At 36.5% G+C, this 144,179-nt stretch overlaps 4 protein-coding genes and 1 long non-coding RNA gene across 7 annotated transcripts; 1 reads left to right on the forward strand and 4 right to left on the reverse strand.

Annotated features, from left to right (window-relative positions):
- Window positions 1-267: 267 nt before the first annotated feature.
- On the reverse strand, window positions 268-48,849 carry LOC125048983 (fibrous sheath CABYR-binding protein). Of its 3 annotated transcripts, none has more exons than XM_047647971.1 (12): window positions 48,663-48,849; window positions 45,084-45,296; window positions 32,638-32,805; window positions 27,268-27,434; window positions 25,509-25,649; window positions 22,618-22,795; window positions 9,839-9,994; window positions 8,290-8,433; window positions 6,234-6,299; window positions 5,053-5,202; window positions 1,929-2,106; window positions 268-630 (listed from the first exon to the last, which is right to left on the reverse strand). In XM_047647971.1, the coding sequence occupies exons 1-12, from the start codon at window positions 48,756-48,758 to the stop codon at window positions 536-538; spliced, it is 1,752 nt and encodes a 583-aa protein (XP_047503927.1). In that variant the 5' UTR covers window positions 48,759-48,849; the 3' UTR covers window positions 268-535. The 3 variants fall into 3 exon arrangements, with proteins under 3 accessions (XP_047503927.1, XP_047503926.1, XP_047503928.1); XM_047647970.1 differs by having other exon boundaries at window positions 27,268-27,428; window positions 32,632-32,805; window positions 48,663-48,846; XM_047647972.1 differs by having other exon boundaries at window positions 1,929-2,094; window positions 27,268-27,428; window positions 32,632-32,805; window positions 48,663-48,843.
- Window positions 48,850-51,248: 2,399 nt separating this feature from the next.
- Window positions 51,249-52,824, forward strand: LOC125048984 (probable prefoldin subunit 4). The gene is made up of 3 exons (XM_047647974.1): window positions 51,249-51,442; window positions 51,649-51,870; window positions 52,184-52,824. Exons 1-3 carry the CDS (start codon window positions 51,413-51,415, stop codon window positions 52,334-52,336), a joined length of 405 nt encoding a protein of 134 aa, XP_047503930.1. The 5' UTR covers window positions 51,249-51,412; the 3' UTR covers window positions 52,337-52,824.
- Window positions 52,825-55,337: 2,513 nt separating this feature from the next.
- LOC125048982 (sodium/hydrogen exchanger 8) lies at window positions 55,338-63,953 on the reverse strand. Its single transcript, XM_047647969.1, has 8 exons — window positions 63,847-63,953; window positions 62,320-63,535; window positions 61,353-61,509; window positions 60,307-60,461; window positions 59,310-59,461; window positions 57,915-58,043; window positions 56,705-56,797; window positions 55,338-55,489 (listed from the first exon to the last, which is right to left on the reverse strand). The coding sequence occupies exons 2-8, from the start codon at window positions 63,527-63,529 to the stop codon at window positions 55,340-55,342; spliced, it is 2,046 nt and encodes a 681-aa protein (XP_047503925.1). The 5' UTR covers window positions 63,530-63,535; window positions 63,847-63,953; the 3' UTR covers window positions 55,338-55,339.
- Window positions 63,954-66,791: 2,838 nt separating this feature from the next.
- On the reverse strand, window positions 66,792-69,604 carry LOC125048997 (acyl-protein thioesterase 1). Its single transcript, XM_047647991.1, has 5 exons — window positions 69,432-69,604; window positions 69,314-69,345; window positions 69,018-69,231; window positions 68,683-68,856; window positions 66,792-67,235 (listed from the first exon to the last, which is right to left on the reverse strand). The coding sequence occupies exons 1-5, from the start codon at window positions 69,480-69,482 to the stop codon at window positions 67,044-67,046; spliced, it is 663 nt and encodes a 220-aa protein (XP_047503947.1). The 5' UTR covers window positions 69,483-69,604; the 3' UTR covers window positions 66,792-67,043.
- Window positions 69,605-76,820: 7,216 nt separating this feature from the next.
- Window positions 76,821-77,321, reverse strand: LOC125049219. Its single transcript, XR_007116968.1, has 2 exons — window positions 77,229-77,321; window positions 76,821-77,010 (listed from the first exon to the last, which is right to left on the reverse strand). It is a non-coding gene; the product is annotated as an uncharacterized LOC125049219 (long non-coding RNA).
- Between the last annotated feature and the right edge of the window lie 66,858 nt (window positions 77,322-144,179).

Genomic DNA, 144,179 nt, shown 5'->3' on the forward strand with positions numbered 1-144,179 from the left:
TTAAATACATATTTATTTTAATATGGTTTCTTCTTTTGTGTTCCCATAGGTATTGCGCATTCTATTTAAAACTATCTTTCGGTTTCATGAGCTCTCTGAATCTTATATATATATTTAATACTTAATTGTTCAAACTTGAATAATAAAGAGAACGACTGGCGGGCTTTTCTAGGCAATCTAAGTAATAAACAATGGAAAAGTGCAAGAAATGCGTAATACTTTGTAGAATCAACATAACAATTATGTGGATTAGTAATTAAAACAACATTAAAACTAATTAGAATTTAATTTAAAATCACAAATGTAGGTAATTCAAACATTTTAAACATTGAATCGTATTAATTAAGGCCCATAATACTATAACAATGAAATACAACTATATCTATAAATATTGATTCTAATACTGAAAGAAAATGGTCGGCAGGAACCGATTACAAATTAAAAACCACCGGTATTTTTAACAATTTATTTACAGTTACCGAAACCATTTAACAAAATGTATTTATTGGACGGAATGTTAATTACCGGTTTTAATTTAAGCGCAGCTGCACGCGCAGCGTTTTACGCGTTTTTCGCGGGGCACCAAAGCGTCTACGCTGCGGACAGAGCGGACAGAGCGGGGCTGCATATCTGTAAAAATAAATGTATATTAGTAATTAAAATAATAGACTTGAAGCAGGAGTTTTTGGGATTATCACGTTTAACCAAATACCCTTCAGCTTTATAATATAACTAGTGGACCCCACTGACGTTGTCCTGCATGATATTTCAAGCTATTAGGATATTAAACAAAGTATGAAAGTACCGACTGCAGCGCCATCTGCCAAGCTGATTTGTGAATCTAAACCATTCCCAGATCCCCTTGAACACACACAAAAAATTTCATCAAAATCGGTCCAGTCGTTTGAGAGAAGTTCAGTGACATACACACTCACAGAAGAATTATATATATATATATATATATATATATATATATATATATATATATAGATTATTATATTGTTAATATTACCTTGTGACTTTGAATTTGGCTTTACTTATTAATGTTTAAGGAATAAATGTAGAAAAATATACCTATGCAATAAAAAGAAAGCCTTTTATAAAAATTAAGAATACAACGAAAAATGTTGGTATAAAGTGGTTTTGTTCGAATGTGTCGAGTTTGATAAAATTACATACTAACATGAAGCTTGCCGAACCTTGATTTTAAGTATCTTACAATCTTTAATATAGATCTTAGAATAGTTACTGTGGGTACATAAGACAATAAAAAAAGAGTATAGAAAATTGATCGCCCCTATACGGCACATCAAATAAATAACAATTAAACGCATTATTATAATACAACTTTTCCTGCTATTCATTCACGTTTACTCGAAATCAGACTGATATTAGAAAGTCCATTATTATTTATTAAAAATATATAGCATATTGAATAAATAATATTCCAAGAAATCTGATACTAAAGAATAGATACATTGTCTAATTATTAATTAGTCGATGGTCCTAATTGGATATGTTTCTATGCTATATTGTGTACAAAAATAGGTTTTCATACATATAGTGTATAACTGACTAAAGTCACGTTCTGATGTGTTTTATAAGAAATTTAACTTAGAAGAAGTATTTATTTCTGTTAAGGTGACGTATAAAATGTTTGCCCTGTTTTATAATATCGTTTTGTATACAAAGATTTATAAAAACCATTGCAAAAAGTGACAATAGGTCTCATTTAAATGTCTAATACTGAGTCAAGGACTGCTAAGGTAAGGAAATCCTAGGCTCAGTACTTTAACCATTGTATTATATAAATTACAAAAATAATAGTATAATATTTATTCCTACAAACAAATCAAATGTACAGTAAAAGTGACTCCATATCTATTGAGTAATAGAGAATTCATAGGATAAAAAGACATAGTACATACAATGCGGCCTGCCATCCATGTCCTGTGGCAGAAGCAACGTGCGTGGTGCGCGCGGGGGCTGCGCAGGCGCTTCCTGAGGTTGGTACTGGTCTTCTGACTGCTGCTCTTCATTATGAGACTCTTCAGCTTGAGCAGCGGCCGCCAGAGTGTTCATTATTGTCTTTACCTGAAAGACGCGCTATATAACTAAATATTCCAGAATACTAACTGCATTTTTGAAGAAATTAATCATCGTCAATGTCAAATTCATTACCTAAATACCTATGTTTATAATTAAATGTTTGAAGACAAGAAACTATTAACGAAAGACACTTCTACCTATACCTATTTTAAAGAATGTAGTGATGAGATTTTTTAGGCTGAATTTAGTCTCACGCTCACCGTCAGCGCTCATAGATCAGCGCGTTGTTCGTCAGCGCTGACGCTCAGCGTGGTTCGTTTTAGTATCGTACTGACCGCCTTACTCGACCTGTATCCACTTCGCGATTTGCCATGTCTGTACACGCTGACGACGTCCGTTCGACACTACAACGCTCACTGAAAGCAGAGGCGCTCTAGCGATCGTCAGCGCTGACAGCTACGCGGCGCCGACGCGCGACGCCTACGGCCGCGCAGCCATCGGCGCTGACCACCGTGCGCGCTGATATCTACGCGTCATTCAAAAACGCTTCCTAGAAGTTCATATATCTCGACCATCAGCGCCGACGGTGCGCGTGCGGTCGGCGTGACACTAAATTCAGCCTTAAGGCACAATGCTTCTATAATTGGACGGACTTTATCGCTTATAAGTGACATACTAACATAGAATATAACATAATAATTTAATTGCTTTTAATTATAATTTGAAATTCGCATACTAGTTTTAGCGTTTCTTTTAATTACTTTATAATGTACCTTTATGGCAAATAAAGGATTTTTTAAATTGGTAATTGATATCCAATAAAACTTAAATTATACAGCATATTATATTATATAGATAAGATATTAAAAATTCTTAATAATTGATATTAAACCTTAAGTCAGCGTGGGTGGAAAATGTCCTTTATTATATATATTCCTCATCCTCCTTGCCTAACATTAATAAATTATTAATTCCGTTCCCTAGCGACCTTACTTATAAGAATTGCTTTATCGTAAACAGATCCGATTTATATCGAATTTCTTGCAAAATAATTGTCTATGCTTTCTAGGGCAGCCCTTTATTTGTTCATCATACATCATATTAAGGCACTTAATAGGTAGATTAAAAAACTACATAATCCGCTATTTTTATACCATTAACTTATCATATGATTTTAAGTATGATTTAAATATCAAATTGTAACAGATACATAAACAATTAAATTAATTAATTGTCAGATACAAATAGTGGCGACTTTTAAGGTCTGGGCCTATAATTTCTGTATCAAAATAATTTGGTAATATGCAAATAGTTGATCAGCCTTGTGTGCCTGACACTTTTTGGGTGCCTGACACTTTTTGCGTGCCTGACACTTTTTGGGTGCCTGACACTTTTTGGGTTTACGGCATGCCGGCTTCCTCGCGATGTTTTTCTTCGCCGTATGAGCGAGTGTTAAATGCCACACAGAAAGTTCATTGGTTCACAGCCGGGTTTCAACCTATCACCCCAGGGATGACGGTTGCACGCTGACCACAAGGTCATCACCGCTCAGATAAAAAAGCGGCACGGCTCATCATTTTCTCGAGACAGTTCAGGGTTGTTGTAGATTGTGAAATGAGAAGCCTCAGCAACAAACAGCAGGCATTAACACGTTATTTTTTAAATTTAATGGAATCAGTAGTTTCAAATTTTAGGTTAAGTGTTAAGTATAAGAATAATAACTAGTCAAAGTTTCTTAATTTTGTCACTCAATCACTGACTGACTCATCATCAAAACTCTAAGGCACTTCTAGCGGACATAGAAATTCAAATTTATAGTTCAATTAGTGTTGAGTTTATAAATCAAGGAAAAACGAAACAATCTAATTTAACATAATATGTGTTCCTTGTGAGTTGTGAGATACGTTAAGTTTTCATGCGATAGCCAAGTCAATCAAGATTTTTTAAGATGTTGCTAGGTTATCTTATTATGCAATAACTTAAGACAGAAGGCCCCCTATTTAGGGAGTGAATAAATTAACCGACTTGGTATTTCATAGAAGAACTGAATTGCGAGACTTGATTTTTACAAGTTATACACACAAACACAACTACTGCTGTTATTGGTAAAACAATATTGACAATTTGAATATCTTTGATATGAAGCATTAGGGAACCTCTCAAAATAGTTTGCCGTGGGTTATTTGGTTAAGTAGACAAGACGACATGTCACATAAATTATTTATATTGGCTGGTGATTTCGTTTGCGTTGAAATATATCTTCATATACACGATAGGGTTGTTGAAACTGAATATTAAATGTCCTGTGTAAATAGGTAGTCCGCGGCTTAAGTAAACGAGCAGTGTATCTGTATTGCAGAGTTATGTTTATTTATTTACGTTTTAAGTTGCTAGGCGGCGTCACGTGGTCGTTCGAGGAACGAGAGTATTCAATCACCGTCTTCTTAGCTTAGAGCATTGACAATGTAAAAACACAATGGCTATATACTTTTGGCTGTTTAAATCGGATACCATATCATCTGCAGTACATGTTAATCGCTAGACCAATGAGGCAATAACGGGAATATATACTACAAATACACCTTAGACTTTATGTAAGATTAACAAAATATTGCCTTAAACGTCTATCAAATTTAATGAATTTATTACAATGACAAATAAATGTCTTGCGTCACAGAAGAAACTTCCTATGATAACCCAGTTCATACTACAATTTATTTATAAAAATGCTCCGTATTAAATAATTCCCTCATTATGTTGAAGTGCCTACTTTTTAAAAGCCAATCGCGAAGCCGCCGGAACGAAATTCTTATAAAAATAATTTTAAAAAAATATTCATTATTCCTTTACTTACAGATTTTATTTGTATGGTATACCATTATTAAATAATACGATTATATCGTTCAAGTAATAAGGCATTTGGTTACGATTCTGCGACTGTATTATAGATACTTTATTAGTGATTGATAAAGAAATTTGACGACTATTTATGTCCAGTCTCACCTCCTGCATATCATTGTCGATTTGTTGTTCCCTACGTTGATTATCAATAACGTCCTGCGCCGTGCGATGGATCAATCTCAGGTCGTCCTGTGTGAGGTCGTACGGTAGATTCATTTGTACCGGGCTGCCTTCCATTTGCATTTTCTGTACCTGGTTTTTATATGTAAGATATAAGATTTCTGTCAGGTTTAGTTTGTACAGTTTTTGTTAGTACCATTAACCTAACAAAGGGGATTTGTGCTTTTGAGATATCACGCAATGGTTATAGGAAATATTATAATTAATTGATGTAATAAGGAACATATTTTCCTAGCTGCCTTGCGATTCTGTAACTCACTTTTCGAACTCTCACAGCGGTTTTCACAGCGGCGGTCGCGCTCAAATCAGTCATGAAGAAGTCATTTTACGATTTGGCATTCTGATAATGAGGGAGCTTGAATGCCTGCTTGCATGCTCAGAATGCTAAAAGTGAGTTACAGAATCGCAATGCTGGTATCGAATTTATCCGAAAAATAGCTACTCACTTTTAAAAAAGGCTATATGTTGGAGCTCTACGTTCAAAATAAACAACCAATTATGATAAAGTTTTATAAATAAATTGGAGAAGAACATAGGTCCATCTTATATCCTAATTACTCAAGTTTAAGTTAGGTTAAGCCTCAGGCATCGAATATAAATCGTTTAAATGTGCCAATAACTTAGCTTAAAGTTGTTAGCACTCATTTTATGATCGATTTATTGCTACTATCGTACTCAATTTTCGGTTAAGTAGGTTCGGAAAGCTCCTGCCGAAACTTGCTTTGAAAGTCAATTATAGATATTTTGAGCAAAAATTTCCTTTGTACAAGTATTGTCAAATAATGAAACGTAAAAGATTTGATAAGGGCTTATATTGGTCGATATTTTTATGAATATTTCATCAAAAACAATCCAAACAATAAATTTCTTAGATTTTTGTGAAGCTGAGATAAATTGTGCTTGCTAAAAGTGCATAAAGTCCCGTAACTAACCCAAAATAGGGCAGATAGAACAGGAATATTTCTACAACTGCCTTGCGATTCTGCAACTCACTTTTCTAACTCGCACAGCGGTTTTTAAAGCGAACAGCGAAGAGTGAGTTACAGAATCGCAAGGCTATTCTAATGTTTACAAGGAAATCTCTTATTAAAGGGTTTTCTTACCTCAGGTTGTTCTAATTCTTGTGTAGGTGCAGTTTGTGGGACAAATTGATGAAGAACAGCGGGTTGCTGAAAAATTAGGTAAAATTTTTTAAACTACCTTACTATGAAAATTACATAAAGCATTTGTTCTAATTAAAATAGTTTATATTATGGTTAAACAGAGCTTGTTTATTATGAATTTGAGTACACACTAAGTACTGAAATATTAATCTTGTTATTACAGTAAAGAATTTTATCATTTCATATATTATACAAAATTCTATGAAGGAATATACTGTCTTGTTTTTGTTAATTTGATTTGTAATAACGTAGTCAGAAATATCTTGAACAATTTTGAAAATCGAAACGTGATTAATTACGTCGAAGTTCAGTGCTTAATAATGTTAAAAAGACCTACTAATCTACCTATCATTCCCTTAATTTGATAAAAAATATCGAAGTCGAGTTCTATAATGTTCCAGAATTTTTATGTACTATTTCAGTCAGATTGGATGGATTAAAGACAATACAAGACAAGGTAGAACACATCATTTAATAATCGTTTAACCTGGCGAGCGAAGTGGCAAGAAAACCTTAGCAATTTATAGGTTTATCAAAAATAGGTCAGAAGAGGATGTAAAATCGATAGGCGTGATGTTTGAAGCATTGCTTCACGTTACAGCTCCGCGTCTGCATTGGAATCATTCGAATATTATCGTACTTAACTTTAAAACATCAAGGTAATTTAATTACTTTATAATACTGTAAAATATGTACTACGTACTACTGAGGTGTAAGGCCATACTACTACAAAAGTGGAGAACACAGTTTTATAGGAAACTGGCTTAACTGATTGCTAGAAAATCCTATGTACTAACCCTGCGGTTGTTTTTGATAATATGGAAACATTACTTGAAAAATTGGAGCACTTTGCATTTCTACTTTTTACGGAAACGTAAATTACGCGGCTGGTACCCATCGTAAACAAATGGAAAGAAACATTTTAATTTACTGTATTTTGGAAGTTGATTTGATCCTTACTAATTGACTACTAATCTAATTATCTAATACATGTCGTGTTATTAAATGTGCGTACTATTACTCTCCCATTCTCAATGGATATACATATTAATGTAGCATTTTAATGATGAAAGAATTTTTAAATTTGTTTCTTTTTGAGTTTATTCCTTACACACATACTAATCTTTCCTCTTTATAATATTAGTAAAGATATAGACAGAAACGGCTTCATATGAAGTCCCTTAAGAAGTTATTCCAGTCTGATATTTTAAAATATAACATTTAAGTCCAACGCATTAACCAAAACGAAATATTTATATTTTCGTTGCCTCAATTAAGATACAAAATACGCTTTTAGAATGAAAGTACTAAAGTGGTGGTAATTACTGATGTGGAAGCAGATAATATAACGGGACTAAAGTTTGATTGTCGCTCCATTGTTCCGATATCTGATATGAATTAACGGTTTGTGGTTAGGTCATATATTTTTGCTGTGTAGTTCAAATTCCATTAAGATTTCTAACTGTGAACACGATATTTTTTGGAATACAGTTGATTGAAATTGCGAACGAAATACAAAAAAAATAAAGCGGTCATTTGCAAATAATATTGATTTATGTGATTGTTGATTGATGATGACGACTCATTGGTCTAGTGGTTAGTACTCCTGACTGCGAAGCCACGGGTCCCGGGTTCGATCCCCGGCTGAGACGAACATCGATGTGATGAGCATTTGGTGTTGTGCTTAGGTCTTGGGTGTTTAAATATGTATTTATATGTCTATCTATCTATAATATGTATGTATATCCGTTGCCTAGTACCCATAACACAAGCTTCACCAGCTTAACATGGGACTAGGTCAATTGGTGTGAATTGTCTTTAAAAAAAAATGTTACTTATAGTTTTAACTTAGTCATTAATTTTTTTGATAACTATGTTAACGAAATAAGTTTTTATTACCCCGCGTACTTATATAGTCATACGTTTCACAATCAAGACTGACTTACTTATTATTAAAAAAAATGGATTATATGTAATACTATGACGAGAAACTTACCTCGTCTTGATCTTGTTGCTGGGCCTGTGGGGGTGGGGCGAAGTGTCCCATGGACTCTGGTGGTGGGGCCATGTTCTGGGGGGCAGGGACTGCGATCACACGCATGCCGCGGGGCGCACCCATTTGTTCCTCTGGGTACATACGCTAAAACGATATTGCTATATGAATTTCCTAATACTAGTTACTTATTAATGAATTCAATTCTTTATTATTAATTTCTAAATATTTTTCTTAAAATCTTTATTTATTAACTAGCTGGCCTGGCGAACATCGTACCGCCTAACAGTCGATTCTTTATTTTTTTTAAATACTTATTCTGCTATTCGGGACACCGGTCTAGCTAAGATAAAAAATGAAAGTTGATAATACAACAAATACGTTATGTCAAAAAATAAAAATTTACCTTCCCGGAACCCCTCCACTAACACTTGAACTTTATGGTATGGTATTAAAGTTCAAATTGCCTTTAAATATTATTACGAATATTTTGTATGGGAATATAGAAAAGTGTTGTTTTTAGACTTTTTAACTCATTTTTTTTTAATTTTTCTCCCCGTAAGAACCATCCTCGTACTTCAAGGAATATTATAAAAAAAGAATCAGACAAATCGGTCAAGCCGTTTTCATGTTATGTCGTGACAACGGAAAACTGGTTTTATTTTTATATATATATAGCAGTTATTTAAATTCTTATTTTTCAACTTCAATAAGAGTCCAAGTTTTTGGCATTGTTTGAACACACCCGTACCTCGGTTCATCAAGTAAAACTGTCGGAGATATGGAATGCAAATTAGAAAGTGTTAGCGAATTCACTAGTTTTCAATAATAGTTTCCAAGTACTCGTAGTTCGCTAGTCCCAATGGACATTAGAAGCCGTGCGCGAATTCATTTGGATACGTTATATGGCGGCAGGAAGGTGAACAGCCTTGCGATTCTGTAACTCACTTTTCGAACTCACACAGCGGTTTTCGCAGCGGCAGTCGCGCTCAAATCAGTCGTGAAGCAGTCATTTTACGATTTTGCATACGGATAAACAATAAATTACAAGCTCCCTCCTTATCAGAATGCCAAATCGTAAAAGTAAGTTACAGAATCGCAAGGCGGTTCTTACAACCTAAAGGGAGGATACTCGATCAGTCTAACCACCGACTGGCCGGCCCTGGCTAAGGTCAAGAATTTGCATGTATCTTTAGGAAGAACTTTGTTAGCGCGTTTCAGGGTATAATGACGTAACGTTAAAAAAATCAAGCTCAAATGAGACGTGTAACATTTTATTTCCAAGCTTTGTTTTAGTAGTGACTATTATCGCAGTAAAGAAATCTTCGTCATATTTCACTCAATTATCAATAAAGTTGGTAAATTTACGTTAATCCGTGGGATTCGATTAAAGTAATCAGTCATTATTAGGGAACACAGGTATTTTTTACTTAAAAGGGTTCCCAAATCTTAGACATTGTAATGCATACTTATAATAGATAACAACATTTTTTTCTTTTTTTATTATTATTTTAATCGATTGTGTTATTGTAAAGAATCTTCCTTTAGTTACCTCTTGTTGTTCCTGATTCTGTGGCACTGGTGGTGGTGCGAAGGGGCCCATGTTTGCCGACGGCGGTGGAATATTGGGGATGGGGATCACTCGCTGAATATGGATGCGCATTTCACGGGGTGCGTTCATCTGCTCTTCTGAAGAGTCCCATGGCATCTGAAAAATTTACACTTATTAGTGGATGCTTATTGTTTTGTGACACGGTAATCAATATTCAATTCAATAGCCCTTATTGGAGCATGGGACACACACATTCCATATCATAGGGAGCGTTCAAGTATTACGTAACGCAATTTTTGGAGATTATTGACCCCCCCCCCCCCATGTAACTCGTCGTAACGTTTTTCAGTACCTAAGTACAGTACTGTACCCAAGTATAGGAAAACGTTTCGTGACCACCTAGTGACTCTTTAGTTACCATTATGTGGTGTAAGTCGAAAAAAATATTAACAATAACGCGTAATTTAATCCCCGCCCCGCACCGTAACGTTTTACAAAAGGACCCCCCCCCCCCTCCCAAAATACGTTACGTAATACTTGAACGCTCCCATACTGAATTGGAAGAAATAGTGAATCTATATCTCTAATCAACCTAAACCATGACCCATTAGTTATATCACTTGCGCTGTATAATATACAACAATTAGATAAAACGTCTTGTATCAATTTTAGAACAAAGAACTTTCGTCTATGTGAAAAACTACATAGATGCAAAGAACGAAAAAGGTATTCCTTCCCATCTTTAACCTTTTGTGTATCATTTTTGCTAAGCTTATGAACATTACAAAACATAAAAAACCATTGAGAACCAAACAAATAAAAAAAATATAAAAAAACCATGACCTATTTATGGTCTAGTATTAAAGTTTCACTATTCTTGCCCTTATTAGTGTTGAGGTGAGGGCCAGACAAAATTATGCCTTTAATTTTTGTAATAATTACCTTAACAAGTTAATAATTTGAAGGTAGTAGTTTCTTAATGGAATAGAAGTCGCAATTAATTGAATTAGCGTTTGGAGGAGAGGTAAATAAAAATTATTAGTCTAACTGAGAGTCTTCAATTGAAAAATGCGCTTCCTTATATAGTTGTTAACTAATTAAACGTGTCAGCTGACTTACACCGTTCTTTATCATAAAAATTAATACCATTACAATGAACGTCTGTACGGCCATATATATTCAGTATGTTTAATTATATGCAAATAGGTATTCATCCAGGAACCCGTCGCGATAACAGGAATGATTAGTGTCCACGAGACACTACGAGTTTTACTCTACAAGTTTATGCAAATCCGCATTTAAATACTAAGAGAAAAATAATTTTAAATAAAGAACAAAGGTAAAAATGAATAAAACATGCCCATTGCAAACTGGACATTACGGTAGGCGAATCATGATACGGAATCAATGACCCGCGAGTTAAAAACAAAGCTAACGCGCCAAGTGCTCGATATAGGTTTACTTTTTGTTTACGTTTCAATGACAGGGATACTATTAAAGACCACGCCTATTGTCAACGGCGTCCAATCTGTTCGAAATTTGAAGATCTCTTAATTTAGTATCCCATAATATTTTTAATCTGTTCCAATAGCTTATAGTTTCCAAATAGATGTCTAGGTTTAGGACACGTCTTATTTTAAAACTAAATAGTGCATACCAAAATCTACGTTGTAAACCCATCATTCTGTATTCGGGAGTGATTCAAAATTCGTTTAAAGGAAAAGTTGTAAGTACGGCACTATAACATTATTATTATTATCATGTCTAAACCGTTATCCTGTAGCCCAATAAGATATGAGTGACCAATCAAGTTTATTAATATTCAAGCAACAAGTGTTTGATTAATGCGGAACTGTTTAATAAAATCACGGAAGAGATGTCTCTGTATTGTCCATGTAACCTTACGTTGTTGGTTAGGCATCAGTTATCGCCAATAAATCTACAGCACAGCGCCGTGTAGTTTGGCAGTAGCAGCATGAATTAAAACCTCTAAATGAATTGTTTCCCATTACTATAATACTGTATTGTTCATCAAAGTTCAAGTACAGAAATATATTTAAATACAAAGCACATCAATTTGTATTTATTCAAGACGAGTAATAAGGTTGATATTTGAAATATGATCGTCATTTGTCAGCGTGTGATTAGAAAGCGAGACGCGCGCATAGGCCGCTTGTTAATGAAATTGAATATTTATATTTTCCCAAGAGATAGCTCTGATTAAACAATTATTTAACCATTCCAAGCAGCAGCTGGATTTAGTCAAGTTTTACAACGTAATTAATAACTTTATAATGTTTCCGTGTTTCCGAAATAGTTGCATCCGTTAGTATAACAAAGACCGCATTGATAAATCTACTTTTAAAATCCGGTGTAGATAAAACACCGTCGCTATATCGAAAGTATGAACAAGGCATATCCGTTCAATATCGCGTCTCATTTACATGTTATATTCATTTAATGTCGCCCAAGGTAATAAATTCAACGTTAATGGGCTATCTACTTTCGTAGATTTCTTTCACTTTATATACGCTTCAATATTTAATATCGAATATTCCGCTTTTCACTTTCTCGTAAATTTTTGTCCATCTACGCTTTTCTGACGCTATTTACGTAATCGTCGATATTTAATCTATATATTGTATAAAAATGAAACCGTTGTCACGACATAACATGAAAACGGCTTGACCGATTTGTCTGATTCTTTTTTTATAATATTCCTTGAAGAACGAGGATGGTTCTTACGGAGAGAAAAATTAGAAGAAATTGAGTGAAAAAGTCTAAAAACAACACTTTTCTATATTCCCATACAAAATATTCGAAATAATATTTAAAGGCAATTTGAACTTTAATACCATATCATAAAGTTCAAGTGTTAGTGGAGGGGTTCCGGGAAGGTAAATTTTTATTTATTGACATAAGTAATAAAAAAGTATTTGTTGTATTATCAACTTTCTTTTTTTTATCTTACTAGCTAGACCGGTGTCTAGGTGAATAGCAGAATAAGTATTTAAAAAAAACAAAGAATCGACTGTTAGGCGGTACGATGTTCGCCAGGCCAGCTAGTGCTTTATAAAAGATGTTTACTTCCTGTATGTTATCTATGTTCATTTTGAGGGTGACCTCGCATTTTCAGTTCCGTAATATGTGGATTGACTTCAGGCGGTGATAACAAAGGTGTACGCTAAGTGAATATTAATTTTGATCTTTATTTAGGAAGCACATAATCTTTCATATCAGATATTAGACGTATTTCTGAAACTACGTTAAATGCATTTATACATTAGAATCCTTGAATAAATCGTGTACAAACTTCTGAGCCATCAATGAGCAATTTAAAATGGTCATGCACAAAGTATATTAAAGTAATGCCTTCAACTGCATGATAAATTGTCGAATTTATATATATTTTTATACAAAGGTAATATTTTTAAAAATGCCTAAGTATGAATATATTTTGTAATAATAAAATAAACCCAGTTTAGTGTATAATTTATTCCAAAATTATACAGTTATGCTTATAATGAGCGTACACTTTCAATGCTTATATTATTGTAATTTTTAATTTGTATATTCAGCGACTCTTACTGATTTAAAAATTTTGATCAAAATATAACCTTGAAAAAGGGCATTGAAATGTTTATAATTCTAAACAAAACACGGGAGGTAAATTTTTTTTTTTTAACTGAGTCATCTATATACATTTTATTATATTATATTAAATTACTTATATATATTAAATTATATTATTTAAATCTTCGGTTTAAGAAAATACAATCTTTGCTAACCACATGTGTGATAATTACCTTGCAGCTAAATGCTGTAAAGAATAAGTGGAACAAGGTTCATAAACATACCAAGAACATCTTTAATATAATAATATCTTATAATACAAAATCGAGGCAGTGTCTGCGATGAAAGTGCGATGGCCTCAAATCACAACTCGCCTAATATTCGGCCGTCTGAACAATAACCGACCAAGTTCATGAGCGGCTAAATTGTAAGTACAAAAAATCTCTTCAAATTGGGAACGTATTATCGATCGCTGGTTATATAAAAAGTAAGGATGGCGCGCGCGGCTCAAACAATCAACACACACCGCAACATGTACGCGTATCTCGCGCTCCTTGTTGCGCTTTCCGCTCAGAGCATCGCTGCGCCTGCGCCGCCGCGAGACCGACTCGGATACGAGAGAGAAATAGACTCATCCAGTTATAAACAAACAGGAAAACTACGCGACTATATACTCAATGAAGAATACATAAATAATCATAAAAGCAAATCAAAACTAATAACGAAATATAGACCGGACGAGGCAGTTGCTGCCGACAACGTCATCTTAGAATCGAATGTGGTGAAGATTGTCAGGCCTAGAAAATTGGAGGCTGGCGAGTTGGTGAGACAGCGGCGTGGATACAATTTGGAAAATGTTAATGTTCCTGCAAGATATCCATACCTCCCAGTACCGCGGTATAATAGATTTCGCCGTTGGGGCTAGTGGCATGGTAAATGTCAAGGCTGCGATGAAGCTAAGTCAAAACAAAAGCTCTTATGACGCGGGAAGGTTTCTTGTGCAGTTCTACCGATGAGAATTCTTGAGTGTGTGAGTAGTGTAAGTGGCTGTGATTGAACACTGCAGATGTCCGTATAAATGTTCCTTTGTCAAACTTTTGACAATGCGATTGCATGAGGTAGCATAATGTGTAACTTTAAATTTATTTGGAAATTATATAGTATTTAGAACTTGGCGTTTTTATTTATATTAATCACGATGCTTGTTGTGTTGAAATCGAGTATCTATTCGAAATACTGTAGAATATTAATACTCATCTGTTTCGCCAATAATAACCCGACAAACACAATTTTAATTGACTCCTTTTCAACATGTCGCAAAAGTATAATAGATTCAATTATACAAATTTACAATTAAAATAACGCATTAATGTAGAAAATAATTTCAACAAACCCAATTGAGCAGTCAACTGCATCGATGTCACGAAGACAACAATCCGTGAAAAACTTGTTAAATTACACTCTAATTATACATATACAACATAAATTCCAGCGATAAATAGCAATTATACAACTTGTCACTTGCATCATTTGTGTTATGAGCCTTAGAATATATTTCATTCAAGGTAAACTGCAATATACAAATTATAATTTAGCTTTAATTTGTGTAAGATATAAAAAAAAAACTTTAGGTTTTTGTATCGTTTGCGTTGCCATTTTTCTAAAACGCCGTCAACTTTTTGCGTCTTAGGCATGCCGATTTCCTCGCGATGTTTTCCTACACTGTACAAGCGAGAGTTAAATATGCACAAAGATATAATCCATGGGTGCATAGCTGGGATCGAACCTACGACCTCAGGATTGAGCCACTATCGTAGTATTATTAATTTTATATATGAAATCTTCAACAAATAATATTCTTATTAAAACCAGTAGTGAGATTAGCGCGTTTAATTGAAACTTTTCAGGGTTATACGTATATAATCGTAGATAACGATATAGACACGAGGTGTGTAAGTCCGCCAAAATGTTGACTTTAACCCCTATATTAAAAGTGATTTATTTAATTAGAATCTGAATTTCTTATCTATAATTGAAATCATTATAGCGTAACTTCCTTCTTATCCTGATAAGTACCATTGTCAAGGTAATCAACCCGCGACAAAATTATATTTCGATTTCTATATCACCTAAAGCAAAAACCGACCAATTCAAAGTTTTTGTTGCTAGTTTTTCGGCTCGCAAAAACTAAGGACGTGATGCGCACTTTAGATGTTTCTATTGTTATTCGATACATCCCAAAAAGGCGACGGATATTTTTAAATGATTTTAATCTCAAAAATTGCCAAAACAATGTGAGCGCCACAAATAAAATTTGACGAGTAAATGACCTCCACGGAGTGCATTAACACTTCAAGTAAACAATACTAGTGGAATTCTCAACTATGATTAGCTCGGTTGTCAATGTTCACACCTGTCTCTATTATAAACTATGCAAATGCTTGCACCTACCTTACAATACCCATGAGAATTGTCTTTATTAACAAGTAAATAAAATCTCGTGACGACGTGTATTTTATATACCTAAACAATAATTTTTCATAAGAAACTCTGTGGGCTTTCCGAAACCTTTAAAACGTCTTGTCTAACATTTTATAATGGCGTCACTACTACAAAGGGGGTTTAAAAAGTCTCACAAATATAAACTATGCTTTTGAAGAAGAGTCCTTTGGAATGCTTTACAAGAGCAATTTGGATTGTCGGTGATCATGATCACCGACAATCCAAATTCTATAGTTAAATAATGTATGAAAGTTGTGAATTAGTTTGATACCATATATTTTTTATACTCCCATAAGCCAAATATGTTTATTACGAGTATATATAATATCGTAATTACGCCGTAGTAACGCCAAAACAACCACAAATGCATTTTGTCAAGCCAGCAAATATAATTTGTCACTTTTATGCAGGATAAAATGGAAATGTAATAAAATGAGAAGTATGACATCTACATAAATGAAATTATTCTGAATATAATGATCGCAATAATGCAAAATGCAGTTTGAATTCGATATTGAATATATTAAAAATTCAAGACGCGATCATAGCGCATACCTGAAGCGAGTATCGGAAAAAATAAGTTAAAATTAATTAGGATTCTCATGTAATGCTCCAGCGGATTGCAAAGTCGAGGGCAGTAAATAGGGCGTTTACCTACCGCCCTTCAACTTAAACGCAATTACAATCCTGAGAACATCCAACAAAGAAAAGTGCAAAATTTTAACAATTTATATTAAGTACGTATTCTAAGAATTGTTATTCAAAAACTTTGATTATTAAAACATAATATTTACGTTCATTTTGTGTCTTAACGAGTTATTTCGTTAAAGGAAAATATCTAAGAAGCCATCGAAGTACACATTAAAATAGTAATAAAAAGTGATATATATTATTTATTTGTCTGAATGAAAATATATGTGGGGGACCATCACGGATTAGATAAATAATGAGGGAAGGGTAACACATGTAGGCCAAGCAAGCCTGTCCTGAGTATAAAACGTGATAATAAAATTATACTAATTTTTGCATACGTGTACCTGAAACATCGTAATTACGATTCAAACATTATCTATGTACCCCCCAGCGGTGTCTGGTTTCATTCGCGTTAATTCAGTCTATACATACTTTTACTTATTATTATTGTTATTTTTTCTTTAGGCTTTACTTTATTTTAGTGTAGTAACGGGTTATTTTGAGTTTTTTTTTGTTAATTATTTTTGCAATTCTTTTACTCTACCCTCTGTAGGTGTTTCTGTTTCTTCATTCTCTGCCATTGTTCCAAATTAGGGTTGCCTGAAAGAAATCGCTTGTTTGCGATAAGGCCACCCGTTGCCTTTTTTTGTATTTTTGTTATGTGTATGTTTGTGAATAAGGTAATAAAGCATAAATAAATAAATAAATTATATCATATTAATTATGTTAGATTTCTTAGCAACTCTTTACCGGAAAACTGTAGTCTACTTTAAAGCCTCTTTTATTCGTAAATTTAGGTCTTAAAAGATGTGTCCATACTTCTCATATTGCCATTAAACTTCTTAGCCTCCCGTAAAAATAAATTGAATAAATATAAATATACAGTAGATTATCTTCGTGTCTCGGAAATATACTGTCAATATATCATGCTAAGTTTGTGACTTACCTGAGTAAATATTACACAGATAATATTTGCATTTTTCAGAGTAAATCATTCCGTGTTTAAAATAGGTTATATATACAAATTTACACGTTTAAGATATAACACAATGTTGCTAACAAAGTTCTATGGGGCTTAAATTTATTAATTCTTCATAGGCAAGAGAAATGGCATTCCCACGTACGTACGTCTCAATGTCAACAAAGCCTGAACTAACTTCAAAAGAGTGTACAGTTATGTGGCTATTGAAGATGAAATTGCAATTGCCCTACTGACATCTTCTTTGTATTGTGTACATCTTGTACCGTTACAAAGCCTCGATATACCAAGGCATACAAGCTACATCGCAAACAAACCTGTGTCAATATATTTTTTTACATTAAGAGATAATTTATTCTGTTTTTTTTCTCATCTGAAGTTAAATAGCAGTCACAATAGCCAGAAGACTTGAAAGTTCCTTAAGTCGAATTGGTTCAAAAATAACTCAGCGGGTAAAAACTGCAACTAAAACCTTCCATAAATATATAAAAAATATTATTACGAACATACATGTTTATGTGCTCTTAATCTGCACTATAAAGTATATCAGAAAATTCTGATATAGTAAGTAAAAGTGTATTTTAGGAATCTGTGACATTCTAGATACATGTTTGGTAGCAAATACAATTTTACGTTACTCCCATTAAAATAAAAGTCTAAATAATTCATATTATCTCAATACACAACGAAGCGATTTAAGTCACATTTTACCGCGCACCGCTACTATTTGAAACCAGGGCAGCTGGTTTGTAAGTATTCGACAAGTCTAGATTAAAAAGTGTTGAGACTTAACATTAAGTACGACTGTCATAATATATTGGATTTGATATATGTGAGTCACATTAAGTGATTAGTATTGACTCTGAACCTTTAAAAACTATATATGTATTTAAAACAATCATTGATGACGATTAGGTAAACGCGTTTAATTATTTTGTCCGGAGTGATCATGAGTCATAAATGTGTAGAACTTCCAAACAAAGACATAATATATTATTTATTTTATACAATATACAAAATTAGGAATACTAGAAGAACTTAATTTAATATTGGATTAAAATTAGTTACTTCGTTTTTTAACTAATTGGTTTAGTAATGTTATAAACTGTTGACGGAATGACAAAAAAAGGGATGAAAAACCGAAACAGCCTTGAACGTGAGCTCATTAGTCGATTTAAATTTGTCAATTATTACTGCAAAATTATGAATCGTAAGACCTATCAAGTATTATATTTATTGTATTTTGATACTATCAGTGGTATGATAAAATTATCCTGTTTCTATCTATCTGATCAAATGCTGTCTATTCATCAATAATTTTTACCCGGTCAAAAACATACAACGCCGTCTTGATTTATTCAAATTATTGTTTCATCTATACATCAATATTTAACAGTACATAATTTCTTTTGAGTTTTTACCACGTATTTTTTATCAAATTATCTAAACATATCATCGTGATCCGTTAATTTCAAAGCAAACATAGTACGGCTAAAATTGTTTAGTTACTAATTATGTATTGTAGAGTAAATAATATATAGTTGAAGTGTAAAATAATGCCCAGAGATCCAATTTAATCAATATTAATTACGTAAATCAATACCATTTGTATTACTGCATACCCAATATACATATATATACATAATTCATTGCATTCAACTTTGTATGTTCGATAATTACACTGGTTATAAGTCCCTAAATTGCATAATTTCGAGCTTTTTGGATGCGAAAACCGGTGTAAGGACATTGACCTTACGTCCCTGAAATACGTCTCTTTATACGCAGTTATGTTATAAATAAAACGAAGGTTATTTAGTTAACTTATTACAGCTATAATGATCGATATATGTAATTAGTAAGTGTGAGGTATCGCAATTCACACATTTTTGCGTCTCATAAATGTTTTTCCATATGAGTGACTTAAGTTGTCAGTCTTATGTGCCTGACATACGTGATTCTCCGGTGCTCATCCGGACAGGAGGCTCACGTGATCTTAAGTGATATCCATGTACACTGCCAGAATGCTCGTGCGTTGTACGAAGTGCGTTGCCAACCTTGGAAGAGTAGTACGTTCCTTCTTTAAGGACCCTAAGCAATTACTTTATCTCATTATTTTTACACGCTTTATATTAGCTTCACTTGTATGTATCTATGTATGTATGTAACCGACTCCTTCGGACTCGATTTTGACCCACTTTTAACGGACAGATTTAATTCAAACTTTGCGCACCTGTCAAAGATCGATGACAATGCAATAATCCGAAAAAAATGAAAAAAATTTAACTAAAAAATAAATAATAGTTTAAAAAAACTAAAAAACACGCTTTTAAAGCACATCAACGTGAAAAAATAATTCCTAATTTAGGCTGAAAATGGTAATGAACAAAAAATACTGGTACGAGTATTATTGTGAAAAAGCGTGGGGCGCTCTGTGCCATATTTTTTGTCTATCGAAAGCGTGTTTTTTTTACACTATTATTTATTTCCAAATATTTCAGCGTTTTAATGACTCACTTTTACAATACATTTCGTATTGTCGCGCTTGAATTGTATATCCGAGTGTGTAGTATTTAATGTTAAAGAAGCTTTCGAGCTCCAAAGGTCAACAACATAAAACCCTAGGTCCGTCATCATATAATTAATAATATAGCTAAGCCTCATACGTACAATAATCCAAGCAAAAGCACGTTGTAGGACATATTTACCGGTTTTATTTCATTCTTTCCACATAAATGAAAAATAAAACCTGACGTCGAGTAAGGTGATACTTTAATAAATGAAAATTTTATAGTGATGTTAGGACCCGATTATTATCTGTAAATAGATTCACACAATTTACATTTAAAAAACACATATTTCCTAAGAGAGAAATGAGTGTTACCAGAATTAGTAATACGAGGCATGCCTTTTAAGTTCTGTCGTTTCCATATTTCCCGGCAACTTTGAATTTGGACCTGTACTATATTCGAATGTCTTTACATTTTGAATCTCAAAACAGTTAAAAGTATTAGGATTAATGCTATTGTTTAGTCACAGCGTCGATTTGAATGTGTCAAGTTACGTACGAAAATGAATCTCTCTAAGGAAAATGTTCGTGCAATAATTTTCTACAACTTTAGAAGAGGCCTGACACGGCTTCAGTGTTTGAAGAGCTAATATCTGTGTTCAGTGATGAAGCCCCATGTCTGCGGACTGTCGAACGCTGGTATTTAGAATTCCAGCGTGGACATACTGGTGTTAGTGACCAATCTAGCGAAGGACGCCCAAAATCCGCCTTCACTGAAGAAAACATCATTGCTGTGAGACAACTAATTCTCGAAGATTGTCATGTGACGTATCGAGAGATAGAGGCTCTATTAGGCATCTCAGGGACAACCATTCAGAAGATCTTGCATGAAACGCTTGGTGTGAGAAAGCTAGTTTTCCGTTGGATACCACATCTGCTTTCCGACGATCACAAGGCGGCCCGCGTCAGATGGTGTAAGAAAACTCTGCAAAGGTTCAACCGAAGAGAGTCAAATCACGTCTACGACATCATCAGTGATGCCGAATCTTGGATCTATGCCTACGATCCTGATTCCATACAACAATCTACAATCTGGGTCTTTCAAGACGAGTCAAAGCCGACTAAACTCGTTCGTTCTCGAAGCACTTCAAAGAAGATGGTGGCCACTTTCGTTAGAAAAACCGGCCATGTTGCGTCTATTGCACTTGAAGATCGTAGAACAGTTAACGCAGAGTGGTATGCCACAGTTTGTTTACCACAAGTCATCGCCAAACTTCAAAAATCTAACTTAAAGCGGCGCATCACCCTGCACCACGACAACGCAAGCTCACATAGCGCTCGTGAAACAATTCAGTATTTGAAGCAGGAAAAAGTAGAAATTCTTGACCATCCTCCATACAGTCCTGACCTAAGCCCTAACGATTTATTTACATTTCAAAAAATTAAGAAAAGTCTTCGTGGTCAAAGGTTCCAGACCGGAAAAGAAGCAGTCGACGCTTTCAAGTCAGCCATTTTGAACACCTCCACTTTAGAGTGGAATTAATGTTATAATAACTGGTTTAAGCGAATGGAAAAGTGTATTAAGCTACGTGGTGAATACTTTGAAAAACAATAAAAAGTACTATAAGGTTCTAGTTGTGTTTTTTTCTGCAAACGACAAAACTTAAAAGGCATGCCTCGTACAGTGCACGTTGTCTCATACGGAGACTTCACGAAATTCTATTAATCTCACTTTGAGTTCGATTCAATTGTGAATTTCACACAGATTTCAAAGCGAATTGTCAACTAAATTTATAATGATTTTGCAAGAGTAATTTTCTATTATTCTCATTATGGAGCGATTAGTGTTAATAAACTGCTGGAAATGGTAGTTCTACAATTAACTTAATCCACAAACATCAACTTTTATACTTATAACGGACCGAGAAGTCCCGAACGAAATATAATTCCCAATTATGTTTTAATAATTTCTTACTACCGAAGTAACCGAAATATAATTCCCAATTATGTTTAAATAATTTCTTACTACCTCACTAATCGCTGGAATGAAATACACGACTACGAAATAATAATTGTTCTGGTTTCGGTTCGGTTATTGCTATCTGACTTTTTTAAAAGTGTTCAATGAATGCTGACTTCGTGCCCCATCTTGGAGTTACCTTAACCCAAAAAAAGTTTCATAAACTGATTTAAAAAAAATTAAATAAATTGTTTGGTTAATAAAACCATTATTTTATAAATTTAAATCCAATGACGCTACAATCCTATAAGCCGAGAGGGCTTCAGATTGCATATATTTCTTTCATAATTTTATTTTATAGACATGTGATAATCAGCCGCCTCTTGTCAAATATCACCGATTCTTATTTAGGATTTACCAGTTTCCTCACGATATTTTATTTCAGCGTATATTGCATAGAAATATACGCTATAAGTGCACAGCCTCAAGACTTGCACGCTTTAGGCACTTGGACAACGTTTCTTTTGTTAAGGAAGGAGGTTCTAGAAAAAGTACGATCTACTTACAGGTAGCGGGAATGGCGCAGGGCGATGCTGTAAGGGGGCGAATGGGCCTCTGGGTTCTGGAGCCTGGGCTGGCATGGGCTGTCTCTCTGGTTGTGGTCTGATTGGGAGACGGACTGGTCCTGACAGTGGGAAAGCGAACACTTGCGATTGCGGGTCAGGGAAAATTGGTGGCATGGGTCTGGAACAAACAAATTTATTAAGAATCTGATATGTTTATCTACCACATTAATCTTAAAACGTTAGAGGTATACAAGGCGACTCATTGACGGTAAATTTATATTTATTGAAGTGAAACTTCTTTATCGGGGTTGGAAAAAAATTTAGTGTAACATTTTTTCGTTACGCGTCACATTTTTCCGTTACGCGCCATCTTTTGAAGTGAAACTTCTTTATCGACGTATGGGAGAAATTTTGTAGCAGGTTGCTTTTTGAAGTCAAACTTCTTTATCGGCGTTGGAAAAAAATTTACACACATTTGTCACATTTTTCGGTTACGCGCCATCTTTTTCTTGTCCCTACCACGCGGTTGATCCGAAGAGATTCGAAGCCATTAGTAACAAAAATATATAATAACGATAACAATGATAGTAATACTAATAATTCTATTACAATTAATGAAGTTCTGTAATAATCTTAGTACTACATAGTAGTACAGTAATAAGTTAAAATGGAATAATTGTATTTGTATTCATGTCTATGATAATAAAAGCCTTTTGTTAAACTTTATCTAATTTAACTTTATTTAACCAATTTCTGTAAAGTTGCATATAGTAGATCATTTTTCGAAAAATAAGGTCATAAAGAAGTTTCACTTCTTACGTGTGTACACCTAGTACACGCACACATTTTTTTGATTGCAAGCTACAGTATACAGCGCAGTAGATCAATACTTGAGTCTAAATATCAACTGAAACCGAAGCAAGAATGCGTTTTGTACTTTCTTCTAGTTTTCCGTTTTTTTTTATTTCAAATACTGAAAGGTATAGTCAGCATAATGCTATTTTTATTTATATAAAATACGAAAATGAAACCTTCAGAATTATAATAGTCTAAATAACACACTACAATTTTATCATTCCTCTCTAAGCGCCAAATAAGTACAATAGAATCAAGGCATAAAATATTTACATGCGTTGAGAAATACTCCGAATAAACGACAAGAAACCCAAAGCCCCGGGGTAATCGCCTAGCAACAACTCCTACGTAAAATATATTTTTCATTCGATATTATATTAGACATAAAAGCTGTACATTCATTAGATAAGTTATATTTAGGTAATTTATTTGAGTCTCGGTTATTCATTAATCAGTAAACACTTTAAATTATACAAGATTCCTTTGAATGTTATCACCTTTATTCAATAGTTCAATAGTATTTGCCTATGTATAAAAAACTAAGAAATATGGAACGACCTGGGAGAGCAAAATTTAATTAAGGAATTATGACGCAATGTTGTAACGAATAGGTATACAATTTATTTATTTATTTTGTAATCCTACAGCTAACATAAATTATATATAATAACAAACAGTTACACTGCAAATATAGCCAGTGATGGAATACATAATACATTTTACTACAAAAAGGTTCAAAAATTTACAAAATCAGACAAACAAACAAACAAATTATTCAAAACATTCAACTAAATAATACGTCTAATTTTTCTGTGTTGTGTGATGGTGTAAAAGTGAGTAATTTACAAGTATATCAAGTATAGTATATATAAGTTTTTCGGTAAAAGGGTATTTTAGTAGTGACTAAAATACGTTTTTACCGAAAAACCCTTCTTAATTTTTAAACACACAATAAACCGATTCAGCGTGAATAAGCGTTAAAACAGAACTAAAAATTATAAACCTCGAAACCTATTGACACAAAATGGCCGATGCTTATGGTCAGCTATTTGTATTATTTGTTGATTTACATTCACTTTTACTATATTTAAAAGCTATGATATGTGACTATGCTACTATGTCTGAGACTAATTATATTTAGGTTAGAGATTGTAGCTAGTAAAATAAAAATTGTAGTTAAATGAGGAACTCGTTTTTCGGTAGAAATAAATCCTGTTTAGTTTATTTTATTTTTTTTTATTTTTTATTAACACTTCGTTGCATATACATAAATATAGTACAATTGATATAATTAAATAAAAAGGAGAGCCACTGGCGGCCTTATCGCTTTCGAGCGATCTCTTCCAAGCAACCACTTAGCTAAATAGGGTATCGGGAATATTATTAAATGAATTTTAAGTCAGTGGGGCCCGTGTATACACAAGACACTAAGGAAAACGTATTTTTTAGTTACAGTTACAAACACACAACTGTGGGTTACGCAGCGTAATTGTGTATAATCGTAATATATATAAATTACGTGTCACGTTGTTTGTCCGCTATGGACTCCTAAACTACCGAACCGATATCAATCAAATTTGCACACCGTGTGTAGTTTGATCCAACTTAAAAGATAGGATAGCTTACATCTCAATTTATACCCGCAATATTATTTTATTGCAAAATATTTGTTTATTATTTGATAGTCACAATTCTAACAGATGGCGCTGTGTTAAAAGTACCAACGTTTCACATAAGCTACAATTTAATGGCATAACCACCAAAAAAGCAAGGTGGTCCCCATGACTGGCGGTCTCCTGCCGTTTCTTTTGAATAGTTTACTACTATGTAATATAACAAAAATCTTAGCCACAGCAACGCTTGGCCGGTCTGCTAGTTTTATATAAGAAAAGACTTTCCTTCCTCACTATCTTTATTTCAATTGTGAATCCTCTGCTGATCAAGCATTATATATAGGATGAAAGCCCCGGCTAGAAATATTGTTTTATATTGAAAACGGAAAGCTGTGAAAGTGTAATAAAAATTAAATTTGTTACCTTTCATCACCGCCGTGGCAAATGATAGCGACACGTTCAGCTTGAGCAGATCGTGGGGCGAAGGCTCCGAGGATGTTGAAGGGGAAGCGCCTTTCCATTGGCTCCTCTTGACGCCTCTCAACTACGCAGTTCATGCGCCCTCTGTGAAGAGAACGTTATTAATTTATATACTATAAATAACAGTAATTGGTTGACGTACTCGTGAAGACTACGTGGATCATTGTTTTGTCTGAAGTCTGACAGTTTGAGTAATTTATCCGGCCTACCCAAATGTCTTGTCTTTGGTCTTGACAGGTCCACTCAATCTGTGTGGTTCCTTCCTCAAAAGACCATTTCAGACTGCAATCTACATGGTCTACACATAATCTTGTTATGTCTGGACTCGGTCGAGCCGTTTCAGAGGAGTATGGGTTCGAACATTGTGACACGAGAATTCTATATTTATTTATTATTTATTATTTATTGACACTTCGTTGCATATACATTAATATAGTACAATTGACATAATTAAATAAAAAGGAGAGCAACTGGCGGCCTTATTGCTTTCGAGCGATCTCTTCCAGGCAACCACTGGGAGAAAAAAAAAGTATTAAATTACATAAGAAAGGCAAGAAGTGCAAAAATACATGTATTACATTTAATTGTTTAGAAAAGGAAACTTATCCGGAACAAAAAACAAACTAAACTAATAAAGAATACATGAAAAAAATAATAATAATAAAAAGTGCACATGAATCATTTTTAATTCCCTAAATTAAGATCAGTCTCACGACAGTTGGTAGGTACCTATTATTAAAGTTAGGGATACGATATGGACAGGTAATGTTTGTGAAGAAGAAATTTAAATATATTAATTATAATTTAATATAGAGATATCCTATATTATCAGGGAGTAACAATGTATCAAAAATTTGCCTATCCATATTGCGAGCGCTGATATCATAATAAAATATTTACAACACCGATTACGCGATCACCTTCTAATATCTATTGTAAATTAATCACAATAACCATTGTTTTGGTCACATGCGATTGAGGTGATTAATAAAAATAAAAATCTTCGTAATATTAGAAGAATGTCATACCTTTGCATATAAAATGCATTATAAATATTTTCGTATTACTAAACCCGAATAGATTCAATTATAAATACGACACAAACTTTATTGAACAATAACTTACTTTAACTCGACATCGTTCTAAGAAACCTTGATTTTTACCTTTTATAATATTGCACAAGCCTTGGGTCGCGCCGTTTACTGCAAGCTAAGGCCACGCAACTATTACTAAAGATTTTTTGCATCTTATGTATATTTTTATTCAATTAAAATGAATAAGATACCTTCATTTAACCTATACTAAAGTAAGTAAAAATTCTAATAGCTTTAAGGCTATATTGCAAAGGCTATTTTTATTTTAGCTATTGTAATCGATTGTCATTTGTTTTCGTTTTACGAGGTACGTGTACGTATACGATTTTATATGAGATATATACTCGTAGTTCACGCTAAGTCTAGACTCTGAATCTTACCCTGAGTGTAGGTTTAAAGAAATATCTTTTCTTAAGCATAATTTTGATATGACTTGTTAATAGTACGAGTAATAAGAAGACGATAAGATCGTACTACTTCTTTAGAAGCCGGAAAAACATTTTAAGTCTCCCAGCGTGGTGGCCTTGCACTTTGTTATTACTTCATTATAAGTGAGTATTTGTTTACCCCCGTCCCAAACAAATCATTCACGTGTTTACGCAACTTACTTTTGGTTGTTGGCAAGGAAGGCTCCAGCAAGCTCGTCCAAATCGAACTGAATCGGTAACTTGAAGAGTGGCCTGATGAGGTCATCGTCATCGTCTTCACCTGAGCTATCTGACTCCGAGCTTTCATCACTTTCCGGCTTCGAGTTGTCATCGTCAATTTTCTGTAAAACACGATGTTTTCTATCATATTGAGTATTTTACAAAGAATATATAATTACGTTGGATATCTTTGTAGTCTAAAGTAACTGTATTAGTATTTGATACATTATAATAGTAATAGTCTAGTATAACATTATAATAGTAATAGTCTAGTCGACACAAATCGACGTGTGTGAGGAACAGAAGAATGACGTACGATAAAGAAAAATTTTATAAATATTTGGGGATAATGGCTGCTTTGCTTTATTATTTACATATTATATAGGCTTAATATCTAACCATTAAATTTACTCTTTATATCCATATTGAATTCCAAATTACATAGTCGATTAGTCTTTCACAAAATTTCTAACATACTGTTTAATTTTGTACATTTATTTCGTGAGTACCGTCTGACATGCATGTGCAGTTTGAGAAAACTAAAATTCGTTGTGAAAGGTCGTCATTAAACTGTTGCGTGACTCTAACGATCTACGAAATACAGTAATGCACCCACATAAAGTATTATATAGGTCTTTAATGTCAAAATAACACCGTTTCCTCGAGGTATATACGCCATAGACTCTCAGCTAACACAATGGCGTGTCATTTGGCAAACATTGTTACACTGAAGTGTGCAAACCATAATTTTACAAGTATTTTTGAGTTTAGTTAAAAAAAAAGGAAAAAAGCTAGTAAGGCTGAATTCTGTATATTGGGCCACTTTTATACATAGATACCAATGACACTATAACTTTTTAGGCCTGGGCCTCAGATTTCTGTATCTGTTCTGGGATCATTTCTATCTATCTATCTATCTACGGGGCTTTTACTCTCTCTAATAAATTACCACGCCTTATAGTTGTGATAGTTCATATCAGCTTGATACTCTTTTTTAACTATTCCTAGAGTTTATTAACCAGACATTTTGACTTTTCCTAAAAAAAATTGTCGGGCCGGAAAGATTTCTTCTCCAATTCAATAAAATAAAAATTTACTGACGTCACCATTAAGAGTATGTCTTCATAATGTTTATAGATTAACAAAAATAATGATCTAGGAAAATTATGTATGAACATTGGAAATATTTCGTTCTGTGCTGTTTACTTGGCACAATGCGTTCGGACATCCTGTAAGAGACAATGCGCTCGCGCACTATTGTTCTACTGCCCTCTACTTGTAAATATTGTAACTTGCATTGCTTTATGAATGTATTGTATTAGTTCATCGGCGAGTAATTAATAATTAACGTTTAAAGTAAGAGGAATATATAATGGTCCAGCCCTGCGATTCTGTAACTCACTTTTCGAACTCACACAGCGGATTTCGCATCAGCGGTCGCTCTGAAATCAGTCATGAAGCAGTCATTTTAAGATTTGGCATTCTAATAAACAATAAACTACAAGCTCAACCTTTTCAGAATGCCAAATCATAAAATGACTGCTTCACGACTGTTTTGAGAGCGACCGCTGATGCGAAATCCGCTGTGTGAGTTCGAAAAGTAAGTTACAGAATCGCAGGGCAGCTCTGTGAAACTGTCAATCAAAATAGGTTGTAGTAACACTTAAATACTGGCCCAAAATATAAAATAAAAACAATATTCAAACAATGCACAAATCGGTAACTTTCACAAACAATCCAATATCAAGGTGTCAACTTGCAACGATTGCAAAAGAGAAAGCTTTAGGAAGTTCACGTGTACGTTGACGTCATTGTAGGGCTGTCTCTCCCTAAATCGCTGAATTAATACCACAAATAACTTCTTCGTATAAAGTTACAAATTGACACGTGCTGTTTACACAGAATGAACCTACGACTCGTAGTGATGACGGATGGTATTTTAAAAAGTTAATAGCTAGAGAAAAACTATTGTTTTGTTAACAACGAAAACTTCTGTGTTATTAGAATTGGATTTAATAGGAGTCAGCAATTGACTTTTGACTTTTATACAAAAGAAACGAATGTTTCCATTATATTTGTGGTATAAATAAAATTTAAATTTAATCATAACAAATTATATTTTTAGTAAAAATGCAATTTTGCTATGCAAATTTTAGCAAATATCTCATAAATTATCTACTGACATATTTTAACGACATATAGGTACCTAAGTTTGCTCTCAGCTGCTGTTAAGCTTACTTTATGACAGATTTTTACCTTTGTAAACGCGGTAAATTCTTTACGTACTTAGTATTAATGTTAATGCATAAATATCTTAAAAGTACATTAGCTATAAAACTCAATTTGTACAACCCTCGAATCATATGCAGCGCCATACATCGCGTGCATTTATATCGAACAAATATCAATATAGTATTGCATTTACATAACACAGTCATGTAACAAGCAACTCGTTTCCGTAATCCCAATATAGAGGTAAAGGTGGATCTAATATAATAAGTACGTATATGGACATACAATTTTAAACTTTTAGAATAAAATTCATAAACATTATTACTTTTCGCTAAGCAAAACTTACAAGTAAATTGTTTATCCCTATTTGTAGTGATTTTAGTCGTGAAAAGGGCACATTATGTCAGATGTCAAAGCCAAATGTCAGAAAGTCATTTTGTAAACAGCTTTGGTCGGTGGTACACGGTCCGTCAACTTTAACATGGCGTTTTAGTGACGTTCTCGTAAATCATGTGTTACAACTTTTCATGATTTTGTAAAGCTTTCTGATACAGGCTTTTGAATGTTTTGTTTATGACTCAAAACTGAACAACGCTAAACCACAAAACTTTGTGATTAGAAATTTGTCAAATTAGTTGCTTTTTTAACAACTTGCCAGATATTATAATTTACTATAATAATTGATATAATATGCTATAACAATTAAGGTCATAATAACCCTTTTTTTTTCACGAATATAGTGTAGATACAATAATACAAAAATGGTTCGTTATGATTTTGTTTGCATGCCTGCAAAGTCTTGGATAATTTGATAATGAATTATATATTAAATTAAGTATTTAATTATTGTATAACTACATAATAACACCGCCCTCTTTATTTCTGTCTGTTATTTATTATAAATAGTTGGTGTAATATGGCACCATATACCCTTAATTCTTTAAGACTACCTTGAATTGAATAGAATAGTCCATATTATACAACAAACCGGTCCAATACAATAGAAAGACACGACACAAGATTTATGATTAAACAAAGAAATATCTTCGTTTTAAGCGCTCCTTAAGCGTTTGGCGATTAGTCAAGAGTTATTCCGTTTTAAGACATGGCTTTAATGGTACTTTCACACGGACACGTAACCTGTTACTTACAAAGTAACACTGACTTTTCATATTCAGGTTTCAAACATACTTCATTGGATTTCAAATTAGCAAAAGCGTAGAAAATAATTGAATTTTAATAGCTAAAAAGGTGGATAGAAGATAAAGAAACCTTAGCGAAAGTGAACGTAGAAAGAAAGCCATACAGAAATCTTGTAGAAGCTAGAGGAGGCCTTTACTCGTGAAGAGGTTCCGATCAATGGTACTGAAGTTAGGATATTGAGTAACAAGAAAAAAATGTAAGATATAACATCTCTAAACAGTATATGGTCAGCATTTGTACGAATTGGAAATAAACGGGCTTTGTTATTATTATTATCATCATTGACAATTCGTTGTCACTCAGGTCTCCTGTTACAGAGACCAGTCTCTCACATACACTTCCTAATGTTATAATCTTAGTTTAATCATAAAAACCTTGTATGTATATGTGAGAGAAGAAAATAAATATTATTATTATTATTATTGTTGTATTTTTTATAGAACAAGGGGCAAACGGGCCGGAGGCTCACCATATGTTAAGTGACACCACCGCTGCCCATGGACACTGAAACTGCCAGAAGGCTCACCAATGTGTTGCCAGACTTTTAAATATTAGTACGGACTTTTCCTGAAGGACCCTAAGCCGAATTGGTTCGAAAAAACTTCAGTGGTTAGTTGTACATATTATATTTGTACTAGCTGAACCGGCAAACGTCGTTTCGTTTTGCCATGTATATCATTTAAAATAAAAAATAGGGGTTGATCGTAGAGGGGTGAAAATTGAGGATTGTATGTATTTTTGGATGTTGTATCATAAAAAAATAGAAATTAAAAATTTTGTCTAAAAAATTAAAAATAAAATTTAGGGGTGGACTACCCCTAACATTTAGGGGGATGAAAAATAGATGTTGGCCGATTCTCATAGATACCGGATAAGTACAAAAAATTTCATAAAATCGGTCAAGCCGTTTCGGAGGAGTATGGCAACGAAAACTGTGACACGAGAATTTTATATATTAGATAAAATTTCAATTTATCTTTGATTTACCCGTATACTATCTACACATTTAAGAAAAACTTTGTTTGTTTCAAGTGTTCTTGCACAATCGGCGAGAGACGTTGTCCACGATTATGTAAATATTGTAGTATTTAAAAATAATGTAAAGAAGTTCTATGTAAACTTTATTAACCTAGATCCAATAATGGAAAGCAACTTAAACTTGCTTACAATAAACTTAAACGTATATTTTAGTAGCTACATCTTAGAACAATCGAGAAACAAAACAACTGTTTTGCTTTAAAACTGCGAAATCATTGTTTATTTTGATTTTGCGTAAAAATTTTAACTTTGCTTCTGACGTATAATATGACCTTCACGGTTGCCTGAATTCAAATTCAACCAACCAAAGCTATCATAATAATTACAGTACATTTAATAAATAAATCCCTGACTGTTTCTTATGTGTATAGAAAGCAATAATCATTTAATTTTCATCCGAGATATTAAACAAAAATAAATATTCTTTTATTCGTCAAATAAACCCAAAAAAGAAAACGCTAAGCTACCAAGAGACTAAAGCTATCTTTCCTATGACAAGGATATACTTAATTTGAAACGGAGCCTAAAAATATGCAGACCCTTACTATTGAATCTCGAAGTGAGAGGAAACTGAGGCGCCCAGATTTTTTTTTCTTGGCTTCAGATTTCTGTATCTATTTTGTGTTTTTTTTTCTTAATAGTATCAGTATAACTATTGAGTAATCCAGTAGGTGATGAGAATTCTGCGCCTGACACAATGTCGATTTTTAGTACAGCGAGTGTTTATTGTGTGATACAAAAGTCCATTTGTGCCGTAAAAACCCGATGGTTGAAATGCGCATGCTCAAAACATTAGGCTAATACTGCGCACTACTGCTTTAATTTACTTTGTCATCAGTATAAAAAAATTACCTGTAACTTGTCTTCATCAAATTTCGACTCCGCCTGGTTAAGAGGGTCCTCCTTCAGCAGACTGTCTGGAGATGGTACTGCTGTGTTATGCTGTGGTGGCGCAGTCGTTGATGATGGCGTTAGAGGAGGTGCCGCATGTAACGCGTGAGCGTTACCTATTGGCAATGGTTCATCCTGCAAACAATCATACGTATAATTAATTACTATTAAAACGTGAAACAGTGTGGTTTTTTCACAGACAATTTGTGATATTATTTCTACTAGGCATATATTAAAATGAAACCACCAGCCATGGCCACAAATCAAAATATCATAATCAACTTAATGTACTTATGAACAGTAAAAAATAATGCTTCTAAATTTAAATTTTTTGCCAGAACTTAAATCGTAGAATGGACGAGAAGAACTGGCAATAAACTCTCCGTCACTCTGAACCTTATCGGTTTTTACAAAATGTTGTAAGCACATACAACCATTACGTCATGCTCCTCACATGTAAAAACAGTTGGTTCTTGAAATTTAATAAAAAAGAACTATACCAGTAGCCTTGCTAAGTGGTATGCTATTTACTAAAAGAACCCTTAGTCGTGTAACAAAAGAACCGTTTCCGGTGGTTGACTTTCGTATTAAAATAAAAGATTTTCGTATTGGTCGGAATAGTCGGTAGTCAATCTACTTCTCGAATTAAAAATAATTATAACAGTAAAAATTTATATGTAATATTTATATCAGAAAAAAAACACAAAAACATCTGTATCTTCAGTACCAGATACGTACTAGCACCAAATAATAAACAAGTGATTTTCCTGGAACATAATTTTATATATGTATTCAGTAAATTAAGTGTTAATAGGTGTTATTTGCACGTCAATTGAGGAAAACCGATTTCTGAAGATATCAACTGAAGATTTTTAAAAATAGAAAAGTGTTATTTTATTTGCTATTGTTCTTGAAAAAGAAATAAATAACAATTAAATTGATCTTGAGAATATCTGTGTTCTTATTGCGTGTTTCTAAGAACTTTTTAATAATTCATAAAAATCTATCTTCTAATCGATTTATAACCACCCACGACCACGACACGACTTTGGAGTATATTTACATGAGGAGTTTTCCATTGAAAGTACTATATTATTTATATTACAATTTATTTTCGTAATGCCCATCAATAAAATATTTGGAAAATGTTTTGAGTACTAAATCTAAGATATAGGAGTCGAACTTAGCTAAGTACGACTTCCGTATATCAAAACCGTATTGGATAACTTATGAAATATTTATCAATCAGTTTCAATAATAGACCTATCGAACTAATGTATGACATTTCATAACTGATCATTTACCCGTAAGTTATGGAACGTTATATATAATAGAAGAGTTTAAACCAATACTAAATCTTATAGAAACCTTCAATGACACATCTATTACCAACATATCGCACCTTGATAACGACAACGTCACTATACGAAAATCAGGTAATCTTTACTGTGAGCGCGACCTTTCATTACTAGGCATGAACTTTAAAATGCAAAGACTCCTGTGAACGTAGGTCTCATAGAAACCGCTAGATGGCGTGGTGTCGTTATGTCGTTTAAGGGGGCGGAGCGTATGACGTGGCGTGATATCGGCACATTTTTAGTAGTGACGGGGACGTCAAAGAGATAAGTGCTTGGTCTGTGAAGGATAACGTCATTTTTTGTTTAGTGTCGTTTTGCAGTAAATCTAACCGGTAAGTTATATGTTTTAATTAAAGCTATATCGTCTTTATCGTGAAAGTGACATTATTACATTAAGTTCTAACAAATCTGTAACGATTCATTCAGAGTATTAATGTCACTTTTCGTTTAATGACACTATTACTTTAATATCTCGTATTTTTTCGTCAACTTACAACGACATTATGTTAAAAGTGTCATTGATAGTTAATTGAATTCACTATGTTTAATTTGCTTTGAAAAGTGATATTGACACAGTTTCTTTAGTGACTCTTCACTGTCATTCCTTGTAAGAAATCACTATTATTATTTAAACTGTTAGAGACATATTAGTGATAAAGCCGATGTCATTTAAATTCTCTTCAAAAATAATCGAATGTAAGATAAACATTACGACACTTCAGAAAATAAGCCTTTATTTTTTTTGTATTTTCATGGTTATTTCTCTCTAAGTTAATTGGTAAACGTTTTAGTTTGTTTTGTGACAGCATTTTGCAAGCTTGACAAAAACATATCTTATTATTTACAGTTACAATGCCACCTCCGAACCCGCGGTCTTTGAAGTTAAAAAATATAATCAAAGATTTGAATAAGTTCGATTCCGAAGATAACTCATTCGCTTCAGAAGATGATCATCAGCCAAATTTTCCACATAATTTACAAAGCTCTGAAAATCCATCGCAAAAAGAAAACTTACGTGTTGCTGAGAAAGATAATAATAGGAAAGTATACAAACCTGCATTAAAGTATTATTCGCCGAACGTTGCGTCTGAGACAAAAAAAAATCAGTCACATTTAACTGAGAGACCTAAAAATGTGCAGCAAACGCAGAGTTTTCGAAACAGAAAATCATCGTGTTTCTCTTGTTCTGGCGAAGATTTTTCTCCTGCTTCTGATGACGATAAAGAATACAAACCTTCTGCCGCCGATAGTTCATCGTCACATGATTCACTGCAAAGTACTACAAAGAAACCCGTTAAGCAAAGTTGCAAAGCTCAATACAAAACTACGCTAAAAAAAAATTCTTCACGTTCGTCTTCTGGATCGAGTTCTAGTACCTCTACTTCTGATTCCACCAGCACCAATTCTGATTCTGCCAGCTCCGACTCTGACTCCAGTAGTTCTTCTTCTGACACAGAATCCATCTCACGTGAAAAAACAGAGGGTCGTCCTCCACCAAAAAAACAAAAACAAATAGTTACACCTGAAAAAAAGCAAGAACCTACAATTAAATTACCTGAAATACAATCATTATCTACTTTACAGCTACTGAAAGACATTTACATGTCTTCGTCAGATGACCAAGATTGCAGTATACCTGAATTAGAACGCGATTATACAGACATCACTAATGAGCTCCTCAGCAATAACTCAGATAATCAATTCACTGTAGACAATGTTAAAAATTACAACCCTCCTATTAACTCCAACTCAACACACAATCATAACGGAAAAACCCCACTCTCTTTAAAAACTATAGCCACTCAAGTTATTCACAGGTTTGGATTATCGTTGCCACCATACGACAAAACCACTGAAAACCAAGACGAATCGTTGGTAGTAGAATCACAAGTGGTCAATAACATAAATAATCCATTGCCACTGAAAACACTTGCAATGAGAATAATAAATAATGGCGTAGACTCGTCAAGAGACGTTGGCATGCCTTGTGAGCTTCCAACTGAATGTCCAAGTACTTCTTCACCGTCAAAAAAGTCGCGTAAACGAAAGACAGGTGTAAACAAAGCAGCTTTAGCTAAGAAACTACGCAATAGGGGTGTAGAGTACAAATGTTTAAGATCAAATACCTTGAAACCTGCGAGGGAAATGGGACCTACGTGCAATGATCGTTGTCGATTAAAATGTTCAGAGAAATTAACAGAGCATCAGCGAAAAGTTGTTTTTGACAGGTATTGGAATTTAGGATCTGTGTCTCTACAAAGAGAATTTATTGCCAAACACATGACTGAAGTAAAACCCAAATATCAATATAAAAAAATAGACAGCAACCGGAAACCTAAACATGCATTTTATCTAACTATTGACAACATAAAACAAAAAGTTTGCAAGATTTACTTTAAAAGGACTTTGGGGATCAATGACAGACCGATACGTACTGTAATCGAAAAACTGAATTCTTCTGGGATAATTGAACCGGATCTGCGTGGTAAACATGAAAAACATAATCAAGTTAGAGAGGATCTTCTGTCTGGCGTCCGACGACACATCGATAGTATTCCTAGAATTGAGAGCCATTATTTGAGGAAACAAACCACACGAGAATACATTGATGGTGGTAAAAATATTACAGATTTGTACAATGACTACAAGAAAGATTGTAAAGACAAGGGTGAAGATTTCGTTAAAATACATATATATCGGAAGGTGTTTAATCAAGATTTTAACATAAGTTTTTTTATTCCTAAAAAAGATCAGTGTGGCGATTGTGTTGCGTATAAAAATGCAGAACCAGTTGAAAAAGAAAAGCTTCAAGAGAATTACAATAAACATTTGATAGAAAAAGAAAAGAGTAGGGAAGAAAAAACTAACGATAAAAAAGCAGTAGACGAGAATCATATAGTAGCATGTTACGATCTTCAAGCAATGTCTGAAGGTTTAGTGACGTTATTCCTAATTTGGAGCCATATCACAAAATAAATAAAATACGAATGATAGTGACACTAAACGAAATTTTCAAAAAATACCGTGTTCTAAAGGGGTTGAAATCAAATTAGTATGCCGATCTTAAAACTGACTTTGTTTCCTATGAATACTGCTGAAAACCGGACTTAAAAATCTTCATTTAAGCCAAAATTGCATTCTTCGAATATTTTGGAATTTTAATCGCTTATTACTCAAAAGTACCTTTTTTGTGTAGTGACGTTGTCGTTATCAAGGTGCGATATGCATGGTACAAAAATGTAATATCTTCAATCTCATTAACCATAGCACATAATTCTGAAATGAAAAACCATCTAAAGACTAAAGGCACAATAAGCTTAAGTTCTGATAAATACTATGAGCGTTACTTTATTTAAAATATATGCACATATAAAAAACCAAGGTTACACCGGTACATATACGTTATACATATTAAGGATTTGCATTGTACGTAGGTATTTTACATCTTGCTTATTTGTAAATCACGCCCGTATCACCTGTGCGTCAACATGACAAAATATATAGAAACATCCAACATGCAAATGCAATTATAGTGTTCTTGTTTCTCATTTATACTGAAATAAATATTATTGTAGTAAAATGTTTAATTAAACTTCTTTTTATTTTATTTTGCCATTGTAGAAGGTCTCATATTAATATAGATTATATTTAAAAAATGAATTGATCTTCGTTTGTCTCGCTAAAACTCGAGAATCGCTGGGCTGATTTAACTAATTATCATCTTAAAATATTTGAGGAAGTTCAGGGGAGGTTTAAACGTTGGGAAATAAATAATAAGTAAAGACAAATTATCCAATAAAAACTGTTCCTGGGAGATAGATTGTTGTCTTTTGTCACTTCATTCATTCATTGTAGTAATAGGCGTCCTGGAATGTAACCTCGCCGAATTATACGTTGTGGAAGACATACTAGGAACAACTTAAATATGTATACAGTCAAAACCGTTTATAACGACATCGTTTACAACGACCTATCGGTTATTACAACCAGATTGTATGGTCCCGTCCGTATCCCTAGTAAACTATTCAGTAAACAAACCGCTTATAACAACATCGGATACAGCGACATATCGCTTACAACGACGACATTTTATCGATATTCATCGGCTATAACGACCAACCGCTTCTTGTCCCAGCAAAACAAAACAATACAAACGATTTTAAATCTTATTTAAAGGCATTGAATGAATATTTAGGCATATTATTACCTACGCACTTTCTCCCAACGAACAGTTTCAGCCAACAACGATTTCGGAGGCTCTTAAAGCTGTAACAATTTTGCAAAAATTTGTTGCCTTTAAGAACAGTTTGATACTGGTGATAGGTACTCATACCTTGAGGAGTATGAAACGTAAAATACAAAAAATATTTGAGACTGGGCTAAAAAAAACAGACCAAAATGACTGATTACTTTTGTACCTAATTATTTCGTAATAAATATATTTGTTTCTTTTTTGACTCGTTTACATATTATAATATTAACATACCATATTATAACCCATATGATAATATAACTATGTATTGTACATACATATGAACTGTACTTGTGTATATTATATGACATTGCTTATAACGACTATCGGATATAACGTCGGCAACTATACGGTCCCTTCAATGTCGTTATAAACGGTTTTGACTGTAGATATACAGACTATTCATGAAATAGGAAATTTTCGAGCGATTTATTGATTAAGCCTTGATTGGTTTAAAATTTAGCATGAATTCGCCATTTCAGCTAATAAGAATCAGCCAGCCGAGAAATGCTCAAGACCGCAACCGATAGAAAACGTCGATTACGTCGGCAATTGTCGCATTGTACATACACTTTTACTGCTTTTACGAAACTAAACGTTACTATTTTTTGCTAACATTGCGTGATAATAAGGAAACAGAACAATAAAATTATCGATTGTCAACGAATTATATTTACAGATAGACAATACAGTATAACAATAAGGAAAGTTAACGTTTTACGATGGTGCTTTACGGGAAGTTCTTTTGTTTTGTTCGAAGACTTATGAGTATACTAAAGCGATTCCGAGGCTTAAGAATGTTGAAGATGCTACCCAAATATTGAACCAGTCCTCTTGAACCTTAAATAGCTTTTATGAAAGTTTAACCGCGTAATACTTAATTATAAACACATGTTAATAGGTTATTTGCTTATATTAAAACTAGCTGATCCGGCAAACGTCGTTTTGCCATGTTTATCACTTATAATATAATAAAAATAGGGGTTTATCGTAGAGGGGTGAAAATAAGTGGTTGTATGTATTTTTTAATGTTGTATCATAAAAAAATAAAGAATATTTTTTTTATCAAAAAAAAAAAATAGGGGTGGACTACTCTTAACATTTAGGGGGATTAAAAACAGATGTTGTCCGATTCTCAGACATACCCAATATGCACACAACATTTCATGAGAATCGGTCGAGCCGTTTTGAAGGAGTTTAACCACAAACACCGCGACACGAGAATTTTAAATATTAGATAAAACTTGCAAAAAGATTTGTGTTTGACTAACTACTATTTTATTCACATACGATCAAGGCTTATACGACTTTCTTGTTATTAGTCTAAAACTTCGCTTACAATTTCGATACGTCAGTAACAGAATGACAAATTACATTTTCTAAAATGTCACGTGAATGTTCGCGAGGTCAATAATTACATGGCATTGTTGTTAATGCAGTGTTACGTATGTGGGCGGCACGCGGGTGGTGGAACAGAATTACTGTGATGAACGCCCGTAGAAAATCGTTTGTTTCCGCCAACTAAAAGTACTCATTGTTCAAATGAATACCTAAAGTGACCTAAACTCACGAATAACATTCTAGAATAATACACAAACGAAAACGTCACAAAACTTCAATATAAACACGGTAATTCAACAGTTTTGGTTGTTATTTAGGATGAAGCATAGCAAAAAAACTGCAGTGAAATGTTAATTTCACGTACAATCATTTTATTCGTACAATGGAAAACAGTGAAATTGCAAGTTAATATTTACATAACTGGCGTAACGAAATATTTTAAAGAGGTTTTTTTTTCGATTTATATTGTTTATTAACATGTGATATTTCTAGATAAGCTTTGTAACTACTTATTAGAGGTTATTTTTTTAACCCGTAAAACCAAAAAAATTGCAGTGTGGGCTTAGTGGCTTTAGCGTGCGACTCTCATCCCTAAGGTCGTAGGTTAGTTCCCCGGCTGTGCACCAATGGACTTTATATGTGCGCAATTAACATTCGCTCGAACGGTCAAAGAAAACATCGTGAGGTAACCCACATGTCTTAGACCCAAAAAGTACGTGTGTCAGGCACAGGAGGCTGATCACCTGCTTGCCTATTAGATTGAAAAAATATCATAAAAAAGATTCAGAAATCTGAGGCCCGGACCTAAAGACAAGGCGAGACTCTTTAGTAAAAACAGTATAATCACTGATCAAAGTTCATCCAATATAAGCAAAATGGCAAATAACCATACTTGAATATAATACGGAATAAACTGTTTTATTATAGTATTCCTACTATGGCTGCTGTTTTAAACAAAATCTGTCACGGTGACGGTTCATAGCATTTGTTTTTCATTCCAAACTTAAACATTTCAGCTAAAATAACAATGATTAATATGACCGGACCTTTTTACATATGCAAAAATGAAAGCAAAGAGAAAGTAGGAATGATAAATAGCTATTCATCAGGACTTTGTGTTGGTGAACAGTGATTTTATCTGATCTCAACTTCAAAAATGGTATACAATAAACAAGTGATATGTTTTATATTTAATAAATAGAAAGAAAGTTGACTCTATATGAATAATAATCTAGATTTTATCTCGTTAAAACTCGAGAATCACTGGGCTGATTTAGCTAATTATCATCTTGAAATATTTGTGAAAGTTTAGGGAAGGTTTAAACGATGGGAAACATAAATAATATAAAGAATAAGAATTAATAATAATATAAAATAGTAAAGAAAAATACTAAAAAACGACAATTGAATTTCCGAATAAAAACTGTTCCTGGGAGATATTTGATATCTTTAACTTATATTATTGGAATATTTTAAAATGATATCGATCATCCGGTAATCGCACGTAGCCCAGAATCAAAGACTTGCATATATTATAACAACGTGTAAGAATACTGAAATATTCTATACATTTAATAATTATACGCATTAAGGATGACAAAAAAATGTTGATTGAAAAACGAAAGTATTAAAGAATATTAAACCCAAAAATTGCAGCTCTATTGTCGACCTTATGATATTAAAAATGTTGTTTTATTTTCTTGTTTAATTGACGCCGTACACAAAGCAGTAAATTATCATTACATTAGAAAGGCACATAATATCCATGTTCGTATTTTATGTTTAAGATGCATCCGCGACCTGGGGTCATTGACCGGTTGCAACTTTCGCTGCACTGACGTAATCAACTAGGTAATCCTCGGAGCGTATAATGTCAAAGGTGGCTAGTTCTTTAAACTTTTTGCGAGTTTATTTAATTTCATTAACATTAAAAACTTTCGAGCTTTCCCTTGAACTTTCAATAATTTAATTAGTTTTTAACAATGTAAGGATCCATTAAACATATACAAGTGTTTAGTGTGAAGTTCCGTAATTCCGAAATGACCACGAATAATAAATTCCAATAATTTATTATTTATAATTTTCAATAAATGTTTCGATCTTTTCAATCATCAAAATTTATTTCGTCAGCAAGTAGCTTATGAAATAAATATTGATATAGTGTTCCTATGCAAATGAATCCTAGGAGTATCCTAAAGTTTCCGGGTTAGATTTCCCGCGAAACAAATATTTCTGGTTTGACGGTACAAAGAACAAAAATGAAGATACAAACGTCAATATATTTCGTATGCTCCAGAGATTTTAAAAAAACCTTATTAAGTAACCAAAATCAGTAATCTATTATAATACCACCTTTTTTGGTTGCTTGGACACGTTAATCTCAAGAAATATTGGTTCGAATTGTGTTTCATAGTCCATATATATAAAGCAGTGACAAATATAATACATATTGTTTAAAATATAATAGCGATAACAAAACACAACCGGTTTTCATTCCCTTGTCACAGTCTAAGAATCAATATAATAAGTCATGTCTTGTATTGTAAATTAGTTAGTGACATCATCTTGACTGCATAAAGCTATTTTTAATCAATTCTTAATCAGTATATGTTAACATTTTAATAATTTCGAATTTAGTTATTTCTTTGTCTCCTGCGTGTAGTGTACTTGACGTTGACATAATCCGAAATAAAACAAATTGTTAACGCTCCTTTCGGTTTTTAATTCAGTTAAAAATGAAAAAATGAACGCATAATCTATAATATTATTATGTTGAAGAAATAGAATGTTTGTTTATTTAGTTCGTGCTAATCTAATTTAAATTGACTTTGTATTGCATTTATAGTATGGGCTAGTCAATTTACTTGAACCAATAAACTATAGTTATATTCCATCACATTACGACGTACAATATTTCAGAATCAATTATGTAGTAGGCTTACAAAAACCTTCACAACACAGTAGGGGATTGTTTATAAAATTGAACCATCCTTCTATTTCTCAACAGTTATCTTCGAGGTTCATTAGGATGGCTATGTTAGAGTTAGAAACGCAAGCGCAACTTTGCGTAACATGAAGATTCAAGGTGATCCGGTACGCGACGTGTCTCGTCGTGGTACCGCGGACTTTAAGATCCACATAAGATATCCTTGATAGTAATTAATGAATATCATACCAAATACGAATTATACCAAAATTAATGAATATTATACCAAAAGGGAATCATTATACCAAAATTAATGAACATTATACCGAAAAGGAATCATTATACCAAAATTAATGAACATTATACCAAAAATTAATCAGCTCGCTTGTGATTTATAATGTCGTGTAAGAGTTTTGATATATATCACTGCGCATATTTATAGAGCTAAAAAGCGTTGGATTGAAGCGATTGATATCAACTATTGCAAATTTAAATTTACAAAGCACATTAGTCACACGAAGTTTTCCATTCCATGTATTGAGTGCTCTTATTTTTCAAGGTTCCACAAATTTAGATTAAAAGTAAAAGTAACAGCTCAATAGAGTGACTTGTTAGTATTCTAAAGTAGCAGTAAACACAATAAATCAGAGAGAGAGTAATGAAAGGACGTTATTGACCGGCACCGAATCCGTCATCCACCAGTAAATTGCAGTGGAATTTAAAGTAAATAGTCGAACATTCTAGTCACGAACAACACCCGGGAGCAAACTGAGACGTCTGAAGAGAATTTACTACGACCTTACTTAGTGTAACTTCCATGCACTTATTTCATTGATGTACAAGATACACAACCAACCTTTTCTCGGTACTAACTAGCAATTTTAATACAACAGGCTTATAAGCAATAAGGTTATGATCACCAAAAATAAATAATAGTTATAAAAAACTAAAAAACACGCTTTTAAAGCACATCAAACTAAAGAGTGAAAAATAATTCCTAATTTAGGCTGAAAATGGTAATGAACAAAAAATACTGGTATTATTGTGAAAAAGCGTGGGTTGCTCGATAGACGAAAAATATGGCACAGAGCGCCCCAGGCGCTGCTGATGTGCTTTAAAAGCGTGTTTTTTAGTTTTTTTAAACTATTATTAATTTTTTATTTTCTAGTTAATTTTTTTTTTCATTTTGTTTTTCGGATTATTGCATTGTCATCGATCTTTGACAGGTGCGCAAAGTTTGAATTAAATCTGTCCGTTAAAAGTGGGTCAAAATCGAGTCCGAAGGAGTCGGTTACATACATACATACAGGTGAAGCTAATATGAAGCGTGTAAAAATCGTCGATGTTGGGGCGGTCTGGACATTCCTAACGAAGAAACTAATAACAAATGTGACGCCATACATCAACAAAGTGGCATTTAGTTGTGCCCACAACTATCCGCGCTTGCTACAACAATTATAACCTATTCATTCATATTTTTAAGCGTTAATTGTTAGTATGAAAGGCTTAAACCGTGTCACTGTGTCACCAATAGTTCGTAACTGTAAACAACCATTATCTAGAAACAAAACAAAACAATAGCGCTTGTGTGTATTGTTCGATTCACACATTCGTATGGACATCACGAAAAAGTACCGGCTCTCCGCACAGGAAAGAATATAAAAGACTTATGAATCATGAGAACCCAATACCTACTATAGCGTTGAAACTAATAATTACTATTATTTTCTCAGTAAATATGTTTTTAACATTTGTCGACAATTTATAAAAGATATTTTTTTCTTTATACTCCGGTAATCTAAATCATGCAATCGCAGTTAAAACAAACTCAGTGCACAGTATATTTATTCAAAGAATTATCAAAACGTTTTGTGCAATTTTGTAAAAACCGGATATTATAAATTGGATCATAACGGTATATTGGACTTTATTGAACTATAATAATATCTAGCTTCCAAAATAATTTATTGATAATGTAATATAATACCAGCTTCTTGTAAATAGGTATTCAATTATATCTTCACAAAGGCATCAAGTAAGCTCTGCCATTAATTAGTTGCAAATTCTTCAAAGTAACCTAAGAACACAAAGCTCGTATACCCGTTTCACTGAATTTATGAACTTTAACTAAGTACTAAGTAAACTCTATGAGTAAGCAATATTTATTTTATATACAGATTTTTCCAGTGAAAATGTAACAAATTAATCAATATTTTTGGAAAAGAGATATCATATAATTGTTTTATAAGCAAGAATTTGATTTAAAGAATTAAAAATTGTTTCATTTTGGAAAACGCAAGGGTCACGTATTTGGACTGTGTTCAGTTTGTATGAAAAAGAATGAAGACGTACACAAAAAATTGAAATCCAAACAAATGTTAAAGAAAAACAAAGTCCTATACAGCAAATCTGAGTGATTATATATCAAGTAACTTGTACCGTGACACACTTTAAGCGCTAATTTCTCACCTACATAGAAAATTCCCGATTAATCCACTGAATTGATACTATTATTAATTAATAGAAATTGACTTACCGCAAGTAATCCATCGTTTCCATATGACCTTCCTTCTAGAGCCAGCTCTTTATCAAGCATAGCATCCAATTGCTCGAGTTGGTGGCAAGAGGCGCGCGCAGAGATCCAACTTGATGCCAGAATAAATGATCCCAGTATGAAGGATGATGCCACCACCGTTAGTGCAGCTATTCTCGCGATTTGTACTGCTGTTGATACCCTTTGACGGTATGCCTGCGGATCACAATTATTCATGACTTACATATCAAAAGAAACAATTCTATTTAATCTTTTTTGTCTATAACGACATAAATAATATTATCCAAGGAAACGATTAAAACGCGATTACTTATTTATTAAAGACATTTAGTAAATTAATAATTAAACGAAAACTATGGTCTACTGTTATTATTTAAGTAATTCTCGAATTCACTGTCATATATTAATTCCTAAAAAGGAACTAGTTAATCATAAAAATACATCCAAGTGACATTAATAAGAATATTCAATAACATATTTTATTGAATTAATAAAATAAAATGTTTCAATTTTTTTAATCAGACCTGAGCTTGAGGCGCGTAAGCGCTTTATCAATTAATAATGAGCACCTGAGGAAGTAAACTTTACTTCGTGTTATATCTTGTTTTGTGGCCGTGTTTTGTTATTAACTTATCTATGCTTGCGTGTAATAACATAGAAGTTCAGTATCAAATGATTTTCACTATTTTTATTAATTTCCATTTTATTTAAATTCAAATTGAGAAACACTAATACCTAAAAGGTATGTTCATTGTTGGTTTAAAGATGACAAGCATGAGTTTCATCTTTCAACGATGAGATCAGTGAAAACAAACAAATTAAGTGAAAGTACTTCATAAGTGCATTGGAGTTTCTTTAAAGGGAAACCGTTTTGGTCCCCGCAACGTTTAACCAATATCGCCCACTATCTCCACAAACCCGTAGCTAACATCGATTTTCACAATAAATGGAAACCATTTGTGTCGCTTCCGGTTCGGTGAACGTTGAAATAATATTATTCAACTCTTATTAACGTATTACAGCACGATCGCTGAAGTAAGAATAAAAGTTACTGTATATTTAAAAATTGCTTACAATTATGTTTGAATGTATTTAAATTCACATACATCTTTGTAGAGTTCGTAGATATTTTAAGATGTCACAATACACGATAAATACACCCTGCAATACTTCCGCGTTAACTCAGCCGTGCAAACGCAAAACCAAGATTATTATTCATAACAAGTTTTATAACTAGGTACATGGAGAGGAGCGCTTTCTAACAATATTGTTTGATGAAATAAACATGACATGTCAGTGTAATATTGTTTGCATACCCTCACACTTCCTAAGCATTTCATAACCATATACTTCGAACGTAGGAGCTACCTCGTAATATTTCAGTTTATTGCACATGCAACGTAATATCGACTCTAGAGAATTCTGCTTTTTAAATAAGGAATGTATATGGAAGCACTCACTTTAAATAGAACATGATAAAGAACAATGAATTAAATTATTGCGCTTTATGACATTCTACAAAAGCCAATAATAAAGTTAGAGAAACCTCAGCTCCACTACACTTATTTCTGGTATAAAATTACGTAGCTAACTTTTTAGTTTATTGCGCGGATATTGCAATCTCAGAGATCGGTTCCACTTATGTAATTCTTTAATGGATTTGTTACATTTCTCAAAAATAAAAACATTTAGTCAGAAGCAAACATAAGAAAAATACTTGTATCTTACATTGTCATACTGTATGCAAACAATAGTTTTTATGTTACTAAAAGTAGACTCAGTGACGCAATCATCATTGTGTCCACTTCGACAAGCAGCCCATAACGATTTCACTTCGCTGTGTTTATGTCGCCGTTTTTTCTTGATTGGGTTTACCCACAAGCAATGTCATTATAATCTGTATTATTATATAATATTATCTATAGAAAAGAATTGCGTTTGTCTGTAATTATCTAAGAACAAAATAATTATGTACGAGTACCTACCCGTCGTTAGCGGCAATTAGATGAAAGATTATGTCGCGACGATTCTACTTTATATGAACACCAGCAAAACTTTTTGAGAAATTTTATAAATTAAAGCAACTACTAGACTTTCACATTTTATGTCGGATAACTTGGTAATTATGTACTAATTAAATAAACATTAGTAATTAAAAATTAAGCGACAATTTAAGTAATTGCATTGCACGTAATTGAAAACGAATAGGCCACTTATTGAGGACTTTGATAACATATGTAGTCTTGATTGACACATGAAAAACGTGTGGAAAACGTTAAAATTTTCAGTTTTCCTACCAAACGGACTCGCGTGATAAAAGATAATTACATAATCTTAAGTTAATGATGGGTCAGAACAATAGAACAATGAAATTCTCACATTTAAAGACATATCTCATAGTTATTCTCAGAAATAAACGAAGATACCTAAGCCTTACATTTACAGAGTTTTGTACTGTTTATAGCAAACGTCGTTATATATATCTTATATTACTTGAAAGAAACCTTTTTCTCGATCAATGATAGTTACGCAATAGTAAGGTTACGTTTTACGGAAATTAACAAACTTACAAAGATATACTTAGTACAAAAATCCTTAGGGATTATTAATGTACTCTCGATTTTTTTATTCCAAATTAAATTACATTCTTACAATATGGCACTATATTATTATTTGTCATTATATATTTCATATCAGCAATTAATACCAATCAGAGGTCTAAGAGTAGATTAAAGGATGGTATTCTACAGATACATTTAAACGGCATAGATTATCGTCATTTTACATAATAACAATAAAATGTACGCATCAGGAGTAATGTAAATAAATACAAAATAAAGGCGTAGACAATGAAAGCAAATATTTTCACAAAGAGGTAACAACACCTCGCGCGTTTTAAATAAATGTTTCATTTGTATTCATAACTGATATCTGAATAGCATAACAACTGAACCGGTCAACACAGCTTCGTCACGTAAATTTCAACATAATAAAACTCTTCTAGAATGTCTTTGAGATTGAGTATTTTAAGCATCACAAAATTTTGAATACCTATTAAGGTAAACAAGCACTCCGCGTACCAAACCTGATGATTGAGATAGATTCAAAGCTAGATCGGCATCAAGTAACTAATAAATCAGATAAATTATTTTAATAAAGATATTAGGAATCTTATATGTTATTATTATGGTACAAGGTGTTGCGGAGATATCGAAGTAAACGAGTGGCTACGCGCCAGCGACCTAACAACCGCTACAGGCTGAGAGAAAGGCACTTTCCCAACGTTCAGCTAAATTACTAACTGAATCTATAGATAATAATCTATAGCATAATGTTAATACTTTTTAGAAGTTTTTTTAATGTTACTCTTAATTTAACAATTTATAATATTTATCTTTAATTTTTTGGAATTCACCAACCTTGAACCATTTACGAAACAAAACACAACGAAGTAAATATTATGAATTGTAAACAAGGCAAAACTAGATTGTTCACTGTGAATGAACTCATTTGGAGACATGAAAGTGTGACCACTGAGCATCAAGTAACGGACGGTCTTACCGGCGGTGGCTCAGAGGCACTGTATACTTCTGATGGTGGGTACTCAGGCTTCATTGTTATGGTCGCCATGGAGTCTGGTTGATGCTCCTTCTCCATCACGAAAAATCTTCACTGTAAAGGTATAAACTTTTTGGTAAGCGCGCGCGTTGTTTGACGTTCAAAATAGTAATGCGAGTGAACGGCGACGTGTGGCGTAAGCGCAGCAATGGAGGGGCCGGTGCTCAAGCGCAGGCTTGCTCGACTTGCGACTTCGCAAGCGCTATGCTTGGCGCTTTGACAAATTAGTAATCACTATTGATTAGATTACGTTATAACCCTTGATGAGTTTTCAGAGTACGACAAAAACACGAATTCCTTAATAGTTGAATAGCTACCTACAATAGGACGTAGGTGGTCAAAAGCTGGTTAGTTTGAAGGTTACGATTCGCGATCGCTTTTTAAAGGGCAAGGAGCGGATGTCTTGTGTTAATATAATGCCACTCTTTGTCCAGTATGAATAGTCACGTCGATAACAATAGAGCTAACTATCTCTGTGTAATGTAATGACTATATAGGTGATCTAAAACACATTTATAGTTAAATATATCTTTAAATTTGACTCGCTTTGACCAACTTCTAGACTAGATAAGAAGACTACCTAATAATATAGAACTTGGACCAATTAAGCTATAGGGCCAATTCAATTTAGATGAATTTATGGTTCTAACTGCGGAAAAGCCGCAAGATAAGTTTTTCAAAATCGAAATGCCTAATATTACAATTAAATCAAAATACGTTTCATTAGAACTACCTATTTCACCTAGGCATATTAAAATATATAATACATATTTGTAATTCTTAAGGCCGATTTACATTATCTTAGTGTTTAGGAGAGTGCTTTAGGATAGTACTTTAGTTGAAACATGTAAACGCTACTTGCTTTAGTAAACGCTACGCTAAAGAACTTGCCTTTCAAGTTGTACTAAAGCACTCTCCTAAACACTAAGATAATGTAAATCGGCCTTTAGACTAGTTTTTAGGCCAGTCAAGTTTGGGTAAGGTAAACAAGAACATACACGTAGACACTCGTGTTGTGTTGGTTAATAATAAACATTTAAACTCAACATCGTTTTCATGATAAAATAAAAATTAAATGTATCAGACTCCACTCTGGTACTGACCAATATATTTAACCAGATTTTATTTTTGTTCGACAAGTTGTTTGTGATAATTCTCACATAAATTATGTTGAATCGAGAATGCCATGACATGACATGAACGCTTTGACTCGGTCAGTCTGGTCATGTTGTATCACAACAGTCAACATTGTAATTCTAAAATCCCCGCGGTCATAATCCTTGCTATCTTCAAAGGATAGTATGCTATTTAAATATCTATGAATTATGAAATGTACATTTGCATGGTCAATGTAAAAGTTACGAATATCGTACGTATACACTCCATTACGGTCGTGCGCATTTCATAGAAATAGTTTTATTACAAAACCCCAACATTCTATTTTTTTTATTTATTAAGAAGGTTTACAGTTTATAACTTAATTTTATACTAAATATAAATAATTTTGTTCGCCATAAAAACAATCTTCACATATATACACGTAAGTACTTTATTATTAGGTGAATTGTAAAAATAAAAAAAAAATAATCTAGGCTAAATGGTACTAAAACAATAACAAAATATATTAGGTGGGCATCACTCGGGACAGATTTTTTTAATTTGATTTAGTAGACTTTATAATACAAAACGTATTTCCCTGAAGTATTCAATACATTCGATTATACGGCGAAGGAAAGCATAGTGACCAAACAGGCATACCTTAGATCCAAAAAGTCGGCGGCGTGTTGGCACAGAAGGCTGATTTTTAAGTAAATTGCTCGTTAATTGCTTAAACCTTTATAAAAAGACAAGTATATTCATATTGTAATGTTTAAGCACAATACTATAGTAACTAACTACTAAAATACCACTAGTAAAATAATAAAGTAAACTGTCTTCAACAACAGATAGGTACATTATATTATGATGAGTGCTAAAACTCTAGGAGTGAGAATGAGTAATACTTCTGTTAATAATTTAATTTAAACGCATTTTAGTCTCTCTTTTTTATTTTTAGAGCCCTCTGGCATTGAAAGTGTCCATGGGCGGTGTTATCACTCAACATCAGATGAGCCTCAGAAAGTCTCAGAAAATTCGGTGCATGTAAAAAGAGGAGATATTCTTTTTTTGTACCTTTTCCGCTTTTCGATTGACCTATCTGTAACCTGACTTCCTACCTAGTCTATTGTTACCTAAATAAGAAGAAAATGTTTTATTAGTCAGAATCACACATTATGTCTCATTTTCCCTCGACGTGGCTACGTCTATAGGCGTCAGATTAAGATTAAGAGATACCCTAAGATTAAGTGCTAAGTACGACTCCCGTGGGTAATACTTCCGTATATCAAACCCATTACGCTTTTTATATACGAAAGTTATTGTTTTCTAAAGATCTTATGCAAACACTATACATAATATATTCTATGGTCAACTGTCAACATATAAGAGAATAACAGAGATCTGACAGTGACACTTGACCATGGAGCTACTGCATATACTTTTAGGGTATGCACTTGTGATTTGACAGCTAACCTAAAAGTACTTGTAAATAAAGTTAAAAATAAAACCATCAACTATAATTATATTTATTGGCCTTAGCTGGTAAAGTGAAATTATTACAAAAAGGTTGTATCCCTTAAAATAAGTTTTAAAAAATGGCCAGTGGAAAAGGAACCTATCAACCGGTGTGTGTTTTAATATTTATATTATATTTTCTAATTTATATACATAGTCATATTATATAAAGTGCATACAAATATTTTTTATACCACAAAGTAGTATACGCAGCACTCTAATATGAACTTGACTTGATACAAAGTTACAGCTCAGGTGTTGTGGAAACACATATGTTTTTATTTTTAAACAATATTTAGCTTATAATTGGTTATAGGATTCCGACGTGCACATTTCATTTGAAGATCAACAAAAAATTAACAAATTCGCTCGCCTTAATGCCAAAGCTGATGATATTAAAGATGAACTGAAAGTTAAGCAAAATGATATTAAAAATTTAGAGGAAGCTGTTGAGGAATTGGCTCTGACTGATGATTCAGAAAAAATTCCTTTCTTAGTTGGAGAAGTTTTTATTTGCCAAAGTCTGGAAGATACACTGGTTGGTAATTTTCTTTCTTCAATATAGCCATTAAGAAATGTTGTGTATGTGACATGGTACATTTGACTTTCTCATCTAAGCCCTTTTAGCTCTGCAAAGCCTTGGCCTACTTGTTGAAGTGGGTGATAAATCTTAAAATCCTAGCTTTGTATACTTTATGTAACTTTCAATAAGGGTCAAAATTGACTCCCATATCAAAACAAATTAAATTTGACATATGAGAGAAGTCAAATGTTAGAGTAAAAGTTCCTCAGATACATGTTAGGAAATGGTCATAAAATAAAAAAGTTAATTTTTATTAATTTAATTTCAGAAATCATTGGAGGATATGAAATGTAAAAAGCAAAATGAAATAGTTGATTTAGAGCTGAGATGCGAAGAGTTAAAATCTCAAATGAGTGAGCTCAAAGCACATTTATATGGGAAATTTGGAAGCCACATTAACTTAGAAAATGAAGAAGATTAATCTCAATATTATTCTGCCTAATATATTTTGCTACTAATATGTTGTCTTCTATTTCACCTAGACTAGCCTTGTGATTTTATTATATGATTGTTTTATAATATTTCAGTAATGGTTAAACAGAATCATGTATGGATGAACATATATAAAGTTAGTTTACACAATTGGAATATGCTTGAGTTAGTACTTTAATTGTTATTAATGACAAAACACTACCTCTTCCAGCCATTTCAGTCGCTCTTATATGGAAATACTTGTTATATATTAACATCACAATTCCTTCTATTTATAAACAATTTGTCTAGACTATAAATTACATAGTTGGTCAAACCAAATTGTAGTGCTTATACTCTTCAAGTTTGAGTTATGAATAAACTAAGATTGTAAAAACCACATTATTTCCTTTTAATTTTTAAAAAATAACTTGTTTTCTGATGGTTTATAAAAAGATAAATTATGTATTAGCTTAAATAAAACAATAATTGCACTAATAAGTTATTTATTTTTTAAATTTTCCTTGGTTGTAATAATGCATAGAAATATACAAATCACACAAAATATATTTTTGAAATATAGCTTAGATATAAATATGGCCTTTGGCCACATATTGGATAAAAATTTAGCACTGCTTCTCTTAGGAAATAAAGTTGCAGATAGCAGTAGACTTTATATTTTAGTAGATAATAAAATTAGGAATTATTTAAAACCTAAAATTAAGTACATAAATTAATATCACACAACCAATAAATTCCATATGTACTAACATTTTTGTGCATAACTACACTACTATATAACTAAAGTATGTACTTGAAAATAATACAACTTTGAACTATCACATTGATGACTATTCAGCAAATGATCACAATTATACTTATCATCACAACTAGGAATGATATTAAAATACATTTTACTATAGACATCTATATTATTAAAAACAAAGCATTGTAAAGGGTATTTCAACAAGAACTTTGTTTTTCAATTGTGGCAACACTGAGAACGTGATAGTTTTGACATTTAGTTTTTGGCGGTATTCGTAGCAGGTGCTTTGGCAATTATTACAATGAATTCAATTTCGCTCGAAAATCGCATTAAAATAATTCAAATCCACTATAAAAATGGTGGTTCTGTTAAAGTTACATTTCGTAAAATTCGTGATATTTTCGGCCAGCATAATCGTCCTTCTGAGACCGCTGTTAAGAATTTGGTCGCGAAATTTGAGTCGACAGGCTCGGTACAAAATGTGCCAACACCAACACGTGTTCGACCGGGTCGTTCAACAGAAAACATCGCCGCCGTGAGCCACAGTGTTGAAGAAGATCAAAATTTGTCAATTTCACGACGTTCTCAACAATTGGGGTTATCCAAAAGCACAACATGGCGAATTTTGCGAAAGGATTTGGCTTTGAAGCCTTACAAGATTCAACTGGTGCAGGAATTAAAGCTGATCGACCATTCAAATCGCCGCAGATTCGCTCAGTTCATTCAGGAACAACCTGCTGGTTTTTCTGAAAAAATCATTTTTTCAGACGAAGCCCATTTTCATTTGTCAGGGTACGTCAACAAGCAAAATTGTCGCATTTGGGCTTCTGAAAATCCTAAAGCAATTATTGAGAAGGCTTTGCATACTCAACGTGTTACTGTGTGGTGCACTATGTGGTCTGGAGGCGTGATTGGGCCGTTTTTTTTCGAAGATGAGGCTGGAAATGCGGTAACAGTCAATGGATCACGGTATCGCGAGATGTTAACCACTAAATTTTGGCCTATTATTGATGACATGGATATCACTGAAATGTGGTTTCAACAGGACGGTGCCACATGTCACACAGCCAATGAAACGATCAATTTATTGCAAACCAAATTTCCCGAGCGCATAATTTCGCGAAATTCAGCTGTTAAGTGGCCAGCCAGATCGTGTGATTTAACACCACTGGATTATTTTTTGTGGGGCTATGTTAAAGACAGAGTCTATACGGAGCCAATCGAATCGATTGCAGCCTTAAAACTCAAAATCCGTGATGTCATTAACGAAATAGACCCTCCATTTTGCCAAAAAGTGATTAAAAATTTTGATGAAAGAATCAACATCTGTCAGCGTGGTCGTGGTGGACATTTGCCAGATATCATTTTTCATTCATAATTGCCAAACTTTTCTCTTTGTAATACAATAAAAATTTTATTCATTTTCCTCTAAATTCTTTGTTTTATTTTGTTTTAGAAAACAAAGTTCTTGTTGAAAAACCCTTTATAAGCAAATTTTACCATAACTATATATGAATGTATGGCATCACTGGTAGCCGAGTGTTTCTCTGACGGTAGAACATATATCCATAATAACTATTTTAAAAAAATAATACTTTCAAGTCAATTTTTGTCAATTAATAATAGGGGCAAATAGCTCTTAATATATGCTTTAAAGACATATCATAAAATACTGATAACATAGTAATATATCTAGAACCGTTACATTTAAGCTCCAAAAGTCTTAGGCTACGTCCACACAGGCAGGAGGTTTGCTTAGCGCCTAGAGCCTCGAGGCTTGCCGTCTGGCTACTTGCTAGGTACACGGTGGCCGGACTACAGACATTTTGTTGCATTATTTCAACGGAATTGGATTTGTTACGTGGCAGAACCACTCATTGCCTGAAAACAGAATCGAACGCCATACCTAATATCATGGGATTCCACAGAGGTTCCCTTTTAAAAACTGTTGAAATTAACATTTCATCCATCACGAAAATGCTTCGCGCCTCGCGACAGAAAACCACCATGTTTGTTCACTTCGATACACGCTAAGCGACTAGCTAGGCGCCAAGCGCGCAATGCGGCCGGTCGCGAAGATTCTAGAACGTTCGTTTTACTAAGCTACTCGCTTAGTGATTCGCTAGGCGCTAAGCAAACCTCCTGCCTGTGCGGACGTAGCCTTAGAATTTTACATTGACTTATGGAATTTTTTTATCATTTAATATGCAGAAATTGAACTATTAAGCAATAAAATAAAATTTGCATCTAAATGACTCTTTGTAAGCTTGACTGTGAGTTATTTAAAGAATTCTGCTGTAGCTCTTCTTCATCTGTGTCATGGTCATTGGAAATCCTAATCGCCTGGTACCATTGGTTTGTCAGATCTGTCATTTGACTTTTGCAATCTTTCAATTCCTGTAACATATATATAAATAATTTTATTAAAATGTTTATTGCATAAAACACGGTAACAAATGTAAGGGGCCATCCATAAAGTACGTCACACGTTAATGGGGAGGGAGGGTATCACCGAAGTGTGACATCGTGTGACAAGGGGCATGGGGGGGTCAATACTTTTGTGACGTCACATGTTAAAATTTAAAATACTAAAACGCAAAGTTTGGATGTGAATTAAAAAAAATAAAATTTACGAACTTGATCTACAAGTGAGACACTCAAATTCACGAGAATTTTGAATGGTAAGGATTGAAAGACCAATTTAAAAATGTGTGACGTCACATCAGGAGGGGGGGTTATAAAAATGTGACAACCTGTGACAAGGACGGGGGATGGGTTCAAAAGTCCTAAAATTCGTGTGACGGACTTTATGGATGGCCCCTAAAGGCCATGCAGCCTTTAATTAAATGTAACTAGGCAACAACATCTAAGAAACAAAACACATGTATTCCAATGGGTCTGAAGTATGGAAATATAAGTAAAAGGATATTTTGAGACAATCACTAATAAAAAAGGTTTATCCAAAACAAGTCCTGCACAAATTGGGTTTTAAAAAGGGGGTAATAAAGTACAGTAGTAAAAATAATTCTAATTTCAATAATAATTCCAAATGAAATAATTTCAATTATAATAATATTAGTAAAACAACCATTTTTCATCAACAACAATTTTTTACCGGATTGAAGTTATGTATTTACAATTATTTTTCATAATTTTAAATTTAACCGACAGTCACCGTGACCACGCACGCTGGAAAGCACGCGAAACGTCGGAAAAATTAAAATTATGAAAAATAATTGTAAATACATAACTTCAATCCGGTAAAAAAAAAATATTATCAAATGTGTGAAAGTTATGTCAATAAAAGACAATCATAGGAATTTAAATCGTAAGAAGCAGCAATCGTTTACTTAAATATAAATAGTCGGCAAAATCGGACTTTAAAAGATATCTGAATAAATCTAATATTTTTTATCGTAAGTACTACGATGTACTTAATGTCTATTTATCAAGGTTTCAATATCATAATAAACAACTTTTTATCTAATCAAATTTGAACAGCATGATCTTAGAGTGATAAATTCACTTCAATTTTAGAATTTCACTAAAAATATTAAAGTTTAATTTAATTTAATTATATTTTTTTTTGTTTGGAAGGTTTGTGAAGTTTACCTGATGTGTAAATCGTCGAGTAAAAAATGGTGTTAGGTACTTCAAGTCGAGGCGCACGAAACCTTTCATTCTGGTCGCATGGGAATAATTCACCTGAAACATTGTTTCAATAAAAATTTATATGCAATTAATCTCAATCTAATTCGTATTAAAATATCGATGAAATTAGTAAATTAAAAACATGTGGGTAAGGCCACAGATTTGTATCTTATTCCTTGATATTTTATTCTTAGTAGCCAAGTGAGTTGTCAGCCATCTGCACCTGACATTATTGGAAGTAAGACATGCCGCTTTCTTCGTGATGTTTTTCTTCACCGTACGTGCAAGTGTGACTAGCACGGTTGAAAGCCGCGCGCTTAGACTCTAGACTATTCAATTTAAGTTAGACTTTTATAAATGGTGGAAATAATGGACTTTTTAAGAGCAGATCTAGTGTTGGCGTCATGGCGTTAATTTAAAACTATACATTTTTACACACCCTACCCCTGGATCTACCCAATTTCCCCCTTTTTTTATCATTTTCATGAAAAATCATTTAATTTTATACATTGTTCAAGCTTTCGTTAATATTTTCGATTCAAATATAATTTTTTGCTGTTATAAAATTGTTAAGACGTTTCATTAATTTTAATGTTACCGTAAATATTACACGAAAAACGTTTCTGCAAAAAATATAAGCTTGATTATTTTTCCGACCCAAATATCGGCCAATAGTATTGCACCATTCGACGTCACGTGGTACAACCTACATGGTATTATACTGATAATTTTTTGTGAAAATTTTCTCTGGTCGTTGCTTCAAGAAAAGTATTAAGTAGTTGTTTTATTCATTATGAAATTCTTATTTGTTAACTGTACATTTCGTCTCATGGTGCAATTCTATTGGCCGACATTTGGGTCGGAAAAATAATCCCCCGAATACCACACGAGCTTCAAAATTATCGGCAATTTCCCGATAGGTTCGTTGCAAACAAATATAGTCGTCATGACGACTATAAGTCATGCTCTTGTGGTATTATAACTGAAAATTATTCATACATTTTTAATTAGCATCCATTGCCATAGTTTGCATAATTTGTTATTATCATTACGTTTGAATTAGGAAACCGAAGTTCGAAGTGAGTGAACCTCAGACGTATTAGTATCTGTTATAGTATTCCACAGATTATAGAAGAAAAAAAAATGGTTCGTATTCAAAAAGGTTTCTTACCTCCAGCTCTTCTTCGGTGATTTCAGACAAATGTTCCGAGTCAATAGCCTGACCCCATTCTTTGGTTTTCGACAGACTTACTTCTTTGGGTTTACGTAATGAACGAGGCCGTTTGGTTTTCTTGTTAGCCTGAAAAAATACGATAACATATTTCTATGATTACATAATTTTAGATTATTATCGATAATTTCCTGCGTCTGTTTGCACATCGACATTTTAGTAAGATTCTTACTTAAGAGAATCTCAACTAGTATAAACACCATCTCGGTTTGAACCGTTTTGATTGCGAGATGTTTCATTCGAGTTTAGTGCTTACTACTACTAAAAAAATTACACAAATATCCTTTTAATTTTGGAGCTGCCGATATTGGTTTGTTGAGCACGGAAAACAAAATTATTTTAACCCAAAATCTTTTTTTTTCCGTTTAATTAATTCTTGTATTAATAATTAAAACACCCTCACTGCACAAACACTGCACTTAGAGTAGCAACTGGCATAAAACCTCGAAATACGATGATTGCTTCTGAAATTCTGTTTACACGGACACAATAAATTTTCCAATGCCATGCAATTGGAAGAGCAAGAGGTTTGAATGTTTAGACGAAGAAACTTTTTTATATTCTTTCGATTATCGTACCTTCGAGACGAGAAACTGTTTAAATCTAAGTGAGCCTTTAGTCTGTCCGTAAAGAAAACCTTCGTGGGATGAGGTAGTGGCCATACTAAATTAGTTTTTTATGTTAACACTGTTACCTACATCATTATAGTTCGATAGTAATCTTGATAAATAATATGCAAAAAAAGTATAACATTTTTGAAGTTATACTTCTTTTGGAGCGTTAGGGAAAAATGATGACAGTAAATTTTTATGATGCGATGCGCACACCGTCACAAAAAATCGACACCCTGAATATCTGTTCAAACGTCGGTAAAACAGTCTGGGCCGCTAGTTGGCGCTTGCTGTGTTTAATCGACAAGTTGCATCGTCTGCCATGGCGTAGTGTTTTTCAGGGTCGTGTTTATTTAAACCAAAATAATGATTTCTATACAAGAAAACCCGTTCCAATGTGATAAAAAACATAGTGGTTATTGTAAAATGTCATGATTAGTACATATTATCGTTTCGATTTTAAGTGACCATTAAAATGGACAAGAAAAATGCAATTCGAAGAGAGAAACGTCCCTCTAAAGTGCTCGAAGAAAATTATTACGCCAAAGAAGTATAACTTCTAACGCGTGTACATAAGTACACACACGTTTTTTTGTGTAATGTACGTCATTTATTGTTGGGTAACGAAATGACGCAAATCAGACTTATATTAATTCGCATAACCGCTCTGCCGGTTTTGTTTGTTAAATTTAGGTGAAATGTTATAAGATAATAATTTACTTACCCTCAAAAATTTAAGTAGCGGCATAGTTGAACCACCGAAGAACAGAGTTGTAAATAACACGATTATAAGGGTAGTCGTAATTATAACATGGCGCGTCTCATCGGAGAAATTAAGATGAAGAGATAACGCATACGAGATGGCGCCACGCAGACCTGTAAAATTGTACTATAAATAAATAAAAGTTTTTGTACCGCGTGATTCCAAGGTTGCGATTTCAATGCTAACTGCTAATAATATTGAAGAACTGCGTCACTGCTGGAATTTATAGAGTACGGGGGCTAGTCATGTTTTGTAATGTAAAATATATTATTTTATTCTGGTTCTATATGTATGTAATATTTTTAAACAGTCCAAAAATGTCTAACAGGCCCACAAATCTATATATATAAAAATGAAACCCGTTTTCCGTTGTCACGACATCACATGAAAACGGCTCGACCGATTTGTCTAATTTTTTTTTGTTGTGTTTGTAATTGTCAGGAGAAGGTTCTTATAAAAGAAAAAAAGAAAAAAATTGCGCGGAAAATTAGAAAATTCAAGAATACTTAACCGCCATACAATTCGAACTTTATGGTGTAACCTTATGGCGTTTGAAATATAATAATATGCGAGCCAGAAAAACAAACAAAGAATGTTGTATAACATAAAGCATTAGAATAATAAACACTTTGTTTCTGAAATATTTTTTAATTCATTATTTGAAATCAATATTCATAGTTAAGACAGGACAACGTCTGTCGGGTCCGCTAGTTTTAAATAAATTAAGTATGCTGAATTCTTCCAGAATACATACAATCAAAATGTGTTTGAAAGCACGCACTCTAAACTTAGGTCCGTATTCAAGGTCACACAAATTTAAATATTAAACAATTATTTTCTATTTAGAGTTAACAGTGCTCAACTGCGACGATATGTGATAGTTATGTTCGTGGAAATATCTATTTAGTGACGGCTTTTAAGTTCGTTTAGGATTAAATATAATTGTTTTAGTACTTACCACTAAACCACATTATAAACATCATTTTTTTAGTTATTTTGTGTTCGCGGAATTTATTGCACAGTAAGGCAAGTGGAAAAATATTGGCGGCTCGACCAATCAAACTTAGAATAATACTCCACACTACTAAAGCTGGTTCTACACGATGTCGAAAACTGAAAAATATCACCGTGTAAATCTTTATTAGCTACTGGCTAGTAAATGTGAAATGTCTACATTCTAATACTTATACATCCTTTTTATATTAATACTACCTGATCCCGCAAATGTTTTTTTGCCATATAAAGATTTTTACAGTACTAATGTCGCTATTAAGAAAGGGGGTTGGTAGTGAAGGGTGCAAATTAAGGTCAATATCTATTTTTAAATTCCAAATCATTAAAAAAATTGGCATGTTACACTTCTATGGGTATAAAAAAAACACTACAAATAGTCACGCTATTTCGGATGAGTTTGGTTATAAACACTGTGACAGGAAAATTTTATATGTGTATATGTTAACGTAAAATTGTAAACACCGTTAGATTGTAATCTATCTCGCGAGATTATAAACTGTCGAAAGATTGTGAACCTCAGCGTACTGCTTACAATTTAACGTATAATTATTCGGTAGATTGTACTACACTAACTTACTTATCATTCAAACTTCTTTGGTCAATTACAGATTAATTTTACTTCCCAACAATTTCATATAACTACCGAATAATAATACGTTAATTTGTAAGCAGTTCGTTAGGTTCACAATCTTTCGACAGTTTATAATCTCGCGAGATAGATTACAATCTAACGGTTTTTACAATTTTACGGTGACATATATATAAATAAGTTTCAGTTAAGTTTTAAAAGTAAAGGGTACATAAACCATTTATTTGCATTGAAGTTTTATTTTTTTAAGGTCTGATGTGATCGTAGAAAAGATATGCAAATATTGACTAATTTATTTCCTGGAACTCATACTTACGATGGAATAGAAACAAATCAGCCCTATAACACTGATTTATGAAGATGGACAATTTTAGATATTTATTACTTATTTGATGACTTACCTAAATATAGCAAGTCCAAGGTAAGCAAACACACAGGTTTCAGCAATAAATGCAAGAGTTCTCATTGTTTGCTGCATAGTCACTTGAGTAACAGTGGAAAGATTGAAATGTGTGTAGTGAGACATAACAATACCACAGAACAATATCGCCATAATGCCTGAAAACATAAAGATATTTGTAATAATTACTTAAGTATACAAATGAAAAATATATTGATAAAATCCTATAGTTAATCGTCAGTAATCTTAATATATATATATACCTAAATTATGTGTCACGTTATTTGTCCGCTATGGACTCCTAAACTACCGAACTGATATCAATCAAATTTGCACACCGTGTGTAGTTTGATCCAACTTAAAAGATAGGATAGCTTACATCTCAATTTATAACCGCAATGTAATTTTATTGCAAATTATTTGTTTATTATTTGACACAATTCTATCAGATGGCGCAGTGTTGAAAGTACCAACGTTTCACATAAGCTACAATTTAATGGCATAGCCACCAAACAAGCATGGTGATCCCCATGGCTGTTGTTTTCCTGCCGTTTCCTTTGAATAGTTACTACTATGTAATATAACAAAAACCTTAGCCACAGCAAAGCTTGGCCGAGACTGCTAGTTTAATATAAAACAAAACATTATTAAAAATATTAACGTGCATGGATATGAAATGTATATAAGAAAATTTATTTATATAATGAATGAAATATTTCAGTGATTGTAATCATTTTAAAAAAGTCAGCCAGTCTGTTTGTACTCAATATAGTACTTTAGAGTAACAAAGTGAATGACAAGTCAAGGCCAGTCATTAAACATGTTTATGTTGAAACTATTAAATTTGTCAATACTTTTAACCTTCAGCACAATATACTATGAAAAAAGTTCTATTTTTAGCTTGTTTTATGACTTTCAACTTTTTCTAATTATAAGGAATGAATAGAAAATAATATAACTTAACTTACCGGATAGATTTATTCCTTCAGCTAAAACATATGGAGCATAGGTAAAGACTAGCATCATTCCAAATTCAAGGGATGGGTTTTTCCGTAAATCAACATGTTTTAACAAAAGTGCACTAATTAGGGCAAATAGAACCCCAATTCCTGCTGATGCAAAGAACATCAACCAAAACCGGTTGATAGCAGACAATATGGCATCTGTCGTGGACATGACAGGATCATTTGAGTCAAGGACAGCTGTTGTCAGTACTATAGCAACTGCATCATTCAATATACTCTCACCAAATACCAACATGTTCAAAACTGGGTCCACATCCAGAGCATGGAATATAGCGACAGTTGCCACTGGATCAACAGCAGATATGAGAGATCCAAACGCAAAAGATTCTACAAAACTCAACTTATAAACAACTTGAGCTAATCCCAACAAGTAAATTCCAGCCCCAATTACAAATGCTGATATAGCTGTGCCCACAATGGCAAACAATAAAATTGATACAATGTTTTGGAAAAAATTGCCCTTATGAAGATTGTAGCCAGATTCAAATATAATAGGAGGCAACAAAACTAAAAAGAAAGCAGTTGGTGAAAATGCCTCCTCTTTTCTCCAATTTGCTATGTTTCTAATAGACATTAAATTAATAATCATCCCTATTAAAGCACCTAAAAATACTATCACCACACTTTCAGGCAAATAAGTAAAACCTGTTTGAAGCATAAGGTGTATCAATAATATACCAAGAGCCAAAATACATAGTACAAAGAAAATTGCCATAGAGCTGTTATGTTCATCTTCTGCTGAGCTTTTCCCAGGGAGAGCAGCTACGTCTGAAGAACTTGATGAAGCATTGGGTGAAGCTGATGAAGACACATTTACTTGGACAACTGACAGTATTGAAGAATTAGATGGCCCAACCTCATATATTATATTGGGACTCTCTGATGAGACATTGATAGTGTTATTAGTAGTAGACGACGTTATTGGAGGCTCACTGGAACTCGAGACATTTTGTACCACATCACGCTTAGTTCTTACTAAATCTATATTATCATCCACATAGTCAACCACTGGATTATCACTTGCAACAGATATTTTATTTATATGAATAATCTCATGAGCATTGGTAATAATAAATATTACACTTAATGTACATATAACACACATAACTTTTCCTGACAGCCCACTCATTTTCATGTTATTAAAGGGTTTCATTTTTGACTAGAATGATAAAATTAATTTTCTCCAAGGATATGAATAAAATGACATGGTTTTTACACCATTAAAGTTCCAAAAGCGCTACTCTCGCAAATCTATATTACTGTGTCATATATTCTCGTGTTTTCCTTTGATATGCTAATTATAATATTATAAAACACGTAATCGTATTAGAAATTGATAACAGATTGTGCACTTCGTGAATGACACTTGGTTACTGAGGTATTCCTAATTGAATTTTATAATATGCAATAGATTTAAATTATTTAATTTCATGGTTCATATCCTTGAAAGCAACTGAGAAATATAATTACTAATTATATTGCATCTTGTAACTTGTAATTATTCAGTATTGTTCAATATTGTAATTTCATATGAAAAATATTTTTCATTGACAATTTATTAATGTAAGTCCTTATTTATACTTAACGTGTGACAACTGTCATCTGTCAGCGGACAAAGGTACATTTGACAGTATTGATATAGGAAATAGGAAGTAAAATAAAACTGGGAAAAAGCGCGGGAAAGTGGAAACTTCGTTCATGGGTTTTTTTTTCAAGGTATTGAAAATTTAATTTAATTTTACTAGTTAAAACGCAGAGGATAAGCTGGTAGTTTTAATTTTTTATAATATCTAATCTCTTCAAATATCTCTCAAGACTCTAACGCGGTAAATTCAAACAACACCAAAGCTACAGTATATAACCAAAACCAATACGGACTCCCGTTCGATTGGCCGTACTGAATATGTTCCTACTGATGTTTCCCCTTATTGAATACATGTTCAACGTATACAAAGTTAATTTTTCAAAGGCAATTTTTTAAAGCAGAACAAATTTAATAATATTATTCCCGGAAGTGTAAAGGGGAAAATAGGAAGAAACAGGTGCGTTGGCTTTTCCGATTATAAAGACGCCAATAATATTTTTAACTGCAATCTTATGGAAACGAAAAAGTTAAAAGCCTTCTTTCCCACTTTCAGCGTAACAAGAATGGATCTACTTCGCGGGGTCCCTGTAGATTGTAGTGTAGAGGAAGTTCAACAAAATATATCCGTACCTATAGGCTGCGGCAAAATATTTAAAATAAGACGTTTGAATCGCAAGGTAAAAATTTATGACTCGGTTTCTTGGAAACCCTCTGAATCAGTTGTAATTACATTTGATAGGCAAGTTTTACCAAACAGGATTTTCATGTCCTATAATGCTCTTCCAGTAGAGATAAGTATATTTATATTTATCCTACGATACAATGCTATAAATGCTGCCGTTATGGTCATACAAAAGTTCAAGGTCGTTCTAAGACTCCAATATGTTATAACTGTGGAGGTCAACATGCAGATGTGTGTAATGTGTGAAGTCGAAGTCGAAGGGTCCCATTCAGCGATACATAAATCATGTCCAGAATTTGTGAGACAGACAGAAATCAAAGTTATAATGGCTCAGAGCTGCATTTCTTATGTCGAAGCCAGTAAATATTTTCCTTCTGTTAAGCCTTCATACGCAGATGCATTAAATTCAACAATTCCGGAAGTTCCAAAACCCGCATAGTCTTCCGCAGCGAAGTCTGTATCTCGAAATAATTCTACTAATCCCTCATATAAAAAGACAGTATTCTTAAAACCTCGCTCTCCTAAACCTCGAAACAGCTTATCCCTTTATTTCCTTTTGATGTCTTTTTTTTCTCGCGTGTAGTTTCCCAACCTTTTACTTGAAACAGGCATAAAGTTAAAACTATTGCCATAATATTTAAAAAAACTAAATTAGAAGGATGGAGATTTGATCCTAAATTACAATGTAAAGCATAGAATTCGCAAGAAAGTAGCAACGAAAGAACAGTTGTTGGTCCTTTATTTTCTAACACAATCCTTATTCGTTAAATGTACTTAAAGAAAACAATATTTGTCTTGTCGTCTTAATTGATGTATGTTGGCATATTCATATTCATTAAAATATAAACATATTTTAATGAATATACAATTTGGAAAGAACATCATATTTCGTAAGAGTGTAATATGTAAATTTTAATTTCAATATGTACAAAAACTTTTTCAGTTAGTCGATAAATTTAACACCATTACAAATGCTTAGGTATACAAGTAATTCGACAGTCATCAACATTAAAATCGCGCATTGGCTACTAGTTCGGAGGGATTAAAATGATAATACCTACAATCGCGACCTAAAGGCTAAATATTATCGCTAAGTTCACTTGTTTCAATCATAACAAAATCAGAATAATAGGTTACGATTGTTTACTATTTAAATGATCACAAGTATCGTATAAATACCTACAAATCGACTTAAAAATTCTATACATGTATTACCTATTATAGTAAAAACTTAAAATAATGGTGAGATGTACCTAATGTAGAAATTTGTCGTCATGTATATTATCTTTACTAATACGTATTATAAAAACTTAAGAGCTTATAACTTAAATAGTTTGTTTGTAACTAAGTACTTGACCGATTCTAAACATTACTTCGTTGATGATGATGATCTGTGAGTTATTTTACACAACGTAGAAAAAACGTTATGGAATTTTTTTATAGTGCATGGGTATGGGAACTTTAAAACTCCATATTCTAAAAACATTTCGACGTCACACACAGTGCACCTGGCGTTAAATTTTGGAGTACCTGACGTAGGTACCTACCCATTCTTGCTTAAGCGTATTGAAGTAGCACAAAAAACACTAAAGACAATATGAAGATCAAAAGATTATATATTTACTTAGAGCTCGAGACTGATGAGAAAGACAGGTATTTGACTATTAAATTACAAGTCTTTACAAGAGTATATGATAAGTTTTGTAACAATGCACATAATAAATACAGGGCAAACAATTTTTATGAAAAAAGGGTCTTCATTCAAGTAAAAGATCTAGGCATACGTTAGGTTGTTGGTGAATTCGCCGAACATAAAAATATACTCCATATTCGTTTTATTACGAAATGATGCCAGGTACAGAAAAATCGTATATTTTCTGTACGATCTTGGTCTTGCGATCGTACATGAGTAAAAATGAAAAAAATCGTAGGAGTACGACTTAAATCGTACATCTGGGAGCCCTGGTGCCAACTACCAGCTCCTACAGAATGATCCCTCTAGAACCGACTTAAAATTCTCGTGTCGTGAAACAGACGGAAGAAGTGTTTCGCGGAACAAAAATTAAGTCAGCGCCTAAAGCTGAAAAAATTAAAAACCAGTCTTAATATTAGGCACGGCAAAACAACTTAAACAATTAAATAAAACAATTTTAATTTAAATATCTTTATATTTTAGATGATTGCTAATATTTTCTTCTGAAAATAAAAATGCTCAGACTGAATATGGAATAATAGTACTATGTGTATTTCATTTAATATCTAAATCCTAGAGCATTTCAAATACTCTATTTAACCTTTGGAACCTATTTCATACTTAAACTAAGAACCATAATGTACAACATAGTTATTTTTTAAATATAAAATTATTTTATTTTGTAAGAACATGATTTGTTCTTATATTTATTTTACAGCAGGTAAAGTTTTCTCGATAAATACTTTCATGTCTTTCAGTTCTGCATCAGAAGAGCTGTGTGACAATCCTTGGTATGTATTAAATTCAATATTCTTCATAAATGTTTTCAGGAATGATGCAGTCATTTGCCCCCACTTGTATGGTACTACAGGGTCACAGTCACCATGCGCTTGAAATATCTGTAAATTCGAAAATATAGCATGTACGTATCTTCAAGTGGCTTATTAGTATAATATTCAAGACGTAACCAAGTGACGTAGAACAAGGCGGATACTCTAAAGTTAAAGTTGCATTTTAAGCTGGAGCAGAAAGTAATTGTTTATATTTAGATACAACAGAAACACGATTCTGTCAAAGTAATCTAATCAGTGAAAGAAATATACATATCTATATATAATATACAGCGCAAGAATATATGCATATATATACTTGCTAAGAAGTAAATAAATGATTAGAGCAAAGTCGATAACAATAATTTAATAAAAATGTAAATATAAATGTGTTTAATGGCAAAGTTTTTATTTATTTCAACTAAAGCTAACCCAGTTGTGGGGTTCCTAACTACTTGGTTGCTACCTAAAACAAATACTATTTTCATGTAGGAAACAGGCATCAAGTACCTGGCACAAGTATTAAGAGAACTCAATAAAATTTAATTTTCCCTTATGATAAAAGAACTAAAGTCGATTTATATTAGAAGGCGTAAACACTTATCAAATTCACAGTTTTAATATTAACTTTCTATCTAATCACACCGTTGGGTATGATTAGATACTAGATCACTATGGCAAAATAATTATGAGATCATTATGTGTTCATTTTAATTGATGTTAAAATCATTGACAAAACAAGGGAAATTTAACTCTTGACTAAAAGGGAATTTACGTTATTGGCTAATGCACATTTTATAAAACAAGCAAAGGGATGTAGGTATCAGTATACATCAAAGATTTTGTTAAATTTCAGTTCTATGAAAGGTTGCTTTGCACATTTTTTTCTTTAAAATAATTGAATTTGAAATTCTTCTCTCTTATTAATTACAAAACAGGTAACACCTTTTGCAAGGAAATGGCCTCATCATTAGAATTTCAAAATAAGCACACATTGTTGTGTATCTGTAATGCAAATGAAGATTTTGTATAATATATATGTATTTATGTTTGTAAATTGTGCTAAGGAATATATTAAAATTAAATACTTGGAATGGATAATTAAACTATTCAATGGAAATGTTATGAAATGAGAATGTACTAATATATCATTATGGAACAAAACACAGTCAAGTTTTAAAGGACAACTTCAGTTAGGATTAACCAATCAAATTTCTAATAGAATAATCTCTTGGTCTCTTAAAGTAAAATCTTAAATATGTATATATGTATTTTGGAAAAAATATATATATTTAAGCAATATTCCATCTTAATCAAGCATAATAAAATTAATTGTTATTTTATGACTTTTAAGCTTTCCAAAAATTTTAGGGGATTCTTACAACTAGTATTTGGGAATATTCATTAAATAAATCTTAAATTCTAGTAAGCTGCTACTTACAAATAAAACATTTGTATGTAGAACAGTTCAAACAATGTTTAACAAAATGGTGGAGAGATTGCTCTTATCACTTACTGGTAATTCTTTTGGAGCCTTCACACAATCAGGAAAATGAGCATGTCTCGGTAGCCAGCATGAAAGAGACATTACTCCAGCAAGTGGTTCAGAGTAGGTAAGAGCAGCATGGAGAGCTAATGCCCCACCCTGGGAAAACCCTCCCAGTAATATTCGGCCAGCTGGAATGCCGGCCTGAAAAATAATACAATATATCAGTATTATTTTTTATATAAACAAATAAACAAAATATCTGTAAATATTGAACTACAAATGTAATTGGTAAAATATTTATTCTTGAAAAATAAATCAAATAACATGGTAGCAAATAACATATGACACTCATAATAGCTTACTTTAACTTCATCAGATATAAGTCGATGAATAAGCGTTGTTGCATTTACTATTCCTTCTTCATCTTCAGGAGCAGTAGCATCTAAAGTTCTTAAGTCAAACCAAGAAGGCATCCTGAAACCTGCATTGAGTGTCACAGGTATAGTTGATGCTGTTGGACATATAACTTTAATATGAGGTCCTCTAATGGCAGCAATTGTGCTTGCCCAGCCATGACTAAAAAAAATACCATCTCATATTATGTTCCAATATTTACAAATAATAATTATAGTATATATATCTATAAGGTACATCTTACCCAGTGTCTCCAAGTCCATGTAAAAAGATAAGCTGAAAACAATAAAGATGTATAATCAAATATCTTATTTTCTAGTAGCCAAAAATAACAAGAATACAAAATGCTAAGCCTGACTTACAGATGCTGTTTGTTTTGCTGTAGCAGCAATAATAACTGGATTTGGTTCCATTATAAGCAAATCGAGAAAAGATCGATACGGAAATAATGCAGGGACAATGCAGGAACGACTATTTATTATTTAATGATTATAATATACTTCAAGGGTATAGATCTACCCGTCTTATGTCTATAGTCTATACCAATTTCGCTGTTGTCTGTTGTCGACCATCAATACTCCAGGGCTGCCAGGTCAAAAAAAAGCATGATCGTACACCAACTACAAAAAAATCGCATTAAGGAAATTTTGAAATGAAAAGATCGTACAACATAAAAGTGGAAAGTCTTTTATTTATTTCACTTTTCTGTGGTCATATTTACTAATAATAATATTATATATTATAAATATTTTTAAACATTTCTTTTGTAGGCTTGAACTTGGTACAATTTCCGTTTCTTCGTATTAATTGCTTGGCTAATAATGTTTCATTGGATAAACTGTTTCTAAATTTTGTTTTGATTAAATTTACCTCGCTGAATGCATTTTCACAGTCTGCACTGGAATGGGGTAAACATAACAGATTTATAGCAAATTGAGCCAATGTTTTATAATTTTCATATTGTTTTTTAATATCGCCCCAAAACTCATCTGTATTCATAGAATCTATGATACATCTGATATATTATCTGATAATACATCAATTTTATCTGAAATATTAGGAAAACTGCGCCATTCGTCATCTATTGCCTGCATCATTTGAAAGTCGTCGGGTTTTACTATTCTTGGAACTAGTATCATAAGTGGCTGTAACGTCGGTACTTTTTTTCTGTAATGACTGGAAACAGGATTGGTAGGTTCTATACAGGCCAGTTTTGATAGAATGGGGTCATCTAAGTCATATCTTTTTTTAATTTCTTTAGCGCTTGTGATTAAAAAATACCGGCAGCGATGAATAAACTCTTTGGTGGCAGTAATATGACGACGAAGTTCAGGCTGTGTAATTTTGTTCATTACTTGAATTCCCAAAAAAATTTGTTCATCTTTTAACCATTTTTCTTGAAGTTTAATGTCAATAGCAGAAAACTCTGTTTTGTTGACATAATCACGATCTAAAATACATAGCAAAATGTCTTTATACATTTCGAGCACTCTTTCGTTTAATGTTGTGATCACTACTTTTTCCGATTAGAAAATTTTATTGAAATTGGTAAATTTCGGCAATATCCAAGACAAGTAATAAAGGTGTAAAAATGGATCATTCAAGCTATTAAATATCAGTTGTGTTGAAATAAGACGTTCATTCAGCCAGCAGTCGGTAAAGAACATTTTTAATGGATTCCATTGTTCTAACAATCGATCTACCACCGCCACCTGTCAAGGCTGTCAGGACTGCGCCTGATATGTGTTCAAAAAACATCTTCCGCGACAGCGCCCGTAACTCTCTCAAAAGAGCACCAGCACTAAGGCTATCAGGACTACGCCTGATATGTGTTCAAAGAACACATCTTCCGGGTCAGCACCCTTAACACTCTAAAACTAGGTCCAGCACTAAGGCTGTCAGGACTGCGCCTGATATGTGTTATTTAAACTCATCTTTCAGGTCAGCATCCGTAACACACTCTCAAAAGAGCTCCAGCACTAAGGCTGTCGGGACTGCGCCTGATTTGTGTTATTTCAACACATCTTTTAGGTCAGCACCCGTAATGTTGCCAGAATACATAAAAGCTGCCAAATTTTAAGAAGTCAGATTGTTATTTTTATGTATTTATGCTAATTTCCTTCGATTTTATGATAATAGTAATAAGACTGTGAAAGCTTTATAAATGTGTTTTTTGTTAATTATTGTCTTAGTGACATATTTTATAGGCAAATTAAATAACTACTAGGTTCTGGAGAAATATAGTAGATGGCGCCACCATATTCTTTAAAAGTCACTTAAATCTAACTGTCTCCACCCTGAGCGGCAGTCGCGTCGAATAGAGCAGGGATTAAGTGCGTTTTCCAATTACAGAGCATAATGCGACTCAGTGCCGCACAATGCCGCATAATGCTGAAGCTTAATTGGAACATGAATTAGTTTTCAAATGCATCAGCAGAGTGCGCTAAGTTAGCATGTCAGCTGTAAAATAAATTTGTTTACAGATCCGAATTTTAAAATAAAATTGTATTCATATTTTAAATGTGGAATATAAAAAAAGTAACTATTTATACCTTCATCCATACTTATATTTCTTTTTTTTAGCAGTTTGAAATAACTTTAATTATTTTCAAAATCTACGACGAAACAAATTTTTCAACAATAAATAACATTTACTAACGAAAATTTCGATAAATGCCAACTTAAAGAAAAACACTGGTCAATTTTCTGTCACTGTTTTGGTATTGATTGCGAGAAGCACGCGAGAGCATTACTTTTGAGAGTGCTCAATTGTGCGAAGCGTTGCTGTAGTTGGAACATTCAACGTTGAGCATAATGCCGCATAATGCGCTCTAGTGCTGTAATTGGAAAACGCACTATATGAGTTTAGTCGTTTTCGCTGCGAAAAATGAATACAGAGTTTTTTTATTATTGAAATACTGGCAAGACCAGCTATTTGGAAGTCTGGCCATCCACATTCCACAGCATAAATTGAATAAATGAATATACCTTAATGTCAACAACAATTTTTCAGCGGCACTTAAAATTCTATTTGCATTAACTTTTTTCTCCAATTCTGGTTGAATATTGATAAGAATATAATCGAAGGTTTCAATACTCATTCTGGTATACTCAAAGAAAAATCTGGATATATTCTGTATTTCTCATACTTCTTGTGGAATTCTCCATCTATACCTTCGATTGCAAATCTTATTTAAATCATGTACTCCACAATCTCTTCCAAATATATTATGGTCTTGAACCAAAAGCTATTATCGAGATGATTTCGATGTCGAACTTCCTTACTGGTTGCAGTGGCGAACGTGACTGGTACGTGCCGCGTGGCCTGCAAACGGCGCCGTGTGAATGGTCGCCTCGCCTCCCTAGTCCCGCTTCGTCGATCCCCGTGGCCAGGCCGTAAGGGTCACAGGCTTAGCTTGCTGAGGGTATTCCATGACGAGCATGAACATATCGGAGTTGACAAGACTTGTGATCCAATTTTAAAACACTTTTGGTTTCCCGGTTTAATGCAATTTGTTCGTAAGTATATTATATATGGGAGCAAATTCATATATAATGATTATATTGTAACAAAAATATAAATATTGATATTTTAATTCAAGTAAATAAATATATATTAACGCAAATTCATATATAATTATTATATTGTTACATAAATATAAAGATTTATATTTAATTCAAGAAAATAAATATATTTAAGATAATAATAAAAAAGGGTGCGTGTACTTATGTACACGCGTAAGAAGTTATACTTCTTTGGCATTATTAAAAATAGTTTTTGATTGCATGCAAATAATTAATTACAATTAAATATTCAAAGACAAGGAGACAAGAAAAGGAGTCATTATAGTCAATAAAGTTCAGTTGACATTTGAAAAATTAAATAAATAAATATTTATTATTATTCTCTTACATTAAGTGTAACATAAATTCTATTAAGTTAAAAGTATATATACCCAAAAAGTCTGGGTAGTGTAAACACGCAAGTAGTTCGCAATCGTTGTAATACTCGCTGTCGTGATGCTCAAAGGCAACATATCCACGACTCAGTAGCCAATGGCGACACCTCAAAAATCTGGAAGTTCCTCAAAACCTTGGGGATTGGCAGATCGGCACAAAATGTTATTTCTTCAGCAATAGATATAAACAACCTTAACTCTCACTTCACCTGTTCTCCTGCCCACAATAAGTCTTCTCTTAGGAAGACAATCAATAAACTAGCTTCTCTTCCAACTCCAAACTTCATGCCTTTTAATTTCACTGAATTCACCGAGCGCGAAGTGGAGGGTTGCATCCTGTCTATCTCGTCGGATGCTGTTGGATGTGATGAAGTTAGTCGTACTATGATCTTACCTATCTTGCCAGCTATTCTTCAAGTTATTACTCATATTTTTAATTATTCAGTTACTAGTGGTAAATTCCCTACTTCTTGGAAGGATAGTCTAGTTATTCCTATTCCCAAACGGCCCGATCCCATTAACTTTTCTGACTTCCGGCCCATTTCTATTCTACCATTCCTGTCTAAAGCTCTAGAGCGCCTTATACACTCGCAGCTTAGCGGATTTCTGAATAAAAACTCAATTCTAGACCCTCTCCAATCGGGTTTCCGCCCGGGGCATAGCACGATACGGCATTGGTTAAAGTTTGTGACGACATTCGCCGAGGGATGGATGGTGGGCAGCTCACTGTTCTCACTCTGCTTGACTTTAGCAATGCTTTCAATACTTTGAACTTTGAAATTCTGCTTGGGTTGCTTCGCTCTATGAATATCTGTCCATCCGCTATTGACTGGTTCCATAGCTATCTTAACGGTCGTCGGCAGCGTATTAAAATGAATGATGCTTACTCTCAGTGGAATAATATAAGTGCTGGTGTTCCGCAGGGTGGCGTTCTTTCACCTCTTCTTTTTTCTATCTTTATCAACACCCTGACTGCACATCTATCCGCTAGTTATCACCTTTACGCTGATGACCTCCAAATCTACGTACAGTCTACACTGGATGAGCTTCCTCTTGCAATACAGGCGATGAATGATGATCTTGAAAACATAGCCAACTGGAGTAAAGACTTTGGTCTTCAAATTAATCCTGCCAAGAGTCAAGTCATTATCATCGGAAGCTCTTTCTTTATTTCAAGAGTCAAATGGGCTCAGCTCCCTGGTGTTTACCTTGACGGTGTGGCTTGGCCCTCAATAAGACTGTTAAAAAGCTAGGGGTCTTCTTCGACCAAACGTTTTCCTGGGGTCATCACGTAAAGGAAATCAGCCGTAAACTTTACGCCGCTTCTTTTACTCTGAAACGTCTTTCTAATTTCCTTCCTATCCGCAATAAGGCCTACAACGCACTAGCGGCTGGCCGCAATGCGGTGTGCCGCTGCGGCAGGCCGCGGTATATACGGTCTGCCGTAGCGGCATGCCGTATTCCGGCTAACCGTCCCTATTGCGGTCCTATTGCGGTCTGCCGCAATCGTCACTCGTCAGTGCTTCTTGAAATATTGCACATGATGGACGTTGAAGAAGTTGCGGCAGTTATTTATTTATATAATCGTAGAAAACATCGTCAAAAAATCTCTGCATAGTGTCTAGCGCAAGGAACAAGCGATGACTGAAGCGGGTAGGACGTGGTATTTGCGGCTAACCGCGCCGAGTGCGTGGAGGGACGCGGCGCGCCGCATCATTCAACCGGTGCGGCTCGCCGTCGCTCCAGATCAACCGGAGCGGTTGACGGTTGACCGCAAGTCAGTGCGTTGTTATCGTGCGGTTTCATGTAATAATCGATGTGCGGCCCGCCGCAGCGGCACACCGCATTGCGGCCAGCCGCTAGTGCGTTGTAGGTCTAAAACTATGTTAGCGCAGTCTCTTCTGCTTCCTATTCTCGATTATGCGGACTCATGCTCCTCTGATTTGAACGAAGAGCTACTTAACAAGATCGAACGCCTGCAGAATTTCTGCATACGGTTCATATTTGGTCTTAGAAAATATGACCATGTGTCTAAATTCCGCAGGCAGCTGGGGTCGCTACCTATTCGATTCAGACGTCACGCTCATCTTCTTCAACTTCTATACTCAATTCTTTTCAATCCGAAAACCCCTTCTTATCTCAAATATCACTTCAAATTCTTAGGTCCTTCTAACTAAATGTTACGCTCTTCTAATAGATGTTTATTGGAAATTCCATCTCACACTTCATCCTTCTTAGGAAATTCATTCACGATCTCCGCCATTAAGTTGTGGAATACGCTGCCCGACTCCATACGATTGGCTACCTCTCTTTCATCTTTTAAAACTCTTCTGTATAATCATTTCTTAACCTTATCCTATCCTGATCAATCGTGACTTGTATAAATATTATGTTTCCTTTTACATCACTATTTGCTGTCCATGTATTTGTAAGATTAGCTTTTAAGTTTTTAGTCTGGTGTTAATATTTTTTTTTTGTATTACTTTAGATTAAGGTATAGTGCTTTTCATGAAAGAAGTCCCGCGGTGATTTTTGGAACTAAATTTGAGTAGAACTAAAGTAGATTTTTGTGAATTTTTAACTAGCTTAGTGCATTTTAAAGATTGATTACAATACCAAAAGTTGTAAAAAGTTCGGCTCGAGAAATGATATTAAAGGTGAAAGAGTTCTGTGAAGCGGAACATAAGAATCAAGGTGTTTTAATACCACTAAACAATGTTCGGAAGAGAGTTGCCGCCATAACAATGGCGGCAACTCACGAACATTGTAGACTATTGTAGAGGTACTTTCTAGAGTTGCCATTAATTATTTTTTGCTGTATTGATGGGACTTTTATGATATAAATTCGTTTTTGCGACAAAATTGAACAAATACATAACGTGATGAAACTAGGTAACTGAAATTAAAACAAATATTACATAAGCATTATAAACTTAAAGTTATTATTATTTTCAATTGTTCATAATTTAATTGCAGGTGTGTCAGAGCAAACTGTAACAAGAATTACAAACGAAGGTATAACAGCGGCGTGTACTTTGGAAATAATTGTAACCCAACAATTATTATGCAATAAAACTCTGAATAAAAAATTGTATTGCTTTTCTTTACCCTATTTTCTCATCTTTTGCCTGTAAGTAGTTAGAACACCGCTAATATAAGGAAATAAAAATATAATTTTAACTAAACAGAAATATTGTTTTGAAATAATAAATGTTGAAAATAATATTATTTGATAAATTACATCTGCTAAATGTAAATAAAATAGGTAATTTTTTTACTCATAAAGGGCAACATTACGTCATGCGATTGCAGCGCCGCGTCTGGGGGACTTCTTTCATGAAAAGGACTATACTATGTATATATATATTTTTTTTTATGTAACATTTGTTTCTGCACTTCTCGCACGCATCATGTTTCTTTTTTTTTTAGTTTTTCTCTTTAACTAGGGTTGCCTGGAAGAGATCGCTTATTAGCGATACGGCCGCCCGTTGCATCCCTTATAATTTTTTTGTATTGTGTTTCATTCTTTGTTTTTTGCAACGAAGTGTAAATAAATAAAAAATAAAAATAAATATATTATTATATATTTAGAACATCTCTACCAAACACTAAGATGTATGTTGTAGCTTTGGCAGTATTGCACAATATAGCCATTGATTTAAAAGAGGAACCTATCTCTGATGATGATGAAGAGACCCTGCCCTCACTACCAACAGTGCCCTCATCTCAAAATACATAGTTCTTAATTTAGGTTGTTTTAAAAATTAAGTTATTTAAACAAATAAATCACTATTTATCTTTAAATCATTTTTATTGTATGTATTTCGGTCTGTAATTTTAAATTAATCATTGCTTGATTGTACATCTTTGCCATATTCTTAACTCTATGTTTGTGTTCTATTTGAAGCCGCTTATTTTCCAGAGCCCGAAAGCTATGCATATCTTGATACGAGGCTTCTCCAAAACTAAAACTACTTGCTTTCTGAAACAAATAAGAGAATATCAATTTAAGCTCTGTCCATGCAAAACTTTAAAAAAATATAATTCATATTATACAAATCCTTTCTGGAAGAACAGTCTATATATTAGTCAGATCAAAATCCGTTGTGTAGTTTAGAAAAACTAATTGCACATGCTACAGACCTGAATAGCAACTTTATTTTATTTTATTTAGAGATAGAGATAATTTAAATATAATACCGGTGTCTTCCTTGTAGGTTTCTTTGGAGTTGTTTGGGGATTCTTGTTGTTCAGTTCGACATGATTTTCTTTAACTTTTGGATTATAATCCAAAAGGATTATAATCCTACAAAATAATGAAATTTTTAAGTTATGTTGTCACTGTTGTGAACACCTTTGTCTGGCTTTTCTAGTAATCAAGTTATGTTAAAACTGATTTATTACCTTATCATTGTTTGCTTTATTTGCTTTCGGGATATCAATTGTTTCCAAAATGATTTTATTTGTAATATCCTAAAATATATAAACAACATCTATTAATTTAAGTCACTCAAGTTGAGTGATTCGCATTCAGGTGTTAAGGTGTATTATACCCACTGTCCATAATAAGTGGGAATGGGCTCACTTCTGGCTGGACAGAGTTTCGCTACTACAAATGCAACATGGATGTTCTGAGGTATTAGAATATCTCTGACTACCCTGTAGGGGAATAAAGTACTGTTGTGAGCATATGCTTATGCTTGAGAGGTTGAACCTTGAACCATAACATAATACAACACGAAGAACACCATACATCATATTTATAATTAACATTCCTACCTCGACACCTTCACAATCAAATTCATTGAAATCGACTTCAAACTGTTGCGGTATCATCTCTGCCACGTCCATTGTGTCTGGAGAAGGTGATGGTGGCTTTGTTCCACCTCCAGTTTTTGATGTTTCACAGCGATAAGATGACAACTCTTTTTTTGTATTCAATTTAGTGCACTTCCACTGATTCATCAATTGTATTTGTCTCTTGTCCTTATATTTGCTAGATTAAATCTGAAAAATTACATGTTTTGATTAAACAATGTGGTTAATTTTTTAATCAAAACATTACTCTATAATAATATTACAAACGGATAGTTAACCTCAATTGTATTGAAGCACTTAGGAACCTGATGAGCACAGTTTTTTCACAAATATTATAATAATTCAAAGCATTGCTAAATTTCTTTGAAAAAATAATTAAAATTCTTTTATTTGTTTAAAAGGTAAATGACAAATGTCATTATGGTGATATGGTCATTCAAAATGTCATTTCTTGGCATAGCTGCGATTTGCGAACTTCACGCATATTCTATTTCTTTTTACTTGTAGATTGTCTTATTTCTATCTCGCTCGCGCACGCTATAATAACACTAACATTTCTGTGTTACAGGTGCGCGCGCATCGTAAAAATTCACTCTCAATTCTCATCAATTTTTCATAACGCGCCTAAAGAAGTATAACTTCAACAATTTAAGGATTGATAGTCTGTGGTAAATTCATAGCATTTATTATTTATGTTTAAGGAATTGTCATTCATCATCATTTGGTCAAATTAGATGAAAACCGTTATATAGTTTATTTTATTTATCAATATTAATGGATCTGCAACTTAACGACTATTTGATAGTCTGTAGTCTTTATAATTAATATTGAAGAAATTGTGTTAGTGTCAGCTGTTTTTTAAGAATGTCGAATTGGTTCGAGGCCGTTAATACCAATGGTTTATTTAATTTGTCAATGTTGCTAGATCTATAAATTAACGACTATTCAATGATCGATAATAATAATATGACTCCATAGTCATTATTATTATTATTGAAAGTAGTATATAATATATCACTTTAAACATTTAAAACTTCTTAATAATAAATATTAAAGAAATCTTTGACATTCGTTTCTATGACTGCCGTTTGACTCTGTGGTCGATTCGGGTTCGGTCGTGGAACAACTACACGTAATGTCACGAAACTTGTTTATTACAAATTCACAAAGCAGAAATCAAAGTGGGTGGTTTTAATAAAATATAGGCCTCATTGTGCCACTGGCTCTGTTGTTGCTCGGACGTTGACAAGAAAGGTGGTTGGTGTCGAGGTCGCATACTGTGAGTACATTTTGTGTTATTTTTATTCGGTGATTTATGTGTAATTGTTTTAAGGTTAACGGTTGTTTTTAAAAAACCCAAAGTCGTGTTGTTTTGATTGTATAAGTAAATTTTAAGGTAGATTTGGTGGGATTTCGAGAATACCGTGATTTGTTATTTAATGATGTTATTTTTGGTTAAATCACTTCGTAGTTTTTTTTTATACGAATACCCCAATGATGTTGGTGAGCCTTTAGCTGCGTGTACTGCTTCCTCAAGAATACACAAATCACATATTGGTGACCATGGCGAGCAAGATGCCGTTCTCCTGAAGAAGAGATCACCAGTGCATCCAATGACGGTGCACGGTCAGGAGAGGCCGTATAAGTATGTATGTAAGTATTTTAATTGTATTTTTTTAAATTATTAATTTCTTTATTATTATTTTTTTTGTAAAACTTACGTTTACATTAATTGTCACACATTTAAGATGTAAGATTTCGTAAAATAATTAGTAGATTTTGTACTGTGTGTGATGTTATAAGCTTAATAAATAAATATAAGCAGAAATCATAGTGGGTGGTTTCGATCCCCACCCGCCTTCTATAAAAGAAAGGACTCAGTGTGCCACGCGCTCTGTTGTTGCTCGGACGTTGACAAGACAAGTGGTTGGTGTCGAGGCCGCATACTGTGAGTACGTTTTTGTGTTATTTTTATTCGGTGGTTTTTGAAAGTGAAGTGTATTAAGTAAAGTTGTGGTAGTGCGATTTTGTATAAGGGCCTTGGATGCATGATGTATGATAGACTAGGCACTAACGTAATGTCGTCGTGATTAATTAACAGGATTACTTGTTGCACAGATTGCGAAGACGAATACCCCGATGACGTTGCTGAGCCTTTAGCTGCGTGTGCTGATCCTTCTGCTTCCTCAAGAATACACGAACCACATATTGGTGACCATGGCGAGCAAGATGCCGTTCTCCCGAAGAAGAGATCACCAGTGCATCCAAGGACGGTGCACGGTCAGGAGAGGCCGTATAAGTATGTATGTAAGTATTTTAATTGTATTTTTTTAAATTATTAATTTCTTTATTATTATTTTTTTTGTAAAACTTACGTTTACATTAATTGTCACACATTTAAGATGTAAGATTTCGTAAAATAATTAGTAGATTTTGTACTGTGTGTGATGTTATAAGCTTAATAAATAAATATAAGCAAAAATCATAGTGGGTGGTTTCGATCCCCACCCGCCTTCTATAAAAGAAAGGCCTCAGTGTGCCACGCGCTCTGTTGTTGCTCGGACGTTGACAAGACAAGTGGTTGGTGTCGAGGCCGCATACTGTGAGTACGTTCTGTGTCATTTTTATTCGTTGGTTTTTGAAAGTGAAGTATTTTAACTAAAGTTGTGGTGGTGCGATTTTGTATGAGGGTATTGGATGCATGATGTATGATGTATGATAGACTAGGCATTAACAAAATGTCATCGTGATTAATTAACAGGATTACTGTTGCACAGATTGGGAAGACGAATACCCCAATGATGTTGGTGAGCCTTTAGCTGCGTGTACTGATCCTTCTGCTTCCTCAAGAACACACGAACCACATATTTGTAACCATGGCGAGCAAAATGCCGTTCTCCCGATGAAGAGATCACCAGTGCATCCGAGGACGGTGAACGGTCAGAAGAGGCCGTACAAGTATTGTATGTAAGTATTTTAATTGTATTTTTTTTTAATTATTAGTTTCTTTTCTTTTTTTTTGTGAAACTTACGTTTACATTAATTGTCACACATTTTAGATGTAAGATTTCGTAAATTAATTAGTCGATTTTGTACTGTGTGTGATGTTGTAAGCTTAATAAATAATTTAATAAATATAAGCAGAAATCATAGTGGGTGGTTTAGATCCCCACCCGCCTTCTATAAAAGAAAGGCCTCAGTGTGCCACGCGCTCTGTTGTTGCTCGGACGTTGACAAGACAAGTGGTTGGTGTCGAGGCCGCATACTGTGAGTACGTTCTGTGTCATTTTTATTCGTTGGTTTTTGAAAGTGAAGTATTTTAACTAAAGTTGTGGTGGTGCGATTTTGTATGAGGGCCTTGGATGCATGATGTATGATAGACTAGGCACTAACGTAATGTCGTCGTGATTAATTAACAGGATTACTGTTGCACAGATTGCGAAGACGAATACACCAATGATGTTGGTGAGCCTTTAGCTGCGTGTACTGATCCTTCTGCTTCCTCAAGAATACACGAACCACATATTGGTGACCATGGCGAGCAAGATGCCGTTCTCCTGAAGAAGAGATCACCAATGCATCAGAGGACGGTGCACGGTCAGGAGCGGCCGTATATGTATTGTATGTAAGTATTTTAATTGTATTTTTTTTTAATTATTAATTTCTTTTTTTTGTAAAACTTACGTTTACATTAATTGTCACACATTGTAGATGTAAGATTTCGTAAAATAATTAGTAGATTTTGTACTGTGTGTGATGTGGTAAGCTTAATAAATAAATAAATATAAGCAGAAATCATAGTGGGTGGTTTCGATCCCCACCCGCCTTCTATAAAAGAAATGCCTCAGTGTGCCACGCGCTCTGTTGTTGCTCGGACGTTGACAAGACAAGTGGTTGGTGTCGAGGCCGCATACTGTGAGTACGTTTTTGTGTTATTTTTATTCGGTGGTTTTTGAAAGTGAAGTGTATTAAGTAAAGTTGTGGTAGTGCGATTTTGTATAAGGGCCTTGGATGCATGATGTATGATAGACTAGGCACTAACGTAATGTCGTCGTGATTAATTAACAGGATTACTTGTTGCACAGATTGCGAAGACGAATACCCCGATGACGTTGCTGAGCCTTTAGCTGCGTGTGCTGATCCTTCTGCTTCCTCAAGAATACACGAACCACATATTGGTGACCATGGCGAGCAAGATGCCTTTCTCCCGAAGAAGAGATCACCAGTACATCCAAGGACGGTACACGGTCAGGAGAGGCCGTATAAGTATGTATGTAAGTATTTTAATTGTATTTTTTTAAATTATTAATTTCTTTTTTTTTTTTTGTAAAACTTACGTTTACATTAATTGTCACACATTTAAGATGTAAGATTTCGTAAAATAATAAGTAGATTTTGTACTGTGTGTGATGTGGTAAGCTTTATAAATAAATAAATATAGGCAGAAATAATAGTGGGTGGTTTCGATCCCCACCCGCTTTCTATAAAAGAAATGCCTCAGTGTGCCACGCGCTCTGTTGTTGCTCGGACGTTGACAAGACAAGTGGTTGGTGTCGAGGCCGCATACTGTGAGTACGTTTTTGTGTTATTTTTGTTCGGTGGTTTTTGAAAGTGAAGTGTATTAACTAAAGTTGTGGAGTGCGATTTTGTATGAGGGCCTTGGATGCATGATGTATGATAGACTAGGCACTAACGTAATGTCGTCGTGATTAATTAACAGGATTACTGTTGCACAGATTGCGAAGACGAATACCCCAATGATGTTGGTGAGCCTTAAGCTGCGTGTACTAATCCTTCTGCTTCCTCAAGAATACACGAACCACATATTGGTGACCATGGCGAGCAAGATGCCGTTCTCCTGAAGAAGAGAACACCAGTGCATCAGAGGACGGTGCACGGTCAGGAGCGGCCGTATATGTATTGTATGTAAGTATTTTAATTGTATTTTTTTAAAATTATTAATTTCTTTTTTATTAATTTTTTTTGTAAAACTTACGTTTACATTAATTATCACACATTTAAGATGTACGATTTCGTAAAATAATTAGTAGATTTTGTACTGTGTGTGATGTGGTAAGCTTAATAAATAAATAAATATAAGCAGAAATCATAGTGGGTGGTTTCGATCCCCACCCGCCTTTTATAAAAGAAAGGCCTCAGTGTGCCACGCGCTCTATTGTTGCTCGGACGTTGACAAGACAAGTGGTTGGTGTCGAGGCCGCATACTGTGAGTACGTTTTTGTGTTATTTTTGTTCGGTGGTTTTTGAAAGTGAAGTGTATTAACTAAAGTTGTGGTAGTGCGATTTTGTATGAGGGCCTTGGATGCATGATGTATGATAGACTAGGCACTAACGTAATGTCGTCGTGATTAATTAACAGGATTACTGTTGCACAGATTGCGAAGACGAATACCCCAATGATGTTGGTGAGCCTTAAGCTGCGTGTACTGATCCTTCTGCTTCCTCAAGAATACACGTACCACATATTGGTGACCATGGCGAGCAAGATGCCGTTCTCCTGAAGAAGAGAACACCAGTGCATCAGAGGACGGTGCACGGTCAGGAGCGGCCGTATATGTATTGTATGTAAGTATTTTAATTGTATTTTTTAAATTATTAATTTATTTTTTTTGTAAAACTTACGTTTACATTAATTATCACACATTTAAGATGTACAATTTCGTAAAATAATTAGTAGATTTTGTACTGTGTGTGATGTTGTAAGCTTAATAAATAAATAAATATAAGCAGAAATCATAGTGGGTGGTTTAGATCCCCACACGCCTTCTATAAAAGAAAGGCCTCAGTGTGCCACGCGCTCTGTTGTTGCTCGGACGTTGACAAGACAAGTGGTTGGTGTCGAGGCCGCATACTGTGAGTACGTTCTGTGTCATTTTTATTCGTTGGTTTTTGAAAGTGAAGTATTTTAACTAAAGTTGTGGTGGTGCGATTTTGTATGAGGGTATTGGATGCATGATGTATGATGTATGATAGACTAGGCATTAACAAAATGTCATCGTGATTAATTAACAGGATTACTGTTGCACAGATTGGGAAGACGAATACCCCAATGATGTTGGTGAGCCTTTAGCTGCGTGTACTGATCCTTCTGCTTCCTCAAGAACACACGAACCACATATTTGTAACCATGGCGAGCAAAATGCCGTTCTCCCGATGAAGAGATCACCAGTGCATCCGAGGACGGTGAACGGTCAGAAGAGGCCGTACAAGTATTGTATGTAAGTATTTTAATTGTATTTTTTTTTAATTATTAGTTTCTTTTCTTTTTTTTGTGAAACTTACGTTTACATTAATTGTCACACATTGTAGATGTAAGATTTCGTAAATTAATTAGTCGATTATGTACTGTGTGTGATGTTGTAAGCTTAATAAATAAATAAATATAAGCAGAAATCATAGTGGGTGGTTTAGATCCCCACCCGCCTTCTATAAAAGAAAGGCCTCAGTGTGCCACGCGCTCTGTTGTTGCTCGGACGTTGACAAGACAAGTGGTTGGTGTCGAGGCCGCATACTGTGAGTGCGTTCTGTGTCATTTATATTCGTTGGTTTTTGAAAGTGAAGTATTTTAACTAAAGTTGTGGTGGTGCGATTTTGTATGAGGGTATTGGATGCATGATGTATGATAGACTAGGCATTAACAAAATGTCATCGTGATTAATTAACAGGATTACTGTTGCACAGATTGGGAAGACGAATACCCCAATGATGTTGGTGAGCCTTTAGCTGCGTGTACTGATCCTTCTGCTTCCTCAAGAATACACAAACCACATATTGGTGACAATGGCGAGCAAGATGCCGTTCTCCTGAAGAAGAGATCACCAGTGCATCAGAGGACGGTGCACGGTCAGGAGCGGCCGTATATGTATTGTATGTAAGTATTTTAATTGTATTTTTTTTAAATTATTAATTTCTTTTTTATTTCTTTTTTTTGTAAAACTTACGATTACATTAATTATCACACATTTAAGATGTACGATTTCGTAAATTAATTAGTAGATTTTGTACTGTGTGTGATTTGTAAGCTTAATAAATAAATAAATAAATATAAGCAGAAATCATAGTGGGTGGTTTAGATCCCCACCCGCCTTCTATAAAAGAAAGGCCTCAGTGTGCCACGCGCTCTGTTGTTGCTCGGACGTTGACAAGACAAGTGGTTGGTGTCGAGGCCGCATACTGTGAGTACGTTTTTGTGTTATATTTATTCGGTGGTTTTTGAAAGTGAAGTGTATTAACTAAAGTTGTGGTAGTGCGATTTTGTATGAGGGCCTTGGATGCATGATGTATGATAGACTAGGCACTAACGTAATGTCGTCGTGATTAATTAACAGGATTACTGTTGCACAGATTGCGAAGACGAATACCCCAATGATGTTGGTGAGCCTTTAGCTGCGTGTACTTATCCTTCTGCTTCCTCAAGAATACACGAACCACATATTGGTGAACATGGCGAGCAAGATGCCGTTCTCCTGAAGAAGAGATCACCAGTGCATCAGAGGAAGGTGCACGGTCAGGAGCGGCCGTATATGTATTGTATGTAAGTATTTTAATTGTATTTTTTTAATTATTAATTTATTTTTTTTGTAAAACTTACGTTTACATTAATTATCACACATTTAAGATGTACAATTTCGTAAAATAATTAGTAGATTTTGTACTGTGTGTGATGTTGTAAGCTTAAAAAATAAATAAATATAAGCAGAAATCATAGTGGGTGGTTTCGATCCCCACCCGCCTTCTATAAAAGAAAGGCCTCAGTGTGCCACGCGCTCTGTTGTTGCTCGGACGTTGACAAGACAAGTGGTTGGTGTCGAGGCCGCATACTGTGAGTACGTTCTGTGTTATTTTTATTCGGTGGTTTTTGAAAGTGAAGTGTTTTAACTAAAGTTGTGGTAGTGCGATTTTGTATGAGGGCCTTGGATGCGTGATGTATGATAGACTAGGCACTAACGTAATATCGTCGTGATTAATTATAAGGATTACTGTTGCACAGATTGCGAAGACGAATACCCCGATGACGTTGCTGAGCCTTTAGCTGCGTGTGCTGATCCTTCTGCTTCCTCAAGAATACACGAACCACATATTGGTGACCATGGCGAGCAAGATGCCGTTCTCCCGAAGAAGAGATCACCAGTGCATCCAAGGACGGTGCACGGTCAGGAGAGGCCGTATAAGTATGTATGTAAGTATTTTAATTGTATTTTTTTAAATTATTAATTTCTTTATTATTATTTTTTTTGTGAAACTTACGTTTACATTAATTGTCACACATTTAAGATGTAAGATTTCGTAAAATAATTAGTAGATTTTGTACTGTGTGTGATGTGGTAAGCTTAATAAATAAATAAATATAAGCAGAAATCATAGTGGGTGGTTTCGATCCCCACCCGCCTTCTATAAAAGAAATGCCTCAGTGTGCCACGCGCTCTGTTGTTGCTCGGACGTTGACAAGACAAGTGGTTGGTGTCGAGGCCGCATACTGTGAGTACGTTTTTGTGTTATTTTTATTCGGTGGTTTTTGAAAGTGAAGTGTATTAACTAAAGTTGTGGTAGTGCGATTTTGTATGAGGGCCTTGGATGCATGATGTATGATAGACTAGGCACTAACGTAATGTCGTCGTGATTAATTAACAGGATTACTGTTGCACAGATTGCGAAGACGAATACCCCAATGATGTTGGTGAGCCTTTAGCTGCGTGTACTGATCCTTCTGCTTCCTCAAGAATACACGAACCACATATTGGTGACCATGGCCAGCAAGATGCCGTTCTCCTGAAGAAGAGATCACCAGTGCATCAGAGGACGGTGCACGGTCAGGAGCGGCCATATATGTATTGTATGTAAGTATTTTAATTGTATTTTTTTTTAATTATTAATTTCTTTTTATTTATTTTTTTTGTAAAACTTACGTTTACATTAATTGTCACACATTGTAGATGTAAGATTTCGTAAAATAATTAGTAGATTTTGTACTGTGTGTGATGTGGTAAGCTTAATAAATAAATAAATATAAGCAGAAATCATAGTGGGTGGTTTCGATCCCCACCCGCCTTCTATAAAAGAAATGCCTCAGTGTGCCACGCGCTCTGTTGTTGCTCGGACGTTGACAAGACAAGTGGTTGGTGTCGAGGCCGCATACTGTGAGTACGTTTTTGTGTTATTTTTATTCGGTGGTTTTTGAAAGTGAAGTGTATTAAGTAAAGTTGTGGTAGTGCGATTTTGTATGAGGGCCTTGGATGCATGATGTATGATAGACTAGGCACTAACGTAATGTCGTCGTGATTAATTAACAGGATTACTTGTTGCACAGATTGCGAAGACGAATACCCCGATGACGTTGCTGAGCCTTTAGCTGCGTGTGCTGATCCTTCTGCTTCCTCAAGAATACACGAACCACATATTGGTGACCATGGCGAGCAAGATGCCGTTCTCCCGAAGAAGAGATCACCAGTGCATCCAAGGACGGTGCACGGTCAGGAGAGGCCGTATAAGTATGTATGTAAGTATTTTAATTGTATTTTTTTAAATTATTAATTTCTTTATTATTATTTTTTTTGTAAAACTTACGTTTACATTAATTGTCACACATTTAAGATGTAAGATTTCGTAAAATAATTAGTAGATTTTGTACTGTGTGTGATGTTATAAGCTTAATAAATAAATATAAGCAAAAATCATAGTGGGTGGTTTCGATCCCCACCCGCCTTCTATAAAAGAAAGGCCTCAGTGTGCCACGCGCTCTGTTGTTGCTCGGACGTTGACAAGACAAGTGGTTGGTGTCGAGGCCGCATACTGTGAGTACGTTTTTGTGTTATTTTTATTCGGTGGTTTTTGAAAGTGAAGTGTATTAACTAAAGTTGTGGTAGTGCGATTTTGTATGAGGGCCTTGGATGCATGATGTATGATAGACTAGGCACTAACGTAATGTCGTCGTGATTAATTAACAGGATTACTGTTGCACAGATTGCGAAGACGAATACCCCAATGATGTTGGTGAGCCTTTAGCTGCGTGTACTGATCCTTCTGCTTCCTCAAGAATACACGAACCACATATTGGTGACCATGGCGAGCAAGATGCCGTTCTCCTGAAGAAGAGATCACCAATGCATCAGAGGACGGTGCACGGTCAGGAGCGGCCGTATATGTATTGTATGTAAGTATTTTAATTGTATTTTTTTTTAATTATTAATTTCTTTTTTTTGTAAAACTTACGTTTACATTAATTGTCACACATTGTAGATGTAAGATTTCGTAAAATAATTAGTAGATTTTGTACTGTGTGTGATGTGGTAAGCTTAATAAATAAATAAATATAAGCAGAAATCATAGTGGGTGGTTTCGATCCCCACCCGCCTTCTATAAAAGAAATGCCTCAGTGTGCCACGCGCTCTGTTGTTGCTCGGACGTTGACAAGACAAGTGGTTGGTGTCGAGGCCGCATACTGTGAGTACGTTTTTGTGTTATTTTTATTCGGTGGTTTTTGAAAGTGAAGTGTATTAAGTAAAGTTGTGGTAGTGCGATTTTGTATGAGGGCCTTGGATGCATGATGTATGATAGACTAGGCACTAACGTAATGTCGTCGTGATTAATTAACAGGATTACTTGTTGCACAGATTGCGAAGACGAATACCCCGATGACGTTGCTGAGCCTTTAGCTGCGTGTGCTGATCCTTCTGCTTCCTCAAGAATACACGAACCACATATTGGTGACCATGGCGAGCAAGATGCCGTTCTCCCGAAGAAGAGATCACCAGTGCATCCAAGGACGGTGCACGGTCAGGAGAGGCCGTATAAGTATGTATGTAAGTATTTTAATTGTATTTTTTTAAATTATTAATTTCTTTATTATTATTTTTTTTGTAAAACTTACGTTTACATTAATTGTCACACATTTAAGATGTAAGATTTCGTAAAATAATTAGTAGATTTTGTACTGTGTGTGATGTTATAAGCTTAATAAATAAATATAAGCAAAAATCATAGTGGGTGGTTTCGATCCCCACCCGCCTTCTATAAAAGAAAGGCCTCAGTGTGCCACGCGCTCTGTTGTTGCTCGGACGTTGACAAGACAAGTGGTTGGTGTCGAGGCCGCATACTGTGAGTACGTTTTTGTGTTATTTTTATTCGGTGGTTTTTGAAAGTGAAGTGTATTAACTAAAGTTGTGGTAGTGCGATTTTGTATGAGGGCCTTGGATGCATGATGTATGATAGACTAGGCACTAACGTAATGTCGTCGTGATTAATTAACAGGATTACTGTTGCACAGATTGCGAAGACGAATACCCCAATGATGTTGGTGAGCCTTTAGCTGCGTGTACTGATCCTTCTGCTTCCTCAAGAATACACGAACCACATATTGGTGACCATGGCGAGCAAGATGCCGTTCTCCTGAAGAAGAGATCACCAATGCATCAGAGGACGGTGCACGGTCAGGAGCGGCCGTATATGTATTGTATGTAAGTATTTTAATTGTATTTTTTTTTAATTATTAATTTCTTTTTTTTGTAAAACTTACGTTTACATTAATTGTCACACATTGTAGATGTAAGATTTCGTAAAATAATTAGTAGATTTTGTACTGTGTGTGATGTGGTAAGCTTAATAAATAAATAAATATAAGCAGAAATCATAGTGGGTGGTTTCGATCCCCACCCGCCTTCTATAAAAGAAATGCCTCAGTGTGCCACGCGCTCTGTTGTTGCTCGGACGTTGACAAGACAAGTGGTTGGTGTCGAGGCCGCATACTGTGAGTACGTTTTTGTGTTATTTTTATTCGGTGGTTTTTGAAAGTGAAGTGTATTAAGTAAAGTTGTGGTAGTGCGATTTTGTATGAGGGCCTTGGATGCATGATGTATGATAGACTAGGCACTAACGTAATGTCGTCGTGATTAATTAACAGGATTACTTGTTGCACAGATTGCGAAGACGAATACCCCGATGACGTTGCTGAGCCTTTAGCTGCGTGTGCTGATCCTTCTGCTTCCTCAAGAATACACGAACCACATATTGGTGACCATGGCGAGCAAGATGCCGTTCTCCCGAAGAAGAGATCACCAGTGCATCCAAGGACGGTGCACGGTCAGGAGAGGCCGTATAAGTATGTATGTAAGTATTTTAATTGTATTTTTTTAAATTATTAATTTCTTTATTATTATTTTTTTTGTAAAACTTACGTTTACATTAATTGTCACACATTTAAGATGTACAATTTCGTAAAATAATTAGTAGATTTTGTACTGTGTGTGATGTTGTAAGCTTAAAAAATAAATAAATATAAGCAGAAATCATAGTGGGTGGTTTCGATCCCCACCCGCCTTCTATAAAAGAAAGGCCTCAGTGTGCCACGCGCTCTGTTGTTGCTCGGACGTTGACAAGACAAGTGGTTGGTGTCGAGGCCGCATACTGTGAGTACGTTCTGTGTTATTTTTATTCGGTGGTTTTTGAAAGTGAAGTGTTTTAACTAAAGTTGTGGTAGTGCGATTTTGTATGAGGGCCTTGGATGCGTGATGTATGATAGACTAGGCACTAACGTAATATCGTCGTGATTAATTATAAGGATTACTGTTGCACAGATTGCGAAGACGAATACCCCGATGACGTTGCTGAGCCTTTAGCTGCGTGTGCTGATCCTTCTGCTTCCTCAAGAATACACGAACCACATATTGGTGACCATGGCGAGCAAGATGCCGTTCTCCCGAAGAAGAGATCACCAGTGCATCCAAGGACGGTGCACGGTCAGGAGAGGCCGTATAAGTATGTATGTAAGTATTTTAATTGTATTTTTTTAAATTATTAATTTCTTTATTATTATTTTTTTTGTGAAACTTACGTTTACATTAATTGTCACACATTTAAGATGTAAGATTTCGTAAAATAATTAGTAGATTTTGTACTGTGTGTGATGTGGTAAGCTTAATAAATAAATAAATATAAGCAGAAATCATAGTGGGTGGTTTCGATCCCCACCCGCCTTCTATAAAAGAAATGCCTCAGTGTGCCACGCGCTCTGTTGTTGCTCGGACGTTGACAAGACAAGTGGTTGGTGTCGAGGCCGCATACTGTGAGTACGTTTTTGTGTTATTTTTATTCGGTGGTTTTTGAAAGTGAAGTGTATTAACTAAAGTTGTGGTAGTGCGATTTTGTATGAGGGCCTTGGATGCATGATGTATGATAGACTAGGCACTAACGTAATGTCGTCGTGATTAATTAACAGGATTACTGTTGCACAGATTGCGAAGACGAATACCCCAATGATGTTGGTGAGCCTTTAGCTGCGTGTACTGATCCTTCTGCTTCCTCAAGAATACACGAACCACATATTGGTGACCATGGCCAGCAAGATGCCGTTCTCCTGAAGAAGAGATCACCAGTGCATCAGAGGACGGTGCACGGTCAGGAGCGGCCATATATGTATTGTATGTAAGTATTTTAATTGTATTTTTTTTTAATTATTAATTTCTTTTTATTTATTTTTTTTGTAAAACTTACGTTTACATTAATTGTCACACATTGTAGATGTAAGATTTCGTAAAATAATTAGTAGATTTTGTACTGTGTGTGATGTGGTAAGCTTAATAAATAAATAAATATAAGCAGAAATCATAGTGGGTGGTTTCGATCCCCACCCGCCTTCTATAAAAGAAATGCCTCAGTGTGCCACGCGCTCTGTTGTTGCTCGGACGTTGACAAGACAAGTGGTTGGTGTCGAGGCCGCATACTGTGAGTACGTTTTTGTGTTATTTTTATTCGGTGGTTTTTGAAAGTGAAGTGTATTAAGTAAAGTTGTGGTAGTGCGATTTTGTATGAGGGCCTTGGATGCATGATGTATGATAGACTAGGCACTAACGTAATGTCGTCGTGATTAATTAACAGGATTACTTGTTGCACAGATTGCGAAGACGAATACCCCGATGACGTTGCTGAGCCTTTAGCTGCGTGTGCTGATCCTTCTGCTTCCTCAAGAATACACGAACCACATATTGGTGACCATGGCGAGCAAGATGCCGTTCTCCCGAAGAAGAGATCACCAGTGCATCCAAGGACGGTGCACGGTCAGGAGAGGCCGTATAAGTATGTATGTAAGTATTTTAATTGTATTTTTTTAAATTATTAATTTCTTTATTATTATTTTTTTTGTAAAACTTACGTTTACATTAATTGTCACACATTTAAGATGTAAGATTTCGTAAAATAATTAGTAGATTTTGTACTGTGTGTGATGTTATAAGCTTAATAAATAAATATAAGCAAAAATCATAGTGGGTGGTTTCGATCCCCACCCGCCTTCTATAAAAGAAAGGCCTCAGTGTGCCACGCGCTCTGTTGTTGCTCGGACGTTGACAAGACAAGTGGTTGGTGTCGAGGCCGCATACTGTGAGTACGTTTTTGTGTTATTTTTATTCGGTGGTTTTTGAAAGTGAAGTGTATTAACTAAAGTTGTGGTAGTGCGATTTTGTATGAGGGCCTTGGATGCATGATGTATGATAGACTAGGCACTAACGTAATGTCGTCGTGATTAATTAACAGGATTACTGTTGCACAGATTGCGAAGACGAATACCCCAATGATGTTGGTGAGCCTTTAGCTGCGTGTACTGATCCTTCTGCTTCCTCAAGAATACACGAACCACATATTGGTGACCATGGCGAGCAAGATGCCGTTCTCCTGAAGAAGAGATCACCAATGCATCAGAGGACGGTGCACGGTCAGGAGCGGCCGTATATGTATTGTATGTAAGTATTTTAATTGTATTTTTTTTAAATTATTAATTTCTTTTTTTTGTAAAACTTACGTTTACATTAATTGTCACACATTGTAGATGTAAGATTTCGTAAAATAATTAGTAGATTTTGTACTGTGTGTGATGTGGTAAGCTTAATAAATAAATAAATATAAGCAGAAATCATAGTGGGTGGTTTCGATCCCCACCCGCCTTCTATAAAAGAAATGCCTCAGTGTGCCACGCGCTCTGTTGTTGCTCGGACGTTGACAAGACAAGTGGTTGGTGTCGAGGCCGCATACTGTGAGTACGTTTTTGTGTTATTTTTATTCGGTGGTTTTTGAAAGTGAAGTGTATTAAGTAAAGTTGTGGTAGTGCGATTTTGTATGAGGGCCTTGGATGCATGATGTATGATAGACTAGGCACTAACGTAATGTCGTCGTGATTAATTAACAGGATTACTTGTTGCACAGATTGCGAAGACGAATACCCCGATGACGTTGCTGAGCCTTTAGCTGCGTGTGCTGATCCTTCTGCTTCCTCAAGAATACACGAACCACATATTGGTGACCATGGCGAGCAAGATGCCGTTCTCCCGAAGAAGAGATCACCAGTGCATCCAAGGACGGTGCACGGTCAGGAGAGGCCGTATAAGTATGTATGTAAGTATTTTAATTGTATTTTTTTAAATTATTAATTTCTTTATTATTATTTTTTTTGTAAAACTTACGTTTACATTAATTGTCACACATTTAAGATGTAAGATTTCGTAAAATAATTAGTAGATTTTGTACTGTGTGTGATGTTATAAGCTTAATAAATAAATATAAGCAAAAATCATAGTGGGTGGTTTCGATCCCCACCCGCCTTCTATAAAAGAAAGGCCTCAGTGTGCCACGCGCTCTGTTGTTGCTCGGACGTTGACAAGACAAGTGGTTGGTGTCGAGGCCGCATACTGTGAGTACGTTTTTGTGTTATTTTTATTCGGTGGTTTTTGAAAGTGAAGTGTATTAACTAAAGTTGTGGTAGTGCGATTTTGTATGAGGGCCTTGGATGCATGATGTATGATAGACTAGGCACTAACGTAATGTCGTCGTGATTAATTAACAGGATTACTGTTGCACAGATTGCGAAGACGAATACCCCAATGATGTTGGTGAGCCTTTAGCTGCGTGTACTGATCCTTCTGCTTCCTCAAGAATACACGAACCACATATTGGTGACCATGGCGAGCAAGATGCCGTTCTCCTGAAGAAGAGATCACCAATGCATCAGAGGACGGTGCACGGTCAGGAGCGGCCGTATATGTATTGTATGTAAGTATTTTAATTGTATTTTTTTTTAATTATTAATTTCTTTTTTTTGTAAAACTTACGTTTACATTAATTGTCACACATTGTAGATGTAAGATTTCGTAAAATAATTAGTAGATTTTGTACTGTGTGTGATGTGGTAAGCTTAATAAATAAATAAATATAAGCAGAAATCATAGTGGGTGGTTTCGATCCCCACCCGCCTTCTATAAAAGAAAGGCCTCAGTGTGCCACGCGCTCTGTTGTTGCTCGGACGTTGACAAGACAAGTGGTTGGTGTCGAGGCCGCATACTGTGAGTACGTTTTTGTGTTATTTTTATTCGGTGGTTTTTGAAAGTGAAGTGTATTAACTAAAGTTGTGGTAGTGCGATTTTGTATGAGGGCCTTGGATGCATGATGTATGATAGACTAGGCACTAACGTAATGTCGTCGTGATTAACTAACAGGATTACTGTTGCACAGATTGCGAAGACGAATACCCCGATTGCGTTGGTGAGCCTTTAGCTGCGTGTGCTGATCCTTCTGCTTCCTCAAGAATACACGAACCACATATTGGTGACCATGGCGAGCAAGATGCCGTTCTCCCGAAGAAGAGATCACCAGTGCATCCAAGGACGGTGCACGGTCAGGAGAGGCCGTATAAGTATGTATGTAAGTATTTTAATTGTATTTTTTTAAATTATTAATTTCTTTATTATTATTTTTTTTGTAAAACTTACGTTTACATTAATTGTCACACATTTAAGATGTAAGATTTCGTAAAATAATTAGTAGATTTTGTACTGTGTGTGATGTTATAAGCTTAATAAATAAATATAAGCAAAAATCATAGTGGGTGGTTTCGATCCCCACCCGCCTTCTATAAAAGAAAGGCCTCAGTGTGCCACGCGCTCTGTTGTTGCTCGGACGTTGACAAGACAAGTGGTTGGTGTCGAGGCCGCATACTGTGAGTACGTTTTTGTGTTATTTTTATTCGGTGGTTTTTGAAAGTGAAGTGTATTAACTAAAGTTGTGGTAGTGCGATTTTGTATGAGGGCCTTGGATGCATGATGTATGATAGACTAGGCACTAACGTAATGTCGTCGTGATTAACTAACAGGATTACTGTTGCACAGATTGCGAAGACGAATACCCCGATTGCGTTGGTGAGCCTTTAGCTGCGTGTACTGATCCTTCTGCTTCCTCAAGAACACACGAACCACATATTTGTAACCATGGCGAGCAAGATGCCGTTCTCCCGATGAAGAGATCACTAGTGCATCCGAGGACGGTGAACGGTCAGGAGAGGCCGTACAAGTATTGTATGTAAGTATTTTAATTGTATTTTTTTTTAATTATTAGTTTCTTTTTTTTTTTTTGTGAAACTTACGTTAACATTAATTGTCACACATTTAAGATGTAAGATTTCGTAAATTAATTAGTAGATTTTGTACTGTGTGTGATGTTGTAAGCTTAATAAATAAATAAATAAATATAAGCAGAAATCATAGTGGGTGGTTTCGATCCCCACCCGCCTTCTATAAAAGAAAGGCCTCAGTGTGCCACGCGCTCTGTTGTTGCTCGGACGTTGACAAGACAAGTGGTTGGTGTCGAGGCCGCATACTGTGAGTACGTTCTGTGTCATTTTTATTCGTTGGTTTTTGAAAGTGAAGTATTTTAACTAAAGTTGTGGTGGTGCGATTTTGTATGAGGGTATTGGATGCATGATGTATGATGTATGATAGACTAGGCACTAACGTAATGTCGTCGTGATTAATTAACAGGATTACTGTTGCACAGATTGCGAAGACGAATACCCCAATGATGTTGGTGAGCCTTAAGCTGCGTGTACTGATCCTTCTGCTTCCTCAAGAATACACGAACCACATATTGGTGACCATGGCGAGCAAGATGCCGTTCTCCTGAAGAAGAGAACACCAGTGCATCAGAGGACGGTGCACGGTCAGGAGCGGCCGTATATGTATTGTATGTAAGTATTTTAATTGTATTTTTTTAAAATTATTAATTTCTTTTTTATTAATTTTTTTTGTAAAACTTACGTTTACATTAATTATCACACATTTAAGATGTACGATTTCGTAAAATAATTAGTAGATTTTGTACTGTGTGTGATGTGGTAAGCTTAATAAATAAATAAATATAAGCAGAAATCATAGTGGGTGGTTTCGATCCCCACCCGCCTTTTATAAAAGAAAGGCCTCAGTGTGCCACGCGCTCTATTGTTGCTCGGACGTTGACAAGACAAGTGGTTGGTGTCGAGGCCGCATACTGTGAGTACGTTTTTGTGTTATTTTTGTTCGGTGGTTTTTGAAAGTGAAGTGTATTAACTAAAGTTGTGGTAGTGCGATTTTGTATGAGGGCCTTGGATGCATGATGTATGATAGACTAGGCACTAACGTAATGTCGTCGTGATTAATTAACAGGATTACTGTTGCACAGATTGCGAAGACGAATACCCCAATGATGTTGGTGAGCCTTAAGCTGCGTGTACTGATCCTTCTGCTTCCTCAAGAATACACGTACCACATATTGGTGACCATGGCGAGCAAGATGCCGTTCTCCTGAAGAAGAGAACACCAGTGCATCAGAGGACGGTGCACGGTCAGGAGCGGCCGTATATGTATTGTATGTAAGTATTTTAATTGTATTTTTTAAATTATTAATTTATTTTTTTTGTAAAACTTACGTTTACATTAATTATCACACATTTAAGATGTACAATTTCGTAAAATAATTAGTAGATTTTGTACTGTGTGTGATGTTGTAAGCTTAATAAATAAATAAATATAAGCAGAAATCATAGTGGGTGGTTTAGATCCCCACACGCCTTCTATAAAAGAAAGGCCTCAGTGTGCCACGCGCTCTGTTGTTGCTCGGACGTTGACAAGACAAGTGGTTGGTGTCGAGGCCGCATACTGTGAGTACGTTCTGTGTCATTTTTATTCGTTGGTTTTTGAAAGTGAAGTATTTTAACTAAAGTTGTGGTGGTGCGATTTTGTATGAGGGTATTGGATGCATGATGTATGATGTATGATAGACTAGGCATTAACAAAATGTCATCGTGATTAATTAACAGGATTACTGTTGCACAGATTGGGAAGACGAATACCCCAATGATGTTGGTGAGCCTTTAGCTGCGTGTACTGATCCTTCTGCTTCCTCAAGAACACACGAACCACATATTTGTAACCATGGCGAGCAAACTGCCGTTCTCCCGATGAAGAGATCACCAGTGCATCCGAGGACGGTGAACGGTCAGAAGAGGCCGTACAAGTATTGTATGTAAGTATTTTAATTGTATTTTTTTTAAATTATTAGTTTCTTTTCTTTTTTTTTGTGAAACTTACGTTTACATTAATTGTCACACATTTTAGATGTAAGATTTCGTAAATTAATTAGTCGATTTTGTACTGTGTGTGATGTTGTAAGCTTAATAAATAATTTAATAAATATAAGCAGAAATCATAGTGGGTGGTTTAGATCCCCACCCGCCTTCTATAAAAGAAAGGCCTCAGTGTGCCACGCGCTCTGTTGTTGCTCGGACGTTGACAAGACAAGTGGTTGGTGTCGAGGCCGCATACTGTGAGTACGTTCTGTGTCATTTTTATTCGTTGGTTTTTGAAAGTGAAGTATTTTAACTAAAGTTGTGGTGGTGCGATTTTGTATGAGGGTATTGGATGCATGATGTATGATAGACTAGGCATTAACAAAATGTCATCGTGATTAATTAACAGGATTACTGTTGCACAGATTGGGAAGACGAATACCCCAATGATGTTGGTGAGCCTTTAGCTGCGTGTACTGATCCTTCTGCTTCCTCAAGAATACACAAACCACATATTGGTGACAATGGCGAGCAAGATGCCGTTCTCCTGAAGAAGAGATCACCAGTGCATCAGAGGACGGTGCACGGTCAGGAGCGGCCGTATATGTATTGTATGTAAGTATTTTAATTGTATTTTTTTTTAATTATTAATTTCTTTTTTATTTCTTTTTTTTGTAAAACTTACGATTACATTAATTATCACACATTTAAGATGTACGATTTCGTAAATTAATTAGTAGATTTTGTACTGTGTGTGATTTGTAAGCTTAATAAATAAATAAATAAATATAAGCAGAAATCATAGTGGGTGGTTTAGATCCCCACCCGCCTTCTATAAAAGAAAGGCCTCAGTGTGCCACGCGCTCTGTTGTTGCTCGGACGTTGACAAGACAAGTGGTTGGTGTCGAGGCCGCATACTGTGAGTACGTTTATGTGTTATATTTATTCGGTGGTTTTTGAAAGTGAAGTGTATTAACTAAAGTTGTGGTAGTGCGATTTTGTATGAGGGCCTTGGATGCATGATGTATGATAGACTAGGCACTAACGTAATGTCGTCGTGATTAATTAACAGGATGACTGTTGCACAGATTGCGAAGACGAATACCCCAATGATGTTGGTGAGCCTTTTGCTGCGTGTACTTATCCTTCTGCTTCCTCAAGAATACACGAACCACATATTGGTGACCATGGCGAGCAAGATGCCGTTCTCCTGAAGAAGAGATCACCAGTGCATCAGAGGAAGGTGCACGGTCAGGAGCGGCCGTATATGTATTGTATGTAAGTATTTTAATTGTATTTTTTTAATTTTATTTTTTTTGTAAAACTTACGTTTACATTAATTATCACACATTTAAGATGTACAATTTCGTAAAATAATTAGTAGATTTTGTACTGTGTGTGATGTTGTAAGCTTAAAAAATAAATAAATATAAGCAGAAATCATAGTGGGTGGTTTCGATCCCCACCCGCCTTCTATAAAAGAAAGGCCTCAGTGTGCCACGCGCTCTGTTGTTGCTCGGACGTTGACAAGACAAGTGGTTGGTGTCGAGGCCGCATACTGTGAGTACGTTTTTGTGTTATATTTATTCGGTGGTTTTTGAAAGTGAAGTGTATTAACTAAAGTTGTGGTAGTGCGATTTTGTATGAGGGCCTTGGATGCATGATGTATGATAGACTAGGCACTAACGTAATGTCGTCGTGATTAATTAACAGGATTACTGTTGCACAGATTGCGAAGACGAATACCCCAATGATGTTGGTGAGCCTTTTGCTGCGTGTACTTATCCTTCTGCTTCCTCAAGAATACACGAACCACATATTGGTGACCATGGCGAGCAAGATGCCGTTCTCCTGAAGAAGAGATCACCAGTGCATCAGAGGAAGGTGCACGGTCAGGAGCGGCCGTATATGTATTGTATGTAAGTATTTTAATTGTATTTTTTTAATTATTAATTTATTTTTTTTGTAAAACTTACGTTTACATTAATTATCACACATTTAAGATGTACAATTTCGTAAAATAATTAGTAGATTTTGTACTGTGTGTGATGTTGTAAGCTTAAAAAATAAATAAATATAAGCAGAAATCATAGTGGGTGGTTTCGATCCCCACCCGCCTTCTATAAAAGAAAGGCCTCAGTGTGCCACGCGCTCTGTTGTTGCTCGGACGTTGACAAGACAAGTGGTTGGTGTCGAGGCCGCATACTGTGAGTACGTTTTTGTGTTATTTTTATTCGGTGGTTTTTGAAAGTGAAGTGTATTAACTAAAGTTGTGGTAGTGCGATTTTGTATGAGGGCCTTGGATGCATGATGTATGATAGACTAGGCACTAACGTAATGTCGTCGTGATTAATTAACAGGATTACTGTTGCACAGATTGCGAAGACGAATACCCCAATGATGTTGGTGAGCCTTTAGCTGCGTGTACTGATCCTTCTGCTTCCTCAAGAATACACGAACCACATATTGGTGACCATGGCGAGCAAGATGCCGTTCTCCTGAAGAAGAGATCACCAATGCATCAGAGGACGGTGCACGGTCAGGAGCGGCCGTATATGTATTGTATGTAAGTATTTTAATTGTATTTTTTTTTAATTATTAATTTCTTTTTTTTGTAAAACTTACGTTTACATTAATTGTCACACATTGTAGATGTAAGATTTCGTAAAATAATTAGTAGATTTTGTACTGTGTGTGATGTGGTAAGCTTAATAAATAAATAAATATAAGCAGAAATCATAGTGGGTGGTTTCGATCCCCACCCGCCTTCTATAAAAGAAAGGCCTCAGTGTGCCACGCGCTCTGTTGTTGCTCGGACGTTGACAAGACAAGTGGTTGGTGTCGAGGCCGCATACTGTGAGTACGTTTTTGTGTTATTTTTATTCGGTGGTTTTTGAAAGTGAAGTGTATTAACTAAAGTTGTGGTAGTGCGATTTTGTATGAGGGCCTTGGATGCATGATGTATGATAGACTAGGCACTAACGTAATGTCGTCGTGATTAACTAACAGGATTACTGTTGCACAGATTGCGAAGACGAATACCCCGATTGCGTTGGTGAGCCTTTAGCTGCGTGTGCTGATCCTTCTGCTTCCTCAAGAATACACGAACCACATATTGGTGACCATGGCGAGCAAGATGCCGTTCTCCCGAAGAAGAGATCACCAGTGCATCCAAGGACGGTGCACGGTCAGGAGAGGCCGTATAAGTATGTATGTAAGTATTTTAATTGTATTTTTTTAAATTATTAATTTCTTTATTATTATTTTTTTTGTAAAACTTACGTTTACATTAATTGTCACACATTTAAGATGTAAGATTTCGTAAAATAATTAGTAGATTTTGTACTGTGTGTGATGTTATAAGCTTAATAAATAAATATAAGCAAAAATCATAGTGGGTGGTTTCGATCCCCACCCGCCTTCTATAAAAGAAAGGCCTCAGTGTGCCACGCGCTCTGTTGTTGCTCGGACGTTGACAAGACAAGTGGTTGGTGTCGAGGCCGCATACTGTGAGTACGTTTTTGTGTTATTTTTATTCGGTGGTTTTTGAAAGTGAAGTGTATTAACTAAAGTTGTGGTAGTGCGATTTTGTATGAGGGCCTTGGATGCATGATGTATGATAGACTAGGCACTAACGTAATGTCGTCGTGATTAACTAACAGGATTACTGTTGCACAGATTGCGAAGACGAATACCCCGATTGCGTTGGTGAGCCTTTAGCTGCGTGTACTGATCCTTCTGCTTCCTCAAGAACACACGAACCACATATTTGTAACCATGGCGAGCAAGATGCCGTTCTCCCGATGAAGAGATCACTAGTGCATCCGAGGACGGTGAACGGTCAGGAGAGGCCGTACAAGTATTGTATGTAAGTATTTTAATTGTATTTTTTTTTAATTATTAGTTTCTTTTTTTTTTTTTGTGAAACTTACGTTAACATTAATTGTCACACATTTAAGATGTAAGATTTCGTAAATTAATTAGTAGATTTTGTACTGTGTGTGATGTTGTAAGCTTAATAAATAAATAAATAAATATAAGCAGAAATCATAGTGGGTGGTTTCGATCCCCACCCGCCTTCTATAAAAGAAAGGCCTCAGTGTGCCACGCGCTCTGTTGTTGCTCGGACGTTGACAAGACAAGTGGTTGGTGTCGAGGCCGCATACTGTGAGTACGTTCTGTGTCATTTTTATTCGTTGGTTTTTGAAAGTGAAGTATTTTAACTAAAGTTGTGGTGGTGCGATTTTGTATGAGGGTATTGGATGCATGATGTATGATGTATGATAGACTAGGCACTAACGTAATGTCGTCGTGATTAATTAACAGGATTACTGTTGCACAGATTGCGAAGACGAATACCCCAATGATGTTGGTGAGCCTTAAGCTGCGTGTACTGATCCTTCTGCTTCCTCAAGAATACACGAACCACATATTGGTGACCATGGCGAGCAAGATGCCGTTCTCCTGAAGAAGAGAACACCAGTGCATCAGAGGACGGTGCACGGTCAGGAGCGGCCGTATATGTATTGTATGTAAGTATTTTAATTGTATTTTTTTAAAATTATTAATTTCTTTTTTATTAATTTTTTTTGTAAAACTTACGTTTACATTAATTATCACACATTTAAGATGTACGATTTCGTAAAATAATTAGTAGATTTTGTACTGTGTGTGATGTGGTAAGCTTAATAAATAAATAAATATAAGCAGAAATCATAGTGGGTGGTTTCGATCCCCACCCGCCTTTTATAAAAGAAAGGCCTCAGTGTGCCACGCGCTCTATTGTTGCTCGGACGTTGACAAGACAAGTGGTTGGTGTCGAGGCCGCATACTGTGAGTACGTTTTTGTGTTATTTTTGTTCGGTGGTTTTTGAAAGTGAAGTGTATTAACTAAAGTTGTGGTAGTGCGATTTTGTATGAGGGCCTTGGATGCATGATGTATGATAGACTAGGCACTAACGTAATGTCGTCGTGATTAATTAACAGGATTACTGTTGCACAGATTGCGAAGACGAATACCCCAATGATGTTGGTGAGCCTTAAGCTGCGTGTACTGATCCTTCTGCTTCCTCAAGAATACACGTACCACATATTGGTGACCATGGCGAGCAAGATGCCGTTCTCCTGAAGAAGAGAACACCAGTGCATCAGAGGACGGTGCACGGTCAGGAGCGGCCGTATATGTATTGTATGTAAGTATTTTAATTGTATTTTTTAAATTATTAATTTATTTTTTTTGTAAAACTTACGTTTACATTAATTATCACACATTTAAGATGTACAATTTCGTAAAATAATTAGTAGATTTTGTACTGTGTGTGATGTTGTAAGCTTAATAAATAAATAAATATAAGCAGAAATCATAGTGGGTGGTTTAGATCCCCACACGCCTTCTATAAAAGAAAGGCCTCAGTGTGCCACGCGCTCTGTTGTTGCTCGGACGTTGACAAGACAAGTGGTTGGTGTCGAGGCCGCATACTGTGAGTACGTTCTGTGTCATTTTTATTCGTTGGTTTTTGAAAGTGAAGTATTTTAACTAAAGTTGTGGTGGTGCGATTTTGTATGAGGGTATTGGATGCATGATGTATGATGTATGATAGACTAGGCATTAACAAAATGTCATCGTGATTAATTAACAGGATTACTGTTGCACAGATTGGGAAGACGAATACCCCAATGATGTTGGTGAGCCTTTAGCTGCGTGTACTGATCCTTCTGCTTCCTCAAGAACACACGAACCACATATTTGTAACCATGGCGAGCAAACTGCCGTTCTCCCGATGAAGAGATCACCAGTGCATCCGAGGACGGTGAACGGTCAGAAGAGGCCGTACAAGTATTGTATGTAAGTATTTTAATTGTATTTTTTTTAAATTATTAGTTTCTTTTCTTTTTTTTTGTGAAACTTACGTTTACATTAATTGTCACACATTTTAGATGTAAGATTTCGTAAATTAATTAGTCGATTTTGTACTGTGTGTGATGTTGTAAGCTTAATAAATAATTTAATAAATATAAGCAGAAATCATAGTGGGTGGTTTAGATCCCCACCCGCCTTCTATAAAAGAAAGGCCTCAGTGTGCCACGCGCTCTGTTGTTGCTCGGACGTTGACAAGACAAGTGGTTGGTGTCGAGGCCGCATACTGTGAGTACGTTCTGTGTCATTTTTATTCGTTGGTTTTTGAAAGTGAAGTATTTTAACTAAAGTTGTGGTGGTGCGATTTTGTATGAGGGTATTGGATGCATGATGTATGATAGACTAGGCATTAACAAAATGTCATCGTGATTAATTAACAGGATTACTGTTGCACAGATTGGGAAGACGAATACCCCAATGATGTTGGTGAGCCTTTAGCTGCGTGTACTGATCCTTCTGCTTCCTCAAGAATACACAAACCACATATTGGTGACAATGGCGAGCAAGATGCCGTTCTCCTGAAGAAGAGATCACCAGTGCATCAGAGGACGGTGCACGGTCAGGAGCGGCCGTATATGTATTGTATGTAAGTATTTTAATTGTATTTTTTTTTAATTATTAATTTCTTTTTTATTTCTTTTTTTTGTAAAACTTACGATTACATTAATTATCACACATTTAAGATGTACGATTTCGTAAATTAATTAGTAGATTTTGTACTGTGTGTGATTTGTAAGCTTAATAAATAAATAAATAAATATAAGCAGAAATCATAGTGGGTGGTTTAGATCCCCACCCGCCTTCTATAAAAGAAAGGCCTCAGTGTGCCACGCGCTCTGTTGTTGCTCGGACGTTGACAAGACAAGTGGTTGGTGTCGAGGCCGCATACTGTGAGTACGTTTATGTGTTATATTTATTCGGTGGTTTTTGAAAGTGAAGTGTATTAACTAAAGTTGTGGTAGTGCGATTTTGTATGAGGGCCTTGGATGCATGATGTATGATAGACTAGGCACTAACGTAATGTCGTCGTGATTAATTAACAGGATGACTGTTGCACAGATTGCGAAGACGAATACCCCAATGATGTTGGTGAGCCTTTTGCTGCGTGTACTTATCCTTCTGCTTCCTCAAGAATACACGAACCACATATTGGTGACCATGGCGAGCAAGATGCCGTTCTCCTGAAGAAGAGATCACCAGTGCATCAGAGGAAGGTGCACGGTCAGGAGCGGCCGTATATGTATTGTATGTAAGTATTTTAATTGTATTTTTTTAATTTTATTTTTTTTGTAAAACTTACGTTTACATTAATTATCACACATTTAAGATGTACAATTTCGTAAAATAATTAGTAGATTTTGTACTGTGTGTGATGTTGTAAGCTTAAAAAATAAATAAATATAAGCAGAAATCATAGTGGGTGGTTTCGATCCCCACCCGCCTTCTATAAAAGAAAGGCCTCAGTGTGCCACGCGCTCTGTTGTTGCTCGGACGTTGACAAGACAAGTGGTTGGTGTCGAGGCCGCATACTGTGAGTACGTTTTTGTGTTATATTTATTCGGTGGTTTTTGAAAGTGAAGTGTATTAACTAAAGTTGTGGTAGTGCGATTTTGTATGAGGGCCTTGGATGCATGATGTATGATAGACTAGGCACTAACGTAATGTCGTCGTGATTAATTAACAGGATTACTGTTGCACAGATTGCGAAGACGAATACCCCAATGATGTTGGTGAGCCTTTTGCTGCGTGTACTTATCCTTCTGCTTCCTCAAGAATACACGAACCACATATTGGTGACCATGGCGAGCAAGATGCCGTTCTCCTGAAGAAGAGATCACCAGTGCATCAGAGGAAGGTGCACGGTCAGGAGCGGCCGTATATGTATTGTATGTAAGTATTTTAATTGTATTTTTTTAATTATTAATTTATTTTTTTTGTAAAACTTACGTTTACATTAATTATCACACATTTAAGATGTACAATTTCGTAAAATAATTAGTAGATTTTGTACTGTGTGTGATGTTGTAAGCTTAAAAAATAAATAAATATAAGCAGAAATCATAGTGGGTGGTTTCGATCCCCACCCGCCTTCTATAAAAGAAAGGCCTCAGTGTGCCACGCGCTCTGTTGTTGCTCGGACGTTGACAAGACAAGTGGTTGGTGTCGAGGCCGCATACTGTGAGTACGTTCTGTGTTATTTTTATTCGGTGGTTTTTGAAAGTGAAGTGTTTTAACTAAAGTTGTGGTAGTGCGATTTTGTATGAGGGCCTTGGATGCGTGATGTATGATAGACTAGGCACTAACGTAATGTCGTCGTGATTAATTATAAGGATTACTGTTGCACAGATTGCGAAGACGAATACCCCAATGATGTTGGTGAGCCTTTAGCTGCGTGTACTGATCCTTCTGCTTCCTCAAGAATACACGAACCACATATTGGTGACCATGGCGAGCAAGATGCCGTTCTTCTGAAGAAGAGATCACCAGTGCATCAGAGGACGGTGCACGGTCAGGAGCGGCCGTATATGTATTGTATGTAAGTATTTTAATTGTATTTTTTTTAATTATAAATTTTTTTTTTGTAAAACTTACGTTTACATTAATTATCACACATTTAAGATGTACGATTTCGTTAAATAATTAGTAGATTTTGTACTGTGTGTGATTTGTAAGCTTAATAAATAAATAAATATAAGCAGAAATCATAGTGGGTGGTTTAGATCCCCACCCGCCTTCTATAAAAGAAAGGCCTCAGTGTGCCACGCGCTCTGTTGTTGCTCGGACGTTGACAAGACAAGTGGTTGGTGTCGAGGCCGCATACTGTGAGTACGTTTTTGTGTTAGATTTATTCGGTGGTTTTTGAAAGTGAAGTGTATTAACTAAAGTTGTGGTAGTGCGATTTTGTATGAGGGCCTTGGATGCATGATGTATGATAGACTAGGCACTAACGTAATGTCGTCGTGATTAATTAACAGGATTACTGTTGCACAGATTGCGAAGACGAATACCCCAATGATGTTGGTGAGCCTTTTGCTGCGTGTACTTATCCTTCTGCTTCCTCAAGAATACACGAACCACATATTGGTGACCATGGCGAGCAAGATGCCGTTCTCCTGAAGAAGAGATCACCAGTGCATCAGAGGAAGGTGCACGGTCAGGAGCGGCCGTATATGTGTTGTATGTAAGTATTTTCATTGTATTTTTTTAATTATTAATTTATTTTTTTTGTAAAACTTACGTTTACATTAATTATCACACATTTAAGATGTACCTACAATTTCGTAAATTAATTAGTAGATTATGTACTGTGTGTGATGTTGTAAGCTTAATAAATAAATAAATATAAGCAGAAATCATAGTGGGTGGTTTAGATCCCCACCCGCCTTCTATAAAAGAAAGGCCTCAGTGTGCCACGCGCTCTGTTGTTGCTCGGACGTTGACAAGACAAGTGGTTGGTGTCGAGGCCGCATACTGTGAGTACGTTTTTGTGTTAGATTTATTCGGTGGTTTTTGAAAGTGAAGTGTATTAACTAAAGTTGTGGTAGTGCGATTTTGTATGAGGGCCTTGGATGCATGATGTATGATAGACTAGGCACTAACGTAATGTCGTCGTGATTAATTAACAGGATTACTGTTGCACAGATTGCGAAGACGAATACCCCAATGATGTTGGTGAGCCTTTTGCTGCGTGTACTTATCCTTCTGCTTCCTCAAGAATACACGAACCACATATTGGTGACCATGGCGAGCAAGATGCCGTTCTCCTGAAGAAGAGATCACCAGTGCATCAGAGGAAGGTGCACGGTCAGGAGCGGCCGTATATGTGTTGTATGTAAGTATTTTAATTGTATTTTTTTAATTATTAATTTATTTTTTTTGTAAAACTTACGTTTACATTAATTATCACACATTTAAGATGTACCTACAATTTCGTAAATTAATTAGTAGATTATGTACTGTGTGTGATGTTGTAAGCTTAATAAATAAATAAATATAAGCAGAAATCATAGTGGGTGGTTTAGATCCCCACCCGCCTTCTATAAAAGAAAGGCCTCAGTGTGCCACGCGCTCTGTTGTTGCTCAGACGTTGACAAGACAAGTGGTTGGTGTCGAGGCCGCATACTGTGAGTACGTTTTTGTGTTAGTTTTATTCGGTGGTTTTTGATAGTGAAGTATTTTAACTAAAGTTGTGGTAGTGCGATTTTGTATGAGGGCCTTGGATGCGTGATGTATGATAGACTAGGCACTAACGTAATGTCGTCGTGATTAACTAACAGGATTACTGTTGCACAGATTGCGAAGACGAATACCCCGATTGCGTTGGTGAGCCTTTAGCTGCGTGTACTGATCCTTCTGCTTCCTCAAGAATACACGAACCACATATTGGTGACAATGGCGAGCAAGATGCCGTTCTCCTGAAGAAGAGATCACCAGTGCATCAGAGGACGGTGCACGGTCAGGAGCGGCCGTATATGTATTGTATGTAAGTATTTTAATTGTATTTTTTTTTAATTATTAATTTCTTTTTTATTTCTTTTTTTTGTAAAACTTACGATTACATTAATTATCACACATTTAAGATGTACGATTTCGTAAATTAATTAGTAGATTTTGTACTGTGTGTGATTTGTAAGCTTAATAAATAAATAAATAAATATAAGCAGAAATCATAGTGGGTGGTTTAGATCCCCACCCGCCTTCTATAAAAGAAAGGCCTCAGTGTGCCACGCGCTCTGTTGTTGCTCGGACGTTGACAAGACAAGTGGTTGGTGTCGAGGCCGCATACTGTGAGTACGTTTATGTGTTATATTTATTCGGTGGTTTTTGAAAGTGAAGTGTATTAACTAAAGTTGTGGTAGTGCGATTTTGTATGAGGGCCTTGGATGCATGATGTATGATAGACTAGGCACTAACGTAATGTCGTCGTGATTAATTAACAGGATGACTGTTGCACAGATTGCGAAGACGAATACCCCAATGATGTTGGTGAGCCTTTTGCTGCGTGTACTTATCCTTCTGCTTCCTCAAGAATACACGAACCACATATTGGTGACCATGGCGAGCAAGATGCCGTTCTCCTGAAGAAGAGATCACCAGTGCATCAGAGGAAGGTGCACGGTCAGGAGCGGCCGTATATGTATTGTATGTAAGTATTTTAATTGTATTTTTTTAATTTTATTTTTTTTGTAAAACTTACGTTTACATTAATTATCACACATTTAAGATGTACAATTTCGTAAAATAATTAGTAGATTTTGTACTGTGTGTGATGTTGTAAGCTTAAAAAATAAATAAATATAAGCAGAAATCATAGTGGGTGGTTTCGATCCCCACCCGCCTTCTATAAAAGAAAGGCCTCAGTGTGCCACGCGCTCTGTTGTTGCTCGGACGTTGACAAGACAAGTGGTTGGTGTCGAGGCCGCATACTGTGAGTACGTTTTTGTGTTATATTTATTCGGTGGTTTTTGAAAGTGAAGTGTATTAACTAAAGTTGTGGTAGTGCGATTTTGTATGAGGGCCTTGGATGCATGATGTATGATAGACTAGGCACTAACGTAATGTCGTCGTGATTAATTAACAGGATTACTGTTGCACAGATTGCGAAGACGAATACCCCAATGATGTTGGTGAGCCTTTTGCTGCGTGTACTTATCCTTCTGCTTCCTCAAGAATACACGAACCACATATTGGTGACCATGGCGAGCAAGATGCCGTTCTCCTGAAGAAGAGATCACCAGTGCATCAGAGGAAGGTGCACGGTCAGGAGCGGCCGTATATGTGTTGTATGTAAGTATTTTCATTGTATTTTTTTAATTATTAATTTATTTTTTTTGTAAAACTTACGTTTACATTAATTATCACACATTTAAGATGTACCTACAATTTCGTAAATTAATTAGTAGATTATGTACTGTGTGTGATGTTGTAAGCTTAATAAATAAATAAATATAAGCAGAAATCATAGTGGGTGGTTTAGATCCCCACCCGCCTTCTATAAAAGAAAGGCCTCAGTGTGCCACGCGCTCTGTTGTTGCTCGGACGTTGACAAGACAAGTGGTTGGTGTCGAGGCCGCATACTGTGAGTACGTTCTGTGTTATTTTTATTCGGTGGTTTTTGAAAGTGAAGTGTTTTAACTAAAGTTGTGGTAGTGCGATTTTGTATGAGGGCCTTGGATGCGTGATGTATGATAGACTAGGCACTAACGTAATGTCGTCGTGATTAATTATAAGGATTACTGTTGCACAGATTGCGAAGACGAATACCCCAATGATGTTGGTGAGCCTTTAGCTGCGTGTACTGATCCTTCTGCTTCCTCAAGAATACACGAACCACATATTGGTGACCATGGCGAGCAAGATGCCGTTCTCCTGAAGAAGAGATCACCAGTGCATCAGAGGACGGTGCACGGTCAGGAGCGGCCGTATATGTATTGTATGTAAGTATTTTAATTGTATTTTTTTTAATTATAAATTTTTTTTTTGTAAAACTTACGTTTACATTAATTATCACACATTTAAGATGTACGATTTCGTTAAATAATTAGTAGATTTTGTACTGTGTGTGATTTGTAAGCTTAATAAATAAATAAATATAAGCAGAAATCATAGTGGGTGGTTTAGATCCCCACCCGCCTTCTATAAAAGAAAGGCCTCAGTGTGCCACGCGCTCTGTTGTTGCTCGGACGTTGACAAGACAAGTGGTTGGTGTCGAGGCCGCATACTGTGAGTACGTTTTTGTGTTAGATTTATTCGGTGGTTTTTGAAAGTGAAGTGTATTAACTAAAGTTGTGGTAGTGCGATTTTGTATGAGGGCCTTGGATGCATGATGTATGATAGACTAGGCACTAACGTAATGTCGTCGTGATTAATTAACAGGATTACTGTTGCACAGATTGCGAAGACGAATACCCCAATGATGTTGGTGAGCCTTTTGCTGCGTGTACTTATCCTTCTGCTTCCTCAAGAATACACGAACCACATATTGGTGACCATGGCGAGCAAGATGCCGTTCTCCTGAAGAAGAGATCACCAGTGCATCAGAGGAAGGTGCACGGTCAGGAGCGGCCGTATATGTATTGTATGTAAGTATTTTAATTGTATTTTTTTAATTTTATTTTTTTTGTAAAACTTACGTTTACATTAATTATCACACATTTAAGATGTACAATTTCGTAAAATAATTAGTAGATTTTGTACTGTGTGTGATGTTGTAAGCTTAAAAAATAAATAAATATAAGCAGAAATCATAGTGGGTGGTTTCGATCCCCACCCGCCTTCTATAAAAGAAAGGCCTCAGTGTGCCACGCGCTCTGTTGTTGCTCGGACGTTGACAAGACAAGTGGTTGGTGTCGAGGCCGCATACTGTGAGTACGTTTTTGTGTTATATTTATTCGGTGGTTTTTGAAAGTGAAGTGTATTAACTAAAGTTGTGGTAGTGCGATTTTGTATGAGGGCCTTGGATGCATGATGTATGATAGACTAGGCACTAACGTAATGTCGTCGTGATTAATTAACAGGATTACTGTTGCACAGATTGCGAAGACGAATACCCCAATGATGTTGGTGAGCCTTTTGCTGCGTGTACTTATCCTTCTGCTTCCTCAAGAATACACGAACCACATATTGGTGACCATGGCGAGCAAGATGCCGTTCTCCTGAAGAAGAGATCACCAGTGCATCAGAGGAAGGTGCACGGTCAGGAGCGGCCGTATATGTATTGTATGTAAGTATTTTAATTGTATTTTTTTAATTATTAATTTATTTTTTTTGTAAAACTTACGTTTACATTAATTATCACACATTTAAGATGTACAATTTCGTAAAATAATTAGTAGATTTTGTACTGTGTGTGATGTTGTAAGCTTAAAAAATAAATAAATATAAGCAGAAATCATAGTGGGTGGTTTCGATCCCCACCCGCCTTCTATAAAAGAAAGGCCTCAGTGTGCCACGCGCTCTGTTGTTGCTCGGACGTTGACAAGACAAGTGGTTGGTGTCGAGGCCGCATACTGTGAGTACGTTCTGTGTTATTTTTATTCGGTGGTTTTTGAAAGTGAAGTGTTTTAACTAAAGTTGTGGTAGTGCGATTTTGTATGAGGGCCTTGGATGCGTGATGTATGATAGACTAGGCACTAACGTAATGTCGTCGTGATTAATTATAAGGATTACTGTTGCACAGATTGCGAAGACGAATACCCCAATGATGTTGGTGAGCCTTTAGCTGCGTGTACTGATCCTTCTGCTTCCTCAAGAATACACGAACCACATATTGGTGACCATGGCGAGCAAGATGCCGTTCTCCTGAAGAAGAGATCACCAGTGCATCAGAGGACGGTGCACGGTCAGGAGCGGCCGTATATGTATTGTATGTAAGTATTTTAATTGTATTTTTTTTAATTATAAATTTTTTTTTTGTAAAACTTACGTTTACATTAATTATCACACATTTAAGATGTACGATTTCGTTAAATAATTAGTAGATTTTGTACTGTGTGTGATTTGTAAGCTTAATAAATAAATAAATATAAGCAGAAATCATAGTGGGTGGTTTAGATCCCCACCCGCCTTCTATAAAAGAAAGGCCTCAGTGTGCCACGCGCTCTGTTGTTGCTCGGACGTTGACAAGACAAGTGGTTGGTGTCGAGGCCGCATACTGTGAGTACGTTTTTGTGTTAGATTTATTCGGTGGTTTTTGAAAGTGAAGTGTATTAACTAAAGTTGTGGTAGTGCGATTTTGTATGAGGGCCTTGGATGCATGATGTATGATAGACTAGGCACTAACGTAATGTCGTCGTGATTAATTAACAGGATTACTGTTGCACAGATTGCGAAGACGAATACCCCAATGATGTTGGTGAGCCTTTTGCTGCGTGTACTTATCCTTCTGCTTCCTCAAGAATACACGAACCACATATTGGTGACCATGGCGAGCAAGATGCCGTTCTCCTGAAGAAGAGATCACCAGTGCATCAGAGGAAGGTGCACGGTCAGGAGCGGCCGTATATGTGTTGTATGTAAGTATTTTCATTGTATTTTTTTAATTATTAATTTATTTTTTTTGTAAAACTTACGTTTACATTAATTATCACACATTTAAGATGTACCTACAATTTCGTAAATTAATTAGTAGATTATGTACTGTGTGTGATGTTGTAAGCTTAATAAATAAATAAATATAAGCAGAAATCATAGTGGGTGGTTTAGATCCCCACCCGCCTTCTATAAAAGAAAGGCCTCAGTGTGCCACGCGCTCTGTTGTTGCTCGGACGTTGACAAGACAAGTGGTTGGTGTCGAGGCCGCATACTGTGAGTACGTTTTTGTGTTAGATTTATTCGGTGGTTTTTGAAAGTGAAGTGTATTAACTAAAGTTGTGGTAGTGCGATTTTGTATGAGGGCCTTGGATGCATGATGTATGATAGACTAGGCACTAACGTAATGTCGTCGTGATTAATTAACAGGATTACTGTTGCACAGATTGCGAAGACGAATACCCCAATGATGTTGGTGAGCCTTTTGCTGCGTGTACTTATCCTTCTGCTTCCTCAAGAATACACGAACCACATATTGGTGACCATGGCGAGCAAGATGCCGTTCTCCTGAAGAAGAGATCACCAGTGCATCAGAGGAAGGTGCACGGTCAGGAGCGGCCGTATATGTGTTGTATGTAAGTATTTTAATTGTATTTTTTTAATTATTAATTTATTTTTTTTGTAAAACTTACGTTTACATTAATTATCACACATTTAAGATGTACCTACAATTTCGTAAATTAATTAGTAGATTATGTACTGTGTGTGATGTTGTAAGCTTAATAAATAAATAAATATAAGCAGAAATCATAGTGGGTGGTTTAGATCCCCACCCGCCTTCTATAAAAGAAAGGCCTCAGTGTGCCACGCGCTCTGTTGTTGCTCAGACGTTGACAAGACAAGTGGTTGGTGTCGAGGCCGCATACTGTGAGTACGTTTTTGTGTTAGTTTTATTCGGTGGTTTTTGATAGTGAAGTATTTTAACTAAAGTTGTGGTAGTGCGATTTTGTATGAGGGCCTTGGATGCGTGATGTATGATAGACTAGGCACTAACGTAATGTCGTCGTGATTAACTAACAGGATTACTGTTGCACAGATTGCGAAGACGAATACCCCGATTGCGTTGGTGAGCCTTTAGCTGCGTGTACTGATCCTTCTGCTTCCTCAAGAACACACGAACCACATATTTGTAACCATGGCGAGCAAGATGCCGTTCTCCCGATGAAGAGATCACTAGTGCATCCGAGGACGGTGAACGGTCAGGAGAGGCCGTACAAGTATTGTATGTAAGTATTTTAATTGTATTTTTTTTTAATTATTAGTTTCTTTTTTTTTTTTTGTGAAACTTACGTTAACATTAATTGTCACACATTTTAGATGTAAGATTTCGTAAATTAATTAGTAGATTTTGTACTGTGTGTGATGTTGTAAGCTTAATAAATAAATAAATAAATATAAGCAGAAATCATAGTGGGTGGTTTCGATCCCCACCCGCCTTCTATAAAAGAAAGGCCTCAGTGTGCCACGCGCTCTGTTGTTGCTCGGACGTTGACAAGACAAGTGGTTGGTGTCGAGGCCGCATACTGTGAGTACGTTTTTGTGTTAGATTTATTCGGTGGTTTTTGAAAGTGAAGTGTATTAACTAAAGTTGTGGTAGTGCGATTTTGTATGAGGGCCTTGGATGCATGATGTATGATAGACTAGGCACTAACGTAATGTCGTCGTGATTAATTAACAGGATTACTGTTGCACAGATTGCGAAGACGAATACCCCAATGATGTTGGTGAGCCTTTTGCTGCGTGTACTTATCCTTCTGCTTCCTCAAGAATACACGAACCACATATTGGTGACCATGGCGAGCAAGATGCCGTTCTCCTGAAGAAGAGATCACCAGTGCATCAGAGGAAGGTGCACGGTCAGGAGCGGCCGTATATGTGTTGTATGTAAGTATTTTAATTGTATTTTTTTAATTATTAATTTATTTTTTTTGTAAAACTTACGTTTACATTAATTATCACACATTTAAGATGTACCTACAATTTCGTAAATTAATTAGTAGATTATGTACTGTGTGTGATGTTGTAAGCTTAATAAATAAATAAATATAAGCAGAAATCATAGTGGGTGGTTTAGATCCCCACCCGCCTTCTATAAAAGAAAGGCCTCAGTGTGCCACGCGCTCTGTTGTTGCTCAGACGTTGACAAGACAAGTGGTTGGTGTCGAGGCCGCATACTGTGAGTACGTTTTTGTGTTAGTTTTATTCGGTGGTTTTTGATAGTGAAGTATTTTAACTAAAGTTGTGGTAGTGCGATTTTGTATGAGGGCCTTGGATGCGTGATGTATGATAGACTAGGCACTAACGTAATGTCGTCGTGATTAACTAACAGGATTACTGTTGCACAGATTGCGAAGACGAATACCCCGATTGCGTTGGTGAGCCTTTAGCTGCGTGTACTGATCCTTCTGCTTCCTCAAGAACACACGAACCACATATTTGTAACCATGGCGAGCAAGATGCCGTTCTCCCGATGAAGAGATCACTAGTGCATCCGAGGACGGTGAACGGTCAGGAGAGGCCGTACAAGTATTGTATGTAAGTATTTTAATTGTATTTTTTTTTAATTATTAGTTTCTTTTTTTTTTTTTGTGAAACTTACGTTAACATTAATTGTCACACATTTTAGATGTAAGATTTCGTAAATTAATTAGTAGATTTTGTACTGTGTGTGATGTTGTAAGCTTAATAAATAAATAAATAAATATAAGCAGAAATCATAGTGGGTGGTTTCGATCCCCACCCGCCTTCTATAAAAGAAAGGCCTCAGTGTGCCACGCGCTCTGTTGTTGCTCGGACGTTGACAAGACAAGTGGTTGGTGTCGAGGCCGCATACTGTGAGTACGTTCTGTGTCATTTTTATTCGTTGGTTTTTGAAAGTGAAGTATTTTAACTAAAGTTGTGGTGGTGCGATTTTGTATGAGGGTATTGGATGCATGATGTATGATGTATGATAGACTAGGCATTAACAAAATGTCATCGAGATTAATTAACAGGATTACTGTTGCACAGATTGGGAAGACGAATACCCCAATGATGTTGGTGAGCCTTAAGCTGCGTGTACTGATCCTTCTGCTTCCTCAAGAATACACGAACCATATATTGTCGACCATGGCGAGCAAGATGCCGTTCTCCTGAAGAAGAGATCACCAGTGCATCAGAGGACGGTGCACGGTCAGGAGCGGCCGTATATGTATTGTATGTAAGTATTTTAATTGTATTTTTTTTTATTATAAATTTTTTTTTTGTAAAACTTACGTTTACATTAATTATCACACATTTAAGATGTACCTACAATTTCGTAAATTAATTAGTAGATTATGTACTGTGTGTGATGTTGTAAGCTTAATAAATAAATAAATATAAGCAGAAATCATAGTGGGTGGTTTAGATCCCCACCCGCCTTCTATAAAAGAAAGGCCTCAGTGTGCCACGCGCTCTGTTGTTGCTCAGACGTTGACAAGACAAGTGGTTGGTGTCGAGGCCGCATACTGTGAGTACGTTTTTGTGTTAGTTTTATTCGGTGGTTTTTGAAAGTGAAGTATTTTAACTAAAGTTGTGGTAGTGCGATTTTGTATGAGGGCCTTGGATGCGTGATGTATGATAGACTAGGCACTAACGTAATGTCGTCGTGATTAACTAACAGGATTACTGTTGCACAGATTGCGAAGACGAATACCCCGATTGCGTTGGTGAGCCTTTAGCTGCGTGTACTGATCCTTCTGCTTCCTCAAGAACACACGAACCACATATTTGTAACCATGGCGAGCAAGATGCCGTTCTCCCGATGAAGAGATCACTAGTGCATCCGAGGACGGTGAACGGTCAGGAGAGGCCGTACAAGTATTGTATGTAAGTATTTTAATTGTATTTTTTTTTAATTATTAGTTTCTTTTTTTTTTTTGTGAAACTTACGTTAACATTAATTGTCACACATTTTAGATGTAAGATTTCGTAAATTAATTAGTAGATTTTGTACTGTGTGTGATGTTGTAAGCTTAATAAATAAATAAATAAATATAAGCAGAAATCATAGTGGGTGGTTTCGATCCCCACCCGCCTTCTATAAAAGAAAGGCCTCAGTGTGCCACGCGCTCTGTTGTTGCTCGGACGTTGACAAGACAAGTGGTTGGTGTCGAGGCCGCATACTGTGAGTACGTTCTGTGTCATTTTTATTCGTTGGTTTTTGAAAGTGAAGTATTTTAACTAAAGTTGTGGTGGTGCGATTTTGTATGAGGGTATTGGATGCATGATGTATGATAGACTAGGCATTAACAAAATGTCATCGTGATTAATTAACAGGATTACTGTTGCACAGATTGGGAAGACGAATACCCCAATGATGTTGGTGAGCCTTAAGCTGCGTGTACTGATCCTTCTGCTTCCTCAAGAATACACGATCCACATATTGTCGACCATGGCGAGCAAGATGCCGTTCTCCTGAAGAAGAGATCACCAGTGCATCAGAGGACGGTGCACGGTCAGGAGCGGCCGTATATGTATTGTATGTAAGTATTTTAATTGTATTTTTTTTAATTATAAATTTTTTTTTTTGTAAAACTTACGTTTACATTAATTATCACACATTTAAGATGTACGATTTCGTTAAATAATTAGTAGATTTTGTACTGTGTGTGATGTTGTAAGCTTAATAAATAAATAAATATAAGCAGAAATCATAGTGGGTGGTTTAGATCCCCACCCGCCTTCTATAAAAGAAAGGCCTCAGTGTGCCACGCGCTCTGTTGTTGCTCGGACGTTGACAAGACAAGTGGTTGGTGTCGAGGCCGCATACTGTGAGTACGTTCTGTGTCATTTTTATTCGTTGGTTTTTGAAAGTGAAGTATTTTAACTAAAGTTGTGGTGGTGCGATTTTGTATGAGGGTATTGGATGCATGATGCATGATGTATGATGTATGATAGACTAGGCATTAACAAAATGTCATCGTGATTAATTAACAGGATTACTGTTGCACAGATTGGGAAGACGAATACCCCAATGATGTTGGTGAGCCTTTAGCTGCGTGTACTGATCCTTCTGCTTCCTCAAGAACACACGAACCACATATTTGTAACCATGGCGAGCAAGATGCCGTTCTCCCGATGAAGAGATCACCAGTGCATCCGAGGACGGTGAACGGTCAGAAGAGGCCGTACAAGTATTGTATGTAAGTATTTTAATTGTATTTTTTTTAAATTATTAGTTTCTTTTCTTTTTTTTTGTGAAACTTACGTTTACATTAATTATCACACATTTAAGATGTACAATTTCGTAAAATAATTAGTAGATTTTGTACTGTGTGTGATGTTGTAAGCTTAAAAAATAAATAAATATAAGCAGAAATCATAGTGGGTGGTTTCGATCCCCACCCGCCTTCTATAAAAGAAAGGCCTCAGTGTGCCACGCGCTCTGTTGTTGCTCGGACGTTGACAAGACAAGTGGTTGGTGTCGAGGCCGCATACTGTGAGTACGTTCTGTGTTATTTTTATTCGGTGGTTTTTGAAAGTGAAGTGTTTTAACTAAAGTTGTGGTAGTGCGATTTTGTATGAGGGCCTTGGATGCGTGATGTATGATAGACTAGGCACTAACGTAATGTCGTCGTGATTAATTATAAGGATTACTGTTGCACAGATTGCGAAGACGAATACCCCAATGATGTTGGTGAGCCTTTAGCTGCGTGTACTGATCCTTCTGCTTCCTCAAGAATACACGAACCACATATTGGTGACCATGGCGAGCAAGATGCCGTTCTCCTGAAGAAGAGATCACCAGTGCATCAGAGGACGGTGCACGGTCAGGAGCGGCCGTATATGTATTGTATGTAAGTATTTTAATTGTATTTTTTTAATTATTAATTTATTTTTTTGTAAAACTTACGTTTACATTAATTATCACACATTTAAGATGTACAATTTCGTAAAATAATTAGTAGATTTTGTACTGTGTGTGATGTTGTAAGCTTAAAAAATAAATAAATATAAGCAGAAATCATAGTGGGTGGTTTCGATCCCCACCCGCCTTCTATAAAAGAAAGGCCTCAGTGTGCCACGCGCTCTGTTGTTGCTCGGACGTTGACAAGACAAGTGGTTGGTGTCGAGGCCGCATACTGTGAGTACGTTCTGTGTTATTTTTATTCGGTGGTTTTTGAAAGTGAAGTGTTTTAACTAAAGTTGTGGTAGTGCGATTTTGTATGAGGGCCTTGGATGCGTGATGTATGATAGACTAGGCACTAACGTAATGTCGTCGTGATTAATTATAAGGATTACTGTTGCACAGATTGCGAAGACGAATACCCCAGTGATGTTGGTGAGCCTTTAGCTGCGTGTACTGATCCTTCTGCTTCCTCAAGAATACACGAACCACATATTGGTGACCATGGCGAGCAAGATGCCGTTCTCCTGAAGAAGAGATCACCAGTGCATCAGAGGACGGTGCACGGTCAGGAGCGGCCGTATATGTATTGTATGTAAGTATTTTAATTGTATTTTTTTTAATTATAAATTTTTTTTTTTGTAAAACTTACGTTTACATTAATTATCACACATTTAAGATGTACAATTTCGTTAAATAATTAGTAGATTTTGTACTGTGTGTGATTTGTAAGCTTAATAAATAAATAAATATAAGCAGAAATCATAGTGGGTGGTTTAGATCCCCACCCGCCTTCTATAAAAGAAAGGCCTCAGTGTGCCACGCGCTCTGTTGTTGCTCGGACGTTGACAAGACAAGTGGTTGGTGTCGAGGCCGCATACTGTGAGTACGTTTGTGTTAGATTTATTCGGTGGTTTTTGAAAGTGAAGTGTATTAACTAAAGTTGTGGTAGTGCGATTTTGTATGAGGGCCTTGGATGCATGATGTATGATAGACTAGGCACTAACGTAATGTCGTCGTGATTAATTAACAGGATTACTGTTGCACAGATTGCGATGACGAATACCCCAATGATGTTGGTGAGCCTTTTGCTGCGTGTACTTATCCTTCTGCTTCCTCAAGAATACACGAACCACACATTGGTGACCATGGCGAGCAAGATGCCGTTCTCCTGAAGAAGAGATCACCAGTGCATCAGAGGAAGGTGCACGGTCAGGAGCGGCCGTATATGTGTTGTATGTAAGTATTTTAATTGTATTTTTTTAATTATTAATTTATTTTTTTTGTAAAACTTACGTTTACATTAATTATCACACATTTAAGATGTACCTACAATTTCGTAAATTAATTAGTAGATTATGTACTGTGTGTGATGTTGTAAGCTTAATAAATAAATAAATATAAGCAGAAATCATAGTGGGTGGTTTAGATCCCCACCCGCCTTCTATAAAAGAAAGGCCTCAGTGTGCCACGCGCTCTGTTGTTGCTCAGACGTTGACAAGACAAGTGGTTGGTGTCGAGGCCGCATACTGTGAGTACGTTTTTGTGTTAGTTTTATTCGGTGGTTTTTGAAAGTGAAGTATTTTAACTAAAGTTGTGGTAGTGCGATTTTGTATGAGGGCCTTGGATGCGTGATGTATGATAGACTAGGCACTAACGTAATGTCGTCGTGATTAACTAACAGGATTACTGTTGCACAGATTGCGAAGACGAATACCCCGATTGCGTTGGTGAGCCTTTAGCTGCGTGTACTGATCCTTCTGCTTCCTCAAGAACACACGAACCACATATTTGTAACCATGGCGAGCAAGATGCCGTTCTCCCGATGAAGAGATCACTAGTGCATCCGAGGACGATGAACGGTTAGGAGAGGCCGTACAAGTATTGTATGTAAGTATTTTAATTGTATTTTTTTTTAATTATTAGTTTCTTTTCTTTTTTTTTGTGAAACTTACGTTAACATTAATTGTCACACATTTTAGATGTAAGATTTCGTAAATTAATTAGTAGATTTTGTACTGTGTGTGATGTTGTAAGCTTAATAAATAAATAAATAAATATAAGCAGAAATCATAGTGGGTGGTTTCGATCCCCACCCGCCTTCTATAAAAGAAAGGCCTCAGTGTGCCACGCGCTCTGTTGTTGCTCGGACGTTGACAAGACAAGTGGTTGGTGTCGAGGCCGCATACTGTGAGTACGTTCTGTGTCATTTTTATTCGTTGGTTTTTGAAAGTGAAGTATTTTAACTAAAGTTGTGGTGGTGCGATTTTGTATGAGGGTATTGGATGCATGATGTATGATGTATGATAGACTAGGCATTAACAAAATGTCATCGTGATTAATTAACAGGATTACTGTTGCACAGATTGGGAAGACGAATACCCCAATGATGTTGGTGAGCCTTTAGCTGCGTGTACTGATCCTTCTGCTTCCTCAAGAACACACGAACCACATATTTGTAACCATGGCGAGCAAAATGCCGTTCTCCCGATGAAGAGATCACCAGTGCATCCGAGGACGGTGAACGGTCAGAAGAGGCCGTACAAGTATTGTATGTAAGTATTTTAATTGTATTTTTTTTAAATTATTAGTTTCTTTTCTTTTTTTTTGTGAAACTTACGTTTACATTAATTGTCACACATTTTAGATGTAAGATTTCGTAAATTAATTAGTAGATTTTGTACTGTGTGTGATGTTGTAAGCTTTATAAATAAATAAATATAGGCAGAAATCATAGTGGGTGGTTTCGATCCCCACCCGCTTTCTATAAAAGAAATGCCTCAGTGTGCCACGCGCTCTGTTGTTGCTCGGACGTTGACAAGACAAGTGGTTGGTGTCGAGGCCGCATACTGTGAGTACGTTCTGTGTCATTTTTATTCGTTGGTTTTTGAAAGTGAAGTATTTTAACTAAAGTTGTGGTGGTGCGATTTTGTATGAGGGTATTGGATGCATGATGTATGATAGACTAGGCATTAACAAAATGTCATCGTGATTAATTAACAGGATTACTGTTGCACAGATTGGGAAGACGAATACCCCAATGATGTTGGTGAGCCTTTAGCTGCGTGTACTGATCCTTCTGCTTCCTCAAGAATACACAAACCACATATTGTCGACCATGGCGAGCAAGATGCCGTTCTCCTGAAGAAGAGATCACCAGTGCATCAGAGGACGGTGCACGGTCAGGAGCGGCCGTATATGTATTGTATGTAAGTATTTTAATTGTATTTTTTTTAATTATAAATTTTTTTTTTTGTAAAACTTACGTTTACATTAATTATCACACATTTAAGATGTACGATACGTTTTTGTGTTAGTTTTATTCGGTGGTTTTTGAAAGTGAAGTATTTTAACTAAAGTTGTGGTAGTGCGATTTTGTATGAGGGCCTTGGATGCGTGATGTATGATAGACTAGGCACTAACGTAATGTCGTCGTGATTAACTAACAGGATTACTGTTGCACAGATTGCGAAGACGAATACCCCGATTGCGTTGGTGAGCCTTTAGCTGCGTGTACTGATCCTTCTGCTTCCTCAAGAACACACGAACCACATATTTGTAACCATGGCGAGCAAGATGCCGTTCTCCCGATGAAGAGATCATTAGTGCATCCGAGGACGGTGAACGGTCAGGAGAGGCCGTACAAGTATTGTATGTAAGTATTTTAATTGTATTTTTTTTTAATTATTAGTTTCTTTTTTTTTTTTTGTGAAACTTACGTTTACATTAATTGTCACACATTTTAGATGTAAGATTTCGTAAAATAATTAGTCGATTTTGTACTGTGTGTGATGTTGTAAGCTTAATAAATAATTTAATAAATATAAGCAGAAATCATAGTGGGTGGTTTAGATCCCCACCCGCCTTCTATAAAAGAAAGGCCTCAGTGTGCCACGCGCTCTGTTGTTGCTCGGACGTTGACAAGACAAGTGGTTGGTGTCGAGGCCGCATACTGTGAGTACGTTCTGTGTCATTTTTATTCGTTGGTTTTTGAAAGTGAAGTATTTTAACTAAAGTTGTGGTGGTGCGATTTTGTATGAGGGTATTGGATGCATGATGCATGATGTATGATGTATGATGTATGATAGACTAGGCATTAACAAAATGTCATCGTGATTAATTAACAGGATTACTGTTGCACAGATTGGGAAGACGAATACCCCAATGATGTTGGTGAGCCTTTAGCTGCGTGTACTGATCCTTCTGCTTCCTCAAGAACACACGAACCACATATTTGTAACCATGGCGAGCAAGATGCCGTTCTCCCGATGAAGAGATCATTAGTGCATCCGAGGACGGTGAACGGTCAGGAGAGGCCGTACAAGTATTGTATGTAAGTATTTTAATTGTATTTTTTTTTAATTATTAGTTTCTTTTTTTTTTTTTGTGAAACTTACGTTTACATTAATTGTCACACATTTTAGATGTAAGATTTCGTAAAATAATTAGTCGATTTTGAACTGTGTGTGATGTTGTAAGCTTAATAAATAATTTAATAAATATAAGCAGAAATCATAGTGGGTGGTTTAGATCCCCACCCGCCTTCTATAAAAGAAAGGCCTCAGTGTGCCACGCGCTCTGTTGTTGCTCGGACGTTGACAAGACAAGTGGTTGGTGTCGAGGCCGCATACTGTGAGTACGTTCTGTGTCATTTTTATTCGTTGGTTTTTGAAAGTGAAGTATTTTAACTAAAGTTGTGGTGGTGCGATTTTGTATGAGGGTATTGGATGCATGATGCATGATGTATGATGTATGATAGACTAGGCATTAACAAAATGTCATCGTGATTAATTAACAGGATTACTGTTGCACAGATTGGGAAGACGAATACCCCAATGATGTTGGTGAGCCTTTAGCTGCGTGTACTGATCCTTCTGCTTCCTCAAGAACACACGAACCACATATTTGTAACCATGGCGAGCAAGATGCCGTTCTCCCGATGAAGAGATCACCAGTGCATCCGAGGACGGTGAACGGTCAGAAGAGGCCGTACAAGTATTGTATGTAAGTATTTTAATTGTATTTTTTTTAAATTATTAGTTTCTTTTCTTTTTTTTTGTGAAACTTACGTTTACATTAATTGTCACACATTTTAGATGTAAGATTTCGTAAAATAATTAGTAGATTTTGTACTGTGTGTGATGTTGTAAGCTTAATAAATAAATAAATATAAGCAGAAATCATAGTGGGTGGTTTAGATCCCCACCCGCCTTCTATAAAAGAAAGGCCTCAGTGTGCCACGCGCTCTGTTGTTGCTCGGACGTTGACAAGACAAGTGGTTGGTGTCGAGGCCGCATACTGTGAGTACGTTCTGTGTCATTTTTATTCGTTGGTTTTTGAAAGTGAAGTATTTTAACTAAAGTTGTGGTGGTGCGATTTTGTATGAGGGTATTGGATGCATGATGTATGATGTATGATAGACTAGGCATTAACAAAATGTCATCGTGATTAATTAACAGGATTACTGTTGCACAGATTGGGAAGACGAATACCCCAATGATGTTGGTGAGCCTTTAGCTGCGTGTACTGATCCTTCTGCTTCCTCAAGAATACACGAACCACATATTGGTGACCATGGCGAGCAAGATGCCGTTCTCCTGAAGAAGAGATCACCAGTGCATCAGAGGACGGTGCACGGTCAGGAGCGGCCGTATATGTATTGTATGTAAGTATTTTAATTGTATTTTTTTTAAATATAAATTTTTTTTTTTGTAAAACTTACGTTTACATTAATTATCACACATTTAAGATGTACGATTTCGTTAAATAATTAGTAGATTTTGTACTGTGTGTGATTTGTAAGCTTAATAAATAAATAAATATAAGCAGAAATCATAGTGGGTGGTTTAGATCCCCACCCGCCTTCTATAAAAGAAAGGCCTCAGTGTGCCACGCGCTCTGTTGTTGCTCGGACGTTGACAAGACAAGTGGTTGGTGTCGAGGCCGCATACTGTGAGTACGTTTTTGTGTTATATTTATTCGGTGGTTTTTGAAAGTGAAGTGTATTAACTAAAGTTGTGGTAGTGCGATTTTGTATGAGGGCCTTGGATGCATGATGTATGATAGACTAGGCACTAACGTAATGTCGTCGTGATTAATTAACAGGATTACTGTTGCACAGATTGCGAAGACGAATACCCCAATGATGTTGGTGAGCCTTTTGCTGCGTGTACTTATCCTTCTGCTTCCTCAAGAATACACGAACCACATATTGGTGACCATGGCGAGCAAGATGCCGTTCTCCTGAAGAAGAGATCACCAGTGCATCAGAGGAAGGTGCACGGTCAGGAGCGGCCGTATATGTATTGTATGTAAGTATTTTAATTGTATTTTTTTAATTATTAATTTATTTTTTTTGTAAAACTTACGTTTACATTAATTATCACACATTTAAGATGTACAATTTCGTAAAATAATTAGTAGATTTTGTACTGTGTGTGATGTTGTAAGCTTAATAAATAAATAAATATAAGCAGAAATCATAGTGGGTGGTTTAGATCCCCACCCGCCTTCTATAAAAGAAAGGCCTCAGTGTGCCACGCGCTCTGTTGTTGCTCGGACGTTGACAAGACAAGTGGTTGGTGTCGAGGCCGCATACTGTGAGTACGTTCTGTGTCATTTTTATTCGTTGGTTTTTGAAAGTGAAGTATTTTAACTAAAGTTGTGGTGGTGCGATTTTGTATGAGGGTATTGGATGCATGATGTATGATGTATGATAGACTAGGCATTAACAAAATGTCATCGTGATTAATTAACAGGATTACTGTTGCACAGATTGGGAAGACGAATACCCCAATGATGTTGGTGAGCCTTTAGCTGCGTGTACTGATCCTTCTGCTTCCTCAAGAATACACGAACCACATATTGGTGACCATGGCGAGCAAGATGCCGTTCTCCTGAAGAAGAGATCACCAGTGCATCAGAGGACGGTGCACGGTCAGGAGCGGCCGTATATGTATTGTATGTAAGTATTTTAATTGTATTTTTTTTAAATATAAATTTTTTTTTTTGTAAAACTTACGTTTACATTAATTATCACACATTTAAGATGTACGATTTCGTTAAATAATTAGTAGATTTTGTACTGTGTGTGATTTGTAAGCTTAATAAATAAATAAATATAAGCAGAAATCATAGTGGGTGGTTTAGATCCCCACCCGCCTTCTATAAAAGAAAGGCCTCAGTGTGCCACGCGCTCTGTTGTTGCTCGGACGTTGACAAGACAAGTGGTTGGTGTCGAGGCCGCATACTGTGAGTACGTTTTTGTGTTATATTTATTCGGTGGTTTTTGAAAGTGAAGTGTATTAACTAAAGTTGTGGTAGTGCGATTTTGTATGAGGGCCTTGGATGCATGATGTATGATAGACTAGGCACTAACGTAATGTCGTCGTGATTAATTAACAGGATTACTGTTGCACAGATTGCGAAGACGAATACCCCAATGATGTTGGTGAGCCTTTTGCTGCGTGTACTTATCCTTCTGCTTCCTCAAGAATACACGAACCACATATTGGTGACCATGGCGAGCAAGATGCCGTTCTCCTGAAGAAGAGATCACCAGTGCATCAGAGGAAGGTGCACGGTCAGGAGCGGCCGTATATGTATTGTATGTAAGTATTTTAATTGTATTTTTTTAATTATTAATTTATTTTTTTTGTAAAACTTACGTTTACATTAATTATCACACATTTAAGATGTACAATTTCGTAAAATAATTAGTAGATTTTGTACTGTGTGTGATGTTGTAAGCTTAATAAATAAATAAATATAAGCAGAAATCATAGTGGGTGGTTTAGATCCCCACCCGCCTTCTATAAAAGAAAGGCCTCAGTGTGCCACGCGCTCTGTTGTTGCTCGGACGTTGACAAGACAAGTGGTTGGTGTCGAGGCCGCATACTGTGAGTACGTTCTGTGTCATTTTTATTCGTTGGTTTTTGAAAGTGAAGTATTTTAACTAAAGTTGTGGTGGTGCGATTTTGTATGAGGGTATTGGATGCATGATGTATGATGTATGATAGACTAGGCATTAACAAAATGTCATCGTGATTAATTAACAGGATTACTGTTGCACAGATTGGGAAGACGAATACCCCAATGATGTTGGTGAGCCTTTAGCTGCGTGTACTGATCCTTCTGCTTCCTCAAGAACACACGAACCACATATTTGTAACCATGGCGAGCAAAATGCCGTTTTCCCGATGAAGAGATCACCAGTGCATCCGAGGACGGTGAACGGTCAGAAGAGGCCGTACAAGTATTGTATGTAAGTATTTTAATTGTATTTTTTTTTAATTATTAGTTTCTTTTCTTTTTTTTTGTGAAACTTACGTTTACATTAATTATCACACATTTAAGATGTACGATTTCGTTAAATAATAAGTAGATTTTGTACTGTGTGTGATGTTGTAAGCTTAAAAAATAAATAAATATAAGCAGAAATCATAGTGGGTGGTTTCGATCCCCACCCGCCTTCTATAAAAGAAAGGCCTCAGTGTGCCACGCGCTCTGTTGTTGCTCGGACGTTGACAAGACAAGTGGTTGGTGTCGAGGCCGCATACTGTGAGTACGTTCTGTGTTATTTTTATTCGGTGGTTTTTGAAAGTGAAGTGTTTTAACTAAAGTTGTGGTAGTGCGATTTTGTATGAGGGCCTTGGATGCGTGATGTATGATAGAATAGGCACTAACGTAATGTCGTCGTGATTAATTATAAGCATTACTGTTGCACAGATTGCGAAGACGAATACCCCAATGATGTTGGTGAGCCTTTAGCTGCGTGTACTGATCCTTCTGCTTCCTCAAGAATACACGAACCACATATTGGTGACCATGGCGAGCAAGATGCCGTTCTCCTGAAGAAGAGATCACCAGTGCATCAGAGAACGGTGCACGGTCAGGAGCGGCCGTATATGTATTGTATGTAAGTATTTTGATTGTATTTTTTTTAATTATAAATTTTTTTTTTGTAAAACTTACGTTTACATTAATTATCACACATTTAAGATGTACGATTTCGTTAAATAATTAGTAGATTTTGTACTGTGTGTGATTTGTAAGCTTAATAAATAAATAAATATAAGCAGAAATCATAGTGGGTGGTTTAGATCCCCACCCGCCTTCTATAAAAGAAAGGCCTCAGTGTGCCACGCGCTCTGTTGTTGCTCGGACGTTGACAAGACAAGTGGTTGGTGTCGAGGCCGCATACTGTGAGTACGTTTTTGTGTTATATTTATTCGGTGGTTTTTGAAAGTGAAGTGTATTAACTAAAGTTGTGGTAGTGCGATTTTGTATGAGGGCCTTGGATGCATGATGTATGATAGACTAGGCACTAACGTAATATCGTCGTGATTAATTAACAGGATTACTGTTGCACAGATTGCGAAGACGAATACCCCAATGATGTTGGTGAGCCTTTTGCTGCGTGTACTTATCCTTCTGCTTCCTCAAGAATACACGAACCACATATTGGTGACCATGGCGAGCAAGATGCCGTTCTCCTGAAGAAGAGATCACCAGTGCATCAGAGGAAGGTGCACGGTCAGGAGCGGCCGTATATGTATTGTATGTAAGTATTTTAATTGTATTTTTTTAATTATTAATTTATTTTTTTTGTAAAACTTACGTTTACATTAATTATCACACATTTAAGATGTACAATTTCGTAAAATAATTAGTAGATTTTGTACTGTGTGTGATGTTGTAAGCTTAATAAATAAATAAATATAAGCAGAAATCATAGTGGGTGGTTTAGATCCCCACCCGCCTTCTATAAAAGAAAGGCCTCAGTGTGCCACGCGCTCTGTTGTTGCTCGGACGTTGACAAGACAAGTGGTTGGTGTCGAGGCCGCATACTGTGAGTACGTTCTGTGTCATTTTTATTCGTTGGTTTTTGAAAGTGAAGTATTTTAACTAAAGTTGTGGTGGTGCGATTTTGTATGAGGGTATTGGATGCATGATGTATGATGTATGATAGACTAGGCATTAACAAAATGTCATCGTGATTAATTAACAGGATTACTGTTGCACAGATTGGGAAGACGAATACCCCAATGATGTTGGTGAGCCTTTAGCTGCGTGTACTGATCCTTCTGCTTCCTCAAGAACACACGAACCACATATTTGTAACCATGGCGAGCAAAATGCCGTTCTCCCGATGAAGAGATCACCAGTGCATCCGAGGACGGTGAACGGTCAGAAGAGGCCGTACAAGTATTGTATGTAAGTATTTTAATTGTATTTTTTTTTAATTATTAGTTTCTTTTCTTTTTTTTTGTGAAACTTACGTTTACATTAATTATCACACATTTAAGATGTACGATTTCGTTAAATAATAAGTAGATTTTGTACTGTGTGTGATGTTGTAAGCTTAAAAAATAAATAAATATAAGCAGAAATCATAGTGGGTGGTTTCGATCCCCACCCGCCTTCTATAAAAGAAAGGCCTCAGTGTGCCACGCGCTCTGTTGTTGCTCGGACGTTGACAAGACAAGTGGTTGGTGTCGAGGCCGCATACTGTGAGTACGTTCTGTGTTATTTTTATTCGGTGGTTTTTGAAAGTGAAGTGTTTTAACTAAAGTTGTGGTAGTGCGATTTTGTATGAGGGCCTTGGATGCGTGATGTATGATAGAATAGGCACTAACGTAATGTCGTCGTGATTAATTATAAGCATTACTGTTGCACAGATTGCGAAGACGAATACCCCAATGATGTTGGTGAGCCTTTAGCTGCGTGTACTGATCCTTCTGCTTCCTCAAGAATACACGAACCACATATTGGTGACCATGGCGAGCAAGATGCCGTTCTCCTGAAGAAGAGATCACCAGTGCATCAGAGAACGGTGCACGGTCAGGAGCGGCCGTATATGTATTGTATGTAAGTATTTTGATTGTATTTTTTTTAATTATAAATTTTTTTTTTGTAAAACTTACGTTTACATTAATTATCACACATTTAAGATGTACGATTTCGTTAAATAATTAGTAGATTTTGTACTGTGTGTGATTTGTAAGCTTAATAAATAAATAAATATAAGCAGAAATCATAGTGGGTGGTTTAGATCCCCACCCGCCTTCTATAAAAGAAAGGCCTCAGTGTGCCACGCGCTCTGTTGTTGCTCGGACGTTGACAAGACAAGTGGTTGGTGTCGAGGCCGCATACTGTGAGTACGTTCTGTGTCATTTTTATTCGTTGGTTTTTGAAAGTGAAGTATTTTAACTAAAGTTGTGGTGGTGCGATTTTGTATGAGGGTATTGGATGCATGATGTATGATGTATGATAGACTAGGCATTAACAAAATGTCATCGTGATTAATTAACAGGATTACTGTTGCACAGATTGGGAAGACGAATACCCCAATGATGTTGGTGAGCCTTTAGCTGCGTGTACTGATCCTTCTGCTTCCTCAAGAACACACGAACCACATATTTGTAACCATGGCGAGCAAAATGCCGTTCTCCCGATGAAGAGATCACCAGTGCATCCGAGGACGGTGAACGGTCAGAAGAGGCCGTACAAGTATTGTATGTAAGTATTTTAATTGTATTTTTTTTTAATTATTAGTTTCTTTTCTTTTTTTTTGTGAAACTTACGTTTACATTAATTATCACACATTTAAGATGTACGATTTCGTTAAATAATAAGTAGATTTTGTACTGTGTGTGATGTTGTAAGCTTAAAAAATAAATAAATATAAGCAGAAATCATAGTGGGTGGTTTCGATCCCCACCCGCCTTCTATAAAAGAAAGGCCTCAGTGTGCCACGCGCTCTGTTGTTGCTCGGACGTTGACAAGACAAGTGGTTGGTGTCGAGGCCGCATACTGTGAGTACGTTCTGTGTTATTTTTATTCGGTGGTTTTTGAAAGTGAAGTGTTTTAACTAAAGTTGTGGTAGTGCGATTTTGTATGAGGGCCTTGGATGCGTGATGTATGATAGAATAGGCACTAACGTAATGTCGTCGTGATTAATTATAAGCATTACTGTTGCACAGATTGCGAAGACGAATACCCCAATGATGTTGGTGAGCCTTTAGCTGCGTGTACTGATCCTTCTGCTTCCTCAAGAATACACGAACCACATATTGGTGACCATGGCGAGCAAGATGCCGTTCTCCTGAAGAAGAGATCACCAGTGCATCAGAGAACGGTGCACGGTCAGGAGCGGCCGTATATGTATTGTATGTAAGTATTTTGATTGTATTTTTTTTAATTATAAATTTTTTTTTTTGTAAAACTTACGTTTACATTAATTATCACACATTTAAGATGTACAATTTCGTAAAATAATTAGTAGATTTTGTACTGTGTGTGATGTTGTAAGCTTAAAAAATAAATAAATATAAGCAGAAATCATAGTGGGTGGTTTCGATCCCCACCCGCCTTCTATAAAAGAAAGGCCTCAGTGTGCCACGCGCTCTGTTGTTGCTCGGACGTTGACAAGACAAGTGGTTGGTGTCGAGGCCGCATACTGTGAGTACGTTCTGTGTTATTTTTATTCGGTGGTTTTTGAAAGTGAAGTGTTTTAACTAAAGTTGTGGTAGTGCGATTTTGTATGAGGGCCTTGGATGCGTGATGTATGATAGAATAGGCACTAACGTAATGTCGTCGTGATTAATTATAAGCATTACTGTTGCACAGATTGCGAAGACGAATACCCCAATGATGTTGGTGAGCCTTTAGCTGCGTGTACTGATCCTTCTGCTTCCTCAAGAATACACGAACCACATATTGGTGACCATGGCGAGCAAGATGCCGTTCTCCTGAAGAAGAGATCACCAGTGCATCAGAGGACGGTGCACGGTCAGGAGCGGCCGTATATGTATTGTATGTAAGTATTTTGATTGTATTTTTTTTAATTATAAATTTTTTTTTTTGTAAAACTTACGTTTACATTAATTATCACACATTTAAGATGTACAATTTCGTAAAATAATTAGTAGATTTTGTACTGTGTGTGATGTTGTAAGCTTAATAAATAAATAAATATAAGCAGAAATCATAGTGGGTGGTTTAGATCCCCACCCGCCTTCTATAAAAGAAAGGCCTCAGTGTGCCACGCGCTCTGTTGTTGCTCGGACGTTGACAAGACAAGTGGTTGGTGTCGAGGCCGCATACTGTGAGTACGTTCTGTGTCATTTTTATTCGTTGGTTTTTGAAAGTGAAGTATTTTAACTAAAGTTGTGGTAGTGCGATTTTGTATGAGGGTATTGGATGCATGATGTATGATGTATGATAGACTAGGCATTAACAAAATGTCATCGTGATTAATTAACAGGATTACTGTTGCACAGATTGGGAAGACGAATACCCCAATGATGTTGGTGAGCCTTTAGCTGCGTGTACTGATCCTTCTGCTTCCTCAAGAACACACGAACCACATATTTGTAACCATGGCGAGCAAAATGCCGTTCTCCCGATGAAGAGATCACCAGTGCATCCGAGGACGGTGAACGGTCAGAAGAGGCCGTACAAGTATTGTATGTAAGTATTTTAATTGTATTTTTTTTTAATTATTAGTTTCTTTTCTTTTTTTTTGTGAAACTTACGTTTACATTAATTGTCACACATTTTAGATGTAAGATTTCGTAAATTAATTAGTCGATTTTGTACTGTGTGTGATGTTGTAAGCTTAATAAATAATTTAATAAATATAAGCAGAAATCATAGTGGGTGGTTTAGATCCCCACCCGCCTTCTATAAAAGAAAGGCCTCAGTGTGCCACGCGCTCTGTTGTTGCTCGGACGTTGACAAGACAAGTGGTTGGTGTCGAGGCCGCATACTGTGAGTACGTTTTTGTGTTAGTTTTATTCGGTGGTTTTTGAAAGTGAAGTATTTTAACTAAAGTTTTGGTAGTGCGATTTTGTATGAGGGCCTTGGATGCGTGATGTATGATAGACTAGGCACTAACGTAATGTCGTCGTGATTAACTAACAGGATTACTGTTGCACAGATTGCGAAGATGAATACCCCGATGACGATGGTGAGCCTTTAGCTGCGTGTACTGATCCTTCAGCTTCCTCAAGTACACACGAACCACATATAGGTGACCATGGCGAGCAAGATGCCGTTCTCCCGAAGAAGAGATCACCAGTGTATCCGAGGACGGTGCACGGTCAGGAGAGGCCGTATGAGTATTGTATGTAAGTATTTTAATTGTAATCATTAATTAATTTTTTCATTTTTTTTTGGGAAACTTACGTTTACATTAATCGTCACACATTTTAGATGTAAGATTTCGTAAATTAATTAGTAGATTTTGTACTGTGTGTGATGTTGTAAGCTTAATAAATAAATAAATATAAGCAGAAATCATAGTGGGTGGTTTAGATCCCCACCCGCTTCTATAAAAGAAAGGCCTCAGTGTGCCACGCGCTCTGTTGTTGCTCGGACGTTGACAAGACAAGTGTTTGGTGTCGAGGCCGCATACTGTGAGTACGTTTTTGTGTTATTTTTATTCGGTGGTTTTTGAAAGTGAAGTATTTTAACTAAAGTTGTGGTAGTGCGATTTTGTATGAGTGCCTTGGATGCGTGATGTATGATAGACTAGGCACTAACGTAATGTCGTCGTGATTAACTAACAGGATTACTGTTGCACAGATTGCGAAGACGAATATCCCGATTGCGTTGGTGAGCCTTTAGCTGCGTGTACTGATCCTTCAGCTTCGTCAAGAATACAGGAACCACATATAGGTGACCATGGCGAGCAACATGCCGTTCTCCCGAAGAAGAGATCACCAGTGCATCCGAGGACGGTGCACGGTCAGGAGAGGCCGTACAAGTATTGTATGTAAGTATTTTAATTGTATTTTTTTTTAAATTATTAATTTCTTTTTTTATTTTATTTTTGTGAAACTTACGTTTACATTAATTGTCACACATTTTAGATATTAGATTTTGTAAATTAATTAGTAGATTTTGTACTGTGTGTGATGTTGTTAGCACAAATCAGGCGCAGTCCCTGACACAGCCTTAGTGCTGGAGCTCTTTTGAGAGTGTTATGGGTGCAAACCTGAAAGAACACAAATCAGGCACAGTCCCTGACACAGCCTTAGTGCTGGAGCTCTTTTGAGAGTGTTATGGGTGCAAACCTGAAAGATGTGTTGAAAGAACACAAATCAGGCGCAGTCCCTGACACAGCCTTAGTGCTGGAGCTCTTTTAAGAGTGTTATGGATGCTGACCTGAAAGAACACAAATCTGGCGCAGTCCCTGACACAGCCTTAGTGCTGGAGCTCTTTTGAGAGTGTTATGGGTGCAAACCTGAAAGATGTGTTGAAAGAACACAAATCAGGCGCAGTCCCTGATACAGCCTTAGTGCTGGAGCTCTTTTGAGAGTGTTATGGATGCTGACCTGTAAGAACACAAATCAGGCGCAGTCCCTGACACAGCCTAAGTGCTGGAGCTCTTTTGAGAGTGTTATGGGTGCAAACCTGAAAGAACACAAATCAGGCGCAGTCCCTGACACAGCCTTAGTGCTGGAGCTCTTTTGAGAGTGTGTTACGGGTTCTGGCTTGAAAGATATGTTGAAACAACATAAATCAGGCGCAGTCCCGTCAGCCTTAGTGCTGGAGCTCTTTTGAGATTGTGTTACGGGTGCCTACCTGAAAGATATGTTGAAATAACATAAATCAGGGGAAGCCCCGTCAACCTTAGTGCTGGAGCTCTTTTTTGAGTGTGTTACGGGTTCTGGCCTGAAAGATATGTTGAAATAACATAAATCAGGCGAAGCCCCGTCAGCCTTAGTGCTGGAGCTCTTTTGAGAGTGTTATGGGTGCAAACCTGAAAGATGTGTTGAAAGAACACAAATCAGGCGCAGTCCCTGATACAGCCTTAGTGCTGGAGCTCTTTTGAGAGTGTTATGGATGCTGACCTGTAAGAACACAAATCAGGCGCAGTCCCTGACACAGCCTAAGTGCTGGAGCTCTTTTGAGAGTGTTATGGGTGCAAACCTGAAAGAACACAAATCAGGCGCAGTCCCTGACACAGCCTTAGTGCTGGAGCTCTTTTGAGAGTGTGTTACGGGTTCTGGCTTGAAAGATATGTTGAAACAACATAAATCAGGCGCAGTCCCGTCAGCCTTAGTGCTGGAGCTCTTTTGAGATTGTGTTACGGGTGCCTACCTGAAAGATATGTTGAAATAACATAAATCAGGGGAAGCCCCGTCAACCTTAGTGCTGGAGCTCTTTTTTGAGTGTGTTACGGGTTCTGGCCTGAAAGATATGTTGAAATAACATAAATCAGGCGAAGCCCCGTCAGCCTTAGTGCTGGAGCTCTTTTGAGAGTGTGTTACGGGTGCCTACCTGAAAGATGTGTTGAAAGAACACAAATCAGGCGCAGTCCCTGACACAGCCTTAGTGCTGGAGCTCTTTTGAGAGTGTGTTACGGGTTCTGGCTTGAAAGATATGTTGAAACAACATAAATCAGGCGCAGTCCCGTCAGCCTTAGTGCTGGAGCTCTTTTGAGATTGTGTTACGGGTGCCTACCTGAAAGATATGTTGAAATAACATAAATCAGGCGAAGCCCCGTCAGCCTTAGTGCTGGAGCTCTTTTGAGAGTGTGTTACGGGTGCCTACCTGAAAGATATGTTGAAATAACATAAATCAGGGGAAGCCCCGTCAGCCTTAGTGCTGGAGCTCTTTTGAGAGTGTGTTACGGGTTCTGGCCTGAAAGATATGTTGAAATAACATAAATCAGGCGAAGCCCCGTCAGCCTTAGTGCTGGAGCTCTTTTGAGAGTGTGTTACGGGTGCCTACCTGAAAGATTTGTGAAATAACATAAATCAGGGGAAGCCCCGTCAGCCTTAGTGCTAGAGCTCTTTTAAGAGTGTTATGGATGCTGACCTGAAAGAACACAAATCAGGCGCAGTCCCTGACACAGCCTTAGTGCTGGAGCTCTTTTGAGAGTGTTATGGGTGCAAACCTGAAAGATGTGTTGAAAGAACACAAATCAGGGGCAGTCCCTGATACAGCCTAAGTGCTGGAGCTCTTTTGAGAGTGTTGTGGATGCTGACCTGATAGAACACAAATCAGGCACAGTCCCTGACACAGCCTTAGTGCCGGAGCTCTTTTGAGAGTGTTATGGATGCTGACCTGTAAGAACACAAATCAGGCGCAGTCCCTGACACAGCCTAAGTGCTGGAGCTCTTTTGAGAGTGTTGTGGATGCTGACCTGATAGATCACAAATCAGGCACAGTCCCTGACACAGCCTTAGTGCCGGAGCTCTTTTGAGAGTGTTATGGATGCTGACCTGAAAGAACACAAATCAGGCGCAGTCCCTGACACAGCCTTAGTGCTGGAGCTCTTTTGAGAGTGTGTTACGGGTTCTGGCTTGAAAGATATGTTGAAACAACATAAATCAGGCGCAGTCCCGTCAGCCTTAGTGCTGGAGCTCTTTTGAGATTGTGTTACGGGTGCCTACCTGAAAGATATGTTGAAATAACATAAATCAGGGGAAGCCCCGTCAACCTTAGTGCTGGAGCTCTTTTTTGAGTGTGTTACGGGTTCTGGCCTAAAAGATATGTTGAAATAACATAAACCAGGCTAAGCCCCGTCAGCCTTAGTGCTGGAGCTCTTTTGAGAGTGTTCTGGGTGCAAACCTGAAAGATCACAAATCAGGCGCAGTCCCTGACACAGCCTTAGTGCTGGAGCTCTTTTGAGAGTGTTATGGATGCTGACCTGAAAGAACACAAATCAGGCGCAGTCCCTGACACAGCCTTAGTGCTGGAGCTCTTTTGAGAGTGTTATGGGTGCGAACCTGAAAGAACACAAATCAGGCGCAGTCCCTGACACAGCCTTAGTGATGGAGCTCTTTTGAGAGTGTTACGGGTGCTGACCTGAAAGAACACAAATCAGGCGCAGTCACTGACACAGCCTTAGTGCTGGAGCTCTTTTGAGAGTGTTATGGGTGCAAACCTGAAAGATGTGTTGAATGAACACAAATCAGGGGCAGTCCCTGATACAGCCTTAGTGCTGGAGCTCTTTTAAGAGTGTTATGGATGCTGACCTGAAAGAACACAAATCAGGCGCAGTCACTGACACAGCCTTAGTGCTGGAGCTCTTTTGAGAGTGTTATGGGTGCAAACCTGAAAGATGTGTTGAAAGAACACAAATCAGGCGCAGTCCCTGACACAGCCTTAGTGCTGGAGCTCTTTTAAGAGTGTTATGGGTGCGAACCTGAAAGAACACAAATCAGGCGCAGTCCCTGACACAGCCTTAGTGCTGGAGCTCTTTTGAGAGTGTTACGGGTGCTGACCTGAAAGGACACAAATCAGGCGCAGTCCCTGACACAGCCTTAGTGCTGGAGCTCTTTTGAGAGTGTTATGGGTGCAAACCTGAAAGATGTGTTGAAAGAACACAAATCAGGGGCAGTCCCTGATACAGCCTTAGTGCTGGAGCTCTTTTGAGAGTGTTATGGGTGTAAACCTGAAAGATTGTGTTGAAAGAACACAAATCAGGCGCAGTCCCTGGCACAGCCTTAGTGCTGGAGCTCTTTTGAGAGTGTTATGGGTGCGAACCTGAAAGAACACAAATCAGGCGCAGTCCCTGACACAGCCTTAGTGCTGGAGCTCTTTTGAGAGTGTTACGGGTGCTGACCTGAAAGGACACAAATCAGGCGCAGTCCCTGACACAGCCTTAGTGCTGGAGCTCTTTTGAGAGTGTTATGGGTGCAAACCTGAAAGAACACAAATCAGGCGCAGTCCCTGACACAGCCTTAGTGCTGGAGCTCTTTTTAGAGTGTTTAGGTGCAAACCTGAAAGAACACAAATCAGGCGCAGTCCCTGACACAGCCTTAGTGCTGGAGCTCTTTTGAGAGTGTTACGGGTGCTAACCTGAAAGAACACAAATCAGGCGCAGTCCCTGACACAGCCTTAGTGCTGGAGCTCTTTTGAGAGTGTTATGGGTGCAAACCTGAAAGAACACAAATCAGGCGCAGACCCTGTAACAGCCTTAGTGCTGGAGCTCTTTTGAGAGTGTTACGGGTGCTGACCTGAAAGGACACAAATCAGGCGCAGTCCCTGACACAGCCTTAGTGCTGGAGCTCTTTTGAGAGTGTTATGGGTGCGAACCTGAAAGAACACAAATCAGGCGCAGTCCCTGACACAGCCTTAGTGCTGGAGCTCTTTTGAGAGTGTTACGGGTGCTGACCTGAAAGGACACAAATCAGGCGCAGTCCCTGACACAGCCTTAGTGCTGGAGCTCTTTTGAGAGTGTTATGGGTGCGAACCTGAAAGAACACAAATCAGGCGCAGTCCCTGACACAGCCTTAGTGCTGGAGCTCTTTTGAGAGTGTTACGGGTGCTGACCTGAAAGGACACAAATCAGGCGCAGTCCCTGACACAGCCTTAGTGCTGGAGCTCTTTTGAGAGTGTTATGGGTGCAAACCTGAAAGATGTGTTGAAAGAACACAAATATGCGCAGTCCCTGACACAGCCTTAGTGCTGGAGCTCTTTTGAGAGAGTGTTACGGGTTCTGGCTTGAAAGATATGTTGAAACAACATAAATCAGGCGCAGTCCCGTCAGCCTTAGTGCTGGAGCTCTTTTGAGATTGTGTTACGGGTGCCTACCTGAAAGATATGTTGAAATAACATAAATCAGGGGAAGCCCCGTCAACCTTAGTGCTGGAGCTCTTTTTTGAGTGTGTTACGGGTTCTGGCCTGAAAGATATGTTGAAATAACATAAATCAGGCGAAGCCCCGTCAGCCTTAGTGCTGGAGCTCTTTTGAGAGTGTGTTACGGGTGCCTACCTGAAAGATATGTTGAAATAACATAAATCAGGGGAAGCCCCGTCAGCCTTAGTGCTGGAGCTCTTTTGAGAGTGTGTTACGGGTGCCTACCTGAAAGATATGTTGAAATAACATAAATCAGGGGAAGCCCCGTCAGCCTTAGTGCTGGAGCTCTTTTAAGAGTGTTATGGATGCTGATCTGAAAGAACACAAATCAGGCGCAGTCAGTGACACAGCCTTAGTGCTGGAGCTCTTTTGAGAGTGTTACGGGTGCCTACCTGAAAGATATGTTGAAATAACATAAATCAGGGGAAGCCCCGTCAGCCTTAGTGCTGGAGCTCTTTTGAGAGTGTGTTACGGGTTCTGGCCTGAAAGATATGTTGAAATAACATAAATCAGGCGAAGCCCCGTCAGCCTTAGTGCTGGAGCTCTTTTGAGAGTGTGTTACGGGTGCCTACCTGAAAGATATGTTGAAATAACATAAATCAGGGGAAGCCCCGTCAGCCTTAGTGCTGGAGCTCTTTTAAGAGTGTTATGGATGCTGACCTGAAAGAACACAAATCAGGCGCAGTCCCTGACACAGCCTTAGTGCTGGAGCTCTTTTTAGAGTGTTATGGATGCTGACCTGTAAGAACACAAATCAGGCGCAGTCCCTGACACAGCCTAAGTGCTGGAGGTCTTTTGAGAGTGTTGTGGATGCTGACCTGATAGAACACAAATCAGGCACAGTCCCTGACACTGCCTTAGTGCCGGAGCTCTTTTGAGAGTGTTATGGATGCTGACCTGAAAGAACACAAATCAGGCGCAGTCCCTGACACAGCCTTAGTGCTGGAGCTCTTTTGAGAGTGTGTTACGGGTTCTGGCTTGAAAGATATGTTGAAACAACATAAATCAGGCGCAGTCCCGTCAGCCTTAGTGCTGAAGCTCTTTTGAGATTGTGTTACGGGTGCCTACCTGAAAGATATGTTGAAATAACATAAATCAGGGGAAGCCCCGTCAACCTTAGTGCTGGAGCTCTTTTTTGAGTGTGTTACGGGTTCTGGCCTGAAAGATATGTTGAAATAACATAAACCAGGCTAAGCCCCGTCAGCCTTAGTGCTGGAGCTCTTTTGAGAGTGTTCTGGGTGCAAACCTGAAAGAACACAAATCAGGCGCAGTCCCTGACACAGCCTTAGTGCTGGAGCTCTTTTGAGAGTGTTATGGATGCTGACCTGAAAGAACACAAATCAGGCGCAGTCCCTGACACAGCCTTAGTGCTGGAGCTCTTTTGAGAGTGTTATGGGTGCGAACCTGAAAGAACACAAATCAGGCGCAGTCCCTGACACAGCCTTAGTGCTGGAGCTCTTTTGAGAGTGTTACGGGTGCTGACCTGAAAGAACACAAATCAGGCGCAGTCACTGACACAGCCTTAGTGCTGGAGCTCTTTTGAGAGTGTTATGGGTGCAAACCTGAAAGATGTGTTGAAAGAACACAAATCAGGGGCAGTCCCTGATACAGCCTTAGTGCTGGAGCTCTTTTAAGAGTGTTATGGATGCTGACCTGAAAGAACACAAATCAGGCGCAGTCACTGACACAGCCTTAGTGCTGGAGCTCTTTTGAGAGTGTTATGGGTGCAAACCTGAAAGATGTGTTGAAAGAACACAAATCAGGCGCAGTCCCTGACACAGCCTTAGTGCTGGAGCTCTTTTAAGAGTGTTATGGGTGCGAACCTGAAAGAACACAAATCAGGCGCAGTCCCTGACACAGCCTTAGTGCTGGAGCTCTTTTGAGAGTGTTACGGGTGCTGACCTGAAAGGACACAAATCAGGCGCAGTCCCTGACACAGCCTTAGTGCTGGAGCTCTTTTGAGAGTGTTATGGGTGCAAACCTGAAAGATGTGTTGAAAGAACACAAATCAGGGGCAGTCCCTGATACAGCCTTAGTGCTGGAGCTCTTTTGAGAGTGTTATGGGTGTAAACCTGAAAGATGTGTTGAAAGAACACAAATCAGGCGCAGTCCCTGACACAGCCTTAGTGCTGGAGCTCTTTTGAGAGTGTTACGGGTGCTGACCTGAAAGAACACAAATCAGGTGCAGTCACTGACACAGCCTTAGTGCTGGAGCTCTTTTGAGAGTGTTATGGATGCTGACCTGAAAGAACACAAATCAGGCGCAGTCACTGACACAGCCTTAGTGCTGGAGCTCTTTTGAGAGTGTTATGGGTGCAAACCTGAAAGATGTGTTGAAAGAACACAAATCAGGCGCAGTCCCTGACACAGCCTTAGTGCTGGAGCTCTTTTAAGAGTGTTATGGGTGCGAACCTGAAAGAACACAAATCAGGCGCAGTCCCTGACACAGCCTTAGTGCTGGAGCTCTTTTGAGAGTGTTACGGGTGCTGACCTGAAAGGACACAAATCAGGCGCAGTCCCTGACACAGCCTTAGTGCTGGAGCTCTTTTGAGAGTGTTATGGGTGCAAACCTGAAAGATGTGTTGAAAGAACATAAATCAGGGGCAGTCCCTGATACAGCCTTAGTGCTGGAGCTCTTTTGAGAGTGTTATGGGTGTAAACCTGAAAGATGTGTTGAAAGAACACAAATCAGGCGCAGTCCCTGACACAGCCTTAGTGCTGGAGCTCTTTTGAGAGTGTTATGGGTGCGAACCTGAAAGAACACAAATCAGGCGCAGTCCCTGACACAGCCTTAGTGCTGGAGCTCTTTTGAGAGTGTTACGGGTGCTGACCTGAAAGGACACAAATCAGGCGCAGTCCCTGACACAGCCTTAGTGCTGGAGCTCTTTTGAGAGTGTTATGGGTGCAAACCTGAAAGATGTGTTGAAAGAACACAAATATGCGCAGTCCCTGACACAGCCTTAGTGCTGGAGCTCTTTTGAGAGTGTGTTACGGGTTCTGGCTTGAAAGATATGTTGAAACAACATAAATCAGGCGCAGTCCCGTCAGCCTTAGTGCTGGAGCTCTTTTGAGATTGTGTTACGGGTGCCTACCTGAAAGATATGTTGAAATAACATAAATCAGGGGAAGCCCCGTCAGCCTTAGTGCTGGAGCTCTTTTAAGAGTGTTATGGATGCTGACCTGAAAGAACACAAATCAGGCGCAGTCCCTGACACAGCCTTAGTGCTGGAGCTCTTTTGAGAGTGTTGTGGATGCTGACCTGTAAGAACACAAATCAGGCGCAGTCCCTGACACAGCCTAAGTGCTGGAGCTCTTTTGAGAGTGTTGTGGATGCTGACCTGATAGAACACAAATCAGGCACAGTCCCTGACACAGCCTTAGTGCCGGAGCTCTTTTGAGAGTGTTATGGATGCTGACCTGATAGAACACAAATCAGGCACAGTCCCTGACACAGCCTTAGTGCTGGAGCTCTTTTGAGAGTGTTACGGGTGCTGACCTGAAAGGACACAAATCAGGCGCAGTCCCTGACACAGCCTTAGTGCTGGAGCTCTTTTGAGAGTGTTATGGGTGCAAACCTGAAAGATGTGTTGAAAGAACACAAATCAGGCGCAGTCCCTGACACAGCCTTAGTGCTGGAGCTCTTTTGAGAGTGTTATGGGTGCAAACCTGAAAGAACACAAATCAGGCGCAGTCCCTGACACAGCCTTAGTGCTGGAGCTCTTTTTAGAGTGTTTAGGTGCAAACCTGAAAGAACACAAATCAGGCGCAGTCCCTGACACAGCCTTAGTGCTGGAGCTCTTTTGAGAGTGTTATGGGTGCAAACCTGAAAGATGTGTTGAAAAAACACAAATATGCGCAGTCCCTGACACAGCCTTAGTGCTGGAGCTCTTTTGAGAGTGTGTTACGGGTTCTAGCTTGAAAGATATGTTGAAATAACATAAATCAGGGGAAGCCCCGTCAACCTTAGTGCTGGAGCTCTTTTTTGAGTGTGTTACGGGTTCTGGCCTGAAAGATATGTTGAAATAACATAAATCAGGCGAAGCCCCGTCAGCCTTAGTGCTGGAGCTCTTTTGAGAGTGTGTTACGGGTGCCTACCTGAAAGATATGTTGAAATAACATAAATCAGGGGAAGCCCCGTCAGCCTTAGTGCTGGAGCTCTTTTGAGAGTGTGTTACGGGTTCTGACCTGAAAGATATGTTGAAATAACATAAATCAGGCGAAGCCCCGTCAGCCTTAGTGCTGGAGCTCTTTTGAGAGTGTGTTACGGGTGCCTACCTGAAAGATATGTTGAAATAACATAAATCAGGGGAAGCCCCGTCAGCCTTAGTGCTGGAGCTCTTTTAAGAGTGTTATGGATGCTGACCTGAAAGAACACAAATCAGGCGCAGTCCCTGACACAGCCTTAGTGCTGGAGCTCTTTTGAGAGTGTTATGGATGCTGACCTGTAAGAACACAAATCAGGCGCAGTCCCTGACACAGCCTAAGTGCTGGAGCTCTTTTGAGAGTGTTGTGGATGCTGACCTGATAGAACACAAATCAGGCACAGTCCCTGACACAGCCTTAGTGCCGGAGCTCTTTTGTGAGTGTTATGGATGCTGACCTGAAAGAACACAAATCAGGCGCAGTCCCTGACACAGCCTTAGTGCTGGAGCTCTTTTGAGAGTGTGTTACGGGTTCTGGCTTGAAAGATATGTTGAAACAACATAAATCAGGCGCAGTCCCGTCAGCCTTAGTGCTGGAGCTCTTTTGAGATTGTGTTACGGGTGCCTACCTGAAAGATATGTTGAAATAACATAAATCAGGGGAAGCCCCGTCAACCTTAGTGCTGGAGCTCTTTTTTGAGTGTGTTACGGGTTCTGGCCTGAAAGATATGTTGAAATAACATAAACCAGGCTAAGCCCCGTCAGCCTTAGTGCTGGAGCTCTTTTGAGAGTGTTCTGGGTGCAAACCTGAAAGAACACAAATCAGGCGCAGTCCCTGACACAGCCTTAGTGCTGGAGCTCTTTTGAGAGTGTTATGGATGCTGACCTGAAAGAACACAAATCAGGCGCAGTCCCTGACACAGCCTTAGTGCTGGAGCTCTTTTGAGAGTGTTATGGGTGCGAACCTGAAAGAACACAAATCAGGCGCAGTCCCTGACACAGCCTTAGTGCTGGAGCTCTTTTGAGAGTGTTACGGGTGCTGACCTGAAAGAACACAAATCAGGCGCAGTCACTGACACAGCCTTAGTGCTGGAGCTCTTTTGAGAGTGTTACGGGTGCTGACCTGAAAGGACACAAATCAGGCGCAGTCCCTGACACAGCCTTAGTGCTGGAGCTCTTTTGAGAGTGTTATGGGTGCAAACCTGAAAGAACACAAATCAGGCGCAGTCCCTGACACAGCCTTAGTGCTGGAGCTCTTTTGAGAGTGTTATGGGTGCAAACCTGAAAGAACACAAATCAGGCGCAGTCCCTGACACAGCCTTAGTGCTGGAGCTCTTTTGAGAGTGTTATGGGTGCAAACCTGAAAGATGTGTTGAAAGAACACAAATCAGGCGCAGTCCCTGACACAGCCTTAGTGCTGGAGCTCTTTTGAGAGTGTTACGGGTGCTGACCTGAAAGAACACAAATCAGGCGCAGTCCCTGACACAGCCTTAGTGCTGGAGCTCTTTTGAGATTGTGTTACGGGTGCCTACCTGAAAGATATGTTGAAATAACATAAATCAGGGGAAGCCCCGTCAACCTTAGTGCTGGAGCTCTTTTTTGAGTGTGTTACGGGTTCTGGCCTGAAAGATATGTTGAAATAACATAAACCAGGCTAAGCCCCGTCAGCGTTAGTGCTGGAGCTCTTTTGAGAGTGTTCTGGGTGCAAACCTGAAAGAACACAAATCAGGCGCAGTCCCTGACACAGCCTTAGTGCTGGAGCTCTTTTGAGAGTGTTATGGATGCTGACCTGAAAGAACACAAATCAGGCGCAGTCCCTGACACAGCCTTAGTGCTGGAGCTCTTTTGAGAGTGTTATGGGTGCGAACCTGAAAGAACACAAATCAGGCGCAGTCCCTGACACAGCCTTAGTGCTGGAGCTCTTTTGAGAGTGTTACGGGTGCTGACCTGAAAGAACACAAATCAGGCGCAGTCACTGACACAGCCTTAGTGCTGGAGCTCTTTTGAGAGTGTTACGGGTGCTGACCTGAAAGGACACAAATCAGGCGCAGTCCCTGACACAGCCTTAGTGCTGGAGCTCTTTTGAGAGTGTTATGGGTGCAAACCTGAAAGATGTGTTGAAAGAACACAAATCAGGGGCAGTCCCTGATACATCCTTAGTGCTGGAGCTCTTTTGAGAGTGTTATGGGTGTAAACCTGAAAGATGTGTTGAAAGAACACAAATCAGGCGCAGTCCCTGACACAGCCTTAGTGCTGGAGCTCTTTTGAGAGTGTTATGGGTGCGAACCTGAAAGAACACAAATCAGGCGCAGTCCCTGACACAGCCTTAGTGCTGGAGCTC

Source organism: Pieris napi, chromosome 4, assembly GCF_905475465.1.
Source record: "Pieris napi chromosome 4, ilPieNapi1.2, whole genome shotgun sequence".
In the NCBI taxonomy this organism is placed as follows: domain Eukaryota; kingdom Metazoa; phylum Arthropoda; class Insecta; order Lepidoptera; family Pieridae; genus Pieris; species Pieris napi.

Bases quoted from the DNA above. Each gene is read 5' to 3' on its own strand.
- LOC125048982 (XM_047647969.1), bottom strand. From the start codon at position 63,529: ATGAAACCCTTTAATAACATGAAAATGAGTGGGCTGTCAGGAAAAGTT. The intron at 58,044-59,309 runs GTAAGTAAATTA...GTATTTTTTCAG, and splicing joins CGCTACTTAAATTTTTGAGG to GCTAACAAGAAAACCAAACG. The intron at 56,798-57,914 runs GTAAGAAACCTT...ACAATGTTTCAG, and splicing joins TCACCGAAGAAGAGCTGGAG to GTGAATTATTCCCATGCGAC.
- LOC125048984 (XM_047647974.1), top strand. From the start codon at position 51,413: ATGGCCAGTGGAAAAGGAACCTATCAACCG. The intron at 51,443-51,648 runs GTGTGTGTTTTA...AATTGGTTATAG, and splicing joins GAAAAGGAACCTATCAACCG to GATTCCGACGTGCACATTTC. The intron at 51,871-52,183 runs GTTGGTAATTTT...ATTTAATTTCAG, and splicing joins AAAGTCTGGAAGATACACTG to AAATCATTGGAGGATATGAA.
- LOC125048983 (XM_047647971.1), bottom strand. From the start codon at position 48,758: ATGGAGAAGGAGCATCAACCAGACTCCATGGCGACCATAACAATGAAG. The intron at 8,434-9,838 runs GTAACTAAAGGA...ATATCGTTTTAG, and splicing joins AGAATCAGGAACAACAAGAG to CGTATGTACCCAGAGGAACA. The intron at 2,107-5,052 runs GTGAGACTGGAC...TTAGTTATATAG, and splicing joins TCGACAATGATATGCAGGAG to CGCGTCTTTCAGGTAAAGAC.
- LOC125048997 (XM_047647991.1), bottom strand. From the start codon at position 69,482: ATGGAACCAAATCCAGTTATTATTGCTGCTACAGCAAAACAAACAGCA. The intron at 69,232-69,313 runs GTAAGATGTACC...TATTTTTTTTAG, and splicing joins CATGGACTTGGAGACACTGG to TCATGGCTGGGCAAGCACAA. The intron at 68,857-69,017 runs GTAAGCTATTAT...ATTATTTTTCAG, and splicing joins TTATATCTGATGAAGTTAAA to GCCGGCATTCCAGCTGGCCG.